We start from the raw sequence: 127,164 nt of genomic DNA, 5'->3' as shown, positions 1-127,164 counted from the left end.
TGTCAGATGTTTGGATGTGGAAAGCAAGGACATTTGAAGAGGGACTGTAAACAGGGCACTTCTAGAAACAATGTTTCTTCAAGGAACAATGGCAACAGAATGCCCCATCTTTCTGGAGTATGTAGAAGGTGTGGTAAGGGAAAACAATGGACCAACAAATGTAGATCAACAAGGGACAGACAAGGTAATACTTTGTCTCAGTCTTTGGGAAACTCCCAGGGGGGCCTCAGGCAGGCCCCTATAGTGAATCCAGTTCAGATCTTTCCTGCAATTGTAGAGGAGACCCCTACTCAGAGCAACTAAATAATCAAATGCCTATTGGAATAAACCAGAGTACTCAGAGTAATGGAACAACTGAGACAGAGAGAACAGAAAATTCAGGAGAAACCATAAGGAAAAAATTTTGGCAAACTTCTTTAAGTGAACAAAGACCAAAATTAGCAATAAATTTAAATGGTGTTTTATTGTCTGGTCTGGTAGATGCAGGTGCTGATGTGACCATAATTGCACCAGAATTTTGGCATCCATCTTGGCCTCTTCAGGAGGTAAATGTACAACTGTTAGGAATTGGAACATTATCTCAAGTGAAACGGAGTGCAAGATGGCTCAAAATTGTAGGTCCAGAAGGACAGAGAGGAAAATTAAAATCACATGTGGCTAACATAGCTATGAACCTATGGGGTGGAGACCTGTTACAACAATGGAATACTCAGATTAACATCCCTCCAACCTCAGAAACAAATCATAAACTAGCATATGTTTCTGAGAGAAATATTAGAAGGTATTATTCTAATGAGTGGTCAGCAGCCATCCATATTATACAAGAACAGGGCACAAAAACTGATGATCTTCCAAAGACACCAACAGCTCTACCTTTAAAATGGTCAACCGACAAGCCGTATGGGATCATCAATGGCCTCTAACAACAGAGAAACTCCAGACTTTAGAAGAGCTGGTAGAATAACAGTTAAATGCTCAGCATATTGAAGAATCTACCAGCCCTTGGAATTCTCCTGTATTTGTTATTAAAAAGAAAATCAGGTAAATGGAGAATGGTAACAGACCTTAGAGCAATTAACAAAGTAATTCAGCCAATGGGCTCTCTACAATCTGGAATTCCTTTGCCTACTCTGTTACCTAAAGGATGGCCTCTTATAGTTATCGATTTAAAAGATTGTTTCTTTTCAATACCCTTACAAGAAAAAGACAGAGAAAGATTTGCTTTCATGGTGCGTACTTTCAATAATTCTCAACCAGTTAAAAGATTTCAATGGAGAGTCCTCCCACAGGGAATGTTGAATAGTCCTACCCTGTGACAATATTTTGTACAGCAACCCTTGGAAGCGATACATAAAAAATTTCCTAAATCTATAATTTATCATTGTATGGATGATATTTTACTAGCTGACTCAAATGTAGATACTTTAGAAAGAATTTTTGAAGAAGAAAGAAATATTGCCTTGCTGGGGATTACAAATGCTCCTGAAAAGATACAAAGAGGAGATTCTATTAATTATTTAGGATATAAAATAGAGCTACAAAAAAATTAGACCTCAAAAGGTGCAAATTAGGAGAGATCGCCTACAGACTCTTAATGACTTTCAAAGATTATTTGGAGACATTTCTCATCTACGAACTGTTGTTGGGGTAAAAAAAAATGATGAACTGAATAATTTGTTCAAAACCTTAGAAGGTGACAAGGACTTAAATAGTCCAAGAGAATTATCACCTGAAGCTGAGAAAGAATTGGCCTTGGTAGAAAAGAAAGTACGTGAAGGACACATGGATTGTACTCATCCAAAGCTGTATTGCATTTTGGTTATTTTACATTCTAGGTGTTCTCCTACAGGAATATTAATGAAGAGGGAAGATATTATATTGTAATTGATATTTTTACCAAATAAACCATGTAAAAAATTAAAAACTTATGTGGAAAAAGCTGACTTAGTTTTGAAAGGAAAATTGAGACTTCATCAATTAGTAGGAATAGACCCAGCAGAAATTGTTGTACCTTTAACTAAAGAGGACATTGAAATATTATGGACAGAAAGTGAACCTTGGCAAAGAGCTTGCAGTAATTTTTGGGAGAAATTAATAGCAAATATCCCCAAAGCAATAGAATTGATCTTATAAAGAGAGCTGAATGGATCTTGCCTCGAATTGTATGTGAAAAACCCATATCTGGTGTTCGGACATTTTATACAGATGCCAACAAATAAAGAAAAGCAGGTTACAAATCAGAAAATTTAAGTAAAGTGGTTCAAAGTCCTTATAATTCAGTTCAAAAATTGCAATTGTATTCTATTCTGTTGGTATTAATGAATTTTTCAGAACCTTTCAACATAGTTACTGACTCTCAGTATGCTGAAAGACTGGTATTACATATTGAGACTGCAGAATTTATCCCTGATGCTTCAGAATTAACTTCACTATTTATTCAATTACAAGATACAATCAGGGAAAGGAATCATCCTTTATATATAACTCACATCTAATCCCATACTGGTCTGCACAAGGTAATGATGAGATTGATAAATTATTGATAGGAAATGTGCTGGAGGCCTCTGAATTTCATAAAAAACACCATGTCAATAGTAAAGGTTTAAAAAAAGATTTTCCCATAACCTGGCAAGAAGCCAAGGAAATTGTGAAGAAATGTGCTACTTGTTCCTTCTACAATCAGACGCCATTACCAGCAGGATGTAACCCAAAGGGTACTCAGAGGAATGAAATCTGGCAGATGGATGTATTTCACTTTGCAGAATTTAGAAAATTGAAATATGTACACCATACTATTGATACTTATTCAGGATTTCAATGGGCAACTGCTTTGAGTTCTGAAAAAGCTGATTTTGTAATCACTACTCATTTGCTAGAAGTTATGGCCATCAAGGGTATACCTGCACAAATTAAAACTGACTATGCTCCAGCATATGTCTCTATTAAAATGAAATAGTTTTTTGCTTATTATAATATAAAGCATATTACAGGTATATCACATAATCCTACAGGCCAAGCAGTTATAGAAAGATCCAACAGAACTCTAGGACATGATAAATAAACAGAAAGGGGTAACAAAAAACCCCAGAAATAGACTGCACAATGCTCTATTAACTTTGAATTTTCTCAGTGCTAATGAGAAAGGAACAACAGCTACAGAGAGACATTGGATAATAGAAAAAAACTACAGAATTAAATCAGCCTATGTACTTCAAGGATGTGTTGACCTCAGAATGGATACCAGGATATGTGTTATGTTGGAGACAAGCTTTTGCTTTTGTTCTGCAGGAGAAGATAAGCTGTGGGTACCATCAAAATTGATAAAGGTCCGATTTGAACAAGAGAGACCTCTTAATTAGAGGAGGTGATAGTTCATCAACCAACATGACCATCCAATTATACTTATACCATTAATACATGCCTTTTCATTTTATCAGATATAATTTGCCAAAAGGGAACCTCCCCAAAATTAGTCTTGGGGAAGGGTTTTTGTTTTTGTCTTTTAGGAGAATGAAGGCTAAGGAATCTGAAGAACACTGGACAAATGAGACAACTGAAGAAAAAGGACAAATCATCTGTCCCAGGAAAAAGAGTAAAATGGCCTATTAGTATATCATCTACAAAATTTCATAAATCATCCTAAAGGTTTGTTTCTGCTCTTCTCTAAAAAAATTAACACTATTGGTCTTCTTGTAGTCCCAGTTCAATTAAAATTTAAGCTGACTTTGGAGTTGGAGAATGGCTCTCCACTTCTTTAAACTTAAGCATGTTGTTAAAAGGAAAATGAAAACTCCCTGTATCATACCAGAAGAAAGAGCCATCTTCTGACATGGGACAGGAGAAAAACCAAATTAATTAAGGGACTGTTCTATTACTAATCTCAATTCTTTGATTCTTTAAACTTTTCTTAAAGTATGAATTTTATATCAAAATTATATATATATATACTAAACATTGTTAAAATAATAATGGTCATATAAAGTACTAATTAATTCTAGAGAAAAGGCTTCAATTAGCTGCCTATACATGTCTTTGTTTTCTTATCAGTTTTCTGCAGGAAATCATGGCCAGGCCTAACATCAACTGAAATCTCCAGGAAGAAGATGGGGCCCCACAACAACAATTCCACATGGACAATAGTAGTATCACTAAGCTGACAAACATCTTCTACAGATCAGCTTTGGACTACAAAGTGCTTAGAGCAATTCTGAGATGGCAAGTTGAGATGATCCAGTTTCAAAGACTACTTGAATAAGGACTTGAGATAAACCCTGAACTTTGGCATTATGGATAACAAAGAATATAGTTACATTTCCTAGAATTTGACAATTAACTGCTGTGGATATCGCTCTGTATAAATAAAATGCTGTTTGGCCACTGGCCAGGCAGGAACTACAGGTGGAACAAGAGAGAAGAGAATTCTGGGAAGTAAAGGCTGGGTGGAAATATACAGCCAGCCACCACCATGACAAGGAAGATGTAAGGTAATGGTAAGCCACAAACCATGTGGCAAAGTAAAGATTAATAGAAATTGGTTAATTTAAGATAGAAGATGTAGATAACAAGAAGGCTGCCACGGCCATATAGTTTGTAAACAATATAAGTTTCTATGTGTTTACTTGGTTGGGTCTGAGCATCTATGGGCCTGGTGGGTGAGAGAGATTTGTCCTGACTGTGGGACAGGCAGGAAAACTCTAACTACAATTAACTCCCCAATTTCTTTTTTCAGAATAAAGATACCTTCACCCATATACAGCAGGAAGCAATTTTAAGAATATGACACCCACATTCCCAAAGGGGTGGTGTGGCACGGGTGGTTTTTTGGTCTTTTAATGGGTTTTGGGTCTGGGATAGTTTTCATTGCTTAGGAGGGTTGGTTACAAGTTGTTAAGAGTTAGGAAAAGGGCTAGGCAAAGAAGAGTAGATTTAAGGTGCTTGTTTAAAAAAAGAGAGAGAGAAAAATAAAAAAGACAATTACTAGTTTTAAATACTTTACATTGGATTGGATTGTTTTATATTGTATACAAATTATATATATAGAGAGATTGAGATTGTTAGAATATGCCATGCACATATTTCTAATCTTGCTCAAGATATTGTACTTATACCATTCATTTAACAATGTAATGCAATTTGCTAATCCTTGAATGTTAGTATTACCAACTATTAGGATATATAGAAATGAAAATTAGTGGTTAGACATTACAATTGAACTTGTAGTCATATTAGGTGTGTTTTCAAGATCAAACAGATATATTTTAGATAGACAGGTCATCTTCAAACCCTTCAGAGATCTACAGAATATGGCATTTAAAATGTTTTAATAACTTAGAATTTTTTCTTTTTTGCTATGACTATGAGACATGTCGGCTCCTGGCAGTACCAATCTACTTCAGAGAAAATATGGGCATTGAAGAAACTGCATATGGAGTTAACTTTCATTATGACAAAAGTTAGCCACTGGACAACAAAGTTTCCTTGAATCAATTGCTGACAAACAGGACAGACAGGACATGAAACCAAGGACTACCTATTCTTGCCAAAACAAGTATGGTTGTGGCTTTAACAAAAGGCATCTTCTGGAGCCAGGACAATATGGCACCATCCCTGAAGTGAGTGGCCTTTGCAATCTGGAAAAGGTGTCGTGCCCTTTTCTTCAAAGGCAGCTGAACAGGGAGTGGGCCAATGGCTTCTGATGTGCAATGGAACAGCAGATGAAACAGTTATTCTTGAAAAATAACTAAGCTCACCCCTCTCAATAGTAGACTGGCATTTAATAGAGGGATGTGGAGAAGAACAGGATGCTGAGATGAAGCCACAAATACACAGCCAAGAAAAATAGACAGCTGAATTAAAAAACAAACAAACAAACAAACAAAACCTCCACAATTTCCAGAATTTAAAATCATGAATCATGATATGACCCTAATGGAATTCATGTGTTTCTGGTACATGGACTGCTCTCACCAAATGTGAGGTCAAACTGTTGACCTTGTATACATCCTAGTTCACAAATGAGTCTGTCAGATACACTAAGCCTATAGGCTGAAGATCATGCCCCAACACTGTGGAGAAACCTCAGGTGACTGTCCAGGGGGCTGGCTGTTTCTGTCAACTCACATTTTTTTGAAGCTGCTTGCATGCACTTCCTGTTTTTATTTTTTATTAGGTAGTACTATTTCCTTCTTGGGTCTCTGAGGGAGTTGAAGATCAGTTAGTTATAGTTTTCCTTGTTAAGAATTTCAGAAAAGAAACTCACTAGAGGTGTAAGTGTATAAATTTGAAAGATGTTATAAGACAGTTCTGTTAGTAATATAAGTTAGGATAGAAAGTGAATCAGGTACATTTTGGACTTACCAATATAGGATAGATAATGGAATTATTTCTTTGAATTTGTCAAATGCAAATGGATTAGACATTGTTTAGGTATTTATTGCTTGTATATATGGTTGTTGTAATTTTATATATAGTTTTCTTATATTAGTTATAACTTTTTCCTTTTTATTAAAATAGAAAAGGGGAAATACAGTGATATTTTATTTGTATTGAAATGTGATTTTATTTGTATGTTAATAAAGTTGCCTTGGGGTCAGAGCAAGCTATAGCAGAAGCTGGGTGGTGGTGGTACACACCTTTAATCCCAGCACTTGGGAGACAGAGCTAGGCAGGTCTCTGTGAGTTCAAGGATACAGCCAACACGGCGACACACTCCTTTAATCTCAGTACCAACCATAGAAGACCTGGAGGTCTGTACAGACAGGTAGTGACGAGGAGGTCATGTGGCTGGGTTTACAACCAATGAGAAGGCAGAACAGAAAGTCTATAAAAAGAAAAAAACACACAGAAGTAGCTCTCTTGCAGAGAGGAAAGACAGCAGCAGCAGTGAAGGGTAAGGTTTTCAGCTCTCATCTATTGCTCTGACCTCTTGGCTTTTAACTCTGCATTTGGCTGTGTTTCTTATTTAACAAGGTTACATCTACACAAGCCCTGGGGAGCAAAGCAGGAGGCAGCATTCCTCCATGGCCTCTGCATCTGCCCTGCATCCAGGTTGCTGCTGTGAGTTCAGTCCTGACTTTCCTGGGTGATGAACTGTGATATAGAACTGTGAGCAAAAGTAAACCTTTTCCCCTTTAATTTATTTTTGGTCCTGGTATTTTCACAGTAATAGAAACTCTGAGTAAGTCATCCCAGCCAAAGAGAGTTTTTTTGTTTTGTTTTGTTTTGTTTTGTTTTTTTAATTTAAGAATGCCTTGTAACAGTTCAGTAAATACACAACTGTCTGGTTTAATAATTTAACAACTGTCCTCTTACTGGATTACATGGTCCAGCTTTGATATAAGGGATTGTGTTTACTTTCTTGTAACTTATTATGCCACGTTTAGTTTATATCCCTGGAATGGCAGCTGTTCTTTTTTCCTTAACGGAAAGGGGAGAGCCATGGATGTGGGGGAGGGGAGAGTAGGTAGGGGAGGGACTGAGAGGAATAGAAGGAGGGGAAACTGCAAGTCAGGATGTAATGTATGCCAGAAAAAAAAAAAAGAAAGAAAGAAAGAAAGAAAAACAACTCAACCTTAAATGAAAAAAATAAATAAATAAAAGAATGACTTGTTACAGTTCACCAAATAATTTAAATAACAACTGTCTGTTCTCTTGCAAAGAAAGCAGTCAGACATTTAAAGCATAGACATCTGGAAAGAATCAGAAGAAAAACATGGCAAAACCTGGGAAAAGGGCTGCAACTCATGGGCCAAGATGTTTTTCCAAGATCAAGGTATGGATTGTTAGCTTGTATGCATGTATATATGCATGAGAGTCTTTTAAGTAAGCTTTGATAGTCCTTGTAACATTGCTCAGATTACATGAAGTTTTCCAACACAAAAGCCATTTTATCCAAGTTGGTTTTGTTTTTTTTTTTTGCCTTAAAGAAATTGATTTTATAATTAGGGATATCTAACCAAAATAATTCAACCAAGAAACTTAATAAGAATGCTTTAGAGGATTTTAAATGTGGATGAGATTTAACGTATTTTAGGTATGTATTACATTTAAAATGTATAGGTTCTGGAATTTAGTCTGATGACAGAGATCAGAACCTCAGTGCTCAGCCCTCTGGGGTTCCTGACAGAAGGTCAGGGGTCACAGCTAGGAAACAGTTCCCCAACAGAAGTGTTCTGTTGATTAATATGTGAAGACTTCATGACTTAGTCAGACAAATATTTTCTTCAAGCTTTGGCAATATTAAATCGCTGTTTTGTAAAAAAATAAAGAAAGAAAGAAAGAAAAAGAAAGGAAGAAATAAACAAAGAAAAGTCCATTCTGTTCACTGTTTTGGTGGTTTTCAGTATTTTAGAGACAATTGTCCTTCTCATGTTTCCAAAGGCATCTTTGCAGTGCCACATGTGAACTTGTATTAACCAAAGGAATTTGAGCTTCAAAGGAGTTTGCTTCAGACTCTAGAGTGCTGAGGGAACAGTCAGCAGAACTGGCTTTGTAAATTCAGATGATGTGTAGCAGTGGACCTGAATGAGCATGGACACTGCTTTCATTCACTTTCTGCCAAGAACCTAAAGTTTTAGAGATAGAGAGCAGTATGCTCACTACCTGCTTAGCTTTCTTCTTCAAAAACACAAATCAAATAAAAGATGTCCTTAAGCTTGATTTTTAAAAATTTGTTATATCTTGCTTTCAAATATAGGACCTGAATTATAAACCTCATGTGAAAATGACCAAGTATCGATTACATCCTCTGAAAGATTTGTAGGGGAAGAGAGAACTTCTCTGCAAATGGCATTTGGAGTTAGAAGACAAACTTTTAGAGCTGGAATTACTTTCTTAGAATCATAGAGTCAATTTGAGCTATACTGAACTTGGTGTTCATTCACATTTCCCAATTCTTTTTTTTTTTTCATTTATTTCTGTTCTCATTTATTCATTGGTACTGGTGACAATAAATTTATAAGCAATAAATACTTATCTAACACAGTATAATTTGCCTATTATTTCAGATGCTATGTTGCAGAAGTTCCAGAAGCTGGGATGATAACATTTGCCATCAACCAGCTACTGGAAGAGAAGTTGAGGGAAATAGAAAGCTCATTTACTACATTATTCAAAGTGAGTTCATTAGTAACAGGCAGGTAGTGAGGAGTCTTATCAGGACACAGCCACATTTCATACTGAATCTGAGAAACCCCCAAAATGGTCTTCCTGGGCTTACATGCCATGAACACCACTTGGACTACTGGGATAAAGGGTTATAGGGCATATTGCCCCAGGAAGAAAAATAAAACAGGTCACGCTGCCTCCATCAGTGAGTATGTAGCTTGTTGGTCTCAAGAATGCAGACAAAGAGGACAAAGTGTTAAACTGGCCAGGGACATCCAGAAACCTGTCATTTCTGCAGATAGAACAGAGTAGGCTTGCTGCAGAAATGATTCTGTGGTGTAATTCTGTGTTCTGTTACTTCCCTTCCTTAAAGTGGACAACACTTGTCCTGCAGATAACAGTATAGTGCTGAAGACCCATCAATAGCTGTGTCTTACACAGAATAACTCCATGTCTTTCTGTATGAATAAGATACACTGATACATGAGCAAAACCATACCCACCTACAAAACTCACCACTGCTAACCAGCTATTCTAATGGTTAGGACACCATGACCAAGTAGAGATTACACTTTAAAGTTTCTTAGGTGTTCAAGGACTGTTTATGTTGAATACAATCCTCCATCTCATTGCAGAGGCCGTTTTATCAGTAGAGGATATATAATCAGAAAATGAAGTTCTCACCTTTTCTTAAATGTTTTTCTTTGTAGATATTTCTGTCGGCATTAGCAGTGGCATATGCAGCCAAATCACTATCAGGAGCTTACATGAATTCCATGCTAACACAAATAGAGAGACAGTTCAATATCCCCACATCTATAGTTGGATTGATCAATGGGAGCTTTGAGATTGGTGAGTGATTTTCACATTTATTTATTGGTAAATATTGACATTCTCCCCTTATTTCCTGCATTAGATTGTTGATCTGACTGAGTTACATGCTTCTTGATGTGACTGAATAGCCTGGTTTGGGTGTGAAGAAACCACCATTTAAATATCGCCAGGATAGCACCTAATTATTGACACATACCCTGACAATTTTTTGACAAGAGGCTGAAGATTTAGTGTATTAATATCTAATTCTATCATTTGATAAATCAAAGAGAAGCTCAGGGCTTTTCTTCGGCACTTGAGAAGGCTGCTGTGGGGGCCTGGAGGAACTTGTGTTCTGAAGAAGAGACCAAGTGCTTCTCTTCCCCACTGTGTCTGTGAGGTTGGCAGCTCTCCACTCCCAGTCACTTGTAAGATGAGGGTGCTTTCCTGTGTTTGAGTTGTGCCAGACACGATGGCTAAGAGGAGTGAATGAACTTTAGCCCCTGAATTTGTGTAATGAACTGGGATATGAGATTACAAAGGGTGAAGGAGGAAAAGATGCCCTCTTCAGACAAAGTGACCTGGAAGCCTTTTATTCTTGTTATTTACTTCCTTCAAGGTGAAATTGTCTTTAATGCATTTAATCAAAACAGCAACTCTATGAAGTAGCTAACCCACACTGAGGATGCTCCATCCTGTCTTCAGGGTCAATCTTAGTGCTTGCTCTGCCCCCTGTGTCCTTGGCCTTCACAGTGCAGTCAGGATGAACGCCTTACAATGACCTTTCACAGATTCCGTCATGTTCTAGTGTGTTAGATGCAGCAAGTGCAGCCTGTTAGTTATCCAAGAACTTACAGAACACATTGTGCTAGTGAGCTCAGTCTCCTGAAGGAGTAAAGTTTTTCTAGGTAATGGACAGGTAAATGTGAGGGGAGATTTGTACAGAGGATGAACCAATGGTTTGTGTGGGGATATAGTCAGCCATGTTTTATGGGAAGGTGAAATGTGTGAGAGCATGATCCTGGAGAGATGTGTTAGGATGAGAAATGGGTAGTCTGTGAATTGCTCTATAGTATATCTTTTATTCCTCTGGTGGAAGAGAGCCAGTATAGGGTTAGAAGAGGGTACTGATATTTCTATGTTGAGGACTCATGTTGAAAACCTAAAGCCATCTGATTTCAGGATAATATTTTAATTGCATAAAATGAAACTATATACTTGAAGAGGAAGCCATTTACACTGAAGCAGAATTATGAGGACATTTAAACAGACATCAAACAGGAACAGTTGTGCTTTTTTAAGAACAAGTTGAAACTTATCTAGATTTGATTTTGAAGTGATTATTGGCTCCATGGCATTTTGCAGTATTTCCAACAACTGTGAAGTCAGAGGACACTATTTTATTCTTCTATTGGTGATGGAATCATGGCTGCTCACGTCACTACTGTTTCCTACTTTACCAAGAACAGAAATGTTAATGCCAGTTAATGATTATTGAAAATATTTTTCTCTTAGTTCCCAGAAAACTTGAGTTTTTTGGAAAGGGAATTTCTGTGAACTCTGGTTTTTAGACTAAAGGTTAAAAAGTCCTGTTCAAATTAGAAAATATTAACTCCTTCCACCAGCATTGTATGTGATAGGTGACTTGGGGAAGTCTTAATTAGAAATAGTTGTGAGAAGAAGTAATTCACATTGGTCAGTGAATGAAGCACTTGGTGGACATTTCTCCAGATAGTTTTGCAAGCAATCTCCTTTAGCCTGGGCAACACTTTACCTCTCTCCCCATACCTTCCCATCAGTTACTTGAGGAACACAGCAAGGCAATATAAAACGCACTCTAAGGGATGTGAGGAAGGGATGATTTTCCTCTCAAACAATAGAGATTTCAGACAAGATTCAGCATGTTCAGGATGGTACACTCATAGCCCAGAAAGATGCCCAGAGACTTCAAACAGAGAGTGTCCTGGGACATTATCTTCTGCATTATGACCTCACTGACAGGGCTTTTAGAAAGGGAGACAGGCTGTCATAAGTGCAATAAGGATGTGGAGGTGGGGCACACATCATAAAATAAAGCAGCATCTCTTCTACTTAGATAGCAGACCAGACAGAATTAGAAATTGAAGAAAAACAAAGTCTTTATATATCTTTCAAGTATTTAAGATCACTTAGAGATTTGCTAAGTCATCAAAGAAGTGTGTTTGAGTCTGTTGATCTTTCCTTTATGCATAGTATGAGCAGAGTTAATATCTTCATCAAATTAAAAATATGTGGTTTGTGGAGGACTTGCACAATCCTGAAAAGAGTCCTCAATATTTTCCAGAGTAGAGCAGAACTTTCCCTCAGCTTCACAGTTTATATATATGTATATAATGTCCAAAGCTCCCAAGCACCCATCCCTATATCCTTAAGGTGGTTCTTTAAACAATGAACCCTTGAGTCCAAATGATGGAAAGGCTGTTGACTAAGATCTGCTATTACTTTAGTAAAACAAACGTTCTCATTCCCCTCTTCTAGGAAACCTTTTGTTGATTATATTCATGAGTTATTTTGGAATGAAGCTGCATAGGCCTCTCATGATTGGTGTTGGATGTGCAGTTATGGGCCTAGGGTGTTTCTTAATGTCACTACCTCATTTCCTGATGGGCCGGTGAGTACTCCAGTCTTTCATGATATTTTAGGTTCAACTTTCACTTACAGAAAATGAGGCTCTCAAAAAAAAAAAAAAAAAAATGCCGCGTGGTGGCTGTGCACGCCTTTAATCCCAGCACTTGGGAGGCAGAGCCAGGTGGATCTCTGTGAGTTCAAGGCCAGCCTGGGCTACCAAGTGAGTTCCAGGAGAGGCACAAAGCTACACAGAGAAACCCTATCTCAAAAAAACAAAAAACAAAAAAACAAAACAAAAAAAAAAGAAAGAAAGAAAAAAGAAAATGAGGCTCAGAATTTCCTCTTTGGGAGGAGCATTACTTCCCCAAAGTATAGAATACAATATGGAAATTAAAATAGATATTCTCCACTCTGCTGGTATGATCTGTGAATCTTGTAGCCTTAGGTCCATTTCAGGTCCCAACCTATCCATTGTGAAGTGGGAATTTGAGACATTGCTTTCATGAAGTTGAGATACCTGAACAGATTCTCTGAATCTGCCAAAGTTTGTGCTGAATTATTAGACACTCCAGTGACAAGTGGTCTACAGTGTGACATAATCATGGGTCAGCAAGGGATAGACCAATGTCAAGGCTGATTTTATTTTTATGTTTACCAATGTATCATAACACAGAAAAGTATAAAAGTGAAATTATGTTTGTTAACTCTTACCCCATTTCTTGCTTTCTGGTGTAAGTTTTCAGATTTTTCTTCTGTTTGCCTGTATGTCTTACTAGTTTTTAACACCTTAATATTCAATGATATACAAAATAATATTTCCTAACACAGAATCATGCTATTCTTTGTTGTAGAACTCAGTTTTTATCTAGATTGAATATTTAGCCCATGTCCCCATTAGATTGACTCTCTGAGTCTCTCACTGTTTCACTATCCTTCACTGGATGGCAGGGTGAACATCCGTCAGAACAGGTCAGGGCTGCAGCTGTCCAGGCATGCCTCTTGCTGGTGTCTGATGTTCTCCATCTGCCTCTGAACTGCAAATTTCTAGGCCAGCTCAGTGCCATTTCCTTGTAATTCGTCATCATTCTTTTCTTATGAATTTGTCTGACTTCTTCCCTCCTCTTCCTCTTCCTTCTACCTCCCCTATACTCTTCTTCATTATTTCCTTCTTCTATTTTTCCTTTTGTTTTTAATATCTTTCATCAATTTGATATGTGTCAGTGTTTTCCCTGCATGTATACATGTATACCATGTGTGTGTCTGGGGCCCACAGATCAGAAGGTGTCTGATCCTCTATAACTTGAGTTAGAGGTGGTTGTCAGGTAACATGCAGGTGCTAGAAGAGTGAAGCTGGATTCTCAAGAGCAACAAGTGCTCTTAACCACTGAGCCATCTCTCCAGATCCCCTTTGCTTTGCTTTTCTGAGACAGGGATTTGCTATATAGCCCAGGCTTGCATGGAATGTAGCTCAGGCTGGCCTTAACCTTTAGGCGGTCTTCCTGCTGCTGCCTTCCAAGTGGTGACTCTTTGGTATTTGGCTGTTAGCATTTCTGGTCCCATGACATTGTATTGTTAAGTGGATTCTGTCGTCTCTTGTTATGACTTGTGAACTTTTTCTTCTGTTGGAGTTAATGAACACACAGGAGATTGATTGAATTCTCAGAAAAGAAGGGTAGGAGCACAGCCCAGAGAGTGCAGACCAGTTCTCTTCATTTGTTGTGCCATTTTCTAAAGCTGTTGTCTTAAGTCTACTTCAGGGAGCCTTTTTCTTTTCCATTCTTTTGTTCTTTATCTCTCCCCAATTATTTCTAGGAAATAGTCATTTAGAAACCACAGAGCTGACATTAGAGAATCTGAAAGCAATGTCACCTATGTGTAGAAACCTGAGAGCTAACTGTAAAGAAGAAGCACATTTTGGGTGATTATGAAGTACTTTTGATGATATTACCTTTATTCATTCAAGTTCGTGCTCTGTCTCTCTGTCTCTCTGTCTCTCTCTCTCTCTGTCTCTCTCTCTCTGTCTCTGTCTCTGTCTCTGAGACAGGCTTCAATGAAGACCATGTGTCCTCAAACTTGCTGTATAGCTGAGAGTGGCCTTGAGTTTTTCATTCTCCTGTATCTACTTCTCAAGTGCTACACTGTCAGGCATGGGACATCATATCCAATTCATGCAGTTATGGATTTATTCCTGCAGATACCTGTCTTGCCTATTGTAATGATTCAGATTTCTTTTTCTATTTATTTATTTATTCATTCATTTGTTTGTTTGTTTGTTTATTGGTTTGTGTGTGTGTGTGTGTTCAATGTTTTTATGATGATGACAATGACTGCTGTGGAAATGTGTCTGCACAGGCTCTGGATGCTATGTTTTCAGGGAACAGGAGTCAGTAATCTACAGATGATCTCATTGCACTCAGTTTCTCACAGCAACTTTTCCTGTGTCCACACAGATATGAATATGAAACAACAATTTCACCTGCAAGCAACTTGTCCTCAGACAGCTTCTTGTGTTCAGGAAACAGAACCCAGACCTTAATGCCAACACCAGACCCAAAAGGTTGACTAATGCTTCTTGTTGCTTTCTGCTCAGAGACTGGGCCACAGAATGTACTTTTATGAAGGGCTTTGAATATGACACTGGGTTTAGTAGGCATATAAGACAAATGTACAAACTTTATTTCCCTCTTCAGGAAAGGGAGTTGTCTCATAACATAGAATACTCTGCCTCATAAGATTGACTATACTTATTAAGACTCGTTTCCTAAAGTCAGTGTTTTAAAAATAAGCCAAAGATATCCACTCCATCCCATTGCAGAATTAGTCTCACAAGGGAAGATGACTTAAAAGAATGGATTTAGACACATGATGATATCTATGTTATTGTCCTAGTTTGGTTTCCTATTGCTGCAATAAAACATGAACTAAAACCAACTCAGGTAAGACAAGTGTTTCTTACAAATTGCAGTCCATCATGTGGGAAACCATGGCATAAATATGGGGATAGAGACCAAAGCAGAGTTCACCAATGAGTCTTGCATACTGGATTGCTTAGTTACCTCTTCTGTGTAGCATAGGCCAATCTGCCCAGGCCTGGCACTGCCCACAGTGGTCTATGCTGTCTTTCATCAGTTATCCAAGAAGAAAACACCTTCTAAATATTCATTCTCACAGCCCAATCTGATGAAGGCAGGTCCTCAGTTGAGATACCCTCTTCTCAGGTCTATCTAGATTTGTGTCAAGTTGACAAAATCTCACTATGACAAAGATTGTCTAATAGGATATAACCAGAAAGAGGTTTCTCTGGATCTGTGCTGTTCGCCTGATGCACCATGGGAAAGCAGGTACCTATGTCACAGTTCAGAATTCCTTGATTACCCAGGAATTTGTGTTTCAGTCTCCTTTTTCCTTCTTTAACAGAGACATTACTTTGCAGTTCAACCTAAGAGTTGTGTTCCCTTAGCTTTTTGGGCCCTGGCAGGTCATGTCTCCTGCCCTTCATATGCTCTATTATTAACTTTTATATCACTGTGATCAAAATACCCAAGAACTCAAGGGGGGAAAGGTTTGTTTTCACTCCCTGTTATAGAGGGTTCAGCTCATGGCAACTTGGCTCCATGTTTATGGACAGAGTATCATAGTGACATGAGTGTTGGCTGAGTCTGTTCTTCACTTCTTTTGGGCAGGAAGAATGGAAAACAAGATACAGGAAGTGATGAGATATGGCCTCTGTGAACATGTCATCCCCATGACCAACTTCCTCAAATTAGACCCATCTCTTACCTTTTAGTACTTGTCAATACTGCCAGTATCATGACTTCATCAACAGATTAGTTAACTGACTACCTCAGAGTCATGGTGACCTGTCTCTGTACATGACTCACGGACACAGTCAGATGTTGTGTAAAAGAACTTACTGTATTATTAGTTACTTTTCTTTGACTTTGATAGAACACCATGACCAAGGGAATGAAAACACGGGAGAGGTTATTTGTTCTTATAGTTATAGGGCAATGGTTCTCAACCTTCCTAATGCTGTGATCATATAATGTAGTTCCTTATGTTGTTGTGACCCCCAGCTATAAAATTATTTTTGTTGTTATTTCATAACTGTAACTTTGCTACCGGTATAAATACTAATATAAATATATGATATTTCAGTGAGTCTTCCAGATGACTCACTGATCTAGAGGGATGAGAATCCATCAAGACAGAGATAAAGGCAGCAGGAGCAGGAAATGAGGAGCTCACACTTCATTTGCAGAGAGAGCAAAGTGGAAGTAGAGTGACGCTTTAAGCTCTTGAAGCTCATCTCCAGTCACAATCTTGCTTCTCCTCCACAAATAGCACCACGAACTGGAGACTCAATATCGGAGCCTCTGGGGGATATTTCCATTCATAGCTGCACATCATTCTTACAGAGGGTCTGATTGGTTCCCAGCACTGACATCAGGTTGCTCACAACCCCTGTCATTCCAGTTCTGGGAAATTAGGTGCCCTCTTCTGGCCTTCTTGGGCACCTGCACACATAAGATGCACATATGCACATGAAGGTACACAATTTACATATACATTTTAAAGAAGTATTAAAATTGTTGACTTTTCAGTGGACCTGTGCAGATCTGCTGTACCTGGGATCAGGATTTGAGAACCTAGAAGAATGGGCCAGATGCAGTCTGATGCTGAGACAACCTTGCTTCAGATTCAGTGGACTTTATAATGAATGAAACAATGAAAGCAATGGTCTCAAAAGGGTCTTTTGGGATCAGAAACACATATAAATAAACATCAGTAAGCACATACTCAATGTTAACAGATCAGCCCTTCCAAAAACTTACTCAGGACAGGCCAATTTAAACACAATTGCCTGGCACTACTGTAACGTGTATCTGGGAAAGCGTGAAAGCCAGGCAGCAGGGAGTATCCAGATTCAAGGCATACTGACCAGGTTGGCTTCTGTAGCTATGTTCTCCCTTCCTACAAGAATCAACATAACTTATGAATTGAATGTAATTGTTTGTCACAGGAGCACAAAATAACGTCTATGAACAATCCAGGGAATGAAATGCACTTGAGGTAGAAGGCCCTCTGCCTTTTTACCTGGAGCCTCTCCCACAGTTCCCCAGGGTATTGTTCACCATGCATCACTCTTTTGGCTGTGTTTCAATAAAAGTCACATTTGCTAAAGGACCCAACAAGTCTCATGGACACTTAGTCTGGAGCTGTCTCAGCAGAATCACTTCAGGCCAGAACATCTCCATTTTATCATGGATCCATGCCACAGAAATTGTAGCAGTCTCCAAGGCTTGGACTGTGACTGTTTTCAGGGAATCTGTGGAGATCAAGATAACTTGAGAATCAAAGAGCAGCCATCTCTTGATATCTGAGCCTCAGAAACCCCCTAAGCAAAGCAACCAGAAACAATGACCTCAATGCTAGCCTGTTCTCACCTCCTGCACTGACCTTTGAAAAACCTCCCCTTGTGCTCCTTGTGTTGTGGTGGATGAGTTAAAATCTCCCCATGTGCAGAGCCCCAGCAAAGCACTTGATTCTTCCAGTGTCTGATACTTTCAGTTCTGCCTTAGAGGAGGGTTGAGAGTCTCCCTGTGATTTGTAGACAGAAATCATGTTCATCAAAGATAAGAATCTAAGTACATAGAGATGGAAACTGACTTTATTGAACAAGGAGTAAGAGTTAGACCTCATGATCTAGTTGTGCTTAGGAAATGTATGGGCAGCCCCTGTCCAGTCCTTCAGGGTATATTGTCCTTCACATCCCTGAAAACTCAATGTCCAGCTTTTCCTGGGAGTGGAAGTTCATTTAGCTTAGAACAAACTTGGTAGGTGCATGCAAACCTTCAAAGATTTCTCCTTCTGCCTTTCAATTCTCCTTGGCCTTGTTTGTGTTATTCCATTGATCATCTAGCACTCCAGCTGTCTGAATATTTAATTGATAGTAAATGATGGAGTCTATTGAAAAACACAGTTGGTATTCAGTAAAGCTCTTTAGTTTATTCAGAATGATTGAGGCTGTAGAGAATTCCAACTTCTGTCTGTGCTGTGTAAATACAGAATGAATTATTAGAGACACACACATATGCTAGTTTTCCTTCCTCAAAGTTATGGAGGATATAGGCAATGCCCATATTAACTTACTGGGTCTACTGGTTGCTGGAAAACCGAGTCCCTGGAGGTGAGGGGAAGTCCTTTGTTGTACTGTTTGCCTATTTTATGGTGTAGATTCTCACAACTGATGTGTTGTCACTGAACACTGACTTGCAAAGTGGTGTCTATCTGTAGAGTCATCTCTCCCACCCAAGTGAGAATTGGCTCCAGTACAACACTCACACTCCATTGCAAAGTATTCTTTCAAATACACAGTGGGGGTGACTCACTGATTCACAGACAGCATTGCTATGGAATATCATTTTAAGTAGGAAAAGATGTGTTACATTTGTTTGTGCTGTAGAATATTACTTTTAGCCCTGTGAAGGTGTGTTTCATTTGCTTTTGCTGCCTTTGTTAATGGTATAAGGATGTGTTACATTTGTTTCTACTGATCTGTTTAATTATGTAAAGATGTGTTGCATTTATTTCACCTTGCCTGCTTAAAGCACCTGATTGGTCTAATAAAAAGCTGAACAGCCAATAGCAATGCATGAAAGGGATAGGCAGGCCTGGTGGGCAGAGAGAATAAGTAGGAGGAGAAATCGAGGATTGAAGAGGAGGAGAAAAGAACAAGGAAGAAAGAGGGACATACCCGGGACCAGAAGGCAGGTAGCCACCAGCCAGCCAGACACTGGACGAAGCAGGGATGTAAGACATACAGAAAAAAAGGAAGAGAGAAAAAAGGCCCTGAGGTAAAAGGTAGAGTAAGAGAAACAGGTTAATTTAAGTTAAAGAGAGCTAGGCAGAAATGATCCTAAGCTAGGCCAAGGATTCATAACTAATAAGAAGTCCCTATGTCATGATTTGGGAACTGGTTGGTGGCCCCCCAAAAGAAAGCCTCCTACACAGCACAGTAACATAAGTCACTGAATGATTATCATGGGCTTGTGACCTGAAGAATGATTACAGAAAAATTTCAAGTGTCAAAATACTCATAGAGTTTTCTGTTTCAATGCAGAGTGCATGAAAGAAATTAAATCCTCAATGTGGATATATGTAATGGTAGGAAATGTTATCCGTGGAGCTGGTGAAACTCCCATCATGCCCTTGGGTATTTCCTATATAGAAGATTTTGCCAAATCTGAAAACTCCCCTTTATACATTGGTAAGTTTGAAAATCAGACTTGGGATCGTTATTAGCATAGCAAGTTCTGGGAGGGTAGAAATCAGTTATTGATTTGGACACATTGTGGTTTCCAGAACCATGAGCAGAGTGCTATGGAACCATTGGTCATAAGATTGTTCAATGGGGGAATTAAATGGCAGCTCCAGACTAGCTGCTTCATCAGGTATCCTCTCACTGTTAGAGATCCCTCTGACCTACAGACCCTACAGTTCCCTGATGCTGCCACACTATCCCTAAACCTTTAGAGATCCAGCAATATTTCCTGGAACATGTTTCTTAGATTCAAATGTTCTTTTCTGTTTTTCTGCTTTTAGGTTCTTATTCTTTCATCCATAAGTTATTACAACTTCATTATTGGCCCTTTTTGTGTTTGTAGTATTTTAAAATATAGTTTTACATTTTTTGTCCCCCCCCCCCCCGCCTCTGTCTCCCTCCACCTCTGTGTGTGTGTGTGTCTGCCTGTGTGTGCACTTTTATGCCAGTGTGGTGATCAGAAGACAGCTTTTGGGAATTGGCTTGCCATCCTCAGGCCAGGTTGGTGGACAAGTAATTTTACCTGCTGAGCTGTCTGCCTGGCCCTCCCTATAGGGTTTTTCTTTTAGCATTTTTGTAAACATTTTTGCAGTTTAAGACAGTATTCAAAATATTGTTTGAATAATAATGTCTTCTCAACCATGTTCACCAACTGATTTCTTATTTTCCATTTGCTCTTTTTAATTACTCAGGGCTCTGCACCCTGTTCCTCTGTGGAGTTAATGACAGTTTCCTTCCTTATAACCCCTCAGCCTAGACAGGGTTCTTTAACAAAGAACAAAGTTCATTCTTTTAATTGTATTACTTGAAATTATAAAAAACAATTGTGCATCTTGCAGGCAAGAATCAATTTAGTGTTCACCTTCTTATGTTTTCTTCTAAATGATCTAATTTTATGAATAATTTGCTTATGTTCTTGAGTCAATCCATCTGTAGTTGATTGTAAATCATCCTTAATCTTGTATATAGGTATATTTTTCATTCTATGTATACATATTACTTTAAAAAACAAACCAAACAAAAACCAAAGGGAATAAGAGAAGACAGGAATAAGCTTAAGATTAATCAAGATGAATTAAATTATAAAAATAACTTTTTCACTTTCTGGAAACATACTAGTTTGACAATAATCTTTTCAGGTGTGTATCTAGTCATTCTCTTTAGATTCCTTCACAGGCAACTAAGAAAAAAAAAAATACAAGCACTTTCCTACAATAAACTGTTAGACTCTAGATTTCTTTATCAAAACTAGGGAAAAATTATATACATATGAAATGTAATAATTGAGAAGAAACCACATGCTTGCCTGGCACAGTTAGGACTGGACATGTGAAGGAGACCCACATCCCGTGAAGGAGACCCACATCCCCCCCTGGGGCCGCTTGCCCCAGGCAGGTAGGAGAAACCACAGTCCCATTCAGTGCCATGGAAATATATGGTGGGGGGGGAGAGAGAGAGAGAGAGAAAGAGAGAGAGAGAGGGAGGGAGGGAGGGAGGGAGGGAGAGAGAGAGAGAGAGAGAGAGAGAGAGAGAGAGAGAGAGAGAGAGAGAGAGAGAGTTCCATGGATAGAGGCAGATCTGAAGAAGTGAATGCAGTGAGTAGCTTGCTGGGGTGGGTGAACTGCTTGCCACCTGGGGCCACAATAATGTCTGAGCCTGGACTGCTGCCAAGGGCCATGTCTGGGTCCACAGCCCTGCTGCAGCCACAGTCTGTGTTGATGTCCATGGCTCCTGTTACCATGAGGACAGAACTCACAGATTTGGACCCGCCCCTCATTGGCTGCAGCTCTTGGGAGAGTGGGCTCTGCACCTCTCCAGGGCGGCACAGTAGAACTGACTCTGGTGATGGTGGGTGTGAGTGAGCTGGCCCCGAGAATATGAGAGTGGGAGAGCTGGCCCACCACACTATTCATCTGTCATGCAGCGATGTGGGTGAGGGAGAGATGACCACACACACACAAACACCCCACCCCGCTCCCTGCCCACTTCTTGCCCTCTGCCCCCTGACATTGCAGCAGGCAGGAGAGCGGGCCTCAGGGGAATGAGAGCAGGAGAGCCGGCCCTGCCCTTCCCCAGCTGCAGCACCCCAGAGAGTGGGCCCTGCACCTCACTTGGGCAACACAGTAGAGCTGGCCCTGGTGGTATGGGTGAGGGTGAGCTGGCTCTCTGAGGGTGAGGGAGTGAGAACAGGAGCATGGGCCCCACCCCTTGCTTCCTGCTGCTTTGGGTGAGCTAACTAAGCCCTGCTGGGGCCCTTGCCCGGGGGGGGGTCAAAGATGAGGGAGAGCCTGTGGGCTGACCAGCCCAGCTCCTACTCAGGCCCAGACAAGGGATGTGAGTTGGCCCACCCCAACGTCTACCCCATCTATAAAACTACTAGAGCACATGAAGGGGCCAGTCTTGCAGATTCAAAGCTGCAGGATATCCAAGGGCAAAGCAGGATATCCAAGAAGAGTGCCAGTGAGGGCCCAGTGTCTATAATGCAGTAGAAGCCAGAGTCCGCTTCTAAGACCAATGACTCATTACAATGAACACTCTCAAGTAAAGATGTATAGACTAAAGGGTGTACTGTTTGACTCACTGTGTCACACTCTAGCTTCCACAATAAGAATTTTTTCTTTTACATTTTATTTTATTTTGCTTTTTTTTGGGGGGGGGGGGCAGGGAGATTGCAAAGGCAGAAGGTAGATACCAAGGGATGGGGAGATGAATACAATAGGGGATGCATAATATGAAATCCACAAATAACCAACAAAAAGTTAAAAATTTAATAATTATAGTAAAGTGAGTAAGACATACAGTTGTTGAATCTTCCATTTAGTATGTAAGTAGCTTAGTTTCATAAATAAATAGCTATATAATTACATAAATATTACATATATAAATAATCAACTAACTGAAAAACAAATAAGAAATTAGGAATACATTTTAATGTATCACTCTATGGCTTAAGAAGCCATATGTAAAAACAGAATTATCTATGCTAGACAATAAGTTAAATCAAGAACAAATGAAGTTGCCTTGGGAAGATATATGTATGTATGTCTTGAAGCCATAGGTCCACACGGGGGGGGGGGCAGGGGGGTTCTTCTACTTAGTGCACAGAGCGAGAGAAAGAAAAGTCAAACAGTGTCCCACTGGAAGAAAGTGGACAGTAAGCATACAGTTTGGAGAGCTGTTAGGAGGAAGCAGATGATGAGGAGCTGGCTAACAATGTCAAGCACATTAAGAAAATAAAGTTCAAAACTGGAAAAGTGTCTATGATGGAGGTCAGTTGTGCCAAGAGAGTATCTTAGAATCAGGGAGATCTGAGCAGAGTGAGAGGGGAGGAGTCAAGGCAGACAGTGGAGGACAGGAATGGGTATTGGAGTTGGAAATCTTGCAGGAATCATTGCATAGAAGGCATCAAACAGTGTGAAGTGTTAGAGAGAACAAGGAAGTCAGAAGGGTTTGGTATTGAGAAGTCAGGCTCACAGAGGAGGACTAACCCATAGAACCACAGGGAAGGAGGACAAAACAAAATTTAAAGTAAAGAGAAGGCAGGAAGTTGAAGTTGTTTGTATCTGGTTTTTCTATGAGTAGGGATGGCTCAGCAGAGATTCTGAACTCAGGTAAGTTGGGAGATGCTGGTGGTGGTTCAAAGAAGCTAGGTGTGGTTGGAAGGGACCAAGGAAATGAAAATAATAAGCTAAGAAAGAAGACCAGAGTGGATGGGGAAGTAGGTAGATGGGAATTGGGTGGAGGAAACAGGAGGGATGGAGGGAGGGGAAATTGTGGTTGGCATGTAAAATAAATGAAAAAAATGTAAAAACAAAAAGAAAGAGGACCAGGACAGCATCCAAGATAAGTGCTGTTATGAGGACACATTCTCACTTTGGAAGGAAGTTTCAAGAGAAGAGCTTTGATGAAGACATATCACAGGAAATTCATCACAGCTCACACTGTTGTGAAACTGTGCTAGTTTCATTTCTGTTGCTATGAGAAATTGCAACTTTGGAGAGAAAGGTTCATTTGGCTTATAATTCACCACAGCAGAGAAGTCACGGTAGCTGGAGCTTGAAGCAGCTGGCCACACCCACAAGAGCAGAGGGAGTGAATTATGCATGCTTATGTCTTTGCTTGCATAGTTGTGCTCAGCTCTTTTCCCAGTCTTACACAGCTGATGACTCCATGCCTAGGGAATGGAGCTGCCCATAGTGGGCTGCTTTGTCTTATTGTGGGGATTAACAAGGCAACTCCATGTAGTTAAAAGGAGGTTTATTTTGTGGTAATTTACAGCCAGTAAAAGAGTTGGTTACAGGATCTGGGAAAGGTGAGGTGCAGTTCAGCGGGGATCTCTGGAGAACTCTGACTGGGTTTGCCATCCAGCATCCAGGATCACAAGGAACCAAGAGGGCTGGCACATCTGGATCTTGGGTCTTAAGTGCTCTTTTCTCAGACACCACCCCAGGGGCAGGTCATAAGTAAGGCATGGCAGTTACTACAAGCCTCACTAGGGGTAGTACTCCAGGTCAAAGCTGGAACAGCTACTCACTGCATCTTCTCATATCAATTAACTTAAGACAGTCTTCTATGGACATTCCACAGGTAAACCCATTGTAGACAATACTTCACTAAGACTTTACCCCCAGGTAATTCAACATTGTGTCAAGGTGAAAATCATAGCTAACTATCTGAGTCTGTTTGAAAACAGGGCTATGGAAATATCAAAAGGATCTTGCTTGCATCATGGCTTGATGGAACTGCCAGTGATAGTACATTCTTGGCCTTTAACTCAGAAAAAAAAAAATTGGAATGTGGCTTTAAGTAATAAAGCTTCTGTGACAATCAGATTTCTATCACTTTAGTAAATATCTGAGATAATGATTTATGAAGAGGAAGGATTCATTTGGCTCATAGCTTTGGAAGTTCTGGTCTATGTCACTGAAATGTATGGTTTGGAGGTCTGCCATGAGGCGGCTCATTATGGTGGAAGGATGGGTGGATTAAAACCATTAATCTTGAGATTGGGATGTAAAACAGAATGAGTAATAAGCTATAGTTCTACTTCAAATGACTTGAAGATTCACCACCATGCCCTGCACTGGAGGGTTCCTTTAGAGTCCAGTGGTAATCCGTAGAAATCCATATTGAAACAATGGTAGTTTTTCAATATTTAAAGAAATAAATATATGTATGTATAAATAATACAAAGCTTAATTTCTTTATATGTTGAATATAAAAATATCGGAGGTAGTTGGGAGTGTAGCTAACTAAGTTCTAGAGCACTTGCCTAGACTCTTGGATATGATACCCAGCTCTGCAAAAAGGAAAAGAAGTAAAATTGAAAACAATTCAATCTCAAGACTTTTGTGTGTGTGTGTGTGTGTGTGTGTGTGTGTGTGTGTGTGTGTGTGTACAAGCAAATTCTTTGTGTGGTTATGTAACTTCCCGTCTTTGCTTTCTTCCAGGCATTTTAAAAAGTGGGATGGTCATTGGCTCTTTGATTGGACTTATGTTGGCTACCTTCTCTGCAAACATTTATGTAGACGCTGGGTCTGTGAATACAGGTAATACATTTTATTTATACAGTCCATTCCCTAGAATGTGGGAGAATGCTCCAGAATGCTATGACACTGCCTCCTTTGATCTTCAGTTGACAATTATCACTGCTTACAGATTGCAGATCTCAGAGGATCATGGACAAAGATAAAATGTCACCTTCTGATAAAAAGTCTGCCGATTACTCAGCACATTTCAGCCACAGCTTGGTCTCAAAAGACTTACTCACATAGGGTTTTCTCAATGAGGCAGTCACTGTGATAACAAAATAGATCTTTCTATTATTTGATAAGCACCAATTTGTAAAGTTTTCACAAGACAGATAGAAATACTCATTTACTAGTAAAAAAATACATAACCTATACTGCTAGATAAAATTAATTTTCTTAATGAATACACAAAACAAAAAATAATTGGATACCACATGATACTTTATTTTATATCTATCTATCTATCTATCTATCTATCTATCTATCTATCTATCTACATCTCTCTCTCTCTCTCTCTCTCTCTCTCTCTCTCTCTCTCTCTCTCTCTGTGAATGCATTGTGTGTCTATGTACCTGCTGAGGTCAGAAGAGGATTTCAAATATCTTGAAATCAGAATTACAGACAATTGTAAGTTTCAATGTGTGTGCTGGGATTAGAACTCAGGGCCTATGCAAGAACATCAATAAGTCTTAGCCACTGAACTGTCTCTCTAGCCCCTCCCTCTCCTCCTATGATGTTTTGAGATATGACCATATCATGTTAAATCTAGTTCATTAAATATGCCTCAAATCTTTTTACTGTCTTTTTGACGTGAAGTTTTAACCTTTTACATCATGTAGCGCCCCATCTTCTTACTTAATTACAACTGATCAAGTACAGACACTTTTTCTAAAGCTTTGAACTAGCCAATCAGATGGCAGTCCTTGTAATCTTGATCAGAAGTTCAAGATCCAAATAGGAAGAATAGCTAATGTATGACAAGTTTACAATAATATACAATTTTGTGTTTAGATGGCTTAGGGTCCTTAATAATTATCTGCAGTTTACACAGGAAAGAATGGTGCAAGCTAATAAAATGTCTGTGTCTCTCCACAGATGACCTGACCATAACTCCCACTGACACACGCTGGGTTGGTGCTTGGTGGGTCGGCTTTTTGATCTGTGCGGGAGTGAATATCCTGACCAGCATCCCCTTTTTCTTTCTTCCCAAAACACTCCCAAAGGAAGGACTAAACGATAATGTGGATGTGACTAAAAGTGATGGAGAAGAGAAACATGAAGGGAAAGCCAAGGAGGAAAAATGCGGAATCACTAAAGGCAAAAGGAAAACTTTAAACCCTGGATTTGGTTTCGATGGGTCTGCAGTTAGTGGAGCGTTTGTCATGCTGTGCTTAACTAATGGTCCCTACTCAGATGTGTTAAACTTCTTCCAAAGTTACCACTTGGGAGCAACTGATGTAATTTGAAACCAGCTTATCTTTGATTAGATTTTTATAAAAAATTCAAGTTGATCTGAAAATTCAATAAGCAAATATAATTTTCACATTTTGAAAAGCCTATTTTGCACAAAACCTTAGTCTAAGTTAAAACATGAATAACCAGATACTCAAGCTAAAGATAATGGGAGAGAAATATCCATACTAAGGTAACAGGGTAGTTTGATAATAAAAATGTCAGTTTAGCAATGAGCATCCTTGAAGTTAAGGCTGGAAGAGAAAACATAAGAAGTAATATAATCCTCTGTATTTGAAGGTGTGTGATAGTTTACAGAAGAACTGTTTTCTAAGGAACAGACTGTTGTGAAACAAGCAGGAATGTTATTAACCTAAGATGCAGAGTAGTAACGCTTCTGTGGGAGACTAAGGTGGGAAGCTGAGTGTTCAAGACTGCCCATTCTTACACCTTGGCACTAATTTCACAGTTGTGTGTACGGTGACCCTTGTAGTATTCTCAAGAGATATGCGTTCATGGCTTGGGCTCTGGAATTCATAAAGTGTATACTTGGAGGATAGGAAGGGTATATTTCTTTACGTATTCTGGCATAGACTACTGTGGCCAGCATTTTATTGATGATATTTGTATTTCCTCCACTACTCATATCCTCCAACAAAGATATGCACTGAACAATCATATATCTCCATTAAACACTATTGACTATTGCTGAGGTGCTAGTCAAACTGGCATCCACTTCAGAGGCTTAACATTCTTAGAATCATGGTCATGTTAACAATTCTCCTGAAAGAGATAATAATTACTTTTATGTGTGACTGACTATATGATCTTCAATATAAACATATTGTGTTTTATTTTTAGTTGAATTTTTAAAACTATATCCTGATTACAGTATCCCCTTCCTCCACTCTTCCCAGATTCCTTCAACTTCCCCTCTCCTACAGATCCACTCCTATTCTGTTTCCCTTCAGAAAAATGTAGGCCTCCTAAGGATATCCACTGAACATGGCATAAAATGATACAATGAGACTAGGCACAAACCCACACATCAAGGCTACCTGAGACAACCCAGCAGGAGGAAACAAGTTCCAAGCACAGGCAAAAGAGTCAGTGACACCTTCACTCACACTGTTAGGAGTCCCACAAAAACACCAAGCCAACATCCATAACATTAATGCAGAGGACCTAGTATAGACCCATGCATGCTCCGTGATTGTTCCTTCAGATGCTGTGAGCCTTTACCAATCCTTATTAGTTGAAGTCTATGGACTATGTTCTCTTGATGTCCTTGATCCCTCTGGCTTCTACATTTCTATCATTTCTGCAGGCTTCGCTAAACTCCAAGGGGAGTGACTCAATGGAGACTTCTAACGTGGGCTCTCTACCTAATATTTGGCTATGGGTCTTTGTATTTACTCCCATCAGCTGCTGGTGGAAGCCTCTTTGATTATGATTGGACTAGGCACAGGTCTATGAGTATATAAGAATATTATTAGTAATCATTTTATTGATTTTTTTAAAATCATAGATCTTTGGGCTCTCCAGCCTCCTGTTCCTGTTCATCCAGGATATAATGAGCATAGGCTCCCTGTAGTGATGAGGGTATCAAATTAGACTAATCATTGGTTGGCAACTCCCAGAGGTACTACTCCTCCAGTGTCTCACCACATTTTGCAGTTGGGATAGGTTACAGGTCAAAGATTTTGTGGCTGGGTTGTTGTTCTAGTCCTTCTTCTGGAAGCCTTGCCTGTTTATAGAGGGTGGCTGGTTCATGCTGCAAATCCTCCATTACTAGGAGTCCTCACTAGAGTCACCTTCTTAGAATCCTGCAAGTTTCCAATGGACTAGGTTTCTGTTCCCATACTGTCTCCCTCCATTGGTCTCTCTCACTGGATCACTCCTGTTCCTATTGTTACCTATCCCAGTCTACTTGCAAATTCTTTTTTTTTTTTTTTTAATTTTTCCTTCCCAGGAGGATCCATTAGTCTCCCTTAGAGCTCTCCTTTTTGGGTAGCCTTCCTGGGTCTGTGGATTGTAGCATGATTATAATTGACTCAACAACTAATATCCACTTATGAGAGAGTACATGCCATGTTTGTCTTTCTGGGTCTGAGTTACCTCACTCAGGATGATTTTTTTTCTAACACTGTGCATTTTACTGCACCTTTTATGATGTCATTCAAATAACAGTGAGTAATACTCCGTTGTATAACTGTACCTCATATTCTTTATCCATTCTTCGGTTGAGGGACATCTAGGTTGATTCCACTTTATGGTTATTATGAATAAAGATGTTGTGGACATAGTTGAAAAAGTGTCCTTGTGGTAGAATGGTGTGTCTTTTGGATATATGCTCAAGAGTGGTATAGCTGTATTTTCAGGTAGATAGATTCCCAGTTTTCTGAGGAACTGCCATATTGATTTCCATAGTGGCTGTAATGTACCCCCATCAGCAATGGAGGAGTGTTCCCCTTGCTCCACTCCTGCCATCACGAGCTGTCACTTGTGTTATCAATCTTAGCCATTTAGACAGGTGTGAGATGGAATCTCAGAGTCATTTTAATTTGCATTTCACTGATGGCTAAGGATGATGAACATTTCTTTAAGTGCTGCTCAGCTACACTGTTGAGAATTCTCTGTTTAGGTCTGTACCTCATTTAATTGGATTATTTGTTTTCTTGGTATCTAGTTTCTCAAGTTCTTTAAATATTTTGTATATTAGCCATCTATCAAATGTGGAGTTGTTTGAAATGTTTTCCCATTTGCTAGGCTGTAATTTTGTTATATTGATAGTGTCCTTTGCATATAGAAGCTCTTCAGTTTCATGGGGTCCCATTTATTAATTGTCTTAATGACTGTGCTACTGATATTCTGTTAAGGAAGTTGTCTCCCTTGCCAATGTGGTCAAGGCAATCTCTCACTTTCTCTTCTATCAGGTTCAGTGTATTTGGTTTTATGTTGAGGTCTTTGATCCACTTGAACTGGATGTGCAGGATGATGAATATAGATTTATTTTCATTCTTCTACATGCAGATATCCAGTTTGACCAGCACTGTTTGTTGAAGATGCCTTCATTTTCCATTGTGTATTTCTAGCTTTTTTTAAAATAAAAACCAGGTGTCCATATGTGCATGGATTTATTTCTGGATATTGGATTATATTTCAGTGAACAACATGTCTGTTTTTATGGCAATACCATGTGGTTATTATTATTATAGCTCTGTCGTAGAGCTTGAAGTCAGAGATAGTGATATCTCCGGAAGTTCTTTTATTTTTGTCTCCAATTTAGCCACTTAGTGCTGTGAACTTTCTTATTAGCATTACTTTCATTGTGTCCCATAATTTTGAGTATGTTGTGTATTCATTTACTTTGATTCTAGGAGTTCTTTAATTTCTTTCTTTATTTCTTTCTTGACCTAGTCAGTAGTCATTCTTTAGGAAGTTGTGAAGTTTCCTTGAGGTTGTAGGCTTTCTGTTGTCTCTGTTGTTGTTGAAATAAAGCTTTAATCCATGGTGATCTGATAGGACACAGGGAGATATTTCAAGTTTCTTATATATGTTGAGACTTTCTTTGTAGTTGAGTATGTGTCAGTTTTTGAGAAAGTTTCTTAAGGTCCTGAGAAGAAGGTATATTCTTCCATATTTCTGTGAAACATTCTGTAGATATCTGTTAGGTCTACTTTGTTTATTAGTCTCTTAGTTCCAGTATTTCTGTTTAATTTTTGTCTGTATGACCTGACTGTTGGTGAGAATGGGGTATTGAAGTCTCCTACTATCAATGTGTGATTTTAGCTTTAGTTATATTTCTTTTACTACCATGTGTGCCTTTGTATTAGGGGCATATATGTTAAGAATTGAAACATCATATTGATTGATTTTTCCTTTGGTGAGTATGAAGTGTCCTTCCTAATGTCTACTGATTAATTTTGGGTTGAAATCTATTTTGCCATATCTTAGAATGGCTAGAGCAGCTTGTTTCTCAGATCCATTTGTTAAAAAAGCTTTTTCCAGCACTTTACTCTCAGGTAATGTGTATCTTTGATGTTGTGATGTGTTTCTTGTATTCAGCAAAAGGATGGATCTTGTTTTCATTTCCATTCTTGCTGGGAGCCACAGGATTGTGTAGTAGGGATTCAACAACCAAGGGTTCTGATGGATGACTAAGCCAAGACACAAGGCATGTTGGAGTTATTGCCTTTTGAATGAATTGGCTTTTTCTTGATGTAGGTTTTCTTGTTGCAGAAGCCATAGCTTGTCCCATCTGTTACAAAATTGGGATTAATTCCCATGGTTTAGAGGTGTTCTGCTCATTTATTTATTTAAAATTCTTAAGTTCAAAGTCATTTCTGAGATTCATGCAATCTCTTAACTGTAATCCTCTGTAAAAATCAAAATAAACAAGCAGATCACATACTTTCAACATATAATGGAATGGGATATACATCACCAGTCCAAAAGATAGAAAAGGGAGCATAGTCAGGAAATACTGGACCAAAGCAAGACTGAAAACCAGCTGGGTAAACTTCCAAGCCTGCAAGCCCATGTCTGATGTCAAAACTCTCTTAAGATCTTCAACTCTTTTCAGCTTTGTTGACTGCAACACACTTCCTTCTTTTGGGCTGGTTCCATTCTCTGTTAGCAGCTCTTCTTGACAAGTATCTCATTACTCAGGTAACTCCATCATCTTGAGGTCTCCAAGGCAGTCAGGCTTCAACTTCATAGCTGCATGTCATGGCCTCTCTAGGCCTCCATGCAGGGATACCACTAATACATGCCTGGTCTCAGATATATTCCTTAAATGTAGAGGAAGATTTCATAACCCCTTTCTTATAACCTTGACTCTAAAACCAGAACCACATTGCCAAAGCTGCCAAGTATTGCAGCTTGCTAAGGCTGGAACATTTCTCCCTCATTCAGTTACATCATATCCAGCTTTCTGTTCTCAGTGGTTCCCTTCACTGCCTGAGCTTGGATATCCTGAATCTCAATCTGAAAAACCACACTGGTCTCAAGCTCATAGAATCCCCCAGCATTTGTCTCCTGAGTGCTGGGATAAAGGTGTGTGTCACCACAAATTTGCATAAGTTTTTCTTTAATTCCTTTCCACAAGTTGGAAGGTTAGTGGGGTGAGTTGTTGCCCTGAGGTCACTATTCCCTCTTCCCTCTATACCATTTCTTAATCTGTTTATCTCCTTGAACACAGGACTTTCCACTTCCAGGAGCCCTTTCATGCAATCTTTGTGTTTCTCACTTGCTCTGCTTGTTCATTTACAGAGTCTACACTAGGCTGTTTTGAGATTTCCTCTGGCAACAGAATTAATCCACATCTCTTCACTTTAGTCTCAAGTAGACTCTTTAGATAAGGGCAAAAAGCAGCCACATTGTTCACCAAAAATATCACATGATCTTTATGCAACTTACTAAAATTCTTCTCTGCAACCCCTTGAGCCTGTGCCCCAAGGTTCAAATAACCGTTGGCACCACTGTGTTTCATGTTACTATTAGGATGGCCCATCCAAATTTATATCATTCAACTGATTTTCTAAAGTCATATTCCTCAAAAAAAAAAAAAAGACATGGTCTATTGTATCACAACAATACTCCCATCACTGATACCAACTTATGTTTGTTATGGTTTCTATTGCTGTGAAGAAAGACCATGACCATAGCAACTCTTAGAAAGGAAAATATTTAATTGAGGCTCCCTTACAGTTTAGAAGTTTAGAATATTATTGTCATGGTGAGTGGCATGCAATCAGACATGGAACTGGAGAAGGAGCTGAAAATTCTACATCTTGATCTGCAGGCTGTAGAAGCAGTCTGTGTCACACTCAGTGTAGCTTGTGCATAGGATACCTCAAAGACTACCTCCACGGTGTCATACTTCCTCCAATAAGGCCACACCTACTCCAATGAAGGCACACCTCCCTATGTGCCACTACTTATGGGGTACGTTTTATTTCACATCACCAAAACAGGAAAAGGAAAGTGACTATGAAGTGTGAATCTCGGTCAAACTATTTTCAGTGAGATCCAATCCATTTACTAGAGACAGGCTACAAACCTGACCCTCAGCTTTTTAAACTGGGAGGAGTCCTGTTTATATCAGTTGGAGCTTTATTTACACCAAATGAGTCAACATTCCTTACAGTGAGACCCTTGTGTTGAGATGTTTAAAAATATCAGTAGGTGCTTTTATGAATGTTCTATTGTGAAGTGCTACAGGGATGCCGTAGTTGGTTGAGACTCAGCAAGATTCCTGGATCCTTCCTAAGCTTTTTGCTTGTCTGTTCTTGTTTAAAGGAGTGATAACATCAGTGTCTGAACTCAAACTTTATCAGAGAGTCCCTTACAGATTCCAGAGAACAGACTAGTCACTCTCTAGTGAATACAGGATATTAATAGAAGGAAAAGAGAAAAGCAAATGAAATTGTATAGCCACAGACAGGATTCTATCTCCTTATAGTTTTGCTTGATGGCACAGTCGGGTTCTGATTCTTATATGGGCAGCTGTATCACTAGCTTCTAGAAGTGACTTAAACAATGATACTCAAAGAGGTGAAATGTATTTATCAAATGCGTTTGTGCTACCCCACAGAATCTGTGAGAAGATTTTAGAACACTGGACAGAACATGCAAGGCCAAGTTAGCTTGATGATCTTGGCATTTTTGTTTCAGATTTCTTGCCATTCATGAAAAGCCTCTTCTGCAATCTGATTTATATGCTTTTCATCCTCCTAAGTGTGCTCCACCTCAACGCAATTGTCATTATTATTACCTTCATGCCTAAATACCTGGAGCAGCAGTATGGAAAATCAACTACAGAGATAGTCTTTCTCATAGGTATGTAGTCTCATCATTTCTTCGGTAGCGCTTCCCCTCCACAAGGCCGTGGTAAACAGAATCCTAAGGACGAGAGAAACAATAAGATAGTGCAGATAGTAAACTACAGCAGAATAGAAATCTGCTGGGCTATTCTTACAAATTTATTCTTTGTAGACTCCAAGGAAACAAGCAAGGAAGAGGAGAGAAATGTCCTCTCTGTTCTCCAGTCAGAATGAAAATTGTCATCATTATGGAAATATTGGGATGCTCTTATCAGTCAGTTTTAAGAGGCAATATGTTAATTCAAAGAAGAATATAGAGTTAACGCACTGGGATTCTGTATCTTACCTCTAGATTTTACTTCTGTACTTCAAGTCCTGCCTTATTCATTACTCCTAATTCAGTTGCTTGGTCCCCAGGTGGTCTGAGGATTCTATGCAGCCACACTCTGCTTTTCTTATTATTACACTAAATCAAGGGATCCTACCCAAATTTGGATTTTTTTCTTGGTTCATTTTACTCTTAATAACTGATTATCATAGGCTGCCAGCATCCACATTATCTAAGGTTCTCTGAAAGTCCAAATTCCAGTCCCTACTCTCAGATGTATAAAATCAAATGCAATGTTAAGGAGCTCAAAGGTTGGATGGATTCTTCCAAGCCTAGTGCTGGTGTATAAATGCAACCTAGCCAGGATTTTCTCTTCCGTTTTCTTTCTTTCTTTCTTTTTTCTTTGATTTTTGCTGAGAAAGGAGACTCAGAGAGCAATAATTCTGGGCAGAATAAACAATACACAAAATGTTCTACACTTGATAAGCAAGGACTCAGCAACTACCTTCAAAATCACCTGGAGCTCAGTCAAATTACCACTAAACAGAGGGGTAATTACATGAAAAATAGAATGTCATAGACATGTACATGCATGCATTTGTGTGTGTGTGTGTGTGTGTGTGTGTGTGTGTGTGTGTGTGTGTGTGATGTTTATCAGGTGTTTACAACATACAGCCTATGATTAAATAAATACTAATACTTTTTAAAGTGACATTATAGGACATTTGAAAATCTCTTTGTACATAATAGTAACATGTGATTGAGTAGGGGTTAAGATCACTGTATAGTAGAGCTAAATAATTTCTTAAGTAAGATATTTGAGACAAATTGGTAACATTTTTCCCCTGATGTCTTCTAAAAATACTATTTTACTTGCATTTACAGGGCTTTATACCTTACCTCCAATATTTGCTGGATATTTAACTGGTGGCTTGGTTATGAAGAAGTTCAAGATTTCTATGAAGAAAGCGGCATACATAACTTTCTGCCTATCCCTGACTGAATTATTTCTATTTCTCATTTGCTTCTTAATGACCTGTGATAATTTCCCAGTTGCTGGCTTAACTACCTCTTATGATGGGTATGTTGTTTCCTAATGAAGATCATAATATTTTTAGAATGGCAAGTCCATTTTCTTCAAGAATTCTGTATGACCATATATATCCTTTTATTACAACTTAATGGTAGTGATCCATGGTTATCTTATATTTTTCTCCCATCTATCAATCTTATACCAGCATATATAAGTTATAAGCTTATTAAATAAGTCTGGGGATGACCAGTGAGAAAGTTTATGATTTCACATGCATATGGGTGGTTATCATGGTAAAACCCTAGTCTACTTTAAAGTGCAATAAAGAAAATAATTTGGAGCTTTGCAGCCTAAATTATCCATGTATTTTGTACTGCATAGTATTTTGTACTGGTATAGTTATATCTCACGTATTCTGTAGACTTAGATTTTGCATTTTAAGAGATGTCTGGTCATATTTTTACATAGCATGGGAAATTTAAAACTTTGTTTAGGGGACAATTATACAACTAACCAATCAGTTAAAATGAAATAAAGCATAAACTTGCAGGTTCCTTTCAAAGGGTTGGGGAGATGACTCAGTGGTAAAGTGCTCGCTGAGCAGGCAGGAGGACCTGAGTTCAGATCCCCAGAACCCACCTACAGCTTGACATGCTAGAGTATCCAGGGTTTTTATTTAAAAAATATCTTTCCTTTCATATCTCAATCCCTGTTCCCTGTTCCCCCTGCTTCCCTTCTCCCACTCCCCTCAATATCCACTCATCCTACTCCAACCCTCTCCTCTTAGGGAGTAAGGCTTCCCTTTTGTAGTCAACACAGTCTGGCAAACCAAGCTGGGGCCCAACCTAGCCCCTCCCTCCTGTATCCAGGCTGAGTAAGGCATCACACCATAGGGAATGGGCTCTAAAAAACCAGTTCATCTACCCAAGTTAAGTCCTAGTATAGATGTAACCAGCTTGTTAAATAAGAAACACAGAACCAATTACAGAGTTAAAAACCACGAGGTCAGAGCAAGAGCGGAAAACCTTACCCTTCACTGCTTCTGCTGTTCTTCCTCTCCGCAAAAGAGACACCTCTGTGTGTCCTATCTTTTTTATAGATTTTCTGTTCTGTTTTCTCATTGGTTGTAAACCCAGCCACATGACCTCCTCATCACTCACTGCCTGTTTGTACAGACCTCCAGGTCTTCTATGGTTGGTATTGAGATTAAAGGCGTGTGTCTGCCATGCTGGCTGTGTCCTTGAACACACAGAGATCTACCTAGCTCTGCCTCCCAAGTGCTGGGATTAAAGGCATGCACCACTACTGCCCAGTTTCTGCTCTGGCTTGCTCTGGCCTCAAGGCAACTTTATTAACATATAAATAAAATCACATTTCAATACAAATAAAATATCTCTATATTTCCCCTTTTCTATTTTAATAACAAGAAAAGAAGGAAAAAGTTATAACTAATATAAGAAAAACTATATACAAAAGTACAATAACTATATATACCATATATACAAACAATAAATACCTAAACAATGTCTAGTCCATTTGCAGTTGGCAAATTCAGAGAAAATAATTCCATTATCTATCCTATTTTGGTAAGTCCAAAATGTACCTGATTCACTTTCTGTCCTAACTTATATTGCTAATGGAACTGTCTTATAACATCTTTCAAATTTATACACTTACAGCTCTTAGTGAGTTTTTCTGAAATCCTTAACAATGATAATTATAACTATAACTAACTGATCTTCAACTCCCTCAGAGACCCAAGAAGGAAATAATACTACCTAATAAAAAATAAAAACAGGAAGTGCATGCAAGCAGCTTCCAAAAAAAAAAAAAAAAATGTGAGTTGACAGAAACAGCCAGCTGCCAGGACAGTCACCTGAGGTTTCTCCACAGTGTTGGGGCATCATCTTCAGCCTATAGGCTTAGCGTACTCTTTTGTGAACTAGGATGTATACAAGGTCAACAGTTTGACCTCACATTTGGTGAGAGCAGTCCATGTACCAGAAACACATGAATTCCATTAGTGTCATGTCATGATTCAGGATTTTAAATTCTGGAAATTATTGATGTTTCTTCAATTCAGCTGTCCGTTTTTCTTGGCTGTGTATATGTGGCTTCATCTCGGCATCCTGTTCTTCTCCACATCCCTCTATTAAATGCCAGTCTACTATTGAGAGGGGAGGGGTGAGCTTAGTTATTCTTCAAGAATAACTGTTTCATCATGCTGTTCCATTGCACATCAGAAGCCATTGGCCCACTCCCTGTTCAGCTGCCTTCAAAGAAAAGGGCACGGTACCTTTTACAGATTGGAAAGGTCACTCACTTCAGGGATGGTGCCATATTGTCCTGGCTTCAGAAGATGCCTTTTGTTAAAGCCACAACCACACTTGTTTTGGCAAGAATTCATAGTCCTTGGTTTCATGTCCTGTCTGTCCTGTTTGTCAGCAGTTGATTCAAGGATACTTTGTTGTCCAGTGGCTGACTTTTGCAACAATGAAAGTTAGTTCCATATGCAGTTTCTTCAATGCCCATATTTTCTCTGAAGTAGATTGGTACTGCCAGGAGCCGACATGTCTCTTAGTCATAGCAAAAAAGAAAAATTCCTAAGTTATTAAAACATTTTAAATGCCATATTCTGTAGATCTCTGAAGGGTTTGAAGATGACCTGTCTATCTAAAATATATCTGTTTGATCTTGAAAACACACCTAATATGACTACAAGTTCAATTGTAATGTCTAACCACTAATTTTCATTTCTATATATCCTAATAGTTGGTAATACTAACATTCAAGGATTAGCAAATTGCATTACATTGTTAAATGAATGGTATAAATACAATATCTTGAGCAAGATTAGAAATACGTGTATGGTATATTCTAACAATCTCAATCTCAATAATAATAATTTGTATACAATATAAAACAATCCAATCGAAGGTAAAGTATTTAAAACTAGTAATTGTCTTTTTCATTTTTCCTTTTCTTTCTTTCTTTTTTTTTAAACAAGCACCTTTTGCCTAGCCCTTTTCCTAACCCTTAACAACAACTTGTAACCAACCCTCCTAAACGATGAAAACTATCCCAGACCCAATACCCATAAAAAGATCAAAAAACCACCCGCGCCACACCACCCCTTTGGGAATGTGGGTGTCATATTCTTAAAATTGCTTCCTGCTGGGTATGGGTGAAGTTATCTTTATTCTGAAAAGAAACAATTTGGGTTAATTGACAAATTCTAGGAAAGGTAACTATATTCTTTGTTATCCATAATGCCAAAGTTCAGGGTTTATCTCAAGTCCTTATTCAAGTAGTCTTTGAAACTGGATCATCTCAGCTAGCCATCTCAGAATTGCTCTAAGCACTTTGTAGTCCAAAGCTGATCTGTAGATGATGTTTGTCAGCTTAGTGATATTATTTTCCATGTGGAATTGTGGTTGTGGGGCCCCATCTTCTTCTGGGAGATTTCAGTTGAAGTTAGGCCTGGCTGTGATTTCCTGCAGAAAACTGAAAAGAGACTTGAACACAAAGACATGTATAGGCAGCTAATCGAAGCCTTTTTTCTAGAATTAGTTAGTACTCTATATGACCATTATTATCTTAACAAAGTTTAAAATATATATATATATATATATATATATATATATATATATATATATATAGTAAATTTTGATATAAATTTCATACTTTAAGAAAAGTTTAAAGAATCAGAATAGAATCAAAGAATTGAGATTAGTAATAGAATAGTCCCTTAATTAATTTGGTTTTTCTCCTGTCCCATGTCAGAAGATGGCTCTTTCTTCTGGTATGATACAGGGAGTTTTCATTTTCCTTTTAACAACATGCTTGAGTTTAAAGGAGGAGAGAGCCATTCTCCAACTCCAAAATCAGCTTGAAGCTTTAATTGAACTGGGACTACAAGAAGACCAAGAGTATTAATATTTTGGAGAAGAGCAGAAACAAACATTTAGGAAGATTTATGAAATTCTGTAGATGATATACCAATAGCCATTTTACTCTTTTTCCTGGGACAGATGATTTGTCCTTTTTCTTCAGTTGTCTCATTTGTCCAGTGTTCTTAAGATTCCTTAGCCTTCATTCTCCTAAAAAACCAGTTCATCTACCCAAGTTAAGTCCTAGTCCCATTGCCAGGGGACCCACAAACACATCAAGCCACTCAGCTTTCTCCTTATCACCTGTACTCAGATTGGTGTCTACCCTTATTGTCATCATAGAACCTACATTCAGTGACTGATAGAAGCAGCTGTGGAGATCCAGAACCAAGCACTTGGCCAAGATCCTGGAGTTCAGTTGAAGAGAGGGAGGAAGGATTATAGACACAGTGGGATCAGGATCATGATGGGAAACACCACAGAGATGGATGACTCGAGCTAGTGGGAGCTCATCAGCTCTGCACTGAGACCTGGGGAGCCTGCAGGGGACCACACTAGGCCCTCTGAATGTGGGTAGAGTGTCTGTAATCCCAGCACTCCCCATGTGAGCTGAGAGGCACAGGCAGGAAAACCTGAAAGGCCATGGGCCTGCTAGTATGGAATTTGCAGCAGTGAACAACTGGGGACTCTGTCTCCAACAAGGTGGAAGATTATCTTCTGACCTCTATATGCATGTTGTTGTATATGTGTGCTTACACACTCACTCACACACACACACGCATACACACACACACACACACACACACACACACACACACACACTCAGACACACACACAGAGACAGAGAGAGAGATTAAAAGAAAATTTCCTTTCAAAAATCCTTGTGAATCATATGATTTGAATAATTTCAAATATATGATCATAAATAACTATACACACAAACACAATTACTGATTTGGATCTCTTTTTAAGAAAGTAATTATTCTGTTTACTTTGTAGATGTGAAAGTAGAAATGGGGAATTAGTGAGTTTACAGAAAATTCCTTCAACAATGCCAAAGTAGAATTGTATGTACTGACTCCATCTCCAGGCCTGCTGACTTCAAACTGTGTTTGAGTGACAAGATGTGAATTCAGACTCTAGACTCCCACATTACCCTCTTAAATCCCATTCTAAGTGCTGAGTTCTCTATATCTCAGAACAGCATGTCTGGTTATGCAAACCACTCTGTTTTCTAGGCTAAATGAAGCATCTATCTTAGCAATGGAAATGCAGATTTTGTTCCCAGCCCTCTTTTATTATTTCACATCATGGAGACCAATGAGAGATTATCATCTTCATTTTTAGCTCTAATATCATGGTATTTTTCTATATAGTAGGCACTTAATGTTTGTTTCTGAAGTAATTGAAAAAGCAGTTATGTGACCACCAGAGCAGATAATTCATGTCACCAAAACATAGCATAGAGACCACACACTGATATTTGGAGGATTTCTGAAATGTTTCTCTCGATGTCTCTATCTCTCTGTGTCTCTATTTCTCTTTCTTTGTGTGTGTGTGTGTGTGTGTGTGTGTGTGTGTGTGTGTGTGTGTGTATGTATACAATCTGAGATAAAGAGAAGACAATAAAGTAGTGCTTGGGTAGCTTTTAAGTGTCCCTAACATTATTTACAATCATTTCAGAATCCAGCAGCCTTTGTATGAGGGGAATATGGTCCTTGCTGACTGCAACACAAGGTGTAACTGCTTAACTAAAACATGGGATCCAGTGTGTGGAGACAATGGCCTAGCATACATGTCAGCTTGCCTTGCAGGCTGTGAGAAGTCTGTTGGAACAGGAATCAACATGGTAAACACCCTTTCATTGATCTGGGCTGATTTTTTTGTGTACTGCATTAATATGTGCTATGATCTAAGCCTACATCTGCTAAAAAGCAAATATTAGTTCATGCTTAAAATAGATTAATATATTTTTATGAATAACTAAATTCCTTTATATATTTATACCTGACCTTACAATTTCTAGATATTATATAAAACTTTGTCAGAGTCTGAGAATTACTTTGTAATTTAAAAGCAGTTGAGATCATTATTCAAATGACTGGGGTTAAAATGCTCTGGATGGGCTGTGGAGCTAGTTTAGCTGTAAAGGGCACTTGCTGATCTTTTAGAAGACCTGTTTCCTTCCCATTACCCATATGGAGCATCCCAACTCCAGCTCCTGGCAATCTGACACTCTCTTCTGCCCTCCTCAGGCACCTACATGCATCTGCTTGTATACATACAGACAGAGAAGCAGACACAGAAGTAAACATAAAAAATAAAACTTTAAAATACTCTGAACAGAATCTGTCCTTTTTGTGATAGGGTCTCATGAAACCCAGGCTGACCTCAAACTAGCTATGTATTTGAGGCAGGCAGAAAACTTATCTTTTGGTATCATGAACGTCTTATATTTATTTATTTATTTGTTTGTTTATCTATTATAGTGACCCACACGCACATGTATGTGTGTGTGTGTGTGTGTGTGTGTGTGTGTGTGTGTGTGTGTGTCATGTGCAAATGGAGATAAGAAGACAACCTCAGCTGGTGACTCTCAGGTCCCACGCACTTTGTGCTTTTGGAGACAGGATCTCATGGCCTGGAATTTGCTGATTCTGTTAGGCTACCTGGCAAGTGAGCCCCATGGAGTCACTGCTCCCATCTTCAGAGCATCAGTGTTGCGAGCACATCTTCCACATGTGCATCTTTCTCATGTGTGCTGGGGTCTGAACTTAGGTCCTCATGCTTATGCAGGACTTTATAGACTGTGCCATCCCCTCATGATAGTTTTGCAGGAAATAGTTAAGCATTTTCTTTCTTTCTTTCTTTCTTTCTTTCTTTCTTTCTTTCTTTCTTTCTTCCTTTCTTTCTTCCTTCCTTCCTTCCTTCCTTCCTTTCTTTCTTTCTTTCTTTTTTCTTTTTTTTTTTTTTGGCGAGACAGGGTTTCTCTGTGTAGCTTTGTGCTTTTCCTGGAACTCACTTGGTAGCCCAGGCTGGCCTCGAACTCACAGAGATCCGCCTGCCTCTGCCTCCCGAGTGCTAGGATTAAAGGCATGCACCACCACCACCCGGCCATCCCCTCATGATAGTTTCGCAGGAAATAGTTAAGCATTTTCTTTCCCTTCAACATGTTATAATACTTACAGACTTGGTTGGTAATCAAAGTGAAATATAAATTTTGATTCTTATTCAGACGCATAAACAACAATTTAGCAAGATTTGACTTTATTGTTAAAATAAACTCTTTTTCTAGGGGACATGACTATTAGTAAGCCCCTAGCTATTCCATTAGCATTCTGAAACACATTCTGTTTTAGTACTTATTATGAGGGTAAAAACAAAACAAAGCAGTATTTATTGACTTTCTGAAAATTTATTTGCAGGCTAGAATGTTGGCTTAGTGAGTAAATGCATTTGCCACCAGCCTTGCCATTAAACAACATTCTAGAGACCTACATAGTAGAGGAATAGAACTAAGTCCCATAACTTATCCTATGACTTCTACATGTATGCCATGATACACGTGTTTACACATAGACAGGCTTATACTCACACACACACACACACACACACACACACACACACACACACACACGTAAACACACCTGCAAGAAAAACCAAACAAAAAAGGAAATAAATATTAGTATAAAATAAAATAAAGTGTTCTTTCAGAATAATTGATTTTTTGGCAAATTTACTCCATGTATTTAGAAGAATGTACTAGAATTTTAAATCTACCCCTTTATATTTTATGATAGAATTCAACAATACAAAAACCAAAAGGGAGGAAGTAAAGGGGGAATCTAATCTCTGTTTACTCTGTATTTATTATTGAGGGAACTTTGTGCTCCACTTGCTCCTCATTCATTCTAGATGAGTACTCTTCCTCTGAGCTGCAATTTCAGCCCCAACATGCTCCATTTGGTCTAACTGGCCCTGCAGAAAATACTGAAGGTTTATGCCCAATATTTTTCTTCCTTAAATAAGACTTTGCTTTCTTTGCAGGTGTTTCAAAACTGCAGCTGCATTGGGGCTTCAGGAAACTCATCTGCAGTCCTTGGGCTGTGTAAAAAAGGCCCCGACTGTACTATCAAGCTGCAGTACTTTTTCATAATGGCACTAATTAGCAGTTTCATCCACTCGCTAGCAGTCATTTCTGGGTATATGGTTTTTCTGAGGTAATAAGTAAGTCTTTAGCTTTCTCTCTTTCCTTCTCAGTAATATGTGCATATGTGAGTAAATGGTGTGTTTGTGTATGGAGGGGGGCTCCTAGTGCTCCTAAGAGCACAGGGAGGTCAGAAAACAGTGTTGGGGAATCAGTTCTCTGTTCCTCTTGTTTTGAGGCAGGGTCTCCCTTCTTTCTTCTGCTGCTGTCCTGGCTGTGTACTCCAGCATCCCAGATACTCAAGTTCCCAAACAATTCTGTTTTCTCCTGTTTTGCTATGGGAATGCTGGGGCTACAGATGTATGCCCCTGAACTGAGCTTTTTAATTATTTTTTACATATGTTCCTGGGTTATGGGTCATCAAGCCTTTCTGGCAAGCAACTTTACACACTGAGCACCCCACCAATGTCATTTAGATTTTTTGGGTCAGTTATTAAAATTCTTTTTCCCAATAAATGCTTTTGGAGTTGTGGTTCTCAGAACCTCAATGCTCTGAGACACCTTATCAATATTCTTATACTGTGCATTGCTATATTTAACAGTAATTTAATGTTTTCTGGAATTTTTCTTCTGGTACTTTCCTATTTCCTCTCCTTATGTCTTAAGCCCACATTAAGGGACATCTTGTTTTAACAGGGAGAGAGGAGTTGTCTAACACTCACTTCCAAGGCTTGTCTAAATAACTTGCAGAGAGTGAAACCCTCTGTGTAAAAGTGACCAGGCTCCCTTGACATCCTGAGCTCAACCTGTCTTTAACAAAAACCATGAATGCAATAATAGATACTATCTAACCATGTAATAGATGAATGCAATAACAGATACTTTCTAACAATGAGGTGCTTGGATACATGAATACAATAATAGGTATTCTCTAAACAGGGTGTACAGTAATGCAATATTTGATACTCAAACTTCTAAAAGAAGGAGGAAAAGCAAAGCCACATCTAAAGTTGTTCATAGTGAGCATGTGTTCTTTCCACTCTAGCAAATTTCACACCCACCAACAATTGGACAACAGTCGAAGCCTTCTTTTCTTGTCTCACTGGAATTTAGAAGCAAAGTCGAGTTAACTATGGTGTGTGATTCATAACATTTTATCCTTAGAGGATGTACCAAGCTTCTCCCTCCTCCCTTCCCTTCCCTGTGCTTTTTTTCTGTTATTTTGCCCACATTCCCTTTCCATCCCATCCCTACTCCTTCTCCTCCATCCCCAAATCCCTTTCCCTTTCCTTCTTCACTTCCCTCCTATTCTCACCTCACACCTCTCCTCTCTTCCTCTTCCTCTCCTCTGCTCTGTTCTACTCCACTCCCTTCTCCTCACAACTCTCTTCTCTTCTCTCCTCTCCTCTCCTCTCCTCTCCTCTTCTCTCTTCTTCTTTCCTTTTCTCTCCCATCTTCTCTCTTCCCCTCTTCTTTCCTCCCCTTCCCTCCCTTGGTTCTTTTGTTCCCTTGCTTCTACCCATCATAGACTATAGTGGAATAGTATATGTATTAGGATATATATTCTAATATATTAATTTTTCATGGCAACATATACTATTTTTAAATTCACACAAATGGAGAGGTGGTATATGCCTTGTTATAGGCTCAGGAACAGATAAATGCATCAAGTATTATTGGTGAAATTATTAAGGCCACTCCATGTAGTTAAAAGGGAGGTTTATTTTGTGGGGTAACTTACAAATGAAGGGATAGGTTGTAGGGTCTGGCAAAGGTATGTTGCAGTCCGGTGGTGTTCTCTGGAGAACTCTGCTCAGTCTACCTCCAGCGTTCAGGGTCCCAGAACCAAGCGAGCGAGACCTCCTCTCTATCTTGGGTCTTCCCCTTCCTCTTCCGCCCCATCTTGTGGGCGTGACCATTACCGAAGCCTCAATGGGGGTTGGAACTTCCAGGCCAATGCTGGGATGGCTATCCACTACAAAGTATTGCTGGTTCTTACTAGTGAGGGATATTTGGCTATGACATGCATCACCCCATAATGCTCCAGGTCGATTCAACTGATATGGCTACATGGTGTCTGCTTTCTCCTTCACTACTCCAGGTACCTCTGTTCCAGAGCAGCATGCTCAGTTGATAAGAATGTGTTTTCCTCATAGAGAAGGATGGTCATAGGAGAAGGGCATGTGAGCAGTTATACTCTTTTGTTAAAACTTCCAAACACTCTCAAGATATGCTCTCATGTTTACTGAATGCCCGTTCCCACTTCCATGCCTCACAGTCTTTCTCAATTGTCTTACTCTTTGAAGTTGACTATGTAACTGGGTATTAAAAATGTGACTCATTGATGTTTTAATGTATGATTTAAAAAAACATTTAGTGTGGTGGGTGTGTTTTAGATGTATAGAGATCATAGGACAACTTTCAGAAGTCATATGCATTTCTCTGTGTGAGCTTAGCAGTACAGCTATATTGTCCTCACCACAGAATGAAAACCTTAAGCATTAGGATCATGAACTATCACAGTCACTAGAAGGATGCTAGGACAGATATGGGTTTGCTTGTTGTACTTTTATTTATGTGTATGTATTTTCCAGGTGTATCAAGTCTGAAGAGAAGTCACTTGGAATTGGATTACATGCATTTTGTACAAGAGTATTTGGTATGAACAATTTCCTAACACATCAGACCAATACTATACTAAGTACTTAGTAAACTAGTTAATTTTCTCTGAATAAAAAGATAACAACTATCTTGTTAACCCAAATCACAACCCTCACCTTACAGGGAATAAGAGGTTTTATTCTGGGATCAAACATGAGTCACCATAATGGGAACATAGGTTCCGGTCATCCAAATATCAGTGTTCAACATGGTGATCACTAACATTAGTGATACTTTTAGTTGGAGAACACAGGAAGTCATGAGTTAGGCACTTCTCAAATATATCTGTGGGAATGTCAGCTAAGGACAGCAAAGCAGGGAATTCTCTGCTGTAGGCTCCAATACTATCTCATGGCATCTTAGGGTTCAGGTGCATGGAGGAGAGAGACCTGTTCAGTCACCACATCCCCTCAAAGGCTCCATGTGATAGTTACAGATGGACATGAGGGCAGACATAGAAAAGGGGCAATGCATGATAAAAAAGAGAAGAAAAGAGAATCTGTCTCTGGATGTGCAGTATCCCAACTGTCCACATCCAGGAAATTACAAGGACCTTGTAGTATCTTAACATACATGTGCTCTGTCCACATAACCCTGAACTCAAGTTTAAAGCCCTTGTGATTAGAAATGGCAAATTTTAATTAGTCTGAGAATGAGGTAACTGCAGTAGTGAGAAATGTTTCTTCTTGTCTTTCCAAAGTTTACCTGAACTTAATTACACCTTTCATACCTTAGTAGATTCAAGAATAAAAAAAGGAGGAAATGGTTTTGGTAGTTAGATGAACTAGCACAAGGCATTAGAGAAAATACATGGGTTCATTATTATAAACATAATGAATGCTTTATTAGCATTTTTACATAGTTTTATTTGTTTGATCTAGAAACTTCACATTAAAATACAATATCTAAAAGTGCAGTCATTGATTTATATTTTGGTATGTTGTTTTTATTTAATAGGGAACTGGAGGTACCTCCAAATAAAATAACACATCTCTCTCTTTTCTCTCTTCCTGGCAATGGGCTGTTTTTCTTTCTCCTCACTGCAGCTGGCATTCCAGCACCTATGTACTTTGGCGCCTTGATAGACAGAACCTGTTTACACTGGGGAACTCTGAAATGTGGTGAACCAAGGGCATGCAGGATTTATGATACAAATAACTTCAGGTAAAGTTAATTTTTGAGACCTACTTTTGTAGTGCATAAACTGTCCTCATTCATATCTAACATTTTCTTGAGTGAAAAGATGACATTTGGCTTCATTTTCAGAATGCATGTGGATGGTATAACTTCCTTTTTAAGTATTTTAATATTTCTTCTTTCTAAGGTGTTTGATACAATTATCATGAGTGGGTTTCCTAACCTAACCCTTCATAATACTTTTAAAAGGGAGCAGGGTGTCTGTGTAGAGGCCCTGGAGCAGTAGGGGGAGAGCTGCATCTGGAGCTGAGCTAGCATAACAGAACACTAGATAAACAGGACAGCAAGATGCAGAGACCAGGAACAATGGCACTGTTGGTGGAAACAAATCTCTTGGCCCCTACCATCCCATATCTATGAATAGAGAGGAGGACTCTTCCCATCCACAGGGGGTCAGTATGGAGGTCCCAGCATATTCAAGCAGTATGGATTCTGATGTTCTAGCCCTGGAATAGTCACAGCCCTCTCATGTTTGCAGCCTGATAATAAGAACCCCAAATCTGTGGATGGCCCTTGCAGTTTATCAGCATGCCTGGTGCTGTTGCCAGGGGCCTCCTTGAGAAGGGGCCTGCTGCCTGAATTTGACAGATGGTCTCATATCCGGGAACCCATAGATGCTCCCCTGCACTTAGTGGTTGCCTGCCTCATGAACATGACATAGCTCAGTAGAGTGACTGTGGTACAAAGAGAGTTTCACAAAGGGGGAAGATGTTGTCACACATCGACATAACTGTAACCATTAACCCCAAGACCCAGCAGACCAGGGGCCTGGCCTCTGAGATCTGGGTGTATCCAGTTGTGTGCTTTCATGCTTCTGTTTAGACAAAAGGCAGTTACCCACATGGTTCCCACCATTCTCAGTGCTACACAGGCCCCTGTCATTAACAGTATAGGAAAGAATCGTGGGTTCACTGCTGCCCTACACCCAGGGGTTATGACAGGCTGATCTTGAGCCAGACTTAGGCTGTTACCTTGATGGCCTTTGAGGGAAGCAGGCTGAAGAAAGCCCAGAGAGAAACTTTCTTTGCTACAGACTGTACTTGTGCTCCTCCTTGCTCATAAAACAACTTCAGCCAAAATGAATTATGGCTCTCTCTAGGTATGACTCAGTTCTGTCTCTTTCTGGGTGAGAAGGATACTGAAAAATTCTGGAAAAGAAAGGTGTGGGCTATTGCCCTGTCCCCAAGTGTATATGGCTGGGGTAGCAACTATCCCATTCTCAGCCTGGTGTGCCTGAAGTAAAGGTGTGGAAGGCCTCAACTACTTAGGTCAGTGTGTCTGTGTTGGATAAAGTTCCAGATGCCTTGACATCCCAAGAATGGTGGACTGTAACCTAGAATTGTGAGCAAATTCACCCTATTTTCCTTAAACTGATTTTGTCAGGGTTTTTATAATAGTGGCAGGAGAATAAACTAAGATATTTGTTAATCTATTATCCATTGTAAGAAAAAAAACCCCTCAATTTTATTTCTAGACTGCTGTATCTGAAGTCTTAATCATCTCTACATATATAAGATATTTATACTTTCTCTCTGTAGAAGTAGCCATGATCATTTTCTCTGTGCTACAATAGTTGAGAATTTCCTGCTGAAGGAATTGCGCCACCCACTGTGTGCTAGTTCTTCTCACCTCAATTAATGTAACCAAAATATCTCCCACAGACATGTTTACTGGGCAACATACTCCATACAGGCCTTCACTGAAACTTCGTTCCCTGGAGAGTCTAGATTATATAAAGTTGATGGCCCTATCCATCATACCAGATTTTCCTATAAACATGTTGAGAATAGGAAAGAATGCTTTCATAGTTATTAAAATGTACATGTTACATTACCTATTTCCCAAACACATTAAGTCCAGAAAACGGAAGACATGTTTTTATCAAATCTACAAAAAACAGATGCTTATAACAGTATAAAAGTTATTCTCAGAATGCTGAAAGGGAAAATTTTCTAATTAATTTCAGGAAACTTTCACATTCTTCATGCTTAACTTGGACAAGTTCAGCAAATCTAAAGAATTAAAAATTTAGCAAGGTAGATTATATAAATTACATGGGCAATATAATGACCTGATGTTTTTTGTTTGAACAATAAATGATTTGTAAGAATATAAAAAGTTAGTTTCCACTGAACTCATTAAGAATTATATTAATACAGATCAGTTGTTTTTAACAGGAACATTTACATTGGCGTGCCTGCACTACTTAGAGGATCAAGCTTTCTCCCAGCGTTCTTCATTCTAATACTTATGAGGAAGTGCCAACTCCTTGGGGAAATTGAGTCTTCAGACACTGAACTTGCAGAGACAAAGCTCACAGAGAAGAAAAGCGAGTGCGTGGATGTGCACAAAAGTCCTGGGGTTGAGAATGATGGGGAACTGAAAACTAAGCTGTAATGAGTTTTCTGTTGGCCTGCACAAGCCATGACAGAGTGTGCCTTTGGTTCTTTTGAATCATGAAAATACTATAAGAACTATTTTCTTATCCTTAAGGACCTCAAAAATTATTTTACTCCTGATAAAAATATTTACTGATAGCATTTTTAGAACATCAGGGTTGCATTTAGGATTTTCCCAGGAAAGACTATGGTGACCCCACACTAAACTTTAAAGATGTCTTCATTTTCAAACAGCATTTTCTCTTTTAACTCAAATCAAATCCCGTGAGTATTTCCCACATATCTTCAAATAGCGTTAAAACTGTCCATTCCTAAAACAATATCCAATTTCACAAAATTTATGCTTTAATGTTGGAGGTATTTAGAGCTGAAAATATGCATCTTTTGTTGTGTCATGTTGAATAATTATCCTATCAACATGCAAGATATCTGCTCATGTCTGTGTCTATTTAGGTGTTGTAAACTTTTTTTTGAGACATGCTACTTCCAAAATATGACTTCTCATTAATGTGTGACGTCTTGTTTTGAATCCATTCTTTTATTACTCTTGTCAAACTTTTAATCACTTTGTTTATAACAATATTAAAAATATTGTAGCAAAGATGGTTCAAACTTTTTTTTAATAGTAATTCAAAACTGGGCATGAAATTCTTTTTTAAAAACCAGTATTTGAGAAAGCAAGGCCTTCCAAAGGCCTTTTGGGAGACAGAACTCTATGTCAGTAGTAGAATGCTTGCCTATTTTGTGGCAACCCCATTGTAAACTACTGATAATAAAACCAAATATATTTTAAAAGTCAAGGATAGATGCAGTATTTACAGTTCAACAGAATACCTTCTCATATGCAGGTGGCTTCTTTGATCCAGTGTTCAATTTACTCATGGGTCCTAAGAGCACCTGGTTATTAAATTTCAAAATCATCTTATAGTAAAGTGATTTCACAGGGGCCGGCTGGATGGCTCAGTGGAAAGGGGTGTTTGCACCACGTCTGACAAGATAATTTTGATCCCTGGGATGAAGAAGGAAAACCATCTCTTGTAAACTGTCCTATCCCCTCTTCTGTACTTCCTCACCATCAAACAAATAAATACATGAAACAAAATGTAGAAAGTTGTAAAGTGTGACTATTGCTGTAACATTGGGATTAATAAAATTAAAGGTGCACTTTAAAATCAAAATCAAGTTGTGATGGTTTGTTTGAGAACTGTCCCTCCTAGGCTCAGGAATAAAGACATTTGGGTTCCAGTTGATAACTCTGCTTGGGGAGGATTGGAGGTGCACCCTTAATTGAGGAAGTGTACCACCAAGCTAGGTATTGAGAGTTAAAAACCTCTTTTATTTCCAGTTCCCTCTGCCTTGTGTTTTGGTTGAGAATCTGAAATCTCAGCTTCCTGCTCCAGTCACCATGGCTGCTGCTGGCTGTCATGCCTCCTTGCCATGAGGGATTTCTATTTTCCATCCCTCAGGAATCATAAAAAAAAAATACAAAAACAACAACAACAAAAGCCACCCTTTTTTCTTCTTCAGGTTGCTTTGTGGTGTTTTATCACAACAGTGAAAAGTAACTGACACAGAACTCATCTTATTTTGTGATGATAAAGAATGAAGAGATTTTTAAGGAACAACAAGCCATGGTTCACGACAACAGCATGACCAAAACTAGTTCTTTCTGTTCCTCATTTTTCTTCCCTTGGTAATGAATTCCATAATATAAAAATGGCATAAATCCCTAAAGATGGGGAGGATGATGAAACGAAATATGAGGGATGGAGGTCAACATCCTGTGGTTATTTATGCATAGTAAAGTGAGAAAGAACATCTACCTGCTAGAGAATCTTAAAAGCTCTTCAAGGGAGCCAGAATGTTTATGGGAGAGTTAAGTTGACAGTTTCTGTTACTGGAACCGAGGCCAATCCACTTCTAAGAAGGAAAGCCTTATTTTGCTCCAGAGGTCTCCGGCTATGATCAGTCAGCCCTGTGGCTTTGGACCTGTGTCTATGCAGCACATTGGGGAAGAAACTCACAGGAAGGAATTTGCTGACCCCACTTTGGCTGGAAATCAAAGAGAGAGAGAGGGGGGGGGGACAAAGGGCCTAGAATCTATTCCATGCATTTACCATCATGGACCCAACTTCCTCCTTCTAGGCCCCACCTCTTAATGCTTCAACCACCTTTCAAGAGCACCTTGCTGAAGACTAAGCTTTTAACACATTGGGGGGTTGTCCAAACCCAAACAACAGAAAAGAAAAGGTAGACAATCTAACTGAAGGACTTTCTGCCATTATCTTTAAGTTGTTACGATTTCCTGAACTAGTGAGTGTGTCTTATAAAAGGAAAGTTTCATGGAGGTGGAGAGATGGCTCAGCATTTAAGAGCATGTGCTGCTCTTACACAGGATCTGAGTTTGGTTCCCACCACCCACTTCAGGAGGCTCACAACCACCTGTGACTAGCTCTGGGGGATCTGATGTCTCTGATCTTTGAGGTACCTATGCTCACATGTATATACCCATTACCTGGGAATCATACTTTATAAAGGAAATAGTTTTTGTTCTAAAAGCACAGATTCTTCCTTAACACTTCTTAGTAGGAAAAGCAGTCCAGCAAATGTAAGCATTGACATGCTTGAGGACTCCTCATGTTGTCCAATAGGCCTGGGCAGATGGGGTAGTATTCTAAGCTTTATTTTCATTATGGTGTGATCATGGCACAGCAGACAGATGTGCAGGGGTGAAGCAAGGGAAGAGATAGAGAAACCTGAAGCTGAATTAGTTTTCTATTTAGCGTTGTTATGTGACTAAACTTAACAGAATATATGATAGTTTGTCACTGTAGCTTTAATCCCAATGTAACCACAATTGCCAGAAGTTAAAATGCAACATCAAAAAACACAGAAGAACAATACACCATCACCAGAACATAGCTCTCTTCCAACGCAAGACCTGAACATCACAAGGTAGAAGAAGCAGAAGAAAGAAACCTTAAGAATAGCATCAAGAAGATGCTAGAGGCCTTTCAAGAAAAAAAATAAAAAATGAAATTGAGGAAAAGAGAAACAAAAGTGGAAGAGATCAAAAAAGACATTGAGAAAAAGACAAATATTAGTGAAACTATTAAGGCCACTCCACATAGTTAAAAGGGAGGTTTATTTTGTAGGGTAACTTACAAATTAAGGGATAGGTTGTAGGGTCTGGCAAAGGTATAGCGCAGTCCAGCAGTGTTCTCTGGAGAACTCTGCTTGGTCCACCTCCAGCATCCAGGGTCCCAGAACCAAGCGAGACCTCTCCTCTTGATCCTGGGTCTTTTGCTTCCTCTCTCAGCCCTGCCTTGTGGGCATGACCATTACCGAAGCCTCAATGGGGGTTGGAACTTCCAGGCCAATGCTGGGATGGCTACCCACTACATCTCCCCCTTTTGTCTAAATAAGAAGGTTCTAACCTAATACAAGACTATATACAAAGAAATGGTTATCAAATATTGTCCAGGAGTGATGAGGGATAATGACCTAGTTAAGTTGGAATTACAATAAATGCAAACAATATCAAGCAAAATACATACTAAAATCTAGGGAAGTCTAGAGCATGGGTAGTTGGCATGTTACAAAGATCATTCCAAAAGGTGTCCTATCCTAAAGAACCTGATTCTAATACTTAATATATTCTATCTAGGATATTACATATGTATATATACTAAGTTGTAACTGTAACTGCTAGTCTTCAACCTCATCAAAGACCTGAGAAGGAATATAATGATACCTGAGAAATGGGAGAAGGACACAAGCAACTTTTGGGAGTCTTGCAAGAGTAGACAGAGACAGCTGGCAGCCTGGACAGTCACCTAATGTTTCTCAGCATTGTTGGTGCATTCAAATTGGCTACAGGCCTAGAGTATCTGACAGACCATTTTCAGAAACAGGATTTCTGAGATACCATCTTACCTGTCTTGGCAAAGTATAGTGGTCGCTTTCTTTGTGTCCACCACTTGTCCAGAAAGGACAGCATTTGTACTGTCAACAATTGAGGCAAGGGCAGTTCTTTGCCCAGTGGGCCAATTTGTGCCAAGAAGACAAACTTCCAAATGGAAATGTCTTAGAAGCCCAACATTCTCTCAGGATCAAATTGGTGCTGCCAGGAGCAATTGTGTCTCACGTCAACAGAATTCTAAGTTATTTAAATGCCATATTCTCTAGGTCCACAAAGTGTTTGAAGATTACCTGTCCATCTGACCTATGTGTTTATAAATCTGGATAATCTAACTAACATAATTATAGAGATAACAAGCATAGGTGACAATAAATCTGTAAGTCTTATCTACATAAATAACCTAAAGACTAAGGCTTCATATAAATAAGGCAAACAGTCTGTAAGCAAATGTACAGTAAAAGGACAATGACGTTAAATTGTGACAATACACAAAATATCTTTAACAGAGGTAGGAATGTATAGTGCAATATGCAATATGATAATAATCCTAAATATATATCAGTATACAGAATATCTTAAACAGAAGTAGAACATACATACAGTATGACAGATACAAATTTACATTTGTATCAATATACAAATATTTCAAATAAGAGTAAAAATATGTGTACAATATAACAAACATAGTTCTGTATTTGTATCAATATACAAATTATCTTAAATAGGAATATAAAAAGTTTATATTTGTATCAACATATAAGAATTCATAACAGTGCAAATTATAGTGCAAATTATCTAAGGCTGCTATTTTACTAAATTTGTTTACTAATGTATACGATAGTCTACCATAATATCTTATACCTATCCATTCCATTTCTTCTTTTCCCTTTTTTTTTGAGACATATTTTCTTTCCTTAAGGAGAGTACTGAGTTTAACAGTTTCTTCCACCCCCAACCCTAGAACCATTATCCATAACCCCGAGAAATATGAAACCTTAGGGAGAAGGGGCATTGTTTTCTTAGAATTGCTTCCTGCTGTTTAGGGGGCGATGGTATCTCTGTTGGGTATTGTGAGAAAGCTCAGATAGTTAAATATCAGTTAGACTAACTGTAGATTCTGCAGCAACTCTCAGAGTAATGGGTAAGATTGTCTGAAATTCTGGCAAGAAGTGTAGTATGATGATGATTACCATGGCATCATTCTGGATTGGGTAGAGTTGTTGTAGTTGGGGCCCCATCTTCCTTCTCGAGACTTCAGAGATTGCTATTGGAAAAGCTTATTTTTTATCAGAATGGAAGGTTTGGATTTAAAGATGTCATGACATGTAAGAAAGGATTCCAAGAAATCAAGAGTAAGCATGGAGAGAATTAGAATCTTGAAGACAATGGTCCCTTATAATTGGTTTCCTTCTGTCTCACATCAGAAGGCTCTTCTGATATGGGACTGAAGAATCTCTCAACCTTTTCTTATATCAATATGCTTGGGTTTAGAGAAGGAGTGAGCAAATTACATCCCCAAAGCCAGCTTGGTTTATAATTGAATTGGAACCATGACTAGTCTAGATTGATAGAGATATAGATGTTAGACAGTGATATCTTACCCTGTGTAGATTGGTACCAATAGATTCTTTCTTTGTGCTGTAAACATCTGGATATACAAGGCCTTATGATTTCTGGAAGATGGGTATTTCCGTTATCCTGGAAAGACAAAAATAGAACCCTACCCTAACCTTTGATTGTTAAATTTTTCTTACAACCTGAAGAGATGTCACATTGGTGGATGATCTTTTACTTCTCCTCATCAAGGGGTTTCTCCTGTTCAATCAAATTTTTATTAATTTTGTTGGTATCCATAGCTTTTCTTCTCCTGTGGAAACAAAAGCAAAACCCCTTCCCCAACGTAGGACATATCCAGGTTTCCATTCTGAGGTCAACACATCTTTGAAATAAACCGGTTGGATTAGCTCAGGAGTTTTGTCTGTTGTCCAATGTCTCTCTGCAGCTGTTGTTCCTTTCTCATCAGCATTGAGAAAATTCAAGGTTAATAAAGCACTATGCAATCTACTTCTAGGAGTCATTGTAACCTGTTGCTGTTTATTGAACATATCCTTTAAAGTTCGATTGGATCTTTCTATGACTGCTTGGCCTGCGGGATTGTGTGGTATACCTGTAACATGATTTATATTGTAATAAGCAAAGAACTGTCTCATTTTATTGGAGACATATGATGGGGCATTATCTGTCTTAATTTGTACAGGTATTCCCATGATGGCCATAACTTCTAATAGGTGTATAATCACAGAATCAACCTTTTCAGAACTCATAGGAGTTGCCCACTGAAATCCAGAATAGGTGTCAATGGTATGGTGTACATACTTTAATCTTCCAAATTCTGCAACATGAAACACATCCATCTGCCAAATTTCATTTCTATGTATACCTTTTGGATTGCTCCCTGCAGGTAATGGAGTTTGGTTATAGAAGGAACAAGTAGGACTTTTTTTCCACAATATCCCTAGCTTGTTGCCAAGTAATGGAGAAATCCTTCTTCAAACTTTTGCTATTTACATGGTGTTTCTTATGAAATTCCGAGGCTTCTAGCACATTACATATTAGTAACTGATCAATCTCATCATTACCTTGTGCTAGAGGTCCTGGCAGACCTGTATGGGATATGTGATATATCCATATATATATGGATGTTCCCTTTTCCTGATGATTTCCTGCAATTGTATGAATAATGAAGTTAATTCTGTATTATCAGGAATAAATTCAGCAGTTTCAATATGTAAAACAACTCTCTCTGCTTATTGAGAGTCAGTGACTATATTGAGGGGTTCTGTGAAGTCCATCAGTACCATAAGAACAGCATACATTTCTGCCTTTTGTACAGAGCTGTATGGACTTTGTACCACTTTACTTAAGTCTCCTGATTTGTATCCTGCTTTCCCTGATTTATTTGCATCAGTATAGAATGTGAGGACTCCAGAAATTGGCTTGTGTCCTACAATGTGAGGAAGGACCCATTCAGTCTTCTTTATGAATTGTATCCTCTTGCTTTTGGGATAATTGTTGTTAATCTCTCCCACAAAGTTACTGAAGGCTCTCTGCCAGTATTCATTATCTTTCCATAGTGATGAAATTTCCTTATTAGTTAAAGGTACTACAATTTCTGCTGGGTCCATTCCTGTCAACTGGTGAAGTCTTAATGTACCTTTTTGAATCAAATCAGAGATATTTTCTATATAAGTCTTTAATTTCTTATTTGGTTTACATGGTAGGAATATCCATCCTAATATAGTATCTTCCCTCTGCATTAAAATTCCTGTGGGGGAATGTCTGGAGGAGAATATGACAAGAATGCATTTAAGTTCTGTATCCACACAATCCACATGTGCTTCTCAAATAGTCTTTTCTACTAGAGCCAATTCCTTCTCAGCTTTGGCTGATAATTCTCTTGGACTATTTAATTCTTTGTCCCCTTCTAGAATATTAGCCAAATTTTGTAGTTCATCTTTGGGTATTTCCATGATAACCAATAAGTTGGAAATGCTTCCTAACAACTTTTGAATATCATTAAGAGTCTTTAATCGATCTTTCCTCAGTTGTACCTTTTGGGGTCTAATTTTTTGCAACTCTATCTTATATCCTAAGTAACTAATAGAATCTCCTCTTTGTATTTTTTCAGGAGCAATTTGCAGTCCCCAGTGAGGCAAAACCTTTTTTACTTCTTCAAACATGCTTTGTTATGTGTCTAACTTTGGATCAGCTAATAGGATATCATCCATATAGTGATAAATTATGGATTGTGGAAACTTTACATGAATTATCTCCAATGGTTTTTGCACAAAGTATTGGCATAAGGTAGGGCTGTTTAACATTCCCTGTGGGAGGACCTTCCATTGATATCTCTTGACTGGCTGAGAATTGTTATAATTAGGAACTGTGAAGGCAGTTTCTATCATTGTTTTGTAAGGGTATGGTAAAGAAACAGTCTTTTAAGTCAATAACTATTATAGGCCATTCTTTGTGTAGCAGAGAGGGCAAGGGCATCCCAGTCTGTAGGGAGCCCATTGGCTGAATTACTTTATTAATAGCTCTCAGATCTGTCAGCATTCTCCAATTACCAGACTTTTTTAAAAAAATAAGAAATACAGGAGAATTCCAAGGGCTGGTAGATTCTTTATGTGTTGAGCATTTAACTGCTCTTGAACCAGCTATTCTAAAGCTTGTATCTTCTCTTTTGTCAAAGGCCATTGTCCAACCCAGACAGATTTATTAGTTAGCCATTTTAAAGGTAAGGCAGTGGTACTTTTGAGAGTTTAACAGCAGTTGTGCTCTGTTTGTGTACAGCCTGAATGGTTGGTGACTGTTTTTTTATAGCACGTTATGACATTATTCCTAGAAACATGCATTGACTTTTTTTTTTTGAGAGTGTAGGAATTTTAATCTGGGTATTCCACTGTTGTAACAGATCTTGGCCCCATAGATTTACTGCTATATTTGTTACATGTAGCTTCAGCCTTCCTCTCTGTCCTTCTGGCCCTATGCACTCAACCCATCTCAATCTCTGTTTTATATGAGATATAGTGCTAATTCCTCAAAGTTGGACATCTACCTCTTGAAGAGGCCAATTCGGATGCCATGATTTTGGTGTAATTATAGTCACATCCACACCTGTGTCTACCAGGCCCTCCAGAACCAAGCCATTAATTTGAATTTTAAGTTTTGGTCTTTGTTCATTTATGGAAGTCTGTCAAAATATTTATTTTATTGTGTTCTTTGTAAACTGTGATTCATCTATCAGAGCTGTTTTATCATCCATTGCAGTATCGGTTTTTACATTAGGCATTGGTTTATTCACTTGTCCTGGAGAGGAATGTCTTCCACAGTGGCTGGGAATGTTCTTACCACATTTGATTTGGGGCCCTGCAAAAGGCCCTCTGAGGCATTTCCCACCAGTAAAGGGTTGCCTGGTATATCTATTTTTGATCTGCACTCACTGGTCCAATGTTGGCCTTTGCCACATCTTCTACATAATCCAGGAGGTGGTTGGGGTCTCCTGTTTAGGCTATTCCTAGAAGGAGTATTACTTCTAGGATTATTCCACGTACAGTTTTTACTTATATGACCTGGTGTACCACATTTAAAACATTTGGTACCATGGGGCCTTCTTTCACCTCTGGGATTTGTCTCTCCTATCCAAGCCTCATTACTGTAGTTAAGAGACTCAACACCATTAGTATACTGAATCCATTCTTCCAAAGGAGCTGATCTGATCTTTAATGGTGTAAGTATTTTTTTTTTTTTTTGCATTCTGTATTAGCATTGTTGAATGCCAAGGACTCAGTTAATACTTTTCTTAATTCTTTATCTGACATAGCTTTTGTTATAGCTGTGTTTAGTCTTTGTAAAAAAATCAGTGAAGGGTTTGTGTGGTCCCTGAAATATCTTTGTGTATACCTCAGTTGTTTTTCCAGGTTCTGGAATTTTTTTTCCAAGCATTTAGAGCTGTTGTACGGCATAGGGATATTGTATGCTCATCATAAATGGCTTGTACATTCCTGTCAGCAAAACATCCCTCACCAAGTATTTGTTCTTGGGAGATCTCAAAACCTCTGAGTTTACCTTGTTGTTCTAAATTTCTTGTCTCTGCTCTCAACCAGCTTTTTCATTGTAACTGTTGGCTATATTCTAGAACAGCTGAAATTAACTGTTGCCAGTCATCTGGAATGATTCTATGTGAGGTAGACTACGAATTTAACATCTGTTTTACATATGTGGAGTGTATCCCATGTGTAACTACTGCTTCCTTTATATTTTTAAAGTCCTTTGTTGAAATTGGTTGCAATGTATATGTCGTATATGGCTTGGGGCATGTGTCATCTGTTGATGATAACAGGATAAGCCATTGTATGAGAGCCATTTGGAGATGTTACAACTTGTATGGTCTTGCCCTTCTGCTTATTAGGCCCCTTGTCATGTTTATTGAGAGTTTCCTCCAGGGCTTGTAAATGAGCACCTGTTCCAGGGAGTAAACCTCCTCTCTTGTAAAGGATTTTAGATTGTTCATGGAATCACATGATTCCATGGAACTTATCTTATCAAGTAATGATAATTTTTTTCCTTATATAGTGTCTGAGTAGTTATAACTTCACTCTGGAGAGTTAGTGTTTTATCCATTAAATACTCATATTTATTATCAATAAAAGCAATTTTGGGTACAAGCTTGTTTTGTAAATTCTGGTTAGCAGATTCCAGAGAGAGAATATTTTTATGTAAGTCCTGGTCAGCAGATCCCAGAGAAAGAATCTTTTTTCTGTAAGCCTTCATTGCTATCTTTTAAAGCCTGTAAGTCCTGGTCAGCAGATTCCATAGAAAGAATCTTTTTCTGTAAGCCTTCATTGTTATCTTTTAAAGCCTGTGTCAGTCCCAATAATGATTTACCTTTGTTTTTATTATTAAACCAGTGTTTGAACACTGTGTGAATTATTACAATGAATGTCAAAATGGTACAGGCCAGATATGCCTTAGGGAGGTCGTATATTTCCAGGAAAATGTTCATTCATCATACAGGCAAAAAGGTTTTTAAATTCTTGTGAGGTAATGTTGTCAGCCATAGTACAAGAATTACTCAAAATTTGTTAGTCAGTTTTAAGGTGTAAAATTATCAAGTACTTTTACTTGAAATAAACTTACCTTCCCGTGGTTTGGGGGGGGGTGCAGTAGCACTTTTCAGCCAGCAGGAGGAGTTGGTGTAGGTCCAAAGCAGGGCCTGCTGGCAACCTTGGCTGGTGGCAGCTGAAGGCAGGAGCCAAGATGGCGGGGAGCCGGCACTCAGGGAGGAGTGGGAATGCCTCACTCACAGCGGTTTTCGCTGGTCTAGGGGCTAAGCTAGGGAACTGAGACCGGACTAGCTGCTCCCTTTTTCAGGAATGGAACCATGTAGGCGTCCCCTGGTTAAATGGAACTTTGCAGGCAGGTTTAGGTACCCACCAGCTGGAGAGGAGGCTGAGGGAGGGAGACCTCTCCTCTCCATCCTGGGTCTTTTGCTTCCTCTCTCAGCCCCACCTTGTGGGCTTGACCATGACCAAAGCTTCAATGGGGGTTGGAACTTCCAGGCCAATGCTGGGATGGCTACCTACTACAGACGAACAAAAAAAAAATGAAAGAAATCTATAAAGAAATAGAGGAAAAGACAAATAAAAAATTGGAAGAAAGCAATAAATACCTTAAAGAAAGCCATGAAAAAGCAATTAAAAAGGTGAGGGAAACACTTCAAGACCTGAAAAGGGAAATAGAAACAATGAAAAAGACACAAACAAAGGGAATGCTGGAAATAAAAAATCTGAGTAAACGAACAGGAAACACAGAAGCAAGCATAACCAACAGAATAGAAGAGATGGAAGAGAGGTGCCGCAGACCACCCAGAGGGAGACCACCACTGCGGGAGAACCAGGGAGAAGGCTCAAGGAGAAGTCAGGAATCGCCGAGGAGAATGACAGACAGACACATATGTTGATGTGCTGCTGCAATTTTCCTTCTGTATAGGCAATGCTTATATACTTTTACAATCGAGGAACTTGGCAGGGGGTTACATCAGACCATTATTTTTTACAATTACTCAGAATCAGCAAGAAACAATAACAAGAGACATCCATATCTATTTTTGTGTATCACTTCCGCAGCGGGAGTTCACTGTGGCTATTGTCTGAAGGCATGATCTCAGAATTTTGTGAAATCTGTCTCGCGCCAGCGACCACATCTGTGGGGAGCCAAACTCTTGCCAGTCTGGGTTATATATATATTTTTTTTTATCATATATCCATTTGCTTTCCAAGCCGTTTTTTCCCCTCATAATTTACCCATCTGTTCCCAACTTCATCATAACTTCCTGTATATGGGAGCGGCTCTAGGTAACTTCCACTTTCGGGGGTCCACCTAGGGGCTGTCCACCAGCTCCCTCCTAAAAAGTACTGTGTATACCCCCCGGGAAGTGTGTGCTGAGGAATTTTCTCTAACTCTTTCTCTCTAGAAGGGTCTGGCACGCTATGTTTATTCCCTAGTAACATTTTTATTTTTACTTTAGTTTTGGGCTCTCTGGCTGTGTTTCTGACAAGAGCTCGTGCTGCTCTACTCTAAACAGGAACGACCCCAGAGATGTATTTGAGGAAGTCTTTTGAGCTTCCTTATACACTGGTCTGATAAATGGAGGTGCTCCGGGTACAGGGTCATCTGGGTCAGTCATGTTGGTGCCGACCTGTACTGGTCGTGTTGTTAACTGGAGAACACACAGATAAGACATACAGAGAAAGATCATGATTAGTGCCAACAAGGACTGTTGTCAAGGCCATTCATTCTCCAGGGCTACCTGGGATCCTCAGGCTGCATGACGATCGCTGATTGTGGGGGAACCACTTGAGGCCACGCTCCAGGAAGCTCTAACCTCAACCCTTCAGCTGCTGGGCCCCAGCGCAGTGGCATACTTGCTACAGCTACACAGGTGTCACAGCTGTGGGCGTAGCAGAGAGGATCTCTGGTGTAGAGGATACAATAGAGGAAATGGATTCATCAGTCAAAGAAAATTCCAAAGACAAAAAAGACATAACACAGAATGTCCAAGAAATCTGAGACACCATGAAAAGACCAAACCTAAGAATAATAAGGATAGAGGAAGGAGAAAAATACCAATTCAAAGGCACAGAAAATATATTCAACAATATCATAGAAGAAAACTTTCCCAACTTAAAGAAGGAAATACCTATGAAGACACAAGAAGCCTATAGAACACCAAATAGACTAGACACCCAAAAAAGTCCCCTCACCACATAATAATCAAACAACTACACCTACAAAATAAATAAAGAATATTAAGAGCAGCAAAGGAAAAAGGCAAACCCATTAGAATAACACCCAATTTCTCAATGGAGACTTTGAAAGCCAGAAGGACCTGGACAGATATAATGCAGACACTAAGAGACCATGGATGTCAGCCTAGATTAATATACCCAGCAAAACTTTCAATCATCATAGACAGAGTGAACAAGACATTCAAAGACAAAACCAGATTTAAACAATACTTATTCACAAACCCAGCCCTACAGAAATCACTAGAAGGAAAACTCCAACCTAAGGAAGTCCGATACAACCATGAAAATACAGGCAATAGAGAACACCACAGCAGTAAACCCCAAAGAAGAGAAGTACACACACTACCACCAAAAGATAACAGGAACTAACAATCACTGGTCATTAATATCCCTTAATATCAATGAACATAATTCACTTATAAAAAGACACAGGCTAACAAAATAGATACAAAAGCCTGATACATCTTTCTACAAGAAAAACATCTCAATTTCAAAGATAGACACTAACCTCAGAATAAAAGGCTGGGAAAAGTCTTTCCAGTCAAATTGTCTTAAGAAGCAAGCTGGTATAGCTATCCTGCAAAATAGACTTCAAACTAAAATCAATCAAAAGAGATCAAGAAGGACATTCCATACTCATCACAGGTAAGATACACCAAGATGAAGTTTCAATTCTGAACATTTATGCCACAAACACAAGGGCAGCCACATATGTAAAAGAAACATTATTAAGCTTAAATCATACATAAAACCCCATACATTAATAGTGGGAAACATCAACACCCCACTCTCACCACTGGGCAGATCTGCAAAATTGAAACTTAACAGAGAAATAAGGGACTTAACTGATGTTATGATGCAAATGGACTTAATTGATATCTGCAGAACATTCCATCCTAACAAAAAAAGAATATACCTTCTTCTCAGCACCCCATGGAACCTTCTCTGAAATCAACCACACACTCAGCTACAATGCAAATCACAACAGATACAAAAAAAATTGGAATAACCTCCTATGTTCTATTAGACCACCATGGTTTAAAGTTAGATTTCAACAACAACAAAAATTACAGAAAGCCTACAATCTCATGGAAACTTAATAATGCTCAACTTAATCACCAATGGGTCAAGAAAGAGATAAAGAAAGAAATTAAAGACTTCCTAGAAATCAATGAAAATGAATATACCACATACCCAGACTTATGGGACACTATAAAAGTTGTGCTAAGAGGAAAATTCATAGCACTAAATGCCCACATAAAGAATCTCACACTAGTGACTTAACAGCACACCTGAAAGCCCTAGAATAAGAAGAAGCAAAGTCACCCAGTAGGAATAGATGCCAGAAAAATAATCAAATTGAGAGCTGAAATCAATAAAATAGAAACAAAGAGAACAATACAAAGAATCAATGAAACGAAGAGTTGGTTCTTTGAGAAAATCAACAAGATAGACAAGACCTTATCCAAACTAACAAAAGGCAGAGAGAGAGCATCCAAATTAACAAAATCAGAAATGAAAAAGGAAACATAACAACTAACACTAAGGAAGTCCAGAGAATCATCAGTTCACACTTCAAACACCTCTACTCCACAAAACTGGAAAATCTAAAAGAAATGGATAATTTTCTGGATAGGTACCACATACCTAAGTTAAATCAAGACAAGATAAACTATTTAAATAGACCAATAACTGCTAAGGAAGTAGAAACAGTCATTAAATTCTCTCAACCAAAAAAGCCAGATCTTCAAAGAAGAGATAATACAAATGCTCTTTAAATTGTTCCACACAATAGAATCAGAAGAAATGTTACAAAACTCCTTTTATGATGTTACAATTACCCTGATTCCCAAGCCAAACAAAGATGCAACAAAGAAAGAGAACTACAGACCAATTTCCCTCATGAGCATTGATACAAAAATACTCAATAAAATATTGGCAAAGAGAATCCAAGAATACATCAAATTATCCACCATGATCAAGTAGGCTTCATCCCAGGCATGCAAGGGTGGTTCAGCATATAAAAGTCCATCAATGTAATACACCATATAAACAAACTCAAAGAAAAAAACCACATGATCATCTCACTAGATGCAGAAAAGGCATTTGACAAAATCCAACACCCCTTCATGATTAAGGTCTTGCAGTGATCAGGAATACAGGGAACATACTTAAACATAATAAAAGCAATTTACAGCAAGCCAACAGCTAACATCAAAATAAATGGAGAGAAACTCAAAGTGATTCCACTAAAATCAGGAACAAAACAATGTTTTGAAGGGCAAAGGACATGGTCAACAAGATAAAATGACAGCCTACAGAATGGGAAAAGATCTTCACCAAACCTACATCTGACAGAGGGCTGATATCCAGAACATATAAAGAACTCAAGAAATTAGACATCAAAATAACCAACAGTCCAATTAAAAATGGGATATAGGGCTAAACAGAATTCTCAACAGAAGAATATCAAATGGCTGAAAGAATTGCTCAACATCCTTAATCATCAGGGAAATGCAAATAAAAACAACTCTGAGATACCACCTTACACCCATTAGAATGGCTAAGATCAAGAAACGCTGAAGACAGATTATGTTGGTGAAGATGTGGAGCAAGGGGAATGCTCTTCCACTGTTGGTGGGAATGCAAACTTGTACAGCCTCTTTGGAAATCAGTATGGCACTTTCTTAGAAAATTGGGAATCAACCTGCCTCAAGACCCAGCTATGCCACTCTTGGGCATATACCCAAGGAATGCTCAATCATACCACAAGGACACATGCTCCACTATGTTCATAGCAGCATTATTTGTTTTTTTTTTTTTCAAAGGAGGAAAGAGATAATTTATTCTGGAACCAAACTTGAGTGACTATGGCATGGGAACACAGACTTAAGTTACTCCAAATTCCATGTTCTAATATAACAGTTGGAAGATGCTTCTATAGTAATGGAATAAAGTAAGTCATAAATCCAGACACTTTCAAATACATTGATGGAAACTTTATGTACATAAGATACAGCCGGTTGTGGTGGTGCATGCCGGTAGGATTTGCTGAAGGAGGCAGAGGCAGGAGGCCATCCTGGGCTACACAGTTTTCACACAGTTCAGCTGAGAGGCATCCAATCTGAGGAGACAGGATCAGCTGAGAAATTGGCAAGGTGAGGTAGCTGTGACTTTTTCTGCTTCTCTGATCATTCAGCATTTACCTCCCCCCCGCCCCCCCCCAAAAAAAATGCAGCATTATTTGTAATAGCCAGAATCTGGAAACAACCTAGATGCCCTTCAACTGAAGAATGGATAAATAAAATGTAGTACATATACACAATGGAGTACTACTCAGCAGAGAAAAACAATGACATTATGAGGTTTGCAGGCAAATGAATGGAACTTGAAAAAAATCATCATGAGTGAGGTAACCCAGACTCAGAAAGACAAACATGGTATGTACACACTCCTAAGTGGATACTAGATATAAAGCAAAGGATAACCAGACTGCAACTCACAACTCCAGGGAGGCTACCCAGTAAAGAGGACCCTAAGAAAGACACAGGGATCACCCAATGACAGAGAAATGGATGAGATCTATATGAGCAAACTGGGGGTGAAGGGGGTAAGGGAGGGCAAGGGTCAGGGGAAAGAGAGCTTAGGAGAGCAGTAGGTTCAAGCTGGATCAGGAACAGAGTAGGAGAACAAGGAAAAAGATACGATGATAGATGAATACTTCATGGGAATAGAAAGAAGCAGAGTGATAGAGAGGTCCCCAGAAATCCACAAGGATACCTCCACTATAGACTACTGGCAATGGTCAAGAGAGTGCCTGAGCTGACCTACTCTGGTATAGGATGGCCAAACACCCTAACTGTCATGACAGAGCTCTCATCCAGTGACTGATGGAAGCAGATACAGAGATCTACAGCCAAGCCCCAGGTGAGCTCCAGTAGTCCAATAGGTGAGAGAGAGGAGGGATTATATGAGCTAGAGCTATTGAGACCTTGATTGGAAAAAGCACAGGGACAAATAGCCAAACTAGTGGAAATGCATGAACTCTGAACCAAGGGCTGAGGAGCCCCCATGGAACTGGACTCTCTGGATAAGTGAGACAGTTGATTAGCTTGAACTGTTTAGGAGGCCCCCAGGCAGTGGAACCCGGACCTATCCTTGGTACATGAGTTGGCTTTTTGGAACCTAGGGCCTATACTGAGACACTTTGCTCAGCCTTGGTGCAGAGAGAAGGAGACTGGACCTGCCTCAACTGAATCCACCAGGCTGGGCTGACTCGCCAGGGGAGACCTTGCCTTGGAGAAGGTGGGAATGGGGTGTGGATTGTGGGGGAGTAAGGCTGGGGGTGGAAGGAGGGAGGACAGGGGAATCCATGGTTGATATGTAAAATTAAATTAATTATAAAACAAAAATATTTTAAAAAGAAAGTGTCAAATACATTTGCATTATGACACTTATTCTCAAGGCTTCACTCTTGGTGGCCTTATGTTACCTTTATCAGATAAGTAGAGCCCTCATTAATGAATAATGCGCATTAAAAGTATGAGAAATTCCATTACACAAACTTCAGGTCCCTGTGTACATAGATGTCAGGAATAAATCTTTGAACAAAAGTTTAGATATAATTAAAAAAACCAACAACTCCCTGTCTTTAAAAATAACTGGTAGGTGGAAAGATTGCCTAGTGGTTAATAGCAATTCCTGCTTTAGCAGAGAATCCAAGTTTCATTCCCAGTACAAATGTCAGCGAATCTCAAGCATCATAACTCCAGCTCCAGGGCTTAAACATCCTCTTCTATACTCTGTGGTCACACATAGACACACATAAATAAAAATAATAAATAAAATTTAAAAAGCAACTTCTTTCTATGAACAAAATAGCATCCCCATTCTCCCAAGTGGGGGGAGCAGTGTCTGCTTATCCAGGGTTTTGATATGGTATTTTTGATGTACAGTTCTGATGGTTCAGTCCACAGCTGCAGATGCAATAAGAACAAACCAAAAACTCAACACATTTCACACCCCCTACTGATGATTCTAAATACTGATGATGAAACAGAGAAGGAGCTTTTTGAATGTGTCAGGGAAGCAGGATTGATTATTCCTTGGTGATGCATGGAATTCCCTGTGTACTTGATATGTTCCCCCCAAAAGTGATGGTAGAATGTACTTTCTTTCAAAAGACAGCCTTGCAGAAAGGACCAAGCCATTGAAAGAGAGTGCAGCATCATAATTGTCAATCTGAAAGATAAAGGGATCTGATTGCAGTTTTTAAAACAAAGACCATCTCTGAAGGAGCTAAGGATATTGTCACTTAAACAACTGTGTCCTAACAACTTGGACCATGACTGGCTTTGTGCCCTGGCAACTGAATACTGCTTTCACACATGGTCTGTGACCTCAGATGTGAGACACTATGCAATGGCTCTGGGAAATCTTTAGATCCAGTTAAGTGGTTCTCAGGTTTGCTGCTTCTGCCTTGCGATCCATAGGAAAATGTGTGATCAGGTCATCATTAACCTGCATGTGCACTAGGTTCTGGTTATCAGTGATTTGTCTGGCTGTTGGTATATTAGCAGGAAGATGTGCCAAAGGATGCACTGGAAATGCTCTGTTCGAAGGATGTCTTGGGCTGGAGAGATGTCTCAGAGGTTAAGAGCACTGACTGCTCTTCCAGAGGTCCTGAGTTCAATTCCCAGCAACCTTATGGTGGCTCACAACCATCTGTAATGAGATCTGGTGTCCTCTTCTGGCCTGCACGTAAACATTCTGTATACATAATAAATAAATAAATCTTTTTTTAAAAAAAAGAAAGATGTCTTATGATATCTAGGGATGACATATGGAAGCTGAAGAACTCATGGCAAGATTGTGTCTCTTTGAGCAGTCTCTAAAAACACCTCCTCAAAACACTGATAATTCCTCTTCCCCAAATGAAACCATGGAGGGACTACAAAGGAGTACAAAAAGAGGCCTATAATCCTTAGCTAGTCCAACGACAAAATGACTCCTGAAGGGACCACAAATGATGGGGATGCTATTAGCATCTATGTCATCCATGCACAGCAGGCTTCCTTTGCTCTCTTCTACCCTCTATGGATCTTTCACCCCCCCCATCTCTCACAACCATGGGTGATATCTTGGCCAAGCTATGTGGCTAGGATGCTCATCCCTGAACACCTTTAAAAATATTTGATGTTTAGCTTCTGAGTATAATTGAGAAATAGTATGTTGAAAGAACAAACATCTGATACCAGTATTTTTCACAGTATGAATCCTGGAAGCAAACTGACAGCATTATTATTTTTTTTTCTAATTGTAGGACAAGGATCAGAGTTTGAAATAAAAAACTATCAAAGTATTGAATAACAGCTGGAAAAAATCAGGAAATGGAAAGAACAAACAAAAATAGAAACTAAACAAAAGGATTAAAACCAGTGAATAAGCTTTGTAAATGTTGTTTTTAAGACACAAATTTCCTATTAAAACTTATTCTTACTGTTTTGCGTATGTGTGCATGTGTGACATATGTGTGTGTAGGTGGGATAGATGTCCTGTGCATGCACGTGTAGAGGCCAGGGGTTAGTTCATCTTGGTGTCTTCCCCTAACACTTCACTTTAGTTTTTGAGACAGGGTCTCTCACTGAATGTAGAGCTCACTGATTATAACTAGACTGGCTGGCTAGTGAACCCTTGTGAACCCCTTGTCTCCATCCTTGCAGCACTGGAGTAACAGACATGTACCATTGTCTCATCACATTTGGCTTTTTTGGTAGGTGTTGAGGATCCAAACTCAGGTTTTTCCATTTGCATCCCAAATACTTTACCCATAAATCTTTCTCCTCAATGCCCAATAAATATATATTTTAAAATAGTAGCAATGCTAGGAGTTGTCTATAGAGACTATACTTTATTGATGTCTTAGCCAAGGTTTCATTGCAATGAAAAGACATCATGACCATGTTAGCTCTTATAAAGAAAACATTTAATTGGGGAAGGCTTATAGTTAAGAGGCTTAGTACATTGTCAACATGGGAAGTGTGGCAGCATGCAAGCAGCAGACATGGTGCTGGAGAAGGAACTGATAGTTCTTCATCTGGATCAGCAGTCAATAGAAAGAGAGAATCTTTGGGCCTGGATTGAGCACTTGAAACCTTAAAGCCCACCACTAGTGACATACTTCTTCCAACAAGACTATGCCTACTCCAACAGAGCCATGTCTTGTAATAGTGACACTCCCTATGAACTTATGGGAGCTACTTTCAGTAAAATCACCAAAATTAGCTAACAAGTCTATGAAGTATAATCAAGTGAGGTAAATGAGAAGTATTGTTATGGAGTTCCTTTACCTTGGGGAAAAGATCATAGACTTAATCCAATTATAATTAAAAGATGTATTGATTACTGCTATCAGAACAACAGTCTTTGAGCCAAATTTGAGATTGCAAGAGAGTGGAGGTGAGGAAAGGATTAAAGGTAAAAACCACAAGATCTTGAATATCTGCACAAGAAAGTCAAGAGTTGTTTTGCTCTGCCAAGGCTGGTTAGTCAAGATGATCTCAATGCTTGTATAAGCAGGTAATGAAGCCAAAAAGCAGTTAGTCACAACATAATAAGTAGGTCATGGCTATACAATTCTGGCAGGGGGGCTCATTGAGTCAGGACAACTGGAAACTTATCTCCAAGGGATTGGACTCAGAGAAAAACAGCTAGTGGCTATTAAACATATCTAGCATAAAATGGGGTTTTTGTTCTGTTTTTTTTTCTTTTTTTTCTCTTAGACATCACATTCCCCGTTGTCTCTACATCATATGAATCAAAATATTGATCACATTTATTTAGTACTTAATTATGTTGAACATATATATTTGTAATACTGAAGGAGCCTGGAGGCTAGTGTGAATTTTGGTATATTAATGGGAATTGTAGTCATTTGTCACTTTTGGCATTAATGGAGAAATGGCTTCTTTGGTATAGGGGAACTAGTTTCTGTTGTATCCAACATTCCATCTGTTTGTTAATGACAAGGGATGATGTAATATCTTCTATAACTGCTTCTCAGTTGAAATTAGGATATGGTTGTCAGGGCATGGGGAGGCTGGGATGCCAGTCAAAGGCCAGGAAGGGGCAGAATACACCTAGTTTGCAGTCCAGATTCTGTTGAAATCCCTGGGACTAGCAATGTACAGGTAGCTTTAGAGCAGTCTGGAATGCTGATCTGTAGCTGGGTCCCAGGTTGGTAGGAAATTTCATCAGAAACATGTAGTTTACCTCAGATTTCAGCAAGTCCAGGGCTTGCTGGTTTCAGTGGAGCACCTGAGGCTGGCATTTTTGGATTGTCTGCAGTGTTGAGTTGATTGGAAATCTGCTGGGGTCAGATAGAGATGAGGACAGAAGAAAAAGTTACAGAGCTTAGGGAAAAATCTTTATCTTGGGTGTGTATTTGAGACTTTCAGGTCTGTAGTCCTGGTAACTAGGGCAGTGAAAGAAGTCTCAAGACCAGAGGAAGGAGAGAGCTTACCCTCAGAATAGGCAACAGGCAGAGAAGCTCAGGTTTTTGACCAACATGACAGGAGTGCTTCTCTGAAATATGTTTGACCTGTGACAGGTGGGTCCAAGTTACAACTCCCTGAAGCTTACATGAATTATTTAAGTTTACAAAAAGAGACAAATTTTTAGATATATTAGCCTTGTCACTGTTTGTAATCTGTAGTGAAATTGTCACTGTAGAAAAAATAATGAGTATCTATAAACATATGGACTAGACCCACACCTTTGAATCAAAGCAAAAACTTAAAGGACTCCCCAAAATGATTTTGGTTTAAAAACATGAACATTTTTCCCTCTGTCCAGAGGACTGTCTTATATAAATATAGATATGACATAAATGTTTTGGGCATAATGGGAAGCACCTTTACTTTATATTTAGAAGAAAACCAAAGGGAATTTAAATTTTGAGCCTCTGACTATGACAATATTAGTCAATGCTGAAGGGCTTTAACAGACTCAAGCATGGCAAATAAGGCATATACAGGTTGTGCCTTTTACCTTTCTCCCTCTTTCTAAAAACCATTAGATGACATTCCTAAAGCTAGCCCCTAAGAGCTATTCTTTCATTTGGCCACTGACTTATTCCTGAGACTAAACTCCAAGGTTCAATAATCAAAATTCATTATTTGGCTAATATGTCCAATCAAGTCTTACCAGTCATCCTAACACAGACTCCCTCTCCAATTTTCTCCTTAAAAATCCACTCCTGAAAAAAAAATCACTTGCTTACTTTGTTGCTGCTGCTGCTACTGCTTTTTGTCTATCTTTGCAGCTCCCCACCCCTGGCTCCCCAATGCTTGCTCCTCCAAAGTAATAAATCTCCTTTGTGCTGAGAATTTGATGTCTGTCTGTGTCTCATAATGACCTCCATTATAGGTGATGTATTAGGGCTAGATTAATAGTTTATCAGAACTCCATTGATTCATATTAAAACTCTGATCCTTTGATGTCTTAACAAAACAATAGTATAGTGAGAAGGAAAAAAATCTAAAATAGTGAAAAAAATTTATGTGCCTTAAATAATTTTCTCTGACCTTTACAACTTGTGTTTACATACCTCAAATCATTTACTCAGACTCTCACAACTTACATAAGGTTTCATATCCTAAGATTTTATAACTTTTTTAATATAATTTAAATCTTTCTTAGGTCCCTATAACTTACTTAGGCTTTTATATCATTAGATTTTTACAATTTGCACACCAAATCATTTTTTTTAGTTCCTCATAACCTTTATAAACTCCAATTTTAATCCAATTATTTACTATGACACATAAGTAATTACTGGTTTAAAGGCAAGTATTTTTAAAATAAAGGAATAGTAAAATTACATTAAAACTTGTTTTGTGAGTTTATCTCTGTTAGCACGGAGCCTATCAGCAAGGTAAGCGGTCTGAGTCTGCCATTTTATTATGAGATCTAGTAGCTCTAAGGAAAGTGTAGTTGGATTTTTACTTTTTACTCTCTTACTCTTTGTAAATCCCAGATAAATTCTTTCTTACAAATGCCCAGCCTTAGCTTGGCTTATTTCTATCCAGCCTTTTGTACCTTAAATTATCCTGCCTATTTTTTGCCTCAGGGCTTTTCCCATTCTTGATTTTTTTTTTTCTTCTTATTCTGTGGCTTGCTGTGTAGCTGGGTGGCTGGCCCCTGGTGTCTTCTCTCTTTTTATCTTGCTCTTCCATCTTTTCCCCCCAAATTTCTCCTTCTATTTATTCTCTTTGCCTGCCAATCCTGACTATCCTTTCTCCTGCCTAGCTGTTGGTGATATAAATCTTTATTAAAGCAATAGGTGTTTTAGACAGGCAAAGTAACACAACTTCACAGAGTTAAACAAATGCAACATAAAAGAATGCAGCATACATTTGTATTATTAAACAAGTGTTCCACAGTATAAAATAATATGACACATCTTAAAATAATATTCTACAACATTTCCCTTTTTGTCTAAATAAAAATGAAAGGTTTTAACTTTAACATAGTACAACTATACATAACAAAATTAGTTACCATGTAAGAATTAGTTTATAATATTCAGTCTATTTGTATTTTAGCAAATTTAGAGAAAACACTCCACCATCCATCCCATCTTAGTGATGCCAGTTTTATACCTAATTTGCTTGCTGTCATAACTAAGGAAAACTGAAACTCTAATTATTTAGTTTTAACTCCCAGGAGGATGAATATTATCTGAATAAACAGGAAGGACATTACACACAACTTCTAAAATTCATAAAATGACAGAGACACCTGACTGTCTAGAAATTCACCCAAAGTTCCTGTGCAACATTGGGGCACCCATCTTCACCTGACAGTCTTAAAAGTAACTGAGAATTTTTAATGAAGCAGGAAATTTGAAGAACTGTTCCACATTGTAATAGCAAATTTTATCGGTCACTTTCTTCTGTGTCCTGCAGAATGTCTTTCAGACTCTTCCAAGAAGCAGGAACCCTAATGGAATGTCCCACCAGTTCACCAGCCACGTTCCTGTAGGTCCAGTTTATACAACATACTGTCAAATAGTCAAGGCAAAGCAGTTTCTTTGCTCAGTGGCTAACCTTGCCACAATGAAAGCAAACTCTGTAAGGAGTTTCTTCGATGCCCATCATCTTCTCTGAAGTAAATTGATGCTGCCAGGAACAAATGTGTCCCACTGTTATGAAAAGCTCTGAGTTAACAAAACATTTTAAATATCATATTCTATAGGTCTTTGAAGTGTTTGAAGACAATTTATGTATCTAAAACATATGTATGTTTGTGTGATATTTTGTTTGTGTTCTGACCAATAAACCTTGTCTGGAGATCCGAGGGCAGACCTAGCCACTAGTTAACCACAGAGGCCAGGCAATGGTGGCACATTTCTTTAATTCCAGCACTTGGTGGGAGGAAGCAGGAATATCAAGAGTTCAAGGCTATCCTGGACTACACAAGATTTGACCTGTCTAAAAGCGAAACAGAGCCAAGCAGTAGTGGCACATGCCTTTAATCCCAGCACTAGCGAGGTAGAAACAGGAATATAAGGCAGATGGAGACAGGATCTCAGCCTCCATTTGGTCTGAGGATTCAAAGAAGCAAGAAGTCTCAGCTTTCATCCTCAATATTTGACTCTGTATTTTGATTGATAAGACTAATTAGGATAGCCCTTCATTTGGCATCCAAATTTTGAGGCATGAATTTATGAAAACGCTGCTTGCCTATGGCTTTAAAGCCACTGGCACCTGCCAAGCTGCATGCAGAGGCTCCTGCCAGAATCACCACTCACTTGCTAGGTGGTTTTCCTCCCACCCCACCCTCCACCCTCCCTTATCCTCTGAACGAGTATGAGATTTTTCTGCTGCAGCCTCTCTGCATTAAACTCCACAGGCTCTTGGGTTCCAAACACCAGAGTTAGCCAATTTTACACATTCTCCCATGCAGTTGGTTGACTCTTTGGCTTTTTCTCTCCCAGTGGGTTGTGATCTTTTTCTGGACCCTGTCCTTGGGCTGCTGCTATACTAGTTAGCTGCCTTGACTGCTGCTCAGGCTTCTATTATTCTATGCAGCAGCAGTCACCCTCATACTTCACTGTCATCTTCACCTTCATCATTGACAGATTTGCTAAGACAAATTGGGAATTTTTAAAGGGGGATATTATTTTTAAAAAAGAGAGCATTTCCCCCACATTAAAAAATGAGGAACACTCTTAAGATGGAGGGAGTTAGGTCTGTATGATTATGTAATGCATGGTTTATAAATGGAACAATTAAATGAAGGGATAATCAATTTAACTGGAATTTACATAATCTTAATTTTCATTTTGATAATCCTTATTGTTGGTTTGATAATTCTTGGTTTTTCTCTACAAAAAAGTTGGTTGATAAAAGTGCCAAGATGGGCCTTAGGAAAACTTATTAAAACAGATTATAGAGATATTCAAACCCAGACAGAGGGATTTAAAGGAGAACCAACCTCATCATTGCATTATAAAATTAGAGAGGAACAGCCAAAGGTTTTCAAACAACTGGCCTTAATGTATCTAGTAATCTTACAGGAACAACTGCAAAATGGCAGATATCTCCAAGGCTATTGTAAGAGCTGACTGTATTCCTCTGGAAATGTTAGATTTGAGGATATTTAAGCAAGTGATAGTCTCATTTGGTATTCATTCACCTTTTGGGAAGCAGATGCTAAATTCATTGTCAACTAGTAACAGAATTGTGTCACACAAAACTAGTGAAACATAGTTCCAGCTGTATTGGAGACTGGTCCTCAATTGCATTGGAGGACCCAGTGGAAAGATGGGGCTAGGGCTATTGAACAATGAAGAAGGGCTAGAGGTATTGAAATATCCCAAGACCAACTTCTTGGAGAGGATAATTATGCTAATGAACAAAGACAGTCTCTATATGATGACCACACCTTAGCTCTATACCATGCAGCAGCTTTGAATGCTTAGGACAGAATTGAAGAAGTCAGAAAGAGAATGGAGTCATTTACTAAAGTTATACATGTCCCAAAAGGAACCTTTGTAGCTGAAGTTTCCTGTGTCCTGCCCAGTTGACAGCCACTCAGACCCAAATGAGCACACAAAGGCCTATATTATTTTAAAGTATGGCCATGGCTCAGGCTTCTCAGTAGCTAGCTCTTACGTATTAAATTAACCCATTTCTACAAATCTATACTTTGCCACATGGCTTGTGACTTACCAGGACTTTACATCTTACTTCTTCTAGAGGTGGCTAGCAGTGTCTCCTCTGCTCCCTTTTTCTTCTTTTCTCTCTAGTTAGAATGTCCTGCCTAACCTTATTCTGCCTCACCATTGGCCAAAGAGCTTTATTTATCAACCAATCAGAGCAATACATATTCACAGCATACAGAATGGCATCACTTATCATTTCCCTTTTTTCTTTCTATTAAAAAAGAAGGTTTTAACTTCAACATAGTAAAATTACATATAACAAAACAGTTGTCAAGTACTTATTTTTAAATTACTTTTACTTTCTCTTTAAATACTTTATTTTTAAAAACTATTTTTTTATTTAAGTATCTATCCTCCTTTTTCTCTTTCTTTCAAGCATACATAATTTTTACACACATTGTAAACTCTTTAAAGTCTTATCCCATCTGAATATGCCTTATTGTGAATCTATAATCCTTCTCTGACCAGGAGAGATTTTAAACCACTAAAGCGTATGACTAGTATAAAAACTGGCAGCCTTGGCTGCTGACTCCATCTATGTTTCCTGCCAGCTCTGTGGGAACCATCTTCATTGCTGACTCTGGGAAGCAGTGGGTCTATGTTTCTTTCAAACAATGTGCAGCCCAGAAACCTCTTTTTTTTGTATTAGTAAAAGCTAAATTCATACTGTTTTAAAGAAACTTAATATATTTTTAAATTTCATATATGCACTCTCAAAGGTTCTTTAGGTGAGGTATGTAAACATTGTCTAATGAAAAATTTTCAGTGTTTAAAACCAACAAATTCACAGCATACGTTGAATCTTCATCCATTAAATACACAGTATTTTCCTACACTCACTAACAGTGAAATCCAGGCCCAAGAGGCATGTGCTGCTCTGCCGGGTGGCTAAAGGCAGACTCTTCTCACTTCACTAGTTTGGAAGGTGCTGGGGTCAGTATGTATAGCTATAAAAGTTGGAGTTATTTTAACTTTGAGTATGTACTAAGTCTCTTAAATATGGAAATCTTGTAGACTTTTTGTGCTTCTGTGTCTTGCTTTTCCTGTTGGACCACATAGATAACTGTGTTCTTTTTATTGATAAAGGGGCCCACACTGAAATCCAAGCTTGGAAGGATTTCCTGTGGTGGTGAAGATTTCCTGGTTTGGTTTTAAGGTGATGGGGTGTGGAGCTCGAGGATGATGTGTGGGAGGGATTACTCTAATGTTGACATCTATTCTGTGAGCTTTTCAAGGCGTTTATTTTATTGCAGCATATTAAACTTTGATATTTTTTTTAAAAAAGCTAAATTCACCATGAAGCAATCTGTGTGGCTTGGAGATGCCTCTGTGTCTGGGCTGCAGGTCAAGCCCACATACTACTGCAAACCTGCCATACTATAGCTCATGGCTTACCTGAGAGACACAACTAGGAAGCTGTTTTTAGTTCCATTTTAGATTTTTTTTTAAAGCTTTCTCAGGTTTTAAGTGGAAACTCTTGTCCCACATTTTGGAGTCATTGTAGCTGAAGTTTCCTGTGTCCTGCTCAGTCCACAGCCACTCAGACCCAAATGAGCAAACAAAGGCTTATATTATTTTTAAACTATGGTCATGGCTCAGGCTTCTCACTAATTAGCTCTCTTAAGCACATAAACAAGATAAAACAGTCTGTAAGCAGATGTACCATATAAGGACAATGACCTCACAATTGTGACAATACATAAAATAGCTTAAGTAGAGGTAGGAATGTATAGTATAATATGCAACATGACAGTAATCCTAAATATGTATCAATATACAAAATATCCTAAACAGAGGTAAAACATACAAAATATTTCAAACATGAGTAGGAATTATGTGTACAATACAACAATTATAGTTTTGTATTTGTATCAATATACAAATTATCTTAAATAGGAATATAAGAATATTTTACATTTGCATCAATATACAAGAATCAGTGCAAATTATCTAAGCTGATATTCTAATGAATTAGTTTACTAGTAGATACAATAATCTACCTGAAAATTTCATACCTATTCATTCCCCTTTTTCTTTTCTAAAATTCTAAAGACTACTGAGCCCAAATTTTATTTTTCCATCCAAAACCCTACAAACATCCATCAATAATCCTGAGAAAAATGAAACATTTGGGAGAGGGGCATTGTTTTCTTATAATTGCTTCCTGCTTTTTAGGAGGTGGCTGTATTTCTGTGGAGTCCTGTAAGAAAGCTTAGAATGTTAGGTCTCAATAGGGCTAGTCATAGACTCTGCAGCCAATTTCAGAAATGGATAAGATTGTCTGAGATCCTGGCTAGAAGTATAGTATGATGGGCCATCTCATTTTAGAACTGACCTGAAGAGTTTTCAGTCCAAAGCTGATCATTGAGTAATGTTCTTAGGTATCATGGCATCTTTCTGGATGGAGTAGAGTCATTGTGGGACCCCATCTTTATTCTGGAGACTTCAGAGATTGCTATTGGAAAGACTTGTTTTCACTGTGGAAAACTTGAACATTATTAATATCAAAATGGAAAGTTTGAATTTATTCTGAAAAGAGAAAGGATTCTGAGAAATCAAGAATAAGCATGGAAATAAATAGAATCTTGACAACAACAGACCATTTTATTTGTTTTCTTCTATTCCACCCCACATTGCTCTTCTGGTATGAGACAGAATCTCTTCACTTTTTCTTTGAGCAATATGCTTGGGTTTAGAGAAGGAGGGAGTCAAATTCCAACTCCAAAGCCAGCTTGATATATAATTGAATAAGAACTACAACCTTTCTAGAGTAAAGAGATATAGGTGTTAGGCAGAGAGATATTACTCTGTGTAGATTGGTACCGATATATTCTTTCTTTCTGTTGTAGATATCTGGATATCCATGGCTTTATGATTTCTGGTAGATGGGCATTTCTATTATCCTGTAAAGAAAAAAAACCAATACCCTTCCCCAACCCTTGTTTGTTAAATTTTTCTTACACCTTGTAGAGATGTCACATTGGTAGATGAGCTTTTACTTCTCATCAAGGGGTTTTTCTTCTTCAATTGAATCTTTATTAATTTTGTTGGCATCCATAGCTTTTCTTCTCCGGCAGAAACAAAAGCAAAAACCCTTCCCCGATGTAGGATATGTCCTGGTTTCCATTCTGAGGTCAACACATCTTTGAAATAAACCGGTTGGTTTAGCTCAGGTGTTTTGTCTGTCGTCCAATGTCTCTCTGCAGCTGTTGTTTCTTTCTCATCAGCATTGAGAAAATTCAAGGTTAATAAAGCACTATGCAATCTATTTCTAGGGGGTTATTGTTACCTGTTGCTGTTTATTTAGCATATCCTTTAAAGTTCGATTGGATCTTTCTATGACTGCTTGGCCTGTGGGATTGTGTGGTATACCTGTAACATGTTTTATATTGTAATAAGCAAAAAATTATCTCATTTTATTAGAGACAGATGCTGGGGAATTGTCAATCTTAATTTGTACAGGTATTCCCATGATGGTCATACTTCTAATAGGTATACAATTGTAGTAGGAATCTTAAAAGTACTTGTTAATGAAATCAAACCTGAGGCCAGTTATTGGGGTGAATGCTAGAAGATCAGAGAAGCAGAACAAGCCACAGCTATCTCACCTTGCTAGTTCCTCAGATGATCCTGTTTCCTCAGGCTGGAAACTTCTGAGTCTTCATCCTAATGCTTCTCAGCTGAACTGTGTTGCTCCAAAGCCTGAATGCTTAACCAACCAAATGCTTAACTAACTACATGCTTTTTCTCCTTTAATTCCTGGTCCTCAGGCCTTATATACTTTTCTCTTTCTGCCCCCACTCCCTGGGATTAAAGGTTGGGTGTCTGGCATTAAAGGCATGGGTCACCATGCTTAGCTGTTTCTAAAGTGGCCTTGAATTCAGAGATCCACCTGGCTCTGCCTCCCAAGTGGTGGGATTAAAGGCATGCACCACCACCACCCAACTTCCATTATGGCTTACTCTTCCCAATTTCTAGCCACCATTTTTGGCTTTGTTCTAGTGGCTGTCTGTTCTCTGACCCCAGATATGTTTATTTAGGGGAACACACAATATTTCAGGGAACACAATACCCACCACATTCAATCATGGAATCAGCCTTTTTAGAACTCATAGGAGTTGCCTACTGAAATTCTGAATAGGTATCAATGGTATGGTGTACATACTTTAATATTCCAAATTCTGCAATATGAAACACATCCATCTGCCAAATTTTATTTCTTTGTATACATTTTGGATTGATTCCTGTGTGTATTGGAGTTTGGTTATAACAGAAACAAGTAGGACAGTTTTTTTAAAAATAGTATCCTTGGCTTGTTGCCAAGCGATGGAGAAATCCTTTTTTCAAACCTTTACCATTTACATTATGTTTCTTATGAAATCCTGAGGCTTCTGGAATGTTTCTTGTTAGTAGGTGATCAACCTTGGGCTAGAGGTTCTGTCAGACCCATATGGGATCTGATATGTGATATACATACACACACACATATATATATGTGTGTGTGTGTGTGTGTGTGTGTGTATGGTGTGTTTATATATAGGATTTCTGATGATTTCCTGCAGTTGTACAAATAATGAAGTTAATTCTGTATTATCAGGAATAAATTCAGCAGCTTCAATATGAAAAACAAGTCTTTGTATTGAGAGTCAGTGACTATAATGAGGGGTTCTAAGAAGTCCATCAGTATCATAAGAATGGTATACAGCTCTGCTTTTTGTACAGAATAAACTTTGAACCACTTTACTTATTTCTCTAATTTATATCCTGTGTTCCATGATTTATCTGCATCAGTATAGAATGTGGGGACTCTAGAAATTGGCTTTTGTCATACAGTGTAAGGAAGGACCCATTCAGTCATCTTTATGAATTCTATTATCTTGGTTTTTGGATAACTATTGTTAATCTCACCCAAAAAGTCACTGCAGGCTCTCTGCCAGTATTCATTATCTTTCCATATTGAGGAAATTGCCTCACTAGTTAAAGGTACTACAATTTCTGCTGGGTCCATTCCTGCCAACTGGCAAAGTCTTAATTTTCCTTTTTGAATCAAGTTAGAGATCTTTTCTATATAAATCTTCAACTTAATATTTGGTTTATGTAGTAGAAATTCCAATATAGTATCTTCCTTCTGTATCAAAATACCTGTGGGAGAATGTCTGGAGGGAAGTATGACCAGAATGCATTTAAGTTCTGGATCCACAAGATCTACATGATCTTCTCATATTGTCTTTTCTACTAGAGCCAATTCTTCTCACTTTCTGCTGATAATTCTCTTTAACTATTTAAGTCCTTGTCCCCTTTTAGAGTATTAGCCAAATTTTGTAGTCTATCTTTAGGTATTCACATGTTACATAGTAAGTTAGAAATGCTTCCTAACAATTTTTGAAAATCATTAAGATTCTTCAATCAATCTCTTCTTAGTTGTACCTTTTGGGGTCAATTTTTTGTAGCTCTATCTTATATCCTAAGTAATCAGAAGCAATTTGTAGTCCCCAGTAAGGCAAAAACTTTTTACTTCTTGAAACATGATTTCTAAGGTACCTAACTTTGGGTCAGTTGATAAGATATCATCCATATAACGATAAATTATGAATTGTGGAAATTTCACAAGAATTATCTCCAATAGTTTTTGCACAAAATATTGGCACTGGGTAGAGCTGTTTAACATTCCCTGTGGGAGGACCTTCCATTGATATCTCTTAACTGGCTGGGAATTGTTATAATTAGGTACTGTGAAGGCAATTTTTTCTCTATCATTTTTTTTTTGTAAAGGTTTGGTAAAGAAACAGTCTTTTAAACCAATAATTATTATAAGCCATTCTTTGAATATCAGAGAGGGCAATGGCATCCCAGTCTGTAGGAAGCCCATAGGATGAATTACCTTATTAATAGCTCTCAGATCTATAAGCATTCTCCAATTACCAGACTTTTTTTCTAATAACAACTATAGGAGAACTCTCAGGGCTAGTAAATGTGTTGAACATTTAACTGTTCTTGAACCAGCTGTTCTAAAGCTTGTAGCTTCTGTTTTGTCAAAGGCCATTGTCTAACTCAGATAGGTTTATCAGTTAGCTATTTTAAAGGAAAGGCTGTTGGTACTTCTGAGAAATCAACAGCAGTTGTGCTCTGTTTATGTACACCCTGAATGGTTGGTGACCGTTTTTTATAGCTTATTATATTATTCCTAGAAACATGTACTACTCCGTATTCCCTTTCTGAGACTGTAGGAACTTTAATCTGAGTATTCCACTGCTGTAATAATTATTAGCCCCAAAGATTCACTGCTACATTTGCCACATATAGCTTCAGCTTTCCTCTCTGTCCTTCTGGCCTTATGCATTCAACCCATCACAAACTCTGTTTTAGCAGAGTTAGGGTTTCAATCCCTAGAAATTGGACATCTACCTCTTGAAGAAGCCACTTCAGATGCCATGATTTTGGTATAATTATAGTTACATCCATACCTTTACATCTACCAGGCCCTCCAGAACAATGCCTCTGTGGCATTCTCTCCACTACTCTGTAGCAGCCTCAAAGCTGGTCTTGTAGGTTGTAATACTAAATCATAGATTCCTAGAGAAAGAAGGCAAACACTCTGCCACAACTAGTTGGTAGCACTTGTGGAATGAAAGAATAAATTAATTATTTTAAGTCTTTAAAGTCTCACTGATGTTCCATACTAAATTTTGAAATAAGAAAGGTGTGTTTATAGTTCAGGGACAGCCTACTCAACTAGTATGTATAATGCTCTGGATTTGATCCTTAACACCTCAAAAATTTAAAACTTTTGAAAGAAATATATACTTTCTTATTTATAATGAACATAATTTTTCAGTGACTGTTTTATTTATTTATTTGATATGTGTATATGTGATGTCTGAGTGTACATGTTGGGTGTGGGTGTGCATGTGTATACATGTATGCAATTGTGCACATATGAGCATGACTTTTGTGTGCTCAAAGAGGCTAGAGGAGGACTATGAGTGAATTTCCTGCTCTGTCACTTTCCACCCTATTCCATTGAGGCAAGGTCTCTCACTGAAGTTGCATCTAGGATAATAACTCAAGAGCCCAAGAAACCCTTTTGATTTTACACTGTCCCCACTATGATGGGCTTATAGGTTCACCCAGATACATGTGTCACTTTTTTATATTTATTTATTTAATTTTATATATCAGCCACAGATTCCCCTGTCCTCCCTCCTTCCATCCCCCCACCTGCCATGATTGGAAAAAGCACAGTAACAAATAGACAAACTAGTGGAAACACATGAACCAGTGGCTGAGGAGCCCCCAACTGGATCAGGCCCTCTGGATAAGTGACACATGTGTCTATTTATGTGGATGCTGGGGAGTCTAGCTCAGGTCCTCAGGTTTGCACAGTAAGTACTTCTATGCACTAAGCCATCCCCCTAGCCTTATTTTCTCCATGTTAAAACTCACAAATCTAATCCTACTCAGTTTGTGCATAATCAGGGAATGTGGTGATTTGAATGACAATTTCTTCTATAGGTTCATGGTTGAATACTTGGTTTACAGTTAGTGAAACTGTTTGGGAAGGATTGAGGACATGGCCTTTTTGAAGGATGTGTGCCATTTCCAAGTAGTGTTCTCTGTCTCTTTCTCTCTGCCTTGTGCTTGTGCATCAAGATGTAAGTTTTCATCTATTATTCTAGCCTCATGACTGACAGCTGGCCTCTATGCTCCTTGTTATGAATTTTAAGCCTCTGGTACCACAAACTCACAAATTAAATGCTTTCTTTTATAAGTTGCCTTGGTCATGATGTCTCTTTACAGCAATAGAAAAGTAACTGAGACAGGGAACATTCATTTTAATGTGAAATTCAGAAAGAATTCAGCAAAGTTGAGTGCATAAGAAAGCTAGTTAGATGTGTTGGACATATTGTTTTGAAATATTCTTAGCTATCAGTGAGATTAACATTTGCACATTGACTGACTATGGAATCTGTATCAATCATGTTTGTAGGAGTTTGTTCCTCCTGTTTTGTCAAATTAGTCATGTGATATGTGATTTTTTGTGTGTGTGTATTTTAAGTACATGTAGAGATGCTGAATTTTTCCTTTCCTTGTGTGGTCTTTGCAATTTGGGGTAGAAAAAGAAGCATATGGAAGAATAATGGATAATAATCCAGATAAAATAAAGCTGAGCCATCAGGCACCAACTCAGTCAGCCTCCTTATGACTTACTTGGATACTGCATGGAATGAATAATTGTTTAGACAAAAAGAGGGAAATGCTGTCGGATAATGCCCTTGTATACCAGTTTAATAAAGTGCTAATTGGCCAGTACCCAGGCAGGAAGTATAGGTAGGGCCAACAGAAGAGAATTCTGGGAAGAGGAAGGCTGAATCAGAAGTCACCAGCCAGACACAGTGGAAGCAAGATGTCAAGGTAGAACTGAGAAAGGGTAATAAGCCATGTGGCTAAGCATAAATAAAAATTATGGGTTAATCTAAGTATAAGAGCTAGTCAGTAATAAGCCTGAGCTAATGGCCAAGCAGTTATAATTAATATAAGCCTCTGTGTGTTTACTTGGATGACATGAGTAAGAGAGATTTGTCCTGACTGCCAGCCAGCTAGGACATAGAAAAACTTCCTACTACAGGTATTGATACTAGATAACGAGACAATACTCTTCATCACAGTAGTTGTGTTCTAATTTTTCATGTCAAGTTATTAGATACAAAGTTATAGCAAAAATAGCCATGTGGTAGTGGTACATACCTTTAATCCCAGTACTGGGGTGTCAGACACAGGCAGATCTCTGAGTTTGAGGCCAGCCTGATATATAGAGGCAATTTCAGAACAGCTGGGGCTACACAGAGAAATATTGTCTTGAAAAACCCAAAATACAGACAAAAAAGTCACCTTTCTACATTACCAAAAACTGTCTGGAAACAAAATTATGAAACCAGTCTCATTTTTAGAGCATCAGGAATTAACCACAGAGGCAAAAACATAAAATTTACTTCATCCATTACCAAATAAAAAGAAATGCAGAGAAATCTGAACATTCATCTGTAGCCATAAAATTCCTGGTAATTCTAATACAATACAGATAATTTCTAAACATAGCTGAACATTTTCCATTATCACCAAAAAGTACTTCTCCAGCTCTGTATGAGTTTTGAAAACAAGGATGAACTTGGATGTGAATGAGAAGTGGTTTGATTAAGGGTTTGTACTGAAAACAAGTAGAAGCTTATGCCTTCTCTTGGCCTACTATGATGTCAACTCTAATTTGGAAATAAATACTTTGAAGTCCTTAGAGTTCTGATGAGACAGGAAATCAGATTTGTTTATACAGCAAGCATTTCTATGTTTAGACAGATTCCCTCCTGTGGTGACTAGAGAGATTATTATGCATTTGGTGGGCTCTGAGCCAGCAGGGAGTCAGTGAAATGGGAATCTCTAAAGAGGAGCTATAGCCTGGATAAGACTCTCAGGACTACCCTAATAGAAATTATAATAGAACTCTCCACTGAAAGATTCTGGAGTGTGACATGAAAATGTCTTTTGAGAGTCCCACAAACAGCAGTTACTGCAAAGGGTATCAATGAGAGGTGAGTTAGGAAGAAGAAAGAGAGTCAAATTATAAAGATAAAAATGATCACAAAGAGCTATGTGTCCAGTTCTGTAGAGCCTGGCAGTTGTGCAGAAGTCTGGTCTAAAATCACTATAGGTTCACAGGTATGAATTAGATTTGTTTTGAAGAATGATTTTGGACATTTGATGACTGAAAATGGACAACACTTGAGTCAGATTAATAGGAAGGAAGATTATGTGATAATTCAGTCAATAACATAATTAAGATTAAGATATTCATAAAGAGTTGAATATGAGAAACAACATAAAATTTAAGAATGGGTTGTGAGCACAGTATTTTTTAGGTTGAATTTTAGTATATATTTAAACATATAAAAATAGAAAAAGTGAGGAAATAGTTTTTCTTAAAAAGTTAGCTGATTTTATCTTATAAACCAGAGAAATCAGATTACAGCTGAGAAGTGGATGGGGTTGCTGGAGAGTGAGAAATCTTCTAAATTCAGACATCTTTAAAGATGCTTGACTATGAAGAGAAAGTTAAACAGAAAACCAACTAAAAAGGTTTTTGAGGATATAAAAACATCATATTTATAAAATGACTGCATAGAATGGAGAATGATTTGTGATAAAGACAGAGTGGTGGTAGAGGGGTGAAGATAGCTAGGGAGTGATCTGATAGAATAGTGGTGGATAGAGATCTTGAAGATGCAGGATGGAAAAATTGAATCCCTAGGGTGAGTCTACAAATATAAGCTGAAGGTGGATGTAATTTTTACAGATTTTTGGGGGGTAAAGATGAGAGATGTGATGAAAGTGGATGTGATATTTATTGGAAGTAGGGTTTCAAGTTGAGAGAGTTTCTACATTCTATTTAGTTTTTTTTTAATTATGAAGGAAAGCTTGCTTTGAGAGGAGTAAAAGATCACCTGATTTGCCTGTGTAACCAATTTGTTTTGCATCTAGTTGTCTAAAATAAGATTGTTCCAAATGCCTCATTTTATACTGACTTGCAGAAGCTCAGCATAGACAAATAATAAAATTTGTTTTAAGTATGAATACATACTCTCCACTCATAATTTCTAAAACATAAAATGAAGGAACTATTGAAAGATTTAAACCAGTAATGTAGCTAAAAGTTTTCCTGTGTCCTACCTGGTCCACAGCCACTCAGACCCAAATAAACACACAGAGGCTTATATTATTTTTAAAACTGCTTGGCCATTAACTCAGGCTCACTACTGACTAGCTCTTATAATCAAATTCAGCCTATTTCTGTTCATCTATATGTTGCCATGTGTTCTGTGGCTTTACCTGTGTGCCATTACATGCTGCTCCCTGGACAGTTTGCTGATGTCTACTGACTCAGCCTTCCTCTACCCAGAATTATCCTTGTCTGCTTATTCCATCTATATTTCCTGCCTGACCACTGGCCAATCAGCATTTTATTAAACCAATGTACAAAAGCATTATTCCACAGCACAGTAACTTGGAGACATGGTAACTGGTATTTGAAAGACACTTTTTTCTCCCCTTTTTTGATTCTACTTACTCAGGACTTCATGCTCTTCGTACATCTGAGCAAACACAAGTGACATGTTAAAGCCAATGATTGAACCAATCATTACCACTAGTAACATTTTTAAACCATTCAACCAGTGTCCAAGTAAATATAGTTATTTCTCCCTCACACAACAAATTTTGATCACATTTACCACTTTTACTTGCCCCAGACACTTCCCCACTTCCTTCCCCACCCAAATTTGTCCCTTCTAATTTATGTAAATCTTATCAACTATAGCTTGTGCCACTGTACACTCTTGGGTATGGTTTTCACCAGAGCATGGTCAACCCATCACAGGCCACACTCTTAGAGAAAACTTATTCTCCCTGTCCTAGTAGTCATCAACTGCTAATAGCTCCTTAGCTAGAGATGGGGCTTTGTGCTTACCCCTCATCTGAATGCTAGGGTTTTGTCCATCTTGAACTTGTAAATTAATGTTTTCCACAGAGCAGGTTTTAAAATGTAATACTATACAGTGCATTTCTCTAAATGATTTTTATAAGGATATGACTTTACTTAGAGAGCTGAGGAGATGTCTCAGAGTTTAAGAGCACTGGCTGTTCTTCTAAAGGACATGGGTTTACTTCCCAGTACCCAAGGTGGTAGCTCACAATCATCTGTAACTCCAATTCCAGGGAATCTGATACCCTCTTCTGGCATCCCAGGTCACTACATACATGTGGTACACAGACATAAATGCAGGCAAAACTCTCATACACATAAACTAAAAATAAATGAATCTAAAATCCAATTTAAAATAATTAATTTAGTAATGCTACCATTTTAAGGTTAGATCCAGAGAAATTGAGGACTGAACTTGATATGTTATGTCCATAACCTAAATATACAGAGGAGTGCCCTTCTTCTGCAAAGTCATCAACAATGGAAATTCCCAGGGACCCATTGGTGTTTCCTTTATCTCATAAAGAACATCCCCCATCAAGAAAAAAATCCACATGTATGAATTGCATCCCTTTTCAGAAACTGTGTAAACAAGAGAGTGCTTTATTTTAAATATCAATTACACCACCAATATGAGGAACTCCACAAATTCATATCTTAATTGTTCCTGGGATGTAGCACTTGCTTGCTCTTGCTTTCTTTTCTTTCTTTTTTTTTTTTAAATTTTAAGTAATTCCTGTTCATTCTGCAAAGTTTGAAAATTAAAAAAAAAACACAAAGAAAAACAAAAAAATATGCAGAAAGCAAACATGATCTAAAATCTGTCTACACAAAGAAAATCGTTTAATGTTTGTTATTCATCTTCCATGTTTTGGGCATACATAAAGTATATAGATTTCTTTTATATAATATAGAATTAAATATCCAGTTTGAACATATCACCGTTACAGCTAGTACTGTGCTAAGGCAACTTCCCTGCTTATTTTCCTTCTGCTGTATTTTGTGTCAGGTTTTTAACAATGTTGTCAGGAATAACCATATCAGATATATGTATATAATATATTACACACACACACACACACACACACACACACACACACACACACACACACACATCCTTCATTTTTATTTTGTATTTATAGGTGTTTTGCCTGTATGTGTATATGTGCACCCCAGGCATGCAATGCCCTCAGAGACCAGAAGAGGGTGGTGGATCCCCTGGACCTGTGGTTATACCTGGTTTTGAGATGCTATGTGGCTGCTGAGAATTGAATCAATGCCTAAACTGCTGAGCCACCTTTCTGTTCTCTAATTTTATATTTATATTTGTAAAATATTTCAAAATTTTCCTATGTCACAAAGATGTCTTGGCTATAATTACAATTATGTCTTTACTTATAATTTCCTAAAGTTGATCAATATCAACAGAATTATAATGAATTAGGTAAGTGTTCTTTTGTTTAATTAATGTTGAAATATAACTCCAAAAATAATGAATTTATACATTCTCAACAATACAAAAATTGAAAAAAATTAACTTCTCATTTTTTTTACTTGTAATCTTTTCATTTCTGTTATAATAGGTAGAATGATCTAGTGTGTTACATCTATATGGTCTTATTAGAATAGTTTCAAAAATCTTCATTGGGAGTTATTATTTATATTTTTCATGAAGTACCTCTTTCTTGTTTACATATTTATGCTTTCTTGATTGCTTAAATTTTTGTTGAGACAGGGTCATACTACATGGCTTAGGTTTTCCTCAGAACCACAATCCTCTTGTTTTAACTCCTGTGTGCTCAGACATCAGACATGTACATAGTAAATTATTTTATCTTTATTTTAACTGCAAATATTCCCTCAGTAAGCCTCTCAGGGCACATGAGTGGCCAAATTTTGTCCTTGAGGACCTCCAACTGTCAGACTCTACCCATAGAACACTCCATAGACTGTAATAGCCATACCTAGTCCCTCCAGAAACAGGTGGCCAAGTTCTGCCCTACAGAATAAAGAGCCCAAGCTTAGGACTTGAAAACCCACCAATTTCCATCCTGGAAATTTCTACCCTGGAAATCTCAGTCCCCAAAGAGAATCAATATAAACCCTGTCTTCTACATAGTTCTCTGCTGCTTCCCACTGAGCAGAAGCAATCACCCTCCTGAGATTTTTCTCAATAAATCTTTTGTGTCAGGCTTGTTGTACTGTGTGATATTGTGAAATGGTGTCCCACTGCTAGGATACCTTTCTCTTCAGAGATGTAACAAATGCACTGGGAAAAACTTATCCCTCAGAACTATAACATTTACACTGGGAAAGTCTTTCCATTCAGAGCTGTAACTCTTCCATTTTGGGAAGCCTTTCCCCTCAGACATATAACACATTGTTGCCATGACTTGTATAGGCTGCTCTGGTGCTTGCATTACCCTGCTCCCTCTTGGGGTCTAATCTGGGCTTGGACCATATACCTCATATGTGGTCCACCCATAATACCTTCTGGCTCACCAATCACTAGGCACTCCATCCAACAGTGGCAATTATGTATTTCCTTTTGGTCAGTATAAATGCTTCCCTGAGTCTGTGAAAGTGATTATTGAGTGTCCAGCACCCCTCTGGTACTCTTAGAGGCAGAAGTACCCACAGCCATGGTCTTTAAGGCTGGCTTTTTTCACATGACCCCATCTCTCTCTCTTGGAGCTGCAATTCTGTGGTTTCCTTAGGTCCAATGAGGATATTGTGCTCTTTCCTGCCCTCCTGTGCCTCTTCTTGCATTCCATTTGGAGCTGCCTACAATCCCACAGCTCCTCTAGGTTTTATGGATTTTATGACAATGTTGTCCAACCCTTTCTTGTGCATGAAATCACCCCTCCTAAAGCTCAGTTTTCATCCTTACCTTCTGACCTCCTCAACTTCTGGCCTTCACAGTCTGCTGGCATCTTGTTGCTCCTTTGGCTGTGGCTGGTGTCTCTCTCAACTCCACCCTTCCCCTCTCTGTATCTCTGCTTGGATTTCCTGCCTAGCTGTAAGCTTTCTTACCATAGGCCAAAACAGCTTTATTTATTATCCAATGGGAGCTGGATATTCCCAGCATACAGAAAGATATCCCACAGCACAAATGCATGATCCCTGCTAAGTGCAGTGACCCATTTAATGTGTCTTCCTTCAGTCCTCCCTGCATCTTGAGGATGCCTTCAAGTACAGGTTGTAGTAACATTTTCCCTCCCATTCCTCATCCATGGAAATGGTGTCTTCCATAACATCTAATTACCCCTGTAATTAATTTTAGAAAACCTCCAGCCTCTCCATCTAACACATTACATGAAGGACCCTAATTTTATTCTCTTTCAATCAAATATGATGACCTTGGTATCCTTTAAATCAATCCAAAGGGCCCTCTAATTGTACCTTAGATACTAATATTATTTGGGACCTTTGCAAATGCTGCCAGCAATCAGGGAAATGGAAAGAGATTCACATTCCCTATTTATCTTTGCTCCTCTCCAAGCCATGTTTATTTATGTCTGGTCCCCACTCCTCTAGACATCTACATGATATGAATGTCCCATCTTTTAAGTTACCTTTGATAGATCTTAAGTTTGTTGCAAAGTGGAGGCTGGCAGCCTGACCTAGTAGACAGGGAGAAAGCAAAGGAATAAGCCAGGTGCAGCATGCATACCCACCCCCTATACTCTTCATTGCCAGGTATATCTCTCAGTTCCCCCAGCAGTGTCTCCTACTATAGCCGGGGCTCAAAACTTATTTCCTATTTCAAATTCTTCTTTGTTCTTGTAGTAAGTTTTCTAACTGGAACTTGTTTTGGACTGCCAGCCCCCAAATAATGACACAAAACCTTAATGTTAATTATGAAAACTTGGATTTAGCTAAGGCTTGTTTCCAACTAGCTCTTATAACTAAAATTTACCTGTTGTTATTAATCTATGTTACATCACATAGCCTTCTACTTCTCCTCTATTCTTATATCTGGCATGGTGTGAATGTGTGTGGGGAGATTCCCCACTGCCTCTAATGTAGTGTGATTATCTAATGGAAATATTCCATCCTACTGGGCATTTTAACCTATGGATTATTATAAAGATGTTTTCCTCCTAAGCTGTACTATTTAGCTAAAGCAATGACTTTTAAAATAATAGTGGTAATTTAAATAGGATTTTGATGATTGAGGGTCTTTAATAAATACAGTAAGGGATTTTGATAGAGGTTAGCTCAGTGGAAAAACTAATACAGGTAAAAGCAAGATATGGTGTTGCCCCTGCCCCTGATAAAGCAAAGGCTACAGAGAATAGAAAACAAGAATGAGGAAATGTCACACAGCTAGTTCTTAATAATTAAAAAAATGAAAAAAAAAAGAGCTGAGTGAGGGACTTGATGAGATCAGGAAACAAGAACAATAACAGTCTGGCTATTGCTGGCTGATGTATCTTTTTTGCTAGGATGGGTTGGTGATCAAAGGTGATGATTAATTCTTTGTACCCATTTTTGACTTTAGCTTCCTGATATATATATATATATATATATATATATATATATATATATATAATTTGTTGATGAATGGATACACATGCTGAAGATTTAAAGTAGAGATGACTGATTCTTTTTCAAATGTAAAAGTTGAGATTTGTGATTCTTCTAAGATTTCTTATAAGATTATCTTTTGAGATAAGTAATAAAATGTTTGGTCCTTTCTTTGCAACTGCAAAATGCAGCCTGCCAGCATAAGAACTGGCTGAGAAAAAAATACCTTGCTTCCTGACACTCTGGTAATCTATAATAAGTTTTTTCTGTATGTGTATATGTGTGCATTTGCAGCATTTCTTTGACCACATAAGCCAAAGCTTAAATGGCCATGCCACCTATCACCTGGCTCTGCTTAGCTCATGGTGCAGGTGGCTGGCTCCACCTCCTTCAGGTTGGTGAAAGCTGAACACCATACCTTCAGATCTCTGACCTGTAGTTGTATCTATGGTCCCCAGCTCTGGGAAGTTTCTGGGCCCACGCTGTGGCAGGTGTTTCTAGCTAATCACTCACAGGTAGCATGCCATTCAAGTGCTCAGCTGCATATATATGGACAGCCAGCACCCAAATACTGACGTAGAAACTTATTGTTAATTATGAAAGCTTAACCATTAATTGAGGCTTGTTTCCAACTAGTTCTTATAACTTAAATTAATCTTTCCTTATTAATCTGTGTTCTGCCACCTGGCTCTTTACCTCTCCTCCATTCTGTATGTCTGACTTCCTCAGTGTATCACTGACATCTCCCACATGCCTCAGATTCTTCCTGAGTTCCTCTCTTTCCCTGGAAGTCCTGCCTATTTCTTTCTGCATAGCTATTGGCCATTCAGCATTTTATTAAAGCAATCACAATGACACATCTTCACACAGTATATAAAAGTATTCCACAACAGTTCAAAGCTCATTGGAATCAATTTTACTGGGATTCAAATTTATTTTTAGGTGTTTTTTTAGGTATGAGTGACATTAAGCTATTGTTTTGTCCTGTCCCACTTCAATTAAAAGCTGGATCTGAAGTTGGGGTACAATTCCTCCCCCTCTAGACACAAGCATGCTTGTTCAAAAGTTTCCTCAAAAAACTCTGTCCCAAATCAGGTGATACACCTGACTATGTGACAGAGAAAGGAGAGAAAAATAAAAAAAAAATAAGGGGACAGATTATTTCCAATGGGGACTACTGCTACTCATCTCATACTCTTTTGGTTTTGGTTTATTGCTCTAATACTTTTGCTAGGGTATAAATCTTATCTCGATTTGTAAGCATATTATGTATGAATAAAACCCTGTAAAATCTGTATCCAAAGGGTTAAGTTAAAACTTGTAACACCAAGGCTGGTAGTTAAAAATCTCCACATAGGTAATCTTAAAGGAACCATGGGGCTTGCTGCTATCTTAGCTGCTATCCTACCATCAGGACTGAGGCTACCACATAGCTGAAAGCCATGTTTTCTAGGGTGCCAAAGATGGATTTTGCCACATGACTTCATACCTACCTTGATTAAAAGTGACCTCAAGGTGGATGGCTGCAGACATCCACAGTCCCACCAGGCTCCTCATGACATAGCTCTGTGGAAGACATTCAGAAGCCCACCTGAGTCCTCAAGGTCAAGGTGAGTGGAAGACATCCACAGCCCCACCTGGATCCCAATGAATTGGGTAAATAGAAGACAGAGAAAGACACAACTGTGTCCTCACAGCTCAGACTGCCTAAAGATATCCTTGAGGCCAGACTGGGTCCTCAAGGCCCAGGTGGGTGGCAGATACCCACAGGTCTATGTGGGTCCTCATGACCTGGATGGATAAAAAAAAATCCACAGGCTTGCCTGCTGTGGATATCACTCTGTATAAATAAGATGCTGATTGGCCAGTAGCCAGGCAGGAAGTATAGGCAGGACAAGCAGAGAAGAGAATTCTGGGAAGTGTAAGGCAGAGAGGGAGAAACTGCCAGCCACCGCCATGGCAAGAAGGATGTAAGGTAATGGTAAGCCACGAGTCGCGTGGCAAAGTATAGATTTATAGAGAAATAGGTTAATTTAGAATAGAAGAAGTAGATAACAAGAAGCCTGCCACAGCCATACAGTTTGTAAACAATATAAGTCTCTGTGTGCTTTCTTGGTTGGGTCTGAGCAACTGTGGGACTGGCGGGTAAGAGAGAGTTGTCCTGACTGTGGACCAGGCAGGAAAACTCTAACTACACTTGCCTGAGTCCTCACAGCCCAGGTGGGTGGCAGACACCCACAGACCCACCTGGATCTTCATGGCCTGTAGTGCCTGAAGAAGTACAGATGCTGGCCTAGGACTTCATGGTCCTAGGCAGATGGAAGACACTCACAGGCCCTCAGGGATCCTCAGGCCCAGGATCCCTGAAAAAATCCACAGGCCCATCAGAGTCCTAATGGCATAGGTGAATGGAAGACACTCACAGCCCCACCTGAGTCCTCATGGCCAGGTTTGGCTGAAGACATCCATAGACCTGCTTGGGTCCTTAAGTTTCAGGCTGGCTGAAGACATCCAGAGGCCTTCCTGGATTCTCACTTCCCAGAAGGGTGGAAAACATTCACAGGGCCACCTGTATCCTCACAACCTGGGTTGGCTTTAGACATTATCACCTTGGTCCTCACTGCCAAGGGAGGCTGAGAATATCCACAGCTATCTTGTTCCTTAAAGTTCAGGTGGATTGCAAACATCCACAGGCCCTCCTAGCTCTTCATGGCTCAGACTGGCTGAAAACATCCACAGGCCCTCCTTGGTCCTCCTTCCCTAAGTGGGTGGAAGACACCCACAGGCTTGGCTGGATGTTCTTGGCCTAGGCTAGCTGAAGACATCCACAGTTCCTGCTGGGTCCTCATGGCCTAGGTGGGCAGAAGATACTTGCAGACCTGCCTGGGTCCTCATGGCCCAGGTGGGCATAAGATACCTGCAGACCTGCTTGGTCCTCATAGCCCAGTTGCTTGGAAGACATCCTCAGGCCCCACTGGTTGCTCACTACCCAAGACAGCTGAAGACATACACAGTTCTGCCTGAGTCCTCTCTGTCCAGGCAGGTGAAAGACACCTATAGGTCCACCTGGGTCTTTATGACCTAGTTTGGCTGAAGACATCCACATTGCCAGGTGCGTCCTAATGGCCCAAGCTTGCTAAAGAAGTCCACAAGCCTGCCTGGGTATTAATGGCCTAGGTGAATAGAAGACACACACAGCCCCACCTGGCTCAGGTGGGTGGAAAACATTCACTGGTCCCACTGGGTACTCACTACCCAGAACATCTGAAGACATATACAGGTCTACCTGTGTCCTCACAGCCAGCTGGATAGAAAATACACACAAACTCACCTTGGTTCTAAAGGCCTGGGATGGCTAAAGATATCCACAAGCCTACATGCATCCTCCTGGTCAGATTGGGTAAAGAAATCCACAGGCCTGCCTGGGTCTTCAAGGCCCAGATTGGCTGAAGAAATCCATAGACTTGCCTGCATCCTCACAGTTCAAACTGGGTGAAAACATCTACAGTCCGGCCTAAGTCCTCATGGCTCAGGCAGGCTGAGGACACTCACAGACCTGCCTGGGTCCCCTCCACCCAGGTGGATAGAAGACAGTTAAAGTCCAACCTGGGTCCTCACAACCTGAGCTGGCTGGAGATATTCACAGGCCTGTCTAGGTCCCAATGGCACAGGTGGGAGGAAGACACCCACAGTTAGTACTGCCTGGGTCCCCACGAACTAGGTGGATAGAAGATAACCAATAGCTTAACTGGATCCTCACAGCCCAGGTAGGTTGTAGACAGCCTCAGGCCCAACTAGGTCCTCAAGGTCCAGATGAATGGAAGACACTCACAGACCCATGTGGGTCCTCATGTCCCAGGCTGGCTAAATAGCTTCCATAGAATTGCTGAGTCCTCATAGACCAGGTGGGTTGCAGATACCCACATACCTACCTGAATCCTCGTGACCTGAGATGCCTGAAGAAGTACAGATGCATGCCTAGGTCCTCACAGCCCAGGCAGATGGAAGACACGCATAGGCCCACCAAATCCTTGGGATCTGGGCTGGCTGAACACATCCACCCACCCACCTGTATCCTCACACATGGAATTCCAGAATCAAACAAGTCAGTAGAGTGTGCCTGCACCCCAAAATCTCCAAGAGATTTACGATAGGAGTCAGGCATTCATTCCTAACTTGGGTTGAAAAACCTGGATTCACTTCTTAGGGACAAAAGTCACATTTTAAATGCCAGCAAGTCTTTCCCTCCTTGTCAGAAAGCTGATGCCAACATACATTGTCATCTGACAGGCTGTCAGCTGATAAATTAAGGGATGGGCCATCTCTGTTACTGTGAGGATCTCGTTAACTTCCTACACTTACTCCTGCATGGGGACTCTTAAGTATTTGAACTGATAATGCCTGCCTGACCTCACTCTGATCTGTGTATGAAAATTAGGTGTATTTCATTTTTTTCTTTGTCTTTAAGCTCAAGCATTTGGGAAGACTTACGAAATTTTACCCTGTTGGATGTGGGCTTTATCATTAGGTCAATGTATTATTTTTTCTTGGGACATTTTCTCTTGATAATTCATCTGTCTTCTTCAGATGTCTCACTTGTTCAGTGGTCACCTGACTCCTTAGTTGGATACTTTTATTCTCCTGGAAAGATAAATACAAAACTTGGCCCCAACCCTAATTTTGGGGAGTTCATTTTTGGCAAGTTTTATCTTTTTTAAGGCAAAATGTTTTTGGAAACAGAAAAAGTATTGTCTTTTAATTTAAGAAATTGAAATTTTAAATCTAAAGATACCTTAGTATGAGTGGATAAATATACCTACATCCCTCTTTCTTTTTGTATACAAATTCAAGCTTTAAGTGTATTTATTTTTAGGTCACAAAGGACATTTACTTTGAATTTCAACCTGCCTTTTAGTAACCATTTAGGAATTGTGTCTGAGTTTTGGGTGGTGGGATTAAAGGCATGTACCACTACCACCTTGGGTACTGAAACTCTAGAATTTAGAAAACAACTAATTGATAGAGATCCATCTGTCTCTACTGTGATTAAAGGCAAGGGCTCTGACTGCCCTACTCAAATATTTTATCTCAGCTCCAAATCATTCTAACTCTTAGATATTTAGTAAACAGACTTGAACAGTACTAACCCTTTGAATTTACTTAAAACATTTTAAATCTCTTAACTAGGTTTTAAATACTAAACAACAAAAAATATCCTTTTTAATTGAGAAGAAAACTCAAAAGCTCATGTCCACAATGGCATGGGCCACATGGCAATCTGCAGTCTAACAAGATATGGGATTAAAATGCATGGTTAAAAACACCTCATTTTTCATTTCATGCCAGCAATTTGGTAAATTATCATTTGAAAATATTATTATGTTTTATTATTTTATACCTATCAAATGAATGGCAATTCTTAGTATTTATAAGTTCAGGAAGGCTTTCTTGTTTGGATCTAATCTTAATGTTATCCATAGCTTTACTTCTCATGTGGAAACAAAAGCAAAACCTCTTCCCCAATGTAACACATATCCTGGTTTCCATTCTGAGGTTCAACACATCCCTAAAATATACAGGCTGATTTAATTTAGCAGTTTTTTCAATTATCCAATGCCTCTCTATATCTGTTGTCCCTTTCTCATTAGCATTTTAAAATTTTAAAGTTAATAAAGCACCATGTAATCTATCTCTGGGGGCCTTTGTTATCCCTTTCTGTTTATTAAGCATATCTTTAAAAGTACAATTAGACCTTTCTATAACTGCTTATCCTGTATGATTGTGTGGTATACCTGTAATATTCCTTATGTTGAAATATAAAAAAAAAAATGTTTCAATTTACTAGAGACCTATGTTGGAGCACTGCCAGTCTTAATTTGTACAGGTATTCCCATAATGGTCATACCTTCTAATAAATGCGTAATTACAAAATAAGCCTTTTCAGAACTTAGATCATTTATCCATTGAAATCCTGATATGTTTTATATATAATGAATGAGTTCTATTTCTGATTATTTGTTGTAACTGAATAAACAACAAAGTTAATACTGAATCATCTGGAATAAGTTCAGTAGTTGCAATTTGTAAAACAACACGTTATGCACATTTAGAGCTAATAACTATATTAAGAGGCTCTGGAAAACCTAATAATACTATGAGAACTGTATGTAATACTGATTTTTTTAAACAGAATCAGAAGGGCTTTGAGCCAATTTACTTAATTTTCCTGATTTATAACCTGACTTTCCTAATTTACTTCCATCAATATAGAACGTAGGGGCTCCAGAAATTGGTTCTTCTCTCACTATATGAGGAAACATCCAGTTAGTTATTTTTATAAATTGGAGTCTCTTGCTTTTGGGAGAGTTGTTGCTAATCTCTCTCCTAAACTTACTGCAAGCTCTTTGCCAATGTTCATTTTCTGCTGATAATAAGGCAGTATTATCATTAGTAAAAGGTACCACAATTTCTACTATGTCTATTCCTGCTAATTGGTGAAGTCTCATTTTTCCTTTCACAATCAATTCAGATAATTTTTCTACATAGATCTTTAATATCTACTCTCTTTGTGTGCTAAAAAATACCCATTCTAAGATATTATCTTCTCTCTGCATAAGAATTCCCATAGGATCATGAGAACAGGAAGAAGTAAAGTGCCAGAGAGGTCCCCAGAAATCCATAATGATACATCCACTGTAGACTACAGGCAATGGTCAAGAGAAAGCCTAACCTGATCTAGTCTGGTGATCAGATGGCCAAACACCCTAACGGTCATGCTGGCACTCTCATCTAATAACTGATGGAAGTGGATGCAGAGATCCTCAGCCAGGCCCCAGGTGGAGCTCCAGGGATCCAATTGTGGAGAAAGAGGAGGGACTGTAAGAGTGTGAATTGTTGAGACCAAGATTGGAAAAGCACAGGGACAAATAGCCAGAGGAATGGAAACACATGAATTATGAACCAAAAGCTGTGGAGCCCCCAACTGGATCAGGCCCTCTGGATAAGTAAGACAGTTGAATAGCTTGAACTGTTTGGGAGACACCAAGGCAGTGGGACCTGGATCTGTCCTTAGTGCATGAGCTGGCTGTTTGGAACCTTGGGCTTACACAGGGACACATGCTCAGCCTGGAAGAAGAGGACTGGACCTGCCTGTACTGAATGCACCAGGTTGAATTGAATCCCCAGGGGAGTCTTGGCCCTGGAGGAGATGGGAATGGAAGGGAGGGGCTGTGGGGAAGGTAGGGGCAGGGGCAGGAGAGGGGAGGACAGGGGAACCCATGGCTGATGTGTAAAATTAAAACACAAATATAATAAATAAAGGAGAAAAAAAAGAGTTCCCGTGGGAGTATGAGTAGAAGGTAGAATGACTAGGATAGAGTCAAGCTCTGCATCCCAGCGATCCACATGTGCATCCTGCAATTTCTCTTCTACCAGAGCCAATTCTGTCTCAGCTTCAGGTGATAATTTCCATGGACTATTCAAGTTCTTATCATCTCATAAGGTTTGAAATAAATTATTCAGCTCTTGAGAAGTTAATCCAATTGTGGTACATAGCCAGATAATATCTCCCAGCAATTTTTGAAGATCATTAAGAGTTTGTAATTGATCTCTCCTGATTTGTGCTTTCTGTGGTTGAATTTTCTGCAAATCTATCTTATATCCTATGTAATTAATAGAATATCCTCTATGTATTTTTTTCAGGAGCAATTTGTAATCCCCCAAAATACAAAATTTTCTCTACTTCATCAAATATTTTTTCTAACATATTTGCATCTGAATCAGTGAGTAAGATATTCATATAATGATAAATTATAGATTGAGGAAACTTTATGAATTATTTTAGTGGATGTTATACAAAATATTGACACAAGGTGGAGCTGTTTAACATTCTTTGTGAAAGAATTTTCCACTGATAACTTTTAATGGGTTGAGAATTATTATAGGTAGGCATTATGAAGGCAAGTTTTCTCTATCCTCTTCTTGTAAAGGTATAGCAAAAAGGTAGTCTTTAAATCAATCACTATAATAGACCACCCCTTAGGTAATAAAGAAGTCAAGAGAATTCCAGGATGTTAAGAATGAATCACCTTATATATAGCGCTCAGGTCTATTAACAGTGTCTATTTTCCATATTTCTTTTTAATGACAAATTTTGGAGAATTCAGAGACTGGTTGATTCTTCAATATGTTGAGCATTTAGCTGCTCCTGTACTAGTTGTTTCAGTGTCTGCCATTTTGCAGATGTCAAGGCCATTGTTCCACACATACAGGTTTGGCTGTTAAGCATTTTAAAGGTAGAGCTGTTGATAAATTTTGAAAGACCCACAGAAGTACCCATCTTATGTACAACCTGAATGATCTATAACTAGTTGATAATACCTTTTAAATTTGTTCTTAGAATCATTCTTTATTTTATATTTTTCCCTGACATTGGAGGAATGTTAATCTGTTTTCTATTGCTACAACAAATCATGTCACCATAAATTCCATGCTATGTTAGCCACATATGGCTTTAATATTCCTATCTGTCCTTTGGGACCTATACACTCAACCTATCTTGTAATTTGTTTTACCAGATATAAAGTTCCAATCCATAAAAAGTGAGGCCAATCTGAATGCCAATATTTTGGTAAAATTATTGTTACTTCTGCATTCATGCTCATTAATCCTTCAGTTGCAATGCCATTTAATTATATTTTTATTATTTTATCTCTGATTATTAATAGCAGTTTGCCAAAATACTCATTTTCTGTTCTCTCCCACACCTTTTGTTTTATCTTCCAAAACTGTTCTCTCCTTGGTCACATCTAGAACCATATGGTTTTTAACAACAGGCATTGAGTCTTTTAATTGCTCTGTGGATGAGTACCTCCAATGCTACCAGGGAATAATTGAACCATTTGATATTGGGACCTTCAACAGAACCCCTAAAGAATTTCCTGGTGGCACAGATTAACTTGCCTGTTCCTAGATGATCTGAATTCATTAGTCCAATCGATCCTTTGTCACACCTGCATACTCCAGAAGGCTGAGGTCTTCCTTTGTATTATCTCTAGAAAAACATTTTTTATAAAAATGCCTTGCCTACAATCCCTTTTCAGATGACCTTGCACACCACAATTAAAACATATGACATTTTGATTTTTCAAAAAATTTTTAGAAATTACTCCTTCTATCAAAGTAGCATAATAAGCATGAGATCCAATATCAGCTGTATTTCTAATCAGTTCATTTATTGGTCCTGATCTTACCTTTAAAGGCCTAAACACCTTTTGCAATCTGAATTAACATTTTAAAAAGCTAAAGATTCAATTAATATTTGTCAGACTTCTGGATCTGATATTATTCTATTTACAGCTGAAGTCAATCTTTGCAAAAAAAAAAAAAAAAACAAAAAACTAGTGAAGACTTCTTTTGGGCCTTGTACAATTTTAGCAAATGACTCAGACCTCTTTCCTGATTCTTCAACCCTATCTCAGGCATTCAAAGCTGCTAACAGACATAGGGCCAAGGTATGATTGTCAAAATCAATTTGCCTTTGCAATTCAATATATTGGACCTCATCTAATAACTGATTTTGGGAAATATAATACCTCTAGCTCGATTTTGTCGTTCTATGGACCTAACTTCCTCTTTCTACAAAGTTTCTAACTTTCTGTGTTCTCCATTGTAACTAAGAACTAGCTTCCAATATTGCTGTGACTAAATATTTCCAGTATTGGGGGATAATTCTGTTGTGAGTTGCCTGTGAATTTAACGTCTGCTTCACATAGGGTCAATGCATACCATATGAAATGACTGCTTTCTTAAATCCCCTCAAAACTAATATTTCTAGGATTCCATTTAACTTCTATATAACCTTGTAGTACCTGTCATCTGCTTGTAGTTCTTGTATAGTAACTGAATAAGCTAAGATTGATTTCCTAACAACCTTGAGTCCCACTACTTTAGTTTCAGCATGTGATGACACAGTAGGTTCTTGTCTAGATTCCTCTGTCTGTGTCTGAGTATTTTTCTTGTTTTCATTATTAGGTATTTCTAAGGCTGGTATCTTATCAGTCACCTTTTATTTGGCACAGTTGTCAAACCATTTTTTATATTTGGCACAAGAAAACTGTGGGTATTGAAGATGAAATGTGAATTACTGTACTGATAGTATTTAAAATTTTCATTATGTCAATCCCAGCTAAGTCTATCCCCTCATTTGCTGCTTCCATGTTTAAGCTATCCATAGTAGCATTATACAAGGTCCTAACCTCCTGCTTTGTGATGTTTCTCATCCTGAACGTGAGAAAGAATTTCTTTTTAATATTACTGAACTATCTCTTAGAGGATTTTCCAGATATCACACCAATTCTGCTGATTCTGCAGTGTGTCCACAGTAGAAGCAGCAGCAGCAGCAGTGGGACTGTGTGAAGCACCATGTCTGTCTATATGCTGCCATGTCCGATCATGGTGATAATGGACTGGACCTCTGAAAAAGTAAGTGAGCCACCACAATTAAATGTTTTTCTTTATCAGAGCTGCTATCACCATGTGTCTCTCCACAGCAATAGACATTCTAAGACACCATTGAAGGGCCAGGTGGATGCCCAGGATGGGTCACCACCTAGAGCAATGTTGGTGTCCATAGGCCATGCTGTCACTAGGGCTATGACAATCTATGTGTACCGTGATGCCACCTGGGGCCATGGTGACATACAGGCCCAGGTTGCTGCTGAAGACAATGTCTAGGTTCATGGTCCTACTGCTGCTCGGATCTGTTGATGTCTGTGGCCCATGTTACCACTAAAGGCTACATGTGTGCCTGAGGTCTAGGCTGCCACCTGTGGCCATGTTAATGTCCAAGGGCTGTGCTGCTGGAGTTATATTGATCTGGGTGGCCTATGTTGCCATTGGGGCCAAGGTGATGTCTAGGCCAAGCTGCTGCTGAGGGCCATGTCTGAAGTCTTGTCTGACATGAGTGGTACCAGTGCCCTGGACTGACCAAATCAGCTACCACCCAGAGATTTTAGTTGGCCCATCACAACATCTACCCCATCTATGACCTGAAAAGTGGGAAAGGGACTGAGAACCAGAGTCACAGGATCTTCATGACACAGGGCAACTACAAGATATCTGAGAGGAGTTTTGGTGAGGGTCCAGTACTAATGGTATACCAGAAGCCAGAGGCCTTGAACCAGACCAACAACTCATTGCAATGAACATTTGCAAGTAAAGTTGAGTGGACAAAAAGGAATACTACATGCTGCACAGTAGCTCCCAGTGCCACTCAGATGAATGAAGTAGTGTTGGAGAGGCAGGAAAGATGGAGGAGTAAAGTGGTTTTTGTTTATTTTGTGTTGTTTTTCCACCAGCATAGTGGCTACACCTAAATCTACTGTTGTTTCAGATTCTGCAGTTACTGGAGCACTTTTCAGGAAGCAACCTGATAGAACTTTTATATCAATCCAGATCAGCCTCTAACTGCTGACATCAAATGTAGCTTTAACTAGATCTTTATTTTTATATTTACCAATAAAGACCCAGGAGTCAGAGGCTGGGGTGAAAATGTACTAGCTCAGAGAGATTGAGAAGCAGCCAGCTGACCTTCCCTCTTTGCCAGAATCTCAGAAAAATGTCTCTTCTATCACTCCAAACAGAAAGGATTGCCACACTCAAAGTCTCACCCTCCTACTTCCTATGTCTCTCTCCATCCATTTCCCAGACTTCCTCTGACTCTGCATAAATACATGCTGTCAACGAGCTGCTGGTGCCACCTCTTGACCCAAGGTTGATTTTATTTAATTAATGCAAACTCAAGCTCAGGGTTCACAGTGTGATCACATATCCTGTAATAGCTTTGTTTTTAGTTAATATCTTTTAAATTTTCTTCTTGGAGGAATGCTCTGACAATGAGGGGAGGATATGGAAGGACTGGGACATGAGAGTGACTGGGGTGCACGATGTGAAATCCCCAAAGAATCAATAAAAATTACATGAAAAAAGTGACCACATGGCATAAGCCAACCAAGAAAAAAAAAAAAACTCCTCCTAGCTATGAAGCTCAAACCAGATGATTCCTCCATTATCTTCAATCATGCTAAAGAGTCCCCCCCCCCCAATAGGCTCAAGCTACAGTTCCTTCTTTCATGTTCCATACTCTTCAGTCTCCCTTTCCCTCCTCAGCAACTGGCCATCCAAATCAACCCTCTCAGGCACCCACTTTCACCCACTTGCAGCCTTTAAACCTCCCACTAGTTGCTCTGGCTTTGCCATGAAACTCCCTTACCTGGCCTAAGCTGGCCATGGTTCACCCCTTGTGGGAGGTTGCTGGGGTACATGTCCCCTTCTCATTAAGCAAACTCTTCCAAACAGAAAAAAACAGAAAAGAGATTGGGGTCCTACACTGCTAATTCTTCCACTTTTATTAAAGAATTCCAGCATATTATCAAATTTTACAACCTCACCTTCTGTGATGTTTATATGACTCTTACCAACAACCTTCTCCCCCAGGAGAGTAGGTGAGCTTGGGACCGGGCTAGGGCACATGTAGATGAAATTCACCTAAGTAATGCCTCCCATCAGGCTAAGGGCGATGTGGTTCCCAACTGGCATCCTGAATGGAACTATAATAACCTGGGAGATACTTTAGCTAGAGACCAGTTTTCAACTTCCCTTCTGTCCAGTCTTCATAAGGCCAACCTTAAAGTGGTAAATTATGAAAAATCCAAGAGATCATCCAGAACAAACATGAAAACCCATCTCAATTCCTAGACCACTTACAAAGGCCCTCTTAAAATATACCAACGTTAGTCATGAGACCCCTGATGAAAAACAACCCCTCATGACCCACTTCTCCCAAAGTTTTCCTGACATTAGGGCCAAATTTAAACATATAAAGAAAGGACTCCTGAATCAACATGTATAAGTCTTAGTGGTGGCCTTCCAGGTATACCATGGAAGAGATGAAACAGTCTGAAAAAAGTATCTGATGCTGGCTAAGGCTTTTTAGCTATCCATAGAAACTGCCTAGGCTCCCAAAGCCTAAGAACCTCCAGGTCCCTGTTTCAGGTGCAGTCATGAGGGTAACTGGGCATATGTCTGTTGAAACCCTCACAAATCATTCTGACCATGCCCATGGTGCCAGCAAGTGGGACCTTGGGTCATTGACTGTCCTCATGTCCTTTGTGGTATGAGAATATAAAACCTTTCTCTCCCACTGAACTCCTAGGTTTTTCCATGCATGGCTGAGGGGTCCTTAACCCCCTCAACTCAACTACTGTCATCTCTAACATGGAGCCTTAGGTAGTCATCATATTATCAGGGTGGTCTGTCTCCTTTCTGGACACATGGGCCATTTTTTCAGTCCGAGAAGAATTTTGGGGATGCACCTCTCTTTTTTGCCCCTCTGTTGTCAGAGTAAGGGAGAGTCTTACCAGCCTCACCAAACCACACCACTTAGCTATATTTTAGGGGTATTCCCCTTACCCACTCTTTCCTAATGGTACCAATCTGTCCTATCCTCTTGCTGGGAAGGGACCTCCTAGCTAAAGTAGTTGCCTCTATTTCTTTTGCTCCCCAATTTGCTTGATCCCAGGCTCACCAGCTGAGGCCCCCCACTTTCTTCTCCAAAACATAATCTGACACACCTTTTCCCTTACTGACTTCCTAGGTAGATCCCTGGGGATGAGACATCTAACCCTCCACCACAGCCAAATATCATCTCCCTATCACCATTCAACTACAAAACCCTACCAATGGTAATACCTAGGCTCAATACCCACTCCCTTTCCAAAGCCTCAGGGAATTAAGCCTCTTATATCTGACCTCTTAGGAAAGAATCATCTGTACCTCATTTACTCCCATAACCAGTTAAAAATCCCTATTGAACCTACTACTTGGTTCAAGATCTTTGACTTATCAATTCAGCCATGGTTCTCCTTTACTTTGTAGTAACCAACCCCTATACTCTCCACCTTATCATCCCCTCAGAGACCTCCCATTTATCTGTCCTAGACCTCAAGCATGCCTTCTTTTATATTCCCCCATCCACAAAGTATCTTTGCCTTTACTTGGACCAGCCAAGACACTAACCGTTCTACCCAACTCACTTGGACTGTTATACTCCAGGGGTTCTGGGAAAGTGCACATGTATTGGGTCAGGTTCTGGTCTCTGACGTACTCCCTTTGCCTCTTTTCCAATCCAAGCTTATACAATACATAGATGATCTCCTTTGTAGTCTGTTCCTGCAAATTAGCCAACATGACATCTCCACATGGTTAAATGTTCTGTCCAGCCAGGGATATAGGGTTTCACATCCTAAGGTCCACTATCCACTCCTCAGGTAACTTATCTGGAACTATTACTCCAACTCACAAGGCTATCACCCTAGATAGAAAATATCTAAACCAGTTACTTTCAGCGCCTACCACCAAGGATGAAATTATATCCTTCTCAGGCTTCTTACACTTTTAGGTATCTTCTTTCTCTCTTGTTTACTGCCTGTCATATGAGGTGACCTTTTGCCCTTCACATGAGCCCTTCCTTGTGCCCTTTACCAAGCCCTTTTGTAAACTTCAACAGACACTGGCCCTACATCTTTCAGACTTAAGTCATCCCCTCTCTCTATGTTGTAGAAAAGGAGGGATATGCCCTACAGGTTCTGGGTCACCAACTTGGGCCTTCCTTTGTGACCATTGAATACTTTTCAAAAAAATTAGACCATACTATCTAAGGATAAGCACATTGTCTGTGCACTCTGGCTGCAGCTGAATTTCTTGTACATGAACCAGAGAAGTTAACCTTTGGGTCACCTAATACTTGGCTCTTCTTTTCTCACCACCTGTTCCACCCAGAGGTCTCCAAACACTGCTCCCTTCCTGAATTCTCTCTCTTCCGGTAGCATTGGTAGATGACACTACACTTATTTTCCTGATATGCCCACCTTCTAACATTTCAAATGCCTTCCCAGTCCATCCTTGAGTCTGAAAATCAGGTATTCCAATTGTTTTGGACACTGTATTGATTGAAGCACAGGCCTTCTAGCCCAAACCACAAAACAACAGGCCAAACTAATAGCTGTTACTCATGCTTTTCTATGAGCAAAGGGACAATCCCTAAACCTTTATACAGACTCCATTTTTGTCTGTTTTTTGAGACATGGTTTCTCTGTGTAACAGCTTTGGCTGTCCTGGAACTTGCTCTGTAGACTAGGTTGGCCTCAAACTTAAAGAGATACTGTTTATAGAATTCAATTGTTTTTCTACTTTTTTTTGTTTTTATTTTTGTTTTTATTTGAAGACAGTGTATCAATCTTTCCCCAGTACTGGCTACCACTCTTTTTGCACTTTTAAAGTCACCATTTTACAGATAAGACATAACTTCCTAACTTGGTTATGATTACAGCAGCAAAATTAACACTATTAGATCACAATCTGATCTAATCTGATTGTAATCTCTGATGGCCAATTATGATATTTTCATAACCACTTTTGCCTAATCTTTGTTTCAGCAGGTATCAGACCTAGGGGTTGGAAGGATGTTGTCAAGGGCAGTGTTTTGGGGAAGCCAGATGAAAATTGAAATCTGGTAAGTTAATGGAGGTCACACAGACAGCATGAATGACTGACATTTGATCTAAACTGCTGTCTTAACTACTTATATATTGCTATGACAAGATAAGATGATCAAGGCAAATTATAAAGGAAAGCATTTAATTGAAGACCTGTTTACATTTTTAGAGGGTTAATACATGGCCATCATGGTGGGGAGCATGACTGCAGGCAGGAACATTTGGTGCTAGAGCATTAGCTAAGAGCTTTTTTTTTTTTTTTTTTGGTTTTGGCTTTGATTCTTTTTTTAAAATTTTTTTATTATGTGTTTTAATTTTATACATCAGCCATGGGTTCCCTTATCTTTCCCCCTCCCACACCCACCCCCAACTTCCCCCCAGCCCCTCCCCTCCATTCCCATGTACTCCAGGACCAAGGCACCCCTGGGGATTCATTTAAACCTGGTGGATTCAGTACAGGCAGGTCCAGTCCCCTCCCTCCAGGCTGAGCATGTGTCCCTGTGTAAGCCCAAGGTTCCAAACAGCCAGCTCATGCATTAAGGACAGGTCCTGGTCCCACAGCCTGGGTGCCTCCCAAACAGATCAAGCTATTCAACTGTCTCACTTATCCAGAGGGTCTGATCTAGCTAGGGGCTCCACAGCTGTTGGTTCATAATTCATGTGCTTTCTTTCGATTAGCTATTTGTCCCTGTGCTTTTTGCAATCTTGGATTCAACCATTCATGTTCTTGCAGTCCCTCCTCTTTCTCGACAGTTGGACACCTGGAGCTCCACCTGGGGTCTGGCTGAGGATCTCTGCATCCACTTCCATCAGTTATTGGATAAGAGTTCCAAGACGACTGTTAGGGTGTTTAGGCATCTGATCACCAGACTAGGTCAGATCAGGCTTTCTCTCAACCATTGCCAGCAGTCTATAGAGGATATATCATTATGGATTTCTGGGGACCTCTCCAGCACTCTGCCTATTCCTGTTCTCATGTGGTCTTCACTTATCATGGTCTGTTATTTCTCGTTCTCCCTTTCTGTTCTTGATCCAGCTGGGATCTCCTGATCCCCTAAGCTTTCTTTCCCTCAAATCTTGCCCTTCATTACTCCCACTGTCCTCCAGGTTGTTCATGTAGATCTCATCCATTTCTTTGTCATTGGGTGATCCCTGGGTCTTTCCTAGAGTCCCGTTTTCTAGGTAGTCTCCCTGGAATTGTGTAGCAGTCTAGTCATCTTTGTTTTACATCTAATATCCTCTTATGAGTGAGTACATACTATGTTTGTCCTTCTGAGTCTGGGTTACCTCACTCAGAATGATTTTTTCTAGATCCATCCATTTGCCTGCAAACCTCATGATGTCATTGTTTTTCTCTGCTGAGTAGTACTCCATTGTGTATATGTACCATATTTTCTTTATCCATTCTTCAGTTGAAGGGCATCTAGGTTGTTTCCAGGTTCTGGCTATTACAAACAATGCTGATATGAACATAGTTGAGCAAATGCCCTTGTGGTGTGATTGAGCATTCCTTGGGTATATGCCCAAGAGTGCTATAGCTGGGTCTTGGGGGAGATGGATTCCAATTTTCTAAGGAAGCACCATATTGATTTCCAAAGTGGCTGTACAAGGTTGCATTCCCACCAGCAGTGGAGGAGAGTTCCCTTTGCTCCATATCCTCTCCAACATAAGCTGTCTTCTGTGTTTTTGAACTTTAGCTAAGAGCTCTTTAGTTGAGTCAACAACCAGGAGGCTGAGAGAATTGAAACTTCAAAGCCCACTCTCAATCACACACCTCCTCTAACAAGACCACACCTCCTTATCCTTCCCAAACAGTTCTACAAACTTGTGACCAGTCATTGAAATATAAGCCTATGGGGTCATTCTCACTCAAACTACCCCAGGTTAAAAGGTTATCAATATATAAAGTGTGTTTTATTAAAACAAAAACTGTTCATTAATCTTTCCTATTTTTGACTCGTCTTTTTCTTCCAGTGAACAACAGCATCCATCAGCAAATTCTTTGCTGTACTATTAAAATGTGACCACGTTATGGAATGTGAGTTTGTTTCTCTCCAAATTGCCATGTTGAATCCTAAATCACATATACTGTTGGGGCTATTAAGATGTTGTTGGTTCTTGAGAGTTAAACCTTCACACTGGGATGAGTGATAGATAGGCAGATATCAGATATGAAAGAAGGATTAGGGAAAGGTGTTTTTATGAAGATAAAAACCCAAAGAATGCAGAGGAGGTCATCTATTCAACAAAATTTGTCTCAAAAGGCAAAACATAAAAACAGCAAGACCAGTAAACTATGGAGTCAAAATAGCTGTAATACAGGCCAGGTGGTAGTGGCGCATGCCTTTAATCCCAGCACTCAGGACGTAGAGGCAGGCTGATCTTTGTGAGTTCGAGGACAGTCTGGTCTACAGAGTGAGATCCAGGAAAGGTGCAAAGCTACACAGAGAAACCCTGTCTTGAAATAAACCAAAAAAAAAAAAAAAAAGCAACAACAATAACAAAAAAATAGCTGTAATACATACACATTTGACATTAAAACTCCCAAGCACACAAAGTGAAGGGTGATAGAATAGAGGAAAATAGAAAATAGCAACACAGTAGCGTCAGTTCATTTGCATGCTTCACTTTCTGCCTTGGATTGATAAGCAGAGGGAAAGTGAATGAAGAAACAGAGCAGCTGTATAGCACTAAAGAGAGCAATCAGAGCCAGAAGAGGACTAGAGAGTGCCCCATTGAGTGACAGCAGAATAAATAATCTCCAAAGTAAACCAAGTCATGTCACATAACAGGATTTTATCATCTCCCTCATATCCCCACACCCCTGAACACACCAGAACTCAATTTTGAGTGTCATCACTGGGGTAATGCCTATGTTTCTCTGTGTGTGAGACACAGTCTCACATGGGCCTGGAGTTCACTAAATATTCTAGGAATGTTGGCACAACAACACTAAGGAAACTGGACTCAACCTGCCCACACTGCCACATTCTTCTTTTCTTTTTACATGGGTTCTAGAGATCAAACACTGTCATATGTTTGCAAGAAAAATGTTTTACTGACTGAGTCATGTCCCCACCAAAGGCAAATTTTAAAATATTAAAAAATATGAATTATTTTCCCCTACCATGACTGAAACTAGAAAACAATAGCATAATAAAGACAAGAAAATCCATGTATACATGACTTAAACCACACATTATTAAACAACCAATGGATTATGAAGAAATTTCAAATATTTTAGAAAATACCTGGAAACAAATGGAAGTAAAAATATATTTTAGAATTAATAGAATGCAATGAAAACAGTAAAAAGAAAAATAGACTGTGTTTGGGGACTGTTTCTAAAAAGAAGAAAGATCACAAATATCTTAAGGTTTCTATTGCTATGAAGAGATATCATGAACACATAAATTCTTATAATGGAAACTTTTATTTAACTGGGGCTAGCTTACAGTTTCAGAGGTCAAGTTCATTATCATCATGGCAGGAAGCACAGCAGCATGATGGCGGACATGGTGTTGGAGAAGGAGCTGAGTGCCTCATCTTGATTCACAGGCAGCAGAAGTGAAGACTGTCACACTGGCCTGGCTTGTGCATTTAAAACCTCAAAGCCTGTCTTCAAAGTGACACACTTCCTCCAACAAGACCACACCTACTCCAACTCTCTTATCAAAACTTATCACTTACATTTCTTGCCTATAAAGATAATAATAGTACTGACATGACAGCCCATCAAGTTGCCCTTTCATCCCTTACAACTCACCCCACTTCGCTCCAGGCTACCCTACTACATAACCCAGACAACAACATACTTAACACTCTTTAAATACAACATATTTTTTGTTACTTACATTGAATATTTTATTCTAATAGTAAATCCTTTCTATCTTTTCTCTAAATGTGCCTCATTATCGCCCAAACAGATGGTAATTTTTAACAATACAGAACTCAAATACACAGTATATATCAGTGAACCAACCCACCTCTACTAAGTTAAGGGAATGTATGTTTGCTTCTGTTAGTTTCTAATATTTTTAATCTGCAAGTCTCTGAGATGCTTCAACACAGATTCAAAACAGATTGAAGAATAGCTTATGGAGAATTTTGTATCTATATTGATGAGACATTTCCTTCTTGATTCAACGGAGCTTTAAAAATTTAGAGTTTACCATCCTCTGAGCAGGAGTATTCCTCATAAAGAAAGGAAACCACTTCCTAATGTTTAGGGTGTTGCCCTTTCAATGGCTTTGGAGAGCATTTGCCTTCCTTCTGTAAACATGTAGGTATTATGCTTTTAAGAATGCAATGAAATCTCCAGTAGGAAAATTAACTACAAAGCAAAAGTATTTGGCCCCTACTATGTAGGACACTTACAGGAAACCTGGCCTCATGGGATGTTCCCTGGGAGAAGTAGCAGAGTGAATTCTTTGATAAAGAGGAAGGAAAGAGTGAACATTTAAGGTGAGAGGTAAGCCTTCCATCTGAAATGTGGGACAAGAAATTATGCAAAAGGAGAGTGGGAAAGCAGACACATTCTGTCTGAACTGTGGGCACATTTTAGATTGCTTTTAAGTGTTTTTTGTTGAAAGGAAACTAAAAAAGAATTTCCTTAAACTTACTAATGCCTGTGTGCAAGAAGTTGTTCCTCCTAAATATCCCAACATCATTGTTAGAGCACAGGTCTTTAGACTATAAGAGGGCTTACAAAGCAAGTAGACAAAATGAGTTTTAGGATGCTGGCAAGATGGCTGACTGGAAAGGGCATTTTGCTGCCAAGTTTGAGGATCTGAGTTTGATCCCTGGGACCTCATGGTGTAATGAAATAACCAGTTCCTGCAAGTTGTCTTTGGATCTCTACCTAGCAACATGCACACATAATGAATGAATGAATGGAATGAGTGAATGAAAGTTGAAAATCCCCATGTTTAAAGAAATAGGAAGCTTTAGTGAGTGTTGGACTGTTTTCTGCTCCTAGCTCCATTATTCAGTGACTGTTCCTTCTCCTGAACTCAAGCCCAGTAAGCATGACTTTAAGAAGCTTACTCTATGTGTCTACTTGTGTCTCCTTCAGTTTGAAAGACCCTGGAGACTGATGTCAGACTTGTGCTTAAGGAATCCAGACCAAAGCTTGGGGCTAGGCAGTAACTCAGTTGGTAGAGTGCTTGCCTAGCATGCAGGAAGCCCTGGATTTGAATTCCAGCCTAGCTTAAAAATCAGGTGCACACCTGTCATCTCAGCACTCAAGAAGTGGAGACAGGAAGATAAGAAGGTCAAGGTCAGGGCTGGAGAGATGGCTCAGCAGTTAAGAGCACTGCCTTTTCTATAGACACTTTCTCACAAGTCAGGATTTGATTCCCAGCACTACATGATGACTTAGTCATCTGTAACTCCAGTTTCCAGGGATCCAATGCTCTCTTCTGGCCTCTATGGACACTGCATACACATGTTGCCCAGACATACATGCAGACAAAACTCACATGTACATTAAATAAAAATAATGAATAAATCTTAATTAAAGAAACAAACTCATCCTCAGCTAGTGAATTTGAGGCCATCCTGGAATACAAAGAATACTGTCTTTAAAAAAAAACTGATATGGCTGATGCAGTCATCAGGTGAAATGAAGAGGAATATATTTAATTTTAATATTTTATTTATTTATTTGTTTAATGTGAATGAATGTTTTGCCCACATGCATGTCTGTATATCATATGTGTGCATGTAGAGGTCAAAGAGGATGTTAGATCCTTTAGGACTGGAGTTGTGAACTGCCATGTGGGTGATGGGAATCAAACCTGGGTCCTCTATAAGAGCAGCCAGTGCTATTAACTACTGAGCTATCTCTTGAGCTTCATTGCCTGGTCTACATTTTAAAAGGTCCCCTTATCTTGTTGGGACCAGGCTGCTAACTGGTAAGAGTTTGGGGCTATTATAGACAAAAGCTGAACTGAATGATATAGTGATGAAACCTCAAGAGAAAAATGTTCAAGTTGTATGGATACAGTTGCAGGAGAAATTGTGTGTGACAACCAGAAGAGATGCATTTACCCTGCAGGTAATGAAGGAGGGCTGAGAATGTCCAAGATCCCACTAATGTTACCATGAATAGAAAGGGCCAGATCTAAACATTAGCCCCAGACCAGGGATGACATAGGTGTTCTATCAAACCATCCCCTGAAAGTTGTAACTGTGGAGTTGATAGAGTTTGTTCAACTGGGGAAAGAATGAGCATTAGGAGATGGGAGTAACCAGGAAAGAGAAAACTAGATAGTCTGAAATTAAATTTTTTAAATTTATTTTATTTTTATGTGCATGTGTGTGTGTGTGTGTGTGTGTGTGTGTGTGTGTGTGTGTGTTGCATGAGATTATGTGCAATATTTGTGTTCAGGAGCATAGAGATGCCAGAAAAGGGAGTTCAATCCTCTGGAACTGGAGTTGCAGATGGGCATGATCTGCCATGTGGGTGCTGGGAACCAAGCCTGGCTCTTCTGAAAGAGCATCAAGTGCTCTTAACTGCCAAGGCCCCTCTCTGGACCCTTACACAGCATTTTCATCCTTTTGAAAGTCATACATTCTTAAAATATGGGAAATAGGATTACATGCCATACATTTGACATGAGGACAGAGAAAAAAGAGCATCTTAGGGACTGCTTGATGGGTTCAGAAGCTTAGAGACAGCACAGGCAGAAGGCAGTGCTGGAGGTGATTTCCACATGTGTTGCCTTGAAAAGTTGTAATATTTTAATGTGATAGTTAATTTTCTCATTGAGATGACCACATTCCGGACATAAGCAATTTAAGGGAAGCAGTGTTTATTGTGCCTCTGGGTTTGGGGATAAGATACACCACCACAGGGAAGGCAAAGCGGTTAAAGCAGAGCTTGGTCTGCAGTGGGAGCATTTTGTGGCTGCCCACATCACAGTGACAGGTAGGGAGCAGTGAGGAAAGACAGGAAGTAGAGCCAGCATAGATGACAGATGTGAGACCTTATCTTGATAAAAATCATTTAATTTAATTTGCATTCTTTTTCTGATAGTATAGACTGAGTTTAAAGTTTATATATGTACAAAATAAACTAAAGTGGCAATAGCTTGGAAACTGGACATATTGTATGTATGTATGCATGATTACTGTATACTCCTTAACCTGGAAGGTTTCTTTATGTGATTAAAAATTCTATAAAGCTCTTAAACAACATCTGAGGTAATGTTATGAAAAGCCCAGAGGAAGTCTTTCAGTTCTGTATAGGATATCCTTTTAAAATGTCCTAGTGACATGTGTGTGCTCCTGGTCTCTAGTCTGGAAATCTTGTGCTAAATGAAGCTACTTGGTATGGCTACTTAATATTTGAATCGTCATGCATGATAGTGTCAGAAATATACACTTTCATGAATACAGCTTTGATTCTATTATAATGACTTTTTTCTATATTTCCATAAGAGGATAACCTTTGTGCATGTGAAAAAGGTCTCAGGTGTTATATCATTTTCCATTTTCTAGTCAGAACACTGACCATTCACTGAGTTTGATAAGACCTCTCTGAGTCTGCTGAGGCAGCTCAGTTGGCAATGTGCTCACCTTCAAACAGGAGGATCTGTGTTTGGTCCTCAAAGTCTATGTAGAAAAAATCCAAATGTTGTGGCATGGCTTTGTCATGCTGTTTATTTTTTTCTCTAATTCAAATTATTTTCTGTAGTATTCCTTTGAGTAAAAAGTTATAATATTTTATAAAAGGTCTCAGAAGATACTTTAGACTTAATATACTTACCTCTTTGGCTTTGAGTATGATAAAATTCTCAACAGAGGTGGACTAGTTCTTGCTGTGGATATCGCTCTGTGTAAATAAAGTTCTGATTGGCCAGTGGCCAGGCAGGAAGTATAGGCAGGACAAGAGAGAAGAGAATTCTGGGAAGTAGAAGGCTGGGGAGAGACACCACCAGCCGCCGCCATGGAAAGCAACATGTAAAGACACCGGTAAGCCACAAGCCATGTGGCAAAGTATAGACTAACAGAAACGGGTTAATTTAAGATAGAAAAGGTAGATAACAAGAAGCCTGCCACGGCCATACAGTTTGTAAACAATGTAAGTTTCTGTGTGCTTTCTTGGTTGGGTCTGAGCGACTGTGGGACTGGCGGGTGAGAGAGATTTGTCCTGACTGCAGGCCAGGCAGGAAAACTCTAACTACAAGTTCTTTTAATTAAAAAAAGAAAAACAATAAAAGGACCCTAATTAAAATAGATACCTGCTGGGAAGAAACACAAAATTAAAATGTTGGAGGTAGTAGCACATTAAGAAGAATTTACTAATTAAGTAATCTTGCTGGCAGCTAGAGTAGAGATTGGCAAGGAAGTCTGTGAGCAGTGGGTCAAGTATAGGGCACTGTGTCACAGGCCTCTGTGATACTCAGAACTACTGGGGGTCTATGGGATGGTGGATAAAGCTGTGGTATTATGTGTTTTTCAGTCTTATTGATGTATGAAAGCTCCTCAAAGGCAGTGAATATAATAGTTAAGCCCCTCAGTCATTTGGTGAATGAGACTTATCTAACTTTTGAAAATATATGAATTCATTTATACAAGTAACAATTCTCAGTGTTCAGCAGTAATTTTTATGAGAGTCAAAGGGTGTTACTCTTTGGGCAAAGAAATAAATTTAACTCACCTCATTTTTCTTTCTTGTTCTCTTCCTTTGTTTTTCCCTTTTATTTTTTTCTTCTGATTATTTTATGCAGGGTCATATTATGAAGCAAAGATGGCCTATAAGTCCCCTATATAGTTTATGTTGGTGTCATGGTTAGTTGAAATGAAAGCCCACAAAAGGTTGGTCAATAATTTATTAAGGGGTATAATGAGAATATCACTCATGAATACAGAACAAGGGATACACAGTCGCCAATCCCACTGTTATTATCCTGCTGTTCTGCCCAAGGGCAATGAGAACCAACCACAAGCCATGTTTCTACTTGTTTCTGCTCCAACCACCCAAGGGAGCTCTTATCCAGTCACATACACAAACAAGACCATACCCTAGGGCTTGTTGCCCCAAGGTCATTGGCTCAGTGGATTGAATTTCTACAACATTTCCCTTTTTTTGTCTAAATAAGTTTCTAATCTTAACATAAAGCTATATACAATAAGAACAATTATCAAGTATTGTTCAGAAGAAAGAAAAGGTAATAACACAAACAAAAAGGGAACTACAAACTACAAGAACAGCATCGAACAAGAAACACATTCTAAATGTCCAGACCATAGGTAATTGGCAAATTACAGAGATGACTCCAATAGCTGTCCTCTCCTGGAGAGTCTATGTCTTGTATGCAATATGCCCTTAGCTAAGATTTGAAAGGATTGTAACTGTAACTATCCAGTCTTCAACCCCATCAAAGACCTGGGAAGGAAAATAGTATTACCTGAGTGAGGAAGAAATGCAAGTAAGCAACTTCCAAAAAATGCAGTAAATGAGAGAAATACCTGTCTGTCTGGAGAGTCAACTAATGTTTCTCTCCAAAGTTGGGGCATCCAACTTTGGCTATAGGCCTAGAATATCTGACAGGTTATTTTCAGAAGCACAAAAATTTGAAGGACAGTCCTACACTGTCTTGGCAAGGTTCAGTAGTTGCTTTTCCTTGCATCTTGCATGTCCAGATTGGACAGTATGCTTACTGTCACTGGTGATCAAGGCCAGGGCAGTTCTTTACCCAATAGACCATTTTTGCCCAGAAGGCATGTAGATGTAACCGTCTTGTTAAATGAGAAACACAGAGCCAATTGCAGAGTTAAAAGCCAAGAGGTCAGAGCAATAGCTGAGAGCTGAAAACCTTACCCTTCACTGCTGCTGTCTTTCCTCTCCACAAGAGACCTACTTGTGTGTGTTTTTTCTTTTTTATAGAAGTTCTGTTCTGCTTTCTCATTGGTTGTAAACATAGCCACATGACCTCCTCATCATTGCCTGTCTGTACAGACCTTCAGGTCTTCTATGGTTGGTATTGAGATTAAAGGCGTGTGTCGTGATGCTGGCTGCATCCTTGAACACACAGAGATCTGCTTAGCTCTGCCCCCTAGTGTTGGGATTAAAGGTGTGCACCACCACCACACAGTTTCTGCTATGGCTTACTCTGACACCAGGCAACTTTATTAACATACAAATAAAATCACATTTCAATACAAACAAAACATCACTATTAAGACAGACTCCAAAAACTCCCTATGGAGTGTTTTCAATGTCCATGATCCTCTCAGGTGTAGAATGGTGCTGCCAGCAGCAGTTGTGTCTCATGTCAACAGAAATCTATGTTATTAAAACATTTACATGCCATATTCTCTAGCTCTTTGAAGTATTTGAAGATTACCCATCTTTATGGAATGTATCTCTGCACACCTAGGAAATCTAACAGGACTACAAGTTTGACAATCATGGTGACTATTAACTTGTAATTTTTCTCCTTTTTTACTTATTATATTTGTATTTTAATTTTACACATCAACCATGGGTTCCCCTGTCCTCCCTGCTCCCGCATTCTTGTCAACCTATATAGCTCAAAGACTAAAGCTTCAAATTTTAAAAATAAACAGTCTTTAAAGAGATATACGGCATAAGGACAATGACCTCAAAACTGTGACAAAATACAAAATACCTTAATTAGAGGTAAAAATGTATAATGACAAAAATATCTGTAATTTGCATCAATATACAAAATATCCTAGACAGAAGTAGAACATATATACAGTATGACAACAATAATTTTACATTTATATCAATACACAAAAATATTTTAAACAGAAGTAGAAACATATATACAATATAACAAAAATAATTTTGGTTTTGTATCAATGTACAAATTATCTTAAACAGGAAAAGAAAAATAATTTTACATTTGTATCAATATACAGGAATCCATACCAATGCAAATTATCTAAGACTGATAGTTGCTTTTTTAATTTACAAGTAGATATAATAATCTACCTTATTATCCTATTCTATCTATCCCCATTTTTTCTATTCCAAATGAGATTCCAGAGTTCCACTCCAACCCTATAACAACTTACAAGCAAGCCCTTACAGATGACAATTATCCATGGCCCCAAGAAAAACCAAAGCCTGTTGGGAGAGGGGGCATAATTTTCTTAGAATTTTACTTCCTGCTGTTTAGGGGGTGGTGGTATCTCTATGGGATCCTGTAAAAAATTAAAACAATGGTTAAGTCTCATGAGGACTAGCTGTAACCATTGTACCCAGTCTTAGAGTAATGGGTAAGGCTTATCTGAAGTTCTGGCTAAAGTGATGTAAGAAGGTGAATCATCTCAGCTAGCCTCCTTGGAAATGTCCTGAGCAGTTTGTAGTCCAAAGCTGATTTTTGAGTGGTGTTTTTTGGCTTAGTGACATTAATACAAACCAGGTAGAGTTGTTGTTGTGAGGCCCCATCCATCTTTTTTGAGACTTCAGAGACTGCTATTAGGAAAACATATTGTTCACTGTGGAAAACATAAACATTATTGATATCAAAACAGAAAGCTTAAATTTTAAGATAGTAATATATCTAAAGAAAAGTTCTAAAGAGTCAAAAATAAGTTTGAGGAAAAGGAGATTTGTGACAATAGTCCCTAGGTTTTGAGTTCTTCTGTCTCACGCAGGTGGCTCTTCTGATATAAGACAGAAACTCTAAATTTTTCTTTTAACAACATGCTTGGATATAGAGAAAGAGAAAGTCACACTCCAACTCCAAAGCCAGCTGTAATCTTTAATTGAGTTGGGACTATACAATTTTAGAGAAGTGAAGAGATTTTAAGTTTTAAGTAGTGAAAAAGAAGTAGAGAATATTGGTATAATTAGGTCAGATTTTTCTTTGTTTGATCATTTTTTTTTCTGGATAGTTTTTCCTTTTTTCTTTAGGTGTCTAGATGTCTAAGGTCCTTTGACTTCTTGAAGATGGGTAAAAAAAGAACCCTGCCCAGACTTTTTATTTGGTGAATTTTCTTTCTCTTTCTTTCTTTCTTTCTTTCTTTCTTTCTTTCTTTCTTTCTTTCTTTCTTTCTTTCTTTCTTTCTTTTTTCCTTCCTTCCTTCCTTCCTTTCTTTCTTTCTTTCTTTCTTTCTTCCTTCCTTCCTTCCTTCCTTTCTTTCTTTCTTTCTTCTTTTTTTTAATGAAATTGTAACATCAGTGGATGAACTGTCATCTCTCTTTATTAAGATGCCTCTCCTCTTTAAATAGAATCTTTGTTAGTTTTGATGGTATCCATAGCTTTTCTTCTCCTGTGGAAACAAAAGCAAAACCTCTTCCCCATCTTAACATGTATACTGCTTTCCATTCTGAGGTCAATACATCTTTAAAGTACATAGGCTGATTTAATTCAGTAGTTTTTTTTCTATTGTCCAATGTCTCTCTGAAGCTGTTGTTCCTTTTTTATTAGAATTTAGAAAATTTAAGGTTAATAAGGCATTATGAAATCTACTTCTTGGGATATTTATTACCTCTTTTTGTTTATTAAGCATTTCTTTTAAAGTGTGACTAGCTCTTTCTACAACTGCTTGGCCTGTAGGTTTATGTGGCATACCTCTAATATACTTTATATTAAAGCAAAAAACTGTTTCATTTTCCTAGACACGTATGCTGGAGCATTGTCAGTCTTAATTTACACAGGTATTCTTATGATGGCCATAACTTCTAATAGGTGTGTAATTACATAATCAGCCTTTTTCAGAACTCAAAGCAGTTACTCATTGAAATCCTGAAAACATATCTATTGTATGGTGTACATATTTTAATTTTCCAAATTCTGCCGAATGAAACACACCCATTTGCCAAATTTCATTTCTTTTCATGCCTTTAGGGTTACTTCCTGAAAGTAGTGAAGGAACAAGTAGGACTTTATATATGTATAGAATTTCCTTGGCTTGTTGCCAAGTGATAGGAAAAATCCTTTTATAAACATTAACTATTGACTTGGTGATTTTTATGAAATTCTGAGGCCTCCAGCACATCTCCTATTTATAATTGATCAATTTCATTATTATCTTGGGCTAGATGACCTGGCAGACCAGTATGGGATCGGATATATATATCCTATTCCTGACTATTTTATAAATAATGAAGCTAATTATGTTACATCAGGAATAATTTCATTGGTTTCAATGTGTAAAACAACTCTTTCTGCATATTGAGAGTCAGTAACTATATTAACAGGTTCTGAAAAAAATCTATTAGTACCATAAAAATGGCATAAAATTCTGACATTTATGTACAGTCATAGGGCTTTGGACCACTTTACTTAAGTTTCCAAATTTGTAATCTGCCTTTTCTGATTTTTTGCATCAGTACAGAATGTAAGGGCTCCAGAGATAGCTTTCCCATGTACAATATGAGGAAGGTTCTTTTTATGTATTTAACTCTATTGCTTTTGGGATAACTGCTGTTAATATCTCCAAAAAATTATGGCAAGCTCTTTGTCTATATTCATTTTCTACCCATAAAGAGTAAATTTCCTCATTAGTAAAAGGTGCGAAAATTTCTTTTGGGTCCATTCCTGTCAATCAATTAAATCTTAATTTTCTTTTATAAATCAAAACAATCTTTTCCACATATGTTTTTAATTTCTTACAATATTTATATGATATAAATGTCATTTCCAATATAATATCTTCTCTCTGCATCAAAATCCCTGTAGGGGATTGCCTAGAGGGTAATATAACCAGAATGAAGTCACACTCTGGATACACATAATCCATATGTGCATCCTCTAATTTCTTTTCTGCCAAATCCAATTCTCTTTCAGGAGCAATTTATAATCCCCAGTGAGACAAAAATGTTCTTTAGTTCATCAAACATTTTTTCTAAACTATCTGCCTTTGAATCAGCTAATAAGATATTGTACATATAATGGCAAATTATAGATTGTGGAAAGTGTACATGAATTATTTCTAATGGCTGTTGCATAAGATATTGGCACATGGTGGCACTATTTAACATTCCCTGTTGGGTAACCTCCCATTGACATCTCTTAACAAGTTGAGAATTATTATAAGTTGGCACTGTGAAGGCAAATTTTTTCATATCCTTTTTTTTGTAAAGGTATAGTGAAGAAATAGTCTTTTAAATCAATGACTTTAATAGGCCATCATTTAGGTAACAGAGAAGGCAAAGGCATTCCAGGCTGTAGAGAGCCCATTGGTTGAATTACTTTATCTGAGTCTCTCAAATCTGTCAACATTATCCATTTTTCAGATTTCTGTTTAATAACAAATATAGAAGAATTCCAAGGGCTGGTTGATTCCTCAATATGTTGAGCATTTAGTTTCTCTTGAACTAGCTGTTCTAAGGTCTGTAGTTCCTGTGATGTCATAGGACATTGCCCAACCCATACAGGTTTGTCAGTTAACCATTTTAAAGGTAGAATTGTTGGTACCTTTGAGAGCTCAACAGCTGTCGAGTCCTGTTTTTGTACAGCCTGACAGCCTGAATGGTTGGTGACTGTTTTTTATAGTGCCTTACAATATTCCCAGAAACAAGAGCTTGTTTATGGTCCATTTCTGATATTGGAGAAATATTAATTTCGGTATTCCATTGCTGCAACTGTTCAAGACCCCATAGATTTACTGCTACATTATCCACATATGGTCTCAATTTTCCTCTCTATCCTTCTGGCCCTATACATACAACCCATCTAATGCTTTGTTTTACCTGAGATAGGATTCCAATCCCTAAGAACTGAACATCAACCTCCTGAAGAGGGAAATTTGGACACCATGATTCTGGTGTAATTATAGTTACACCTGCCCTTTGTCCAACAGACTTTCAATTACAGTGCCATTTATATATACACGCAGCCACTTGGACCCAATTAAATACACAGAGGCTTATATTAATTATAACTGCTCAGCCATTGACTCAGGCTTATTACTGACTAGCTCTTTTGCTTAAATTAACCCATAATTCTTAACTATGTTTAGCCATGTGGCTTGGTACCTTTTCTCAGTTTTGCTTTGTCATCTTGCCTCCTCTGTGTCTGGCTGGCAACTCTTGACTCTGTCCTTTCTCTTCCCAGAATTCTCCTCATTTCCTTGCCTGCCTATACTTCCTGCCTGGCTATTGGTCAATCAGCGTTTTATTTATCAACCAATCAGAGCAACACATATTCACAGCGTACAGAATGACATCCCACAGCACTTCCCCTTTTCTGTCTAATCAAAAATGAAGTTGTAACTTTAATATAGCAAAATTATATATAAAAGAATAGTTATCAACCAAGAATTACAGTTACAATATCTAGTCTATTTGTATTTGGCAAAATTAAAGAAAATATTATATGTGGTGATATTGTGTTCCCCAGTATATTTTGCACCATAATAAACTTATCTGGGGTCAGAGAACATAACAGCCAATAGACAGACACAGAGGCCAGAAAATATTGACATACATGCCTTTAATCCTAGCATTTAGGAGGCAGAGATAAATCTGGATCTCTGTGAGTTCAAAGCCACACTGGAAACAACAAGACATGGTGACACACGCCTTTAATCCCAGGAAGTGATGGCAGGAAGCAGAAAGGTATATAAGATGTGAGGACTAGGAACTAGAGTCTGGTTAAACATTTAGACTTTTAGAAGCAGTTCAGCTGAGATTGATTTTGGATGAGGGCTTAGAGGCTTCCAGTCTGAGGAAACAGGATGAGATGAGGAATTATCAAGGTGAAGTGGTTGTGGCTTGTTCTGCTTTTCTGATCTTCCAGCATTCACCCTAAAACCTGGCTTCAGGTTTGATTTTATTAATAAGACCTTTTAAGATTTCTGCCTCAATTCTACGTATTCTGTATTTGTGAGTCTAAGGTTTCAAATCTAACTTATCTTTTATTATAACCAAGAAAAATTGTAACTATTACTATCTAGTCTTCAACTACATCAAAAACCCTAGAAGAAGAGACTATTACCTAAGCAAACAGGAAATACATTATAAGCAACTTCCAAATTTCTGGAAATGACAGAGACAACTGCCTGCTTGAACAGTCGTCCAAAATTCCTCTGCAATGTTGGGGCATCCATCTTTAGCCTATAGGTCTAGAGTGTCTCAGTTGCTTCTCTCTGTGTCCTGTAGAATATCTGGCAGTTTCTTCTGTGAAGCAGGAACCTGAAGGACCATTTTGCCTTGGAAAGTTTAGTGGTCACCTTCCTATGGGTCCTGCATGTCCAGTCAATACAACATTTTGTCAAGCAGTCCAGGCAAGAACAAATGGCTATTTTGCCAAGAAGAAGATAAACTCCATATGGAGTGCCTTTGATGCCCATTTTCCTCTTTGAAGTAAATTGATGCTGCCAGGAGCCGACTTGTCTCATTGTCCAGGAAAGTTTAAGTTTTTAAAACATTTTAAATGCCACATTCTTTAGGTCTTTGAAGTGTTTGAAGATTACCTACCTAATTGAAATATATCTATGTATACCTAGAAAACTTAACTAACATGGCTATAAGTTTAATTATCATAGATGACTAATTATTAATCTATTTCTTAACTATACACTATAATTTCAAATGAGTTGCACAAACAAAATACTTTAAACAAGAGTAGAAATATACATACAGTATAACAAAATTAACTTTAAATTTGTAATAAACTAAAATCTATGACAATGAAAAACATTTTAAACAAGTTGCTCTTTAAAAGTAGATTCAATAATCTACCCTTTTATTTTATCATATCTATATCTTATCCATTTTTTTCTTTTATAAAGATATTGACTATGACCAACAACAAATTGTAACCAATCTCTAACAAAGACAAATGTCCATAATCCATTGTTTTGGGAATGTGAGAGTAGTGTTCCAGGCTACTTCCTGCTGATAGGGCATGCCAGTAGTCTTATGGAGATCCTGAGAAAATTCAAGAAAATGATCAAGTCCTAGAAGACTGGCTATAAACTTCATTGATAGGAACCATCTGTTAAGTTTCAGGAGGTCTGGCTTGATCAAATCTGATCTGTCTTAACCTAGAACAAATCCATAGGTTCTCATCTTCTGTGGAAACAAAAGCAGAACCTCTTTTCCAAAGCAACATATCCTTACACATAAATTTTGTAGTCAAGAAAATTTTAATATATATTAAATAATTATATTTAATTATTTAATTAAATTAAATATAAATTAAGTAATGTATATATTGATTTAACTCATTAGCCTTTATAATCAAATGTCATTTTGCAATTAAAAATCCCAAAGACAATATAATCCAGTCTCTCTGTGTGATTTCCATCTTTATTTGGCTTATTTTTTTTTATCTTACTTTTACTTTCTCTTTAAAGACTTTATTTTTTAAAACTTTCTATTTCTTTAGCATTTATCCCATCTGAATCTGTCTTATTGTGCATCTATTGCTTTAAATTTCAGTATTACATGGATTGAAATGGCAGGTTTAGCTGCTGGCTCTGTCCACCTCAGATTTCCAGTATGGCAGAACTACATTTATGGCCAGCTCTGGGGGACGCATGGTCATCACTGACTCTGTGAAGCAGTGGGTCTATTCTTCTGACTAGCAACATGCAGCTCAAAAACTTTTCTTTCTTTCCTTTTTTTTTTTTTTTTTTTTTTGGTCTGTGCTAGCCAGAGCTATATTCACTCCACCATGCAGCATGGTGCATGGTTTTCAGATGCCACTGTATACAGCACTCAAGCCCATGTGTCATGAGCCCACCATACTGTAGCTCAAGTCCGTACACCATGGCATCTCTGTACATTGGCATCTCTATATTTCAACCCACATGACACATGAAGTAGAAGGCTAGTTTTGGTTCCATTATTGTGTGTTTATAAGCCCCTTTTAAACTCTTTTAGGCCTTATAGAAATTCAAGAGCCCCACATTGGTACACCAAGTGTAGTTGGAAATTTTCCTGTGTCCTGCCCAGTCCTGCAGCCACTTGGACCCAATTAAATATACAGAGGCTTATATTAACTATAACTGCTTTGTCATTAGCTCAGGTTTATTACTTACTAGCTCTTACACTTAAATTAATCCATAATTCTTATTTATGTTTAGCTATGTGGCTTGGTACCTTTTCTCAGTTCTGCTTTGTCATTTTGCCTCCTCTGTGTCTGGCTGGAAGGACAGGAGTCTGACTCTGTCCTTCCTTTTCCCAGAATTCTCCTCATCTACTTGCCTGCCTATACTTCCTGCATGACTACTGGCCAATCAGCATTTTATTTATCAACCAATCAGAGCAACACATATTAACAGCATACAGAACAACATCCCACAGCATAATATTTTTTTTTATATCTTTTGTATGTATAGGTTCCCATTTTCTGTCTTCATATCTTTTGGGGTGGTTATTATTTGCTGGCCTTTCATAAACAGTAACAGGATAAATCATGCCAAGTGTGCTAACAACCCTAGGCAGCTCATCTCTAACTCTGTAAGGTAATGGTGAGGTTGACTCCCCTCTAACTTCTTGTGTGTGCATCTCATCGCTTTTTAAAATCAGTCTTAATAAGTTCTTCTAAGGCTTGGAATTTATTAGTAGTTGCCCTCTGTAGAGTCTGAACCTCCTGAATTATGAGTGCTCCTGAAGCCTTCATTACCTTATTTGTCAAGCTGCTTTATCTTCCTTAGAGACTATCTGTATAGCTTTCATATTACCTTCCAATGCTAATGTTCTTTCTGCCAATTTCTCATAACTATTCTCTGTAATCTTTATAAATACCTCTGAAGATTTTATCTTATCTGTCAAGGCAGACTTGTCTTTCCTAGTGACTATCTATAAGACATGAATCCTTTCAAAGCTAATGTTAATTTTGCCAATTTCTCATAATGATATTCCAAAGTCCATATACTTTTACTCAGTTTCTCATTTTTCACATTGTTATCACACCATTTTTAAAGATAAAATATGAATTGCCAGACTAATAGCAATTATAGCTAAAAATATATTCATCCCAGCTAGTTTGCTTATTTCTTCTAGTATCCCCACCATATTAGAAATGAGCAGGGACCTAATTGCCTGCACAGAGATATTTCCACTATTGGCATGGAAAGGGTTTACAAATTATAAATATTTATTTATTTGTCTAACATTTAATGTTATCAAGCAATATACTTCATTTAAAATCCTCAGAAAATTGTGATAGGTATAATAATCTTGACTGGCCAGCAGTGGTCCTGATGTAATTTGTTAACATTATTAAGTAACCAGCTTCTCATATGTATTATGTCACTCAACATGTGCCTTCCCTGTGCTTTTTCCTATAACTTCTTTGATTCTTCTTTCCTTTCTGCATTGACAGTTGACTTCATCATCCATGTTTTGAGAGTTTTTTCACTGGGCCCATACAAAGATTCTTTCATGCCATATGTCCATTTTAAAGCACAACTGTCAGTTTGTCATTTGAGGTAACACCTGCATTTGTGTTCTCCTTTCCAGCCAACCAAATACTTTTTGCACACTTCTAGTGCTCTTGATTAACTTCTTTACAAACACCCCTCATCTATATTTTCAGACTAGAAAATTGATTGGATCCACTCATTCCTCACTCACATCTATGTAACTTCTGCTTCTAATCTTCATTGTGATGATGTTCAGTGTTTTATTCTACTTGGGCAGTCCATGATGCCTTGGTTACTTTGATTTCTGTGGGTCCTTTTGTTCCCTTCAGTGAAAGAATGACGGCCATATACATGTTCTATTACATTCCTTTACTTCAAAATTTCTTCAGTTTATCCTTACTGTTCTTTAAAAAATTATTATTCGTTTTATGTGTGATTTTTTTAGCCTGCTTTTATATCTATGTGCTTTGTGTGTATACTGACCTCAGAGGCCAGAAGAGGGTATTGGATCCCCAGAACTGGAGTTAAGGGTGATTATTAGTTGCTGCATTGGGAATTGAACATGTATCCCCTGCAAGAACAGGCAAGCTCTTAACCACTGAGTCATCTCTCTAGCCCCCACCTCTCCTTTCTCTGACATGGCATACTATACCTTTTTATATAAGGACTATGCATACAAACCAATAAAGAGATGTATATGTATAGCATATCTTATGAACAGGTGGAGGAGAAAAACAGCAATCCATCCATGTGTGTTCTCAAAAAGTGTGTTGAATAGCTGGGATAGGATTTAAGAGTCTCTGTGCTTCTTCTATGTGGAAGGGCAGTGTTTTATTGAACTCAATATAGGTAAAGTTCTGGCCAAAAGCAAATAGGAAAATGACAAAAAAAAAAAAAAGCAAACAGCATCA

The 127,164-nt window shown here is 38.6% G+C and overlaps 1 protein-coding gene across 3 annotated transcripts; it reads left to right on the top strand.

Annotated features, from left to right (window-relative positions):
* The first annotated feature begins 7,711 nt into the window (after positions 1-7,711).
* LOC118579980 (solute carrier organic anion transporter family member 1A5-like) lies at positions 7,712-49,369 on the top strand. Of its 3 annotated transcripts, XM_036181818.1 has the most exons (14): positions 7,712-7,771; positions 9,816-9,957; positions 12,436-12,568; positions 14,976-15,082; positions 19,649-19,795; positions 25,300-25,398; positions 26,476-26,697; positions 33,511-33,675; positions 34,873-35,068; positions 40,594-40,759; positions 42,958-43,130; positions 45,652-45,716; positions 46,765-46,882; positions 49,093-49,369. In XM_036181818.1, the coding sequence occupies exons 1-14, from the start codon at positions 7,712-7,714 to the stop codon at positions 49,310-49,312; spliced, it is 2,013 nt and encodes a 670-aa protein (XP_036037711.1). In that variant the 3' UTR covers positions 49,313-49,369. The 3 variants fall into 3 exon arrangements, with proteins under 3 accessions (XP_036037711.1, XP_036037712.1, XP_036037713.1); XM_036181819.1 differs by lacking the exons at positions 9,816-9,957; positions 12,436-12,568 and having other exon boundaries at positions 7,743-7,771; XM_036181820.1 differs by lacking the exons at positions 7,712-7,771; positions 12,436-12,568; positions 14,976-15,082 and having other exon boundaries at positions 9,858-9,957.
* The last annotated feature ends 77,795 nt before the right edge of the window (positions 49,370-127,164 follow it).

The sequence above is a fragment of the Onychomys torridus genome, chromosome 3 (assembly GCF_903995425.1).
Source record: "Onychomys torridus chromosome 3, mOncTor1.1, whole genome shotgun sequence".
Classification (NCBI taxonomy): Eukaryota; Metazoa; Chordata; class Mammalia; order Rodentia; family Cricetidae; genus Onychomys; species Onychomys torridus.
This window is presented reverse-complemented; position numbering and strand designations above follow the sequence as displayed.

Excerpts from the sequence above, each read along its gene's own strand:
- LOC118579980 (XM_036181818.1), top strand. The coding sequence starts at position 7,712 with ATGGCAAAACCTGGGAAAAGGGCTGCAACTCATGGGCCAAGATGTTTT. Across the intron at positions 40,760-42,957 it reads TTGGAACAGGAATCAACATG|GTGTTTCAAAACTGCAGCTG; the intron begins GTAAACACCCTT and ends CTTTCTTTGCAG. Across the intron at positions 46,883-49,092 it reads TATGATACAAATAACTTCAG|GAACATTTACATTGGCGTGC; the intron begins GTAAAGTTAATT and ends TGTTTTTAACAG.